The sequence below is a fragment of the Sebastes fasciatus genome, chromosome 7 (assembly GCF_043250625.1).
Source record: "Sebastes fasciatus isolate fSebFas1 chromosome 7, fSebFas1.pri, whole genome shotgun sequence".
In the NCBI taxonomy this organism is placed as follows: Eukaryota; Metazoa; Chordata; class Actinopteri; order Perciformes; family Sebastidae; genus Sebastes; species Sebastes fasciatus.
In genome coordinates, this window is record NC_133801.1 from 18,945,519 (window position 1) to 19,089,697 (window position 144,179).

Sequence of the window (144,179 nt, forward strand, 5' to 3'; positions counted from 1 at the left end):
TATTTTGCGTTTCTTCACATTTGCAAGTATGCAGTAAGTCATAAAAGCTGAGAAGGCATGCCCCTTGCGGGAGCACACGGAGCATAAAAGGAAAACTGTCAGGTTTTAATGATTTCTGAGGGGGAATTACGGTTGAAGACAGATAGTACTGACCTTCACTGTAGGGTTCACCGGTGATGACAGATGGCCTGCAGTCTGTGTTAGAAGCGTAGATGCTTTATAAGACAACAGAAATATCCTGACTTGTAGGCTAAGATAGGTTAAGCATCCTTTTATTTATTCTAGCCTGCATCACTGCATCAACTATGATCTTTTGACATTGCATCTAAGTCAAAGACTACCGTTACCATGACTGCTACATCCATGAGCACCACTGCAAGAGATCAGAAGTGGTCATTAGTGTTGGTGGGAGAACTTGAGTTGTGTGCTCCCTGCTTTAAAGGATAATTGGATAACAACATCTATTACCTTATTAATGATAAATAGCTCAGTATTACCATTGTTGCCGTATGAATTATTTTCTTACACTGTGTTGCTATTAGCGAAGCACTCGGTTGGTCTGCCCACACTAATTGCCAAGGAGCTGGTATGGCATTTGAAGAAGCCCTCTTTGAAGCACAGCAGCCCTTTCACTCTTATCATCATACAGGTTCCACTCACACCACTCTGAACAGCTCTTTACTGTGACCAAGGTGAAAAATGTGTTTGTTGTGGTAGCTATCCAACAGCTTGAGCACCTCTCCAGGATATCAGAAAGTATTAAAGTATTGCATTCATTTGGATGTTGAATAAAAAGCCTGTTGAAAGTATGATTATTCTCCCCGTTGTGACAACTCTTGACTGGCAATTATTGCTCTGAATGTGGCATTAACCTCATGATTTTCACACATTTTCTTTTACTTTTCTCCTGTAAAGTGATGATGGATATAACAGACTTTAAAAGGGATGACAGAGATGCAACAACTAACAGGCAGAGGGAGATTGGGACATACCCTTGCTGCACAGATTTGTTTTTTAAAGGATGTCAGTCAATCATTAGTAATAACTTTTATGTGCTTCAGTGAATGTTTTTTTCTAGCAATAATGAGATGAGATATGAATAAATATGAGCAATAATAAAGTGAGAGAAAAAAACACAATTAAATCGAAGGTATTACAAAGATTACATACTTACCGCCTTAATTAAAAACAGATCCTTGATGGATTTATATCTGCAGCATTGAACATTTCCTGCTTGATGTGAGACGTATTTTCCTAATTATCCTCAAAGGTGTTTGTCAAGATAAATGGTAATTGGGATTTACCTGTTCATCTGCATTCACACTGAGACTTTTGCATCTTTAGATGATGTAAAACAGTGCCAATCATGATGCCGGGATGCAGTCCTTCTTCCACAGTGGCAGCGGCAGCGAATCAATTGCATGGTGAAGGCGAGTTAAAAGTGTCAAACAAGAACACAGCAAAGCTTCAAAACGTGGAAGTCGTTTAATCTCAAAGTGCGCCTGAAGGGTTAGAAATAGTAAAACAAGGAAATATAGCAATGATTGGATCGATTGGATATGCTTCACGTCTTGTTTCTTCTCAGATTCTGCAAACTTTGGCTTGATATGCATGACAGTATGATGTTGAAAGTAAAAGACTGCAGTGAAGTTGAGCTTTTTAACTCACTTCCCTCCTCTCTCTCCTCCAACTGACTCCACCTGGCTTTTGCCTGCTTTAGTGGTCTGTGAAAACGGGTCAATGTCATTTGTAATCATTTATCCCCCTAGGCCGTATCAATCTAAATCTTAAAGCAATCTATCAAATCAGAAGCCTGAGATTGGTATAGGAGCAGTGGGAGGTGTTGTTAATTGTGCTTGGGTGAAAGTGGGAGATTGGAGAGCTCTCTTGGTGCAGATAGTCATAATCACATCCTTGGTGAGATGAGTCCTATCTCTCTCGCTCTCTCTCTCTCTCTGTCCACTTTAGCCCTGTTAAATGTGTTCCACTTTCGCTCCCCTAGGTCTTTTCCTCTCTTCACTCCCCTCTACAATCAGAGACAGGGGAAGCGTTTGAGTGCTGCACCTGACCCACGTAAATAGAAAGACATCATTTTATCTTCATTTTTGTTATTAGGTTCATTCATTTAATTAGTTAGTTATTTAGTTCGGTTGTTGTTTTTTTGCAAATATTGCCAGCAAGCCTGTAGCAAGCTTTGAGCACACTGAGATCATGTCCTTGGTATTCTTAATGGGGATCCATGCATTTTGGCAAGAAACATCCAATAATCAAGCTTAAAATTCTGTCACATGCGCCACTAATGCACCCGATTTGACTGTTATCAAGCCATTAAATAGGTGTTATCGTCACTATAAGAACCATAGATGTGGGTCATTAGGGGCCTAATATGCCTACTATGTTGTAAAAGTGTAAGCGAAACTTAAAAGACACATGTTGTAACACAACAAACACAAACAAAAAGGCTTCTTTAAGTTTAGGCAATGAAACTAGCACTTCTTTAGGACCACTAGGTTAAGTTTAGGGAAAAACATCGTGGTTTGGCTTAAAATAAAAAGTTTCAAAAGTTAAAGTGAAATTTTAATGCTTGTGAACACAAAAACAGCTACACGTTGGTTACAAACGGGATGCAAAACCTTGTCTCTTGAGTGAAACTCCCTATGTTTTGTGTCCCGTCTATCCATCCTATATATGGAGTTTTAGGCTATACTGCAGCACCTGACTTCTGCTTCTGCTCCTGTCATAATTAGCCTACTACGGTCACTAGAGGTCACTGTCGTGTTCTTTTATTCCTACTTTTGGTAATCTCCCTTTTGGGTATAGTAGGCCCCTATTGACCCACATCTATAGGGCTTATCGCGACCGATATATCACCTATTTAATAGCCTGACAGTAATGGCTAGCGGGAGCTTAAGGTAATGCTGTTGAGAAAACCAATTTTACAGTCTACATCCTTTCAGTGTGTTAGAAAATTACAGAAAATATAGGTACTTTGGCAGCTACTCATGACCTTAGTTTGTCTTAAATGGCCCTAGCTCCCAGCTCCTCTATAGGATACCATAATACAGTAATAAGCTACAGCATACTCCGTTCCACTTGAGTGTGAGTCAAGGAGGAGTTCACTGATCCTCCTTATCTCACCAAAAAGTAAATGGAGGTAACAAAGTAGGACGTGTAACACAAAAGTTTAAAGCTTTGCTATCCTGAATAGGCTGCATTATGATATCAGAAAAGTCACCCAGTATTTTGAACATCCTTTTAACTGTTGCTTGTCCTCCCAGCATCTTAGGCACACTGTGGGTCTCATAGTTCATAGATTATGTTCTAATCTAACAAATCTATAACACTTAGAATCAAACAAATATTTTTTAATAATGTCTAATATCTTCCTATCACATTTCTGTTGTGTTGTTCTTTCACATAACTAAGACTATAGTGTAAAAAAATAGAATACGTCAAATTCTTCCAGGGGACATACATGAGAGGGGCCCCATTATATTCTCTATCTTGTAAGGGGCCCTTGGTTGAAAGAAGATTGACAACCTATGCTCTAAGGGTCTTCAGCATGAGGTCTGAGAGCCGTTGCTCCATGTCAGCTATCGACCCGAGAGACCACATCAACATCCTTGTGGCTGAGGCTTCACAGATAGCTACAGCCTGACAGTCATTAAGAGTGAGTGATTCACCATGACATAACTGTCACCTAGTTACGTGTGTACGTGACAACCTGGTACAAAAGAAAAGAGAGATTAATATCTACACTGTGTCTAATTAAAGGTTTTAGCATCTTTCCAATAGTCTAAAACACCGTAATCTAAGCTTGTATTGATTGTATTGATTCATATCCTATTCTAGATCCTGTCTTTACGACTGGGTGAAGGAGTGTGAATGGTTATAACAGATCCTATTTCCCACCTTGCTGCAAAGAATATCAAGGGGATTTCATTCAGTGGTGCTTTTGAAGGAGATTTGGCCCAATTTTAATGGAAATTGCAAAAATGGCTATAGCGTACGACCTTTTCGGGATTATAAATGAAGGTAAAATAAGAGGTTTCAATGTTATCAACGCAGCTAAAGCCACCTGCAAAACAACCAAAAACAACAACAAACAGAAACAGACCTTCCTACATTTTCACAACTTTCCCCCCAACGAGGGACTACCAACTATGTAACCTGAAGAACTGTAATGCAAACAGAAGCTAACGTTAGAAAACAGCAGTATTGTCCGGTATTTCTCCTGAAACAACGTCAACGGTAAGTAAATACTGATTTCATAAATTGTATATTCCACTTGTGGACAGTATACAGTAACTGTACTAGTACAGTCATTGGCTGTACGGTTCAGGGAAAAATAGGGGATGATGGGTAAAACCTACAACAGTGTATGTATTCTGCAGTGAGATTAGATTTGCAGTATATTCAGCCCGGCCGCACCAAATGTCGTATGAATGACACGGGAATCGCAATTGAAAGTCATTTTGCATGCAATAAGTATGCCTTTCTTGCTTTTTACGTGTCATTTGTACGCCATAGTCTGTATTGAATGCATTGTAAACACATCCATGCTCCACTCAGTGTAACGTAGCATAAAAACGTGAGAAAGTATATAGTGGGAGGGGAGGTGGATGGGTCCAACAAACACAGGTGTTTGTGTCCCAAAGTGTTGTTCAATTATTTTGACATTTGTAACATGTTTTCTGTACTTTTGTTACGTTGTTTCCGTACATATTTTACTTAGTTTATGTTCTTATTTCAAGCCCAACCATGATGCTTTTCCTAAACCTAAGTGGTTTGGTTGCCTAAACCTAAGTGTGGCCCTTACAGTAGTTTTTTTGCATGGCGTAAAAATGACGTACAAATTACATGCAAAAAGGCAAAAATGTGTTCTCATGACATGTGGAATATCCTTGTACGGTTGTGCTATTTTAACACCTTCCCATGAGATCAAGTTGGTATATATGTATGTATTTAGTGCATACATGTTCAGCTAGTAACTGCAACGTATTTCTTATCAAAATCTCAAGTTTAGCTGAAATCATGCTGTGTCATCATATATCTTTTAAATGCTGTCCCATCTCGTGCAGCGCAATAACGTTGTGCGCCTGCGTGCATGCTGTTTGACATGCCTGCATGCCATTCCGTACTCAATAATGCATGCAGTAAGTAACTGTGAAGAGTGACAGGAAGTGAGCAGCAGTGGCAGCATTAACTGATGCTTTGAGGTGTGTTGTTGCAAGGGGGTATGTGAGGGAAGGAGAGGCTTGTGATGAAAACAATTCTCATTCATCTGCAAAGGTTGGATGTAATCTTCACTGAAGCCTGAAGGACAAGAGGTGGCGGCAGGAGGAAATGAAAGATACATATCTGAGTGGTGTTTGATTCACTGTCGGTTCGGCCCTCCTGGCAGCTTGTCCAAAGAGAGAAGTGTTTGGATGTTATGATATTGTGATCTCATCTCTTCTGCACTCACTCTACTGTAGTAATATATCTTTTTGTCATTAATCTGCAGCATAAAAACTTTTAAAGAGTTTGGTCAAAGTTGCTCAAGTGCCCTGCATGACTTTCCTCTTCCTCTTTGTTTATTTGTGGTAAAGTCGGTGCAGAAATAAAATAAATTCAGAGACAGAAAACACAACTTGACCCCCGCAACTCCCCACACACACCATCAAATGTTATTAAAATCCTGGTGACACACACAATACTAATTTCATAGTAGATTTGTTTCATTTCTATAAATCACTGCTATGATTATTAATAACTATCATTTCACAGTCATTGAACCTCAGTACACTAGGCTGTGGTGTATAATTGCCCCTTAAAGAACAACATATCAATATACATTGAAAAAATCTTGACATTTTAACATTAAATTAAGTTCATTTTCTTCACCTTATATATAGCAAATGCATTAGTGTTACAGAGACTATTATTTCAGTTGCAACGCCCAAAGGCTTAAGACCAACTAACAAACAAATAAGCTATAGAGAGAATACATGTTTTATAGTAAACTGTGCTCTTTTTTTATTTCTGTTTAACCTTTTTATAATCTATTCATGATATTTGATTAGATTGGCCTTTGAGACAGAACCCAAACAACTCATGCAGTATGTGAAAATGCTCAAGGGCGGTGCTGCTCTAAAAGCAGCCATCACATCTTTTGCTTTCTCTGACAAGAACAAAAACAAAACGGCCAAGCAATTGCGATCCTACTTTTGCTTATTTATCTCAAATTACACTTTTAAAAACACTCAAAAGAATGCTCAGCATTATAGCTGCTAATGGCAACACGTTCTCACTCCCAACTTGTCAAATACTGCAGGAAGGAAGTGAGATTACTCACTCATTAGCTACATACGTCATCAGCTCCAAAAACAGCAATGTGTTTAATTCTGAATGGTGTTGATTAAGACTTTTTTAATACAAGTTTAACCATCTTCTGGATGTAGTCTGATGAAGTTTATGATATGAGTATATATGGTGACTTCACATCTAAGCATATATTTATGAGACATGGACTTACACAGCCTGTTCTCATTCCCAGGGCGTCAAATACCGACACTTTGACCTTCAGCGTCTGATACCGACGCACAAGGTACCCTTTAGTGTCTGTATGAGACACACAGGGCATTCAAGTAACGACAAAGCAAACCCATCCGCGTCAATATTAGACACTCAGAGAAAGTGCTCCGGGAGTGTGGTGATGTAATATAAAGACCTTGTGGATGGGTCCAACAAACACAGGACTCTCACCCAGCTGATTGCTATTCACAACATTAAGTTTCATTTTCACTTTACAAACCACCCAAACCACAATCTTTTTTCCTTAACCTAACTAAGTGGTTTGGTTGCCTAAACCATACGCTAGTGTTAACCATGTGTTTGCGGCAACCGTAGTGGAGCATCATAGTAAAAAAAGCGACACCAAGGAGTCCAGACCAAGCGTCAGTATGTGACGAGTTGGAATGAGAACGGTTTGACATACACTATAGACCATTTCACAGTTTTAAACACTTTCAAATGTGTCCCAGTTTATTTACTGTTGCAAGACTGCATCCCCAGAAGATGTTAAAACTTGTTTTAAAAATGTCATAATCAATAAAATGCTGAATAAATAATTTTTTCCAGGGCTGATGATGGAAGTAGCAAACGATCTGGCTTCCTTCTAATCTCTGTTGAGAGTTGCACATGCGCAGTACCGATCGGGGAGGATGTACGAATCGGTGACAGGCCCTACGCTTCAAACTATGACGCTCTACATACCCCTCTAGTGTCAGTATTGCACGTGTCAGTCAAAATAAACTTCCATGTTCACAGGAAACATCTACACCTTGGTTAGGTGTAGGAAAAGAACGTGTTTTAGATTAAAAAAGGGTACCTTTGTTAAGTATGTTACATATGCAGCATAAGTTAAGTATGTTACGTAACTTAACTTACACATGTAGGTTACAATAACTCAACCTTGACTTTTGAACGAGACATGAACAGCGGTCTCCTGGGTGAAAGTCCTGTGTCTTTTGACCTATCCATCCATCACTGACCTCTTCCCTACATGGACTTTGTCACTCTTTAATTACTACATCACCTGACTTCCTCCTTTACTCCTGCCATAACTACGACCATGTAAAGCGCCATAGTTTGAAGCGTAGGGCCGCTGACTAAGCTGCCTTTTTTGACGCCTTGGGAGTGAGAACGGGCTGCTAATGGAGTGCAAGTCCAACAACTATTTTAGCCTATATTGTATGAGAGTAGAAAATTGCTTTTCACTTTAATTAATCCAGGGATTTAACATTCTTTGAACCACAAATAATTTCAAGGAAGAAAAAAAGGAAACAAAAGCCAAATCCATGTATTTAGGAAGAACTGAATGAGGGCGTGTGATGCATGAAATTAACACATATAGACATGATTTCTCTTACAAAGCGTCTTAGTAAAAATGGGACATACAGTCCTCCCAAGTGTGAGATGCTGCTAAACTATGCGAAGTGTACTGTATAAGGTATTCAAATAGTGTAAAGTGTTGGGGGTTTTTTGCTCTGTGCTCGGGAGATAGGAGTGAGATCCACCATTAATCATTTTACGAGAACATGACAACACCAAGGAAAGGGAGCTGAGTGGATAATAAGAACTCACTGAAGAAAACAAGGCCATTCAATAGCGATAGGTCAATAGCTTTGAGAATATGTTCTGCAGTGTAGGAATAGAATATGATTTTAAAATCATCCAGGCAATAATTAAGACTAATCTTTCTAAAGCCAATGTGTGCTCTTTCTTTACAAAGCGTTTGTGTGATAAGGAAGTAAACGCTTCCTCTCAGTAACTTGGCTGAAAGAGAGCACTTGTCACCTGCAGCATGCAACAACCTTGGGGATTTAAAGAGACCGACCAGAGGTGTTTTTCCACTGAGTGAGAGGTCGCTAAGAGATGACAGGGGAAAAAAAATGTTTTCCATATCATCCCTCAGTAGAGATGATACACACTCAATCATTACCGTGGCATGGACCAGAGACGCCTGCCTATATGCCTGCTCGGCCCCGCTGCGGCGGCACACCTGAATCAAAAGACACAGCTGCATCAGTCATGATTGCAGCTGCTTAACACCACAGGGCACAGCTCAATGGCGAGATTAACCCTGCCAGTTAAGAGCAGCTCCGGAGAAAGCTTGTAATGGCTCCCCTCTGAGAAGCTAAATATACCGATAAGTAGCCAGATTACGTCCTATCATCAAGATGAGAGCTGTGGGTGTCAGACAGACCTTTTTAACAGTGAATGACATTTTAAAAATCTTTATGCAAACTGTATCTGTAAACAGACTGAAGAGTGTATAGAGTAACATCTATCGAGGATCAAACAGCTCATCCATGGCACGCTCATATACAAATTATCTAATTGTGTACATTGCTGAAAATGCTATTATGTATGCAAATTGCTCGAGATGAGTTTTACAAGAAAGCCTTTAGAGAGTCTTTGAATGCAGCTACACGTCTTTAATTTGTGTGGGTGGAAATACGCCAATGTGAGCTGTTTACTGTAGTCATTTTGAACCCGTTCAGTTAAAGCAGTTAGGAAGAGAAGTTTCTGTTTTTCTGTTTTAAAACAATTCCACAAGTTAGTATTACATAAGCAAGAGAACAGGGTGTACAAAACAACTTCAAGGTGTTTCATTAAGCTATTGGATTATGAATGATATATACGTTACATAAGCAGAGTTATTAAAGAAAAACAAACAACACTGGAGCCCTCTTCTTCCTTGCTTCCGTGTTTGTTGTACTAGCAACTTACATGACATTATCTTCTTCCTGCTTGTCTCCCTATTAGAAAATAAAATTAGTTTAGGTGCCCGCAAACCCAATTACTGGCTGATAGAAGGTATCCGATGTGTCACCGTATGTGTAAAAAGGTTGGGGCAGCACCATTGATTTAGGTCAGGCCTGATTAGATGTTGTTGGAAAAGTGAGTTTAATTTTTCAGGAACTGTCAGTAGAACAATGGTGTAGTTAAACACAAAGGCTTGTTGTTTCATTTTAACACTAGAAGGACAAAAATGATGTTAGACAGGTTAGACAATGGCAAAGCTCTGTGGATTCCACAGATGTGTGTCATTCCCATCAGTTAAATTGTCAGCAGATGGTTTACTGTAGATAACAATCACAAAATGTGGTTTGCTTCCAATGTTTGAGACACTGAAGGCCTCATAAATTTCAAATGGGAGTTGCTGCAGTAAAAAGTACACTTTCAACTATAAATCATCCTACCCAATCTGAAATACATACACAGCCTTCTCCAGGGAGCCTCTTTTCATAATGTGATAGCTGCTTTTCAAACTCTAGTGGATGAATTACAGTGAGAGCAGGGTCAGCAGGTACTTTAATTTTCAGGCTCCTGACATAAGCCACAGGACATCAGTGTTTCCCACACATAGATATTATTTGGACAGGTCGCCCAGGCATATTAACGCCCGCCCAAGTAAATTTGGCAACTTATTTTATAATTTTTTTATCTGTCCGAGTGCCACCCGCAGTCACTTAGGTATCGGACAATCTCGCTATTTCCCTCCCGTACCATTGGGCTACCTCCAGGTCTGTAAAGTAAAGCCAATGCTGAAGTGCCTTAAACCTGCATTCTTTCTAATAGCCAGCAGGGGGCGACTCCTCTGGTTGTGAAAAGAAGTCTGATTGTATAGAAATCTATGAGAAAATGAGTCTACTTCTCACTTTATTTATTACCTCAGTAAACATTGTAAACATGAGTTTATGGTCTCAATCGCTAGTTTCAAGTCTTCTTCAATACAGCATGATGGTCATTTAGTAAATTATGGTCCCATTTAGAGTCAAATAGACCATAGGATGTGGCTAACTGGTGATTGACAGGTCGTTACCATGGCGTTGTCCAATCTGGGAGTTTTCGTCTTAAAACTTTAGCCCTTTCACAGTGTGTTTTCAGTTCATGAAAGTTCATTATAACATTTTGGTCGACTAAAAATGTCTTATTCAGCGTTCGGTTGTGCTAAGCTCCACCCTCTTGTGTCACTTCTGGTTGCAAAAAGACAAGATGGCGACAAAAAACCAAGATGGTGACGGCCCAAATGCCAAACTCGAGGTTTCAAAAGGGCAGTCCACAAACCAATGAGTGACGTCACAGTGACTACGTCCACATACAGTCTATGTCCTGTACCTGTTCATTATGCTATCGCAAGAATAGTCTACTGACAATCACAAATGCTCTACAGAGAAACATAGAGAGAGAGAGAGAAACGTTCTCTGCTATTATACGCTAGAAGACGCGGGCGCGGTCCGGATTTTGATTATCTAAGGCAGCCTAGTGAGTGCTGCCTCCTGATATCTTTCGAAAATGATTCAAAAATAAAGTGAACAGGAGTATCACAGGGAAGGAGCGCAGCCAAAGACTGAAACTACAGAGAGAATAAGCTATGCTATCATGCTGTGAACACACCAACTACCTGGGCCTGCAGCTCATCTCTACTTTAATTTAAAGGCCATATTAATTATATTGTGAAGAAAATGAACCACGGTAGCGGTGTTCTTTACTGACCCAGAAACTGCTTTTCATTTACTGTTAGAAAGAAGCTTGCGTTGCGACTCATCTTACCAATATTGGATTATGCTGATGTTGTATATCAGGCTACATCCAAAACTAAAGTTCTTCCTCTCAATGCAGTTTATAATAGAATATGCAGATTTGTTCTTGGTTGTCCTTTCATAACTAATCATTATCATTGCACAATGTATGAAACTCTTAATTTGCCCTCTACCATCATAAGAGGACAGCGACACTGGCTGCAGTATATTTTTAAATGTATGCATTTCAATTACCCTTACCTTTCTCTTCTAATTATCAATTGAGACACTCCACACAGCTTTTTTTCTGTTTCTGCAGCCTATAAGTCAATTGTTAAGAAAATCTTCTTCTGATTCCTGTAAATATTCAATCCATATCATCTTTCCACTTGTTAAAAAATGCCGTCTTCCTATTATAGGATCAGTTGTACATGTCCATAATAGCACCTCTATAATTGTGTTTTAAAACTGTATTACTTAAAGACCAATGTGTGAACAGTTTGTAACCCGACCTAAAAAATGAGACCTTCCGTGACTTTGTTTCCTCTATCAGCCTGTAAACTGGTTTTAATGTGAGGAATGCGGGACGTTTTTTTTCTGCTTTCAACATCTGCCTGGCCTTCGACTCATGGAGAGACCTTCGTTTGGTAAGCTAACATTACTGCCAAGCATATAGTGATATTGTGGTTTTAGCGGGCTAATGTTGCTAACGTTAATCAACATGATGCCTGTCAGTCACATTCAGTCTCGTGTGTGTCGCATCACTGTTTTGACTGATGCTCGCTTGCGTCTACGTAGTGCGAGCAACAGGACGCTGACTGACGTCGACTTAACGGCCACGGGTGTTGCTGTTAACAAGCAATTTCTGATTCCTAGGCAAAGCAAGGCAAGGCAGCTTTATTTGTATAGCACATTTCAACAACAGGGCAATTCAAAGTGCTTTACAGAAACATTCAAGAACATTGCGACAAAATGCAAAAGAACATTAAGGAATAATTAAAACAGTTATAAAAACATTAAAACATTAACAAGCAATTTCTGATTCCTACATTCAGTCCCTTTAATTTTATCACTGTCAGAATACTTTTGCGCTAAACTTTTAATGAATGACCCATTGTCATGCTCTGTTTGGAGTATCTGATTTTGTATGTCTCATTATTTGATTTTTTTTGTTTGTTTTTTGTCACATTTGTATTTTCTAATTGTTGTTTTTGTTTTTTGTCAAATATTTTGTCTAAATTGTGCTTATAATTTGATTATTGTCATTGAGGACCTCCTTGAAAATGAGATGACACGTCTCCAGGGGTTATTCCTTACAAGGACTTTCCATTCTAATGTAAATAAACACTTCCTCTGGCTACTTTTTATAACCTTTTTAGCACATGGCTTTTGTTGTGAAGTTGGCACACACAGCTTAGTGTAAATTAGTTGGGTTATAGTTGAGGTTAGAAGTTGATGTAAGTCTGTATTTGTACAGTTTTAAGTGTTTTTTGTCAGTGGGTTGTGCACTGGTCAGCTGAACAGTCACAGGCAAGTGTAATTTTAGCAAGCCTTAAACCTCCAACACACACGGTGTGCCTTTTCCAGTTTGTCTAATCCCTCTAGGATTAGAAGAGGACGGATGGATAGTTCAATGTTATCATACAAACATTACAAAAATGACTAACACTGGGAGACAACCCAAACAAGCTAGCAGACAGCACCTAAGGGTCAAACGCCACGAAGAAAAATAGAGGTTTTGGAATAAAATAACCATTTAAAAACAACACAACAGACTCTCAGTTAGCAACCAAAAAAAAGGAAATCTAAGATCAGTCCAACTTAACTCTGCTAAGTTCATGTACAGTAATTTGATTCTGCTCGCCTCCATCAGAGTCTCTTGTGGCTCCAGTGAAAGCCCTGTGAAGGCGCAGGTCAATACAGCTCCTGAATCCATGCATTTAATTTCAATTTAATAAGGTGTCACCGTGGTAAATGAGTGTGGCATAAGCTGGGCAGTGCTTCCCTCAGCCTGGGAACGGCTGATAATCAGAGTTACCTTGCCTTTTCATAAAAGCATACATGTATTTATAGTTCAATAGACACATCTAAGTATTGCGAGTAATAGTGATCCACTAGTTCTGCTGTAATTTTTAGACACATAACACCTTCATAAAGTCTGCCAGGTTTAATCATAGGAATGCCTCTATAAGTCATTATCACCGCAGCTCTTTTATATTTTCATCCATATGTGGCAGCAGCATTAATGGCATTCACAACAAACAAGCCAGCAAGGTGATTCAGGGAGCAGAATCAATATGTGTTTTGTCATTATAGAGTACTTCACCTGATTCTGACCCCATGTGTTGGCTTGGCTCCCTCACATTTTCCATTATAATGCCCCTCTAGGATTTTATATGTGTCATTTCTATTTATATAAATACGTGATTTGGCATGGCAAGACCTTATGTGGTGGTACGTCTGTTTTAACTAAAAGTTAATTTGCTTGTAAACCAAAAACTGGAATCTTCTTTTTTTTTATTAAAATACATTCAGAACATCCAAATAGTAAGGGGTTTTGTGGAATAAATGTATGAAAAAATAAAATGTTTTGTAAGTATTCTCGACAGATACAGATAAGTAGTAGTATTTGTGCATTTTACTTATAATTGTGTTTATAATTTAATAATGAAAATATAATTACCGATCTATTCTAAAAATGATAAAAACAAAAATTCCATTATAACCTTTCAGTATATTGTAATTCAAGTGTTCTGAGAGATAGCTAGACTTCTGCACTTCATCATGGCTCTGTTTTCAGGCTTTAGAAAATCTAGCCCGTGACGGGAGACTTTGACCAATCACAGGTCATTTCATTGAGAGAGCGTTCCTATTGGCTGTGCTCCGGTCATGTGACCAGAACTTGGCGTTCCTTCAACATATTTTACAATGGCGGCCGCGTCACAAACTTTCTCATTATACAGCCTAACCGTGCACTACAAGATTATCTGAAAACATTTGACGGGAGAAATAGGCATTAACGTAACATAATATTGATTCATATTTGATCAGCGCTGCCTAGTTTGACCGTTTGGTCGTAAAACTTGCAGATGCCGTTAGGCGCACCGGAGGACACAGAGGCACATGATTTTCTTCTGTTTTATGTATTACTGTCACGATATAGCGATCGTTTTATAAAAATAACTTTTTTATATCAAATTTTCTCCAATCTCACCTACTTCAGCTTTAAATGCCTAAAGCTGTTCAACCAGAACTGGATTTTCTTTATTTCCCTTGGTGGAAGTTATCTCTGGGCTTGCTTCAGCACAAATGTGAAGACATTTCTGCCAAACCGTCAACTATATCTAGTCTTTGGGCACATTGGACTACTGTTTTTGCAATAGACAAAAACAGTAGTTCCATGTGCCCAAAAACTAGATATAGTATGATAAGAAAATGGCTTTATCTCAGAAACTAAAAAGGACTCAAGTATTTGGTATCTATGAACTTATGACAATTTGAATATCAAAGATATACACACATATGTTATGTGAAAAATATTTAATGTGGAAAACAATGTTGGTGTTTTTCCTCATTTTTCAAAAATCCTGACATTGACTATCTAACTTTAACTGACTGCCTTTGACTAACTAACTTTATACTGTTAGATACTTCCCCAAATGTCAATACCAAATTTCAAGACTTTTGACCAATCAGAACAAATGTTGTTGCATTTTTCTTTATTATACTAAATATAGTCTTTGGGCACAAATGGGCACTTAAAAGAGGATAATATTCTAGCTGTGGCATTGATGTTTTCATTTTAACCCTTCCATTCATATTGTTTTCACCACTTCTCCAGTAGTTGCATTATTTCCCATTTTTCACACCTCTGGGCCACATTCAGAGCTGTGGATCCAGAAGAGTCCATCAGAGTCCTGTCTGCTCCGTTCAGCAGCAGAGTCTTTACAATAGACATACAGCCATGCTTGGCCGCCAGGTGTAAAGGCGTCACCTTCCCTGAATTTACTGCATTGACATCTGCATGATGTGATATCAAGTGCTGGACACTTAGGAAACTGGCGCTGGTACAAGCTACATGTAGTGGCGTCCATCCTTCACTGTCCTCTGACACATTTGGGTCGGCTTTGGCCACCAGGAGCTTTGCCACCACTTGCGGCTCGCCCTGGTGGCAGGCGAGGTGGAGCGGGGTCCATCCATTCTCACCTTCAGCGTTCACACACCCACCCTGGCTCTCCAGCTGGACCACCGTGGCTTCATGTCCCCTTAGGACAGCCAGGTGCATGGGAGTCCAGCCTTGGAGGGTCCTGGAGTCTGGGCTGGCCCTGTTCAACAACAGCTGCCTGCATATGCCGATATGGCCCCTCAAAGCGGCCAGGTGAAGTGGAGTGTATCCTCCTCTGTCTGCGCTGTCGATGTTCGCCTCACTTTTCACCAACTGTCTGACTAATCTGTTATGTCCTACCTCAGCCGATAAGTGAAGAGCAGTGGAGAGCGAGCGGTCGGTAACGTTGGGATCTGCTCCCTGAGAGAGGAGGAGCTTGGCAATATTCAGATGCCCGTAGGCGGAGGCGAGGTGGAGCGGCGTCCTCCCCTGTGCCTCACACTCTCCGACTGCTTCCTCCGACAGCCGTGAAAGCAGCAGGCGCACCACCGTTTCATGGCCATTCTGGCAGGCCAGGTGGAGGGGCATCCATCCGAACTTTTCCCGGGCATCCGCCACAGCTCCTTTGTCCAACAGGAGACGGACGGCCCTGCCATCGCCGTTCTGAGCAGCAAAATGGAGCGCTGTCCACTGGTCCTCATCTCCCTGGGTGGTAGCTGCGCCATGTTCCAGCAACAAAGAGATGATGTCATGAAGCCTGTAGAAAAGAAGTTTCATCAATATCACTGACTCTTGACAACAGCGTGAGGTTGCCAGGCAACCAACAGAGACTCCAATCTTTATTCTAAGCTAACGGTCTTCTGGGTCAAACCTACAAACATGAGAGCAGCATCAATCTTCTAATCTAACTCTCGGCAAAAAAAGCAAGTATTATTATTATAAGCGAGTATTTCTCAAAATGTCGACCTCTTCTTTTAACTTTGAATAGAGGAGTAGAAGGTAACCTCAGAACTGCAGACACTAGCACAAAATACTTTTGCTTTTGTCACTTAAAAAAACATTCTTTTAAAATATATTTTTATACAGACCTTTGCAAAACAGCAATAATAAGAGGAGTGTAACCTCTGGCAGTCGTACAGTTGACTTCAGCACCCAGGCGCAGGACATGCTCGACACTCTCTGCATCCCCGCTGGCTACCGCGAAGTGGAGGAGTCTCTTTTGTCCTGAAAACTTTGTGTATACATGCTCTCTTTTCACAGACTGTCTGAAACTATTAAAGTCCTTTCTGCACAGCAGAGAGAGAATGCTCTCCTTGCCATGATGGTCATCTGTGAAATGAATGCAAAGGGCAGTATATCAGTAAAAGAGCTGCAGAAATGGTGATAATAAGGATATTATAAGGGATAATAAAGGGAAGTTTTATTTTCTTTAATTTTGCTGTATTATAGTTGAGTCTCCTTATTTTATTGTGTACAGCAATGTGCTTGTGTACCTGATAGCAGAGGGAAAAGCTTTCTGGAAGCTCAGTCAATACTTTGTGCATTAGTATTTGAACACATGTACCTATAGATTCATGTATTAATGGAGAGTGGCAATGAAAGGATCAATACAAAGTACTGTGAATTATCTATTCAATAATCTAGTCAACATTTCCGAGGAAGGAAAAGGATCGAAGAGGCTGCGTGAATGTTTCTTTTATTCTTTCCTCCACTAATAGTTGACTGCTTTTCAGTCCTAAAGGTAATATTAAAAATGTGACAGCACTGTAAATAGCACTTCTTAAATGTCAGCCCTCCAGGCTTTGTACTGCATTGGACATGATTTTCCATCCGACCCTACCTATGTGTTTACCTGAGGGAAAGTCAGGCTTCTCAGGCAAAGCAATCTAAAATGGAAAATAAAGAACGGAAATAGTACAAAAGTTATTTGCTGTGACATCAACCATCGCAGGTGGTTAATAAGCTCATATATCAATCAATATGTGAGTATGAGCGTTCAAGGGTATGAATGACTCAACAGTAATACAGCTACATTATAAAGAACTGGACAGAATAAGAGTATTTGCATACTTTCCTGTTTCAAACAGCTAAAAATGCCATTCATAGTGAGCGACACATTCTCATCCCAACTCGTCACATACTGAGGCTTTGTCAGACCCCTTGGCGTCACTTTACAGTCGCAGTAAACATGTGCTTAACGTTGTGAATTCAAACAAAAACGCTTAAGTTTAGGCAACAAAACCACTTAGTTAGGTTTGGGAAAAAACATCATGGTTAGGATTGAAAATTTCTGTTTGTAAAGTAAAAATAAAACTGAACGTTATGAAAACGGGACACGAATGAACAGTTGATTGTAAAGTGAAAGTGAAACTTCGAGGCCCAGTGTGTAGGATCTGGCGTTATCTAAGGCTGAGGTGAGGAGATTGCAACCAACTGAAGCCTTTCCTTTGTGCCAATCATGTTGGAGAGCTATGATAGCCAACACGAAAACGTGAATGGCCCTCTCAGAGCAGAGCCAGTGCGTAGTGTGTCTGTACATGGGAAGTGAGTGGGGAAGCAAGAGAGAGAGAGCGGCGGCGACGGTAACGTTATCGACTCTGCTCCAAGCAGGCAAAGTTAACAGAGTTTGGTTTGTCTGTTCTGGGCTACTGTTCAAACATGGTGGAGCAACATGGCGGACTCCGTGGAGATGGGACCTGCTCCGTATGTAGATATAAACGGCTCATTCTAAGCTAACAAAAACACAACAATTCTTAGTTTCAGGTGATTATACACTAAAGAAAACACAAATTGTGACACTCTAACGAGATGGTTAAGGTTAGGCATTGACTTTGAATAGTTTAGGTTAGGATAGGTCGTCAGGCAGCGAGTGTCACGAGAGTTTTTGCAAGTTTTCACAATTTGCGGGTTACCATCTAGACAAGACCCTTAAAGTGTCTATACTCGATATTTCTATAATAATAATGTATCAAATGACAATGTGAAAACAATGTGCCAATGTGAAAGGCATGCTTGTAGTGACAAACCTACAGATGATTATCACCCGTATCTGCAGCTTCCCTTGGCTTTACAGAGCTTTATATTGAGTTTCACTGTTCTGCTGTTCGGCCTGCAACTTTACATCTTCACCGTTTTACATTCTCATAGCGTCATTTTCGGCAGCAGCAGGCAGCTGTTTTCAGTTTTAAAAAAGCTCTAAAAATCCTCTATACACTACCTGCTCAGCACAACACGGCCGACAGACACAGTTAGCAACTAACTGGTGAACATAGTGGAGCATTTAGCATCTAAAGAGCCAGATATTTCCCTTAGGAGCTGGTAGAGACCAAAAACAAAGCTGAAGGACATTCACCAGGTGGCCAGAAACACGACTCCAAATGAATGCTAATGCTTCTCCCTAACTGCTGGATGTGTAAATAAGCAACTATTTGCTGACAAGTTTGCCATATCAAGGTAAAAGGCGATTATATGTCAATGTTGCATTCACAACTTGTTTCTGCTGCCCCCATGTGGCCAACAAATCAGTTATTGCAGGTTTAAAGCTATGCTGTGCCTGATTACTCCATCTTTTTATTGTGTAAACTGCATTACATTTTCCCACATTCCTCCTACCATTAACCTGAGCTGCTCGTTATGCCAAAAGTGTAGATACTTCAGTTCCCTTCAAGCAGAATATCATGCAGAACTAACTTTATGTATCGGGGAAACCAGCCAAGGGTAATCTGATTTTGGTCCCTCGTCACCGTTTTTCTGACACTGGATCGGTCCTGGGATCTTCAGGACTTCGCTCAGAGCCTCCACTTTCCTTACAGTGTCTGCAAACAAAACAGCAGTCAAGGGAGGGATTGTTATTAATTTGCTTAATCAAACAAACGTATTCCGAGACTCGCAACTCCAGAACCCAGTGGGACCCTATCATAATTGCATTATACAGAGGATGGACGTCATGCATGAATTACAGGTTTCATACATACGGTAACAGCAGTGAGTGTGTGTGAACATCACAAATTGGAATAGCTGCCGTTTATGAATAAACATGACACTCATTTGTATTCATTAACAGAACTTATCAAGCCATAAGTGCTTGTCTAAACAAAGGTGACTCGCCTGCAGGAGAATGTGTTCTCTATGAGCAGTTTGATAACATATTGTTGACTTGATAATACAAGGCCAAAGGGGACAACATGGATGCTTTGTTTGGTACAATTTTTCTTTTAGAGAATGTGGATCAAAAGAGGGACATGTGCCAAATGCCTTTGATGGCGGCAGATTGAAACACTGATGTTTCAACACGATGTCAAAATGTCAGTTTTTAATCATTTGGCACTTGTCCATCCTTCATTGTGTGAGAGTCTGTATGTTGCACATTAATACTGCGTTTGATTGCCTTTTTGTTTAATGTTGAAAATCTCATTAAGGGAAAACAAATTGGCATAATTTTACAGTCAAATATTACTTTTAAAGAGACATTAAAATGACAAAAGCAATTACACATAAGATCACACCAATTTGATAAATTATACATCATCTTTCTATGTATGCAGCCAAGATATTGTGCATGCTATGATCCTTTCCAAGATGTACAAATGTACAAATAAGCCTTAACGATTCTGGGATGTCATTATCCCAGGATACTGCATAACTATAAGTCCTCAGGTTTAGAGAATTTTAAATTGTATTCAAATGTGTGTCTTTTGTACACGTTTGCAAGATATTGAGTAACCAGGACCGTTCTCTTTTGCATTACTTGTTAAATCTGATCGTCTGTAAGAGCTTTGTATTCTTTTTCATCGCAATGCATTTGGGAAATCAGCTTTTTCTGTTAAAGCACCAGCTCAGTAGCTTTGAGAACTCGGTGAATGACATTAAGAGCAGCAGGTCCATTGAGAGCCTTAAATCCAAATTAGAAAGTTGGCTGAAAACAATTCAACTGTTTGTTTAGTTTCATTTGCTTTTTGACTTCTGCACCTGAGAACTGTGGTCTCTTCCTGTGATCCTGGTCCCAGCACTGCCTCATGATGTCGATCATCTGATTGCAGTCACGGGGCTTCTGTTCGGATATCATGTCCACACAGGGTCTCTTACCATGTGAAGCCTGTAAGAGCACTGTGGTCATACTGCACCCTGGTCACAGAAAACAGATGTCAGATACAAGGTTCAATATAGGTCAACACAATCATATGACAGTATTGGACATTATTTCTACACATCATATTTGTCATGTCAATCCTATAGGCCTCTGGCTCAGGCCCCTGCTCAAATGACATGCCCAAAATGAATAGTTAATATCTCTGCAACTACAAGGTCTACTTGAATAATCTTGATATCATACAGTAATAAAGGTAACACTTGCAACACAGCATAAATTCAATCTTGAATTGAATTTCCGCCTAACAAAACTGTATACTTTTATCCCCGAATATGAATAAAAAATAAAATGAAGAGTGAATATCCCTTTGGAATGATGCAGTTGCAGCTCAAAACCTCTAGCAATCCGTTCGGGTTCAAGAAGAGGAAGCTGGTTGTGTTTTTTGATCTTTGTTTTATAATTGATTAAACAAATATAACGTGTTAATTAGTGAGCTTTACCAATGCTGGTAACTCTATTTTGTTAGCTTTGGACAGAGCCAGGCTAGCCTTTCCCATCCAGAGGGACTGCCCATTGTTCTGAGGGCCCATTGCTCCGAAAATACACACTCTCCTTGCAACAAACAGAAGCACATGGCTAATTATTATGCCGAATGATGTCATCGGACCTTCTTGGCTTGTTGTCTTGAATGCATTCCTTGGTTGGGTTGGTTAGGTCTAGGCATTAGGTGTGAAATCAGGTTTTGGGTAAGACTATCAGGGTAAGCCAACCAGAGCAGGGTGGGTCATGCCTTTGCTATGGTAGGTAAAAAAATATTGGGACCAGGAAGGTCCGATAACGTCATTTTGCATAATAATCAGCCATGTGCTTCTGTTTGGGATAACGGGCTGTCGAGGCATTTTTGGGACAATTGGTGTTTCAGAATAATGGGCCGTCGGAAAAATAGCATGGCACTTTTTCCAGTCTGTATGCTAAGCTACGCTAACCATCTCCTGGCTGTAGCTTGATATTTGATGGACAGACATCAGAGTGGTAACAATCTCATATACTGTAACTCTCCACAAGAAAGCCCATAAGCCATTTCCAAAAATGTCAAACTGTTTCTTTAAAAAGTTTACTTACGTTTATGTTTAAGTAAATAAAACAAAATATTAGGGCTGAGTGGCGGCTTAGGTTAAGAATATTAAAACTTGACAAGAGCTGGGGTTAAGTTCACATAAGAAGGTTCGCAAACAGTTAATGTAAGACCAAGGTTTTGCTCTTTGTTAAATAAAGGGTTTTTGCTTATGGGGGAAAAAAACTAACCATGACTTCATGTAGCATGAATTAATTTAGTTGGACAGTAGCTCCTGCCTATATGTAACCGCTGCATCTAAAAATCTTCAGCAGGTTATTTGGGGAGAGCAAAGGCTTGTTTCATTTCATCATGTTCACTTTGAAACAATGGAAAAATATTAAGAGGTTTAATAGTTCAATGAATTAATATAATTTTTTATGACAACTTTTTCAAAAGCAACTGAGAAATTTAGTCCTAGAGACGCTTAGATGAAAATGCCTTCCCCCTTATGCTGTTTGAATGATTGTGTTGAGTGTTACATGACTCCTAGCTGAACACCTAGAAATCTATTTGATATAAAGATGTGATGCATTGCAAATTAATTCATCCCTACCTGCATACGGTTTCTGCTGAGTCAGAATCTCCCACATCACTATTCCAAAGCTGTAGAGCAGAAAGCAGAAAGAGGCACCTCAGTCCTAACTTTCTCACTTTTCATATCCTGCATTCATTGAACTCTGTGGCAGTCCCTCTTTCATATAGAAATAGCAAATGTGAAAAAGCATTGTTTTTTTTAAATAAAATAAAACCAATGAATATAAAAGGGTAAGGAAAGAGGGAGTCAAACATGAGTAAAATATATAAAATATGTCCCAGTGACTTGGGATGGAGTATGTACAGTATACAGTATAGACTAAGGTTACACTGTATGAATTGTGCAATGAATCAGTGGGAAAAGCAGCGATTCGGATGGTGCAATTTTAAAATTGCCCTTGGCAAGTCACCTGTAAACATCAAAGGTAGTTCCTGGAGGATCGGGGCACTGAGTGAACGTCTCTGGAGGAATGTAGCTTATGTTTCCTCTTACTGTCAGTTGCTCCATGAACAACTTCTTGCTCATGCCCTCCTCCCAGTGGACTAAACCAAAATCTGAAATCTTAGTAGAAAAACAATAAATCCAGAGTAGTACAGAATTAGCACACACTGATCTGCAGAGCTCAGAAATGCCAAGAGATCACATGTAATCATACACTGTCTCATAATTTTGTTGTCACTGACCTTGACATGGAGACGACCATCTAGTAGGATGTTGGATGTCTTGAGGTTAAGATGGAGTAGTGGAGGTCTCATGCTGTGAAGGAAATTCATTCCCATCGAGGCCTCGTGAATCATCTGGAACTTCTTTGGCCACATCAAAGTATGACTGGCCAGGAGATTGTTAAGTGATCCATTACTCATGTACTCAATCACCACACCCGTCGCCTCGCTGCACAGTCCGTAGATGGACACGATGTACTTGAAGTTCACTTTGGCTGTGTTGGATGCCTCATCTATTATTCTCCTGTGATGGCAGAAATAATGGTCAGTGAAGGTTGCTTTGGGCATTAAATAGGTATTTGAACTTTGACCACAGTAAACATTATTTCCTGTGTCAAACTGTGTAGAGGTGCAATGACTAATGAAACAACAAAATATTTATAAAGTATAATAACAATTCATAACTGTGCCACTATGCTAAGAAATTGATGTCAATTCAGACAGTTGTTTGCACCTGACAGCATAATGATGCACAGTTTGTGCTTGTTTTCATCATTTAAATCCCACCTGTAAAAGTTGTTTGCACACAAGGCTGTGTCAAAGCTCTTCAAGGCACACTTTTCCCGCCGGAGTTTGAGCTTGACCTGGTACAACTGACCAAATCTGCATTCTGCCACCTTAATCCAGTCAGCCTCAAAGTCGTCCTTCTTGAAGTTCCTGAGCTGCCCAGGGGATCCGTCAAGGCGATCCATGAGCACACAGATCCTCTCTGACACACTCACTGTCTAATCCTACACATAAACTGGATTTATCCTTCAGATCAACATCGATCAGTGGCACCGCAGGAGCTCGTGTCTCATGCGGGAAGAGAGAAAGTCGTAGAACATGGATACACATTAAAATCAGTGGCAGCTGGCTGTGTGAAAGGCATGTGGAGTCGCATAAACACTAGACTACACTGCTGAACTGTGGGAGGAGCTGAGCCGCAGAACTTGTTTGCACTACAATGTCGCAAAGCCGGTTTTTAGCTGGCTAGACTCCTGAATGAGCTTTCAGCTTTTCAGAGAATGTATGACTTCATATCTTTCCCCTTCAATTACAAGATTAACATCTATATCTTAAAGTAAAACTAAGCTAGAAAGAAGTAGATTCAGCATATGGTAGTTGATATGATATATACAGTATATGCCCACTGTAATTTGGGTCTGTATATACAGTAAATGAACTGCCTAATGAACCCTAACTTCTATCAAACTGCACTTTAACAAGGCACTTAACCCCCAGCAGCTCCAGTGGAACGGCTGAGTGGTCTGCAGTTTGAGTTTGAGAATGTGGCAATTCTCCAGAGCGCCAGGATCTGATGGAGTGTGTGTGTGTGTATGTGTATGTGTGTAAAACCCATGCACACCCACACAGTTAAATATTAAGGTCTACATAATTGGATGTATTGATACAAAAGTATAGTTTGACCGTTTGATCGGAGTTCGGAGTTAGCTGTCTCCGTTGAATGAACAGCCAATAGGAACGCTCTCTCTGTGAAATGACCTGTGATTGGCCAAAGTATCCTGTCACGGGCTAGATTTTCTAAAGCCTGAAAACAGAGTCATGAGGAGGTGCAGGAGTCTACTTATCTCTCAGAACACTTGAATTACAATATGCTGAAAGGTTATTATGGAATTTTTTGCCCAATAATGCCAAAAACATTCTGCCTACTGAAGCTTTAAAAGAAAAGTTTGACATTTTTGGAAATTTGCTTTCTTGCTACAAGTTTCGTAGATGAGAAGATCGACACCATTTTTTTGTCAGTTGTATATGAAGCTACAGCCAGCAGATGTTAGCTTAAGCTAGCATCAAATCTGTAAACATGAAACAGCAAGCCTGGCTCTGCCCAAAGACAACACAATCTGCCATCCAGCACCTCTAAAGCTCAATACGTGATGTTGTGGTATCACACAGGGGGGTTATGTGCCAATCTGTTTCTTAGTCAGGGAGTGGTCATTTCCTGGGGTCGTTGTCACCACGAGACAATCAGCAAAGACTCCAGGAAGTCAATGATCCTGGCCAAGAAATAGTCCAGCCCGTGAGAGTGGTATCGATCTTCTAATTTAAGTCATCTAAAGTGTATTTCCCAGGATGTCAATCCATTCATTTAAAGTGAATTGTGAAACAGTTTTGTGTAGGTATACCAGCAGTAGCATCATTTCAGCAGATCATGCGCTCTCTGGGTGGTTTGGGAACTGATTTGAATGCTGGTTTCTCTGTGATTGGTGATTGATTCAAAGGTTAGTAGTCTTGATAGAGTTTTCCAAACTGATGTGCAAACACATAAGGATTACTTTGCTGTTATCAGGAAGAGTCAATTAAAGGACAAAAAGCTCTTGTCATTTTGTGTCAACAGTACAAAAAAAGTTCAGTTAAAGCGATCAAAGAAAATGCAAACCAAGTAAAAATAATCATATTCATAAGAACCTTTTGTACTTCTTTATCATTTACAGCCATAAACTGGTTGGTAAATTGACTTAAACTGTGTTGAAAATTGACTTTAACACTCAAACATTCATAAATAAAGTATCTACTGTGAGACTAGCCATAACTGAGCTTCAACTCTCTCATATTAATCACTTACAGTCAGTCTGGCTGGTTCGTCCTTGCTCTGTTTAAAGCCCACAGATAATACAAAATGAGATTCAAAGCTTTTGAACTGATGTGTGTGTGTGTGTGCGTGTGCGTTTATGTGTGTGTGAAGGCCTATTGTTTTCAACAGAAGACAAGAAGGGAATTATTTCTTTTGTCTCTGTGTTTGAAAAAAAATCTTTTCAGTTAAAAAGAGATATTGCGTCGTTCTCTGAATTGTAAATTTAGCCTCGCTGCAAGATGACTTTCCTGATAGCGTAGGTACTGTGATGTGTGAACTGCGCCCATTTCCGTTCCCTGTGTGTCAAGACATTTATTGCTTTCTACCTTGACTTCAGACCTGAGAATCGCAGATTTCATCTTTCTGCATCATTAAAGCGGGGTGTTATTTGAGAGAAAAGATTTAAACTGCCTGGCTTATGTGGGAGGATTACGGTAATAGGAAGCTCATTCATGAAGATGAGGAAACAAAGATGTCCTCTACCACCACCACCCTTGTTATTCCCACCTGCTGTTCTGTTTTATGGGCTCTTCAGTTATATTTTACCACCACTCAACACCCTTTATGGCTGAATTTATCTGGGGACATGAGGTGTTTTGCTGCGATGTGAAAGAAAGAGATGATAAGTACATTTATAGACACAAACACACACGCACACACACACATATGTATATACATTGTTCCTGTGAGCCACTAGTAGCTTTGACAGTCATATAAATATTTGGGTCACCTCCCTTGGGTTTCTTCATTCCTAGCAGATAGCACATTTAGATTCAGTATGGCTCCTGCTGAGAGCATGATGCAAATCTCCACCATAGACTCACAGTTGTGTGCAACTCTCACTAGGCAGCTGTCCATCTTTCTCTAGCTTCTATAAACTGTAAAAGTAAATGTGATTCATTAGGATTTCTTATGTCTCATAAGAGAGCAGCTACAGGTCAGGATTCTGCAGTCGTATCTTCTCTTCTTCTATATATGCTCCGAGGTGGCTCTTTGTTAGGGCTACTATTATAAAAAGACGGTTAGAAGTTTTTATTAATAATTCCACTTCAATGGGATTTGCCGCCTTGCTCCTTTTAAATGCTGGCTCGCCCTGCAGGGCTGTGGTAGGGAGAGGATGCACATCTGTGGGATGATTTGCATTTAGACATGTCTTATGGCCCAAATGCAAATGCTGTCAACACATTATTGTGAGACATTATATGATTACAGATTCATTATTTTGCAGCGGTAGATCGTTACGGTGGGCTGTCACAAGTTTTTCAGCTGATATTTGAGCAGAATTGCAAAAAAATGACAAAGCATCATAATTAACGTCCGTTTTTGAACGCTTTTCTCCACTTTACACAGCAGCATTAAAGCCCGTACTGTCTTACACATACACTGATTCGGCACTGCTTTTGTTGTTTTTATTGGGTAATACTCGTTAGATTTCTTTAAGCATCAGCTTCTTGCAACACAATGTTCTCCAAAACACGCTTACCCCTTCAACCCTCTATGTATGCGGGCTCGATAATAGATGAATTTGACATTCACTGACAGCCATAGTTTCATGCTTCGCTAACTCACACTATTATTTAGGACAGACTCGTGGATTGATGTTCCAATGAAAACCAGGCGCTCGTGATCAGATTTCTGATAGGCTACCTGAGGGGAGAAGTCTGTCTTCATTGATGGAAGCCGCATCTTGCAGCTCAGCCAATCGCATTAGCAGGCTCCACCACGCTGCGTGAGATGACTGGCTGGAGCCAAAGGCTTTTCCACTGCCCCTCGTGTGCTCTAATAACTAACAAGCTCATACTCCAGTGTCTCCAGTCCATATTCTGGGAGCATAGAAGGTGCTGAACATAACCAAACAAAATGAAAGAGTGGGGGGGGTGAGATGAGGTGATCTGTACTGTGGTAAACGCTGCTGTTTCAGACTAGAACATTAATTGGTTCCTGCGTGTCTCTCAAGAGCTTTGAATGTTTTTTAATCAAATCCTCGACTTAGACAGATATTTTACCACTTGTATTTCTGCAGAATTATAAACATGCAGGTACGTGAGCGAGAGCAGCAACACGGTGAATCATGATCTAGTCAGCAGAGGCACTCACTACTTGTGAGAGGAAGAAATTGTATATTCCTCTTTTATGTAAAGGTTCAAATCTATTTATCATCTCATTTTGAAACCTGTGAAATGTAAGCTTCACTTAATATACAGCAGTATTTTTTTTGATTTCCCTGAATATAAATATTTTTTGGATAAATTTGCCTGCTGTTTTGACATTGATTTAAAGTAGATTCATTCATTTTTATGGCGATGATGTAAAATATCTCTGAATCATTATTCTAACACCAATTGCTGGCACAGTCCTATACCAGTTCAGAACATCGTTTCCTCAAGCCTTTTGTCAGATCTGTGACCAAGCAAATAAAAAGCATCTTTTGGCCTTTATTGTATTAATAATAATAATAATAATACTTTATTGTATTGTCTGTAGGTACTCTTTTATTATAGCTGTTTTGTGAATTTCTATGACTAGTTTACTGCTAACCAAGCTAGCCATTACACTAACTGTCTAACGTTAATGTGTTGCATAACATTCTGAGTAACTGTTGTAATTTATTGTTGGGCTAACTGTTGATTTTATGATTTACTCTTGTGGCTTAGTTTACTAGATTAGATTTTATTGCATGTTACAATTAAGTCTCAAATGTTTGCATTCAAGTCCCAAGTCCTAAACTTTTAGTTTGGAGTCATAAACAAGTCTTAATGCGCTCTTCACCTAATAGAATACCATTTTAACAACAGAGTAATAATATATTACATTTACAAAAATCCTGAATCCATCCATCCATTATCTGTAACCGCATATCCGATTCAAGGTCGCAGGGGGGGCTGGAGCCGATCCCAGCTGACATTGGGCGAAGGCGGGGTACACCCTGGACAGGTCGCCAGACTATCAAAAATCATGAATGCTTTTTAGAATTTGTATTTATTGGTTAAAACAAGTTTGTTAAATTGACCAAACTTAATCATAAAAAAGTAGTGCTGATATTGCACTTTCATAGCATATAGCATTATTAACCAGTACCACAACAGAATGAATTTTGTATGTTCCTGTCCTATCTTGTTGTATTTAACTGTGTGAGTGTGCGTGTGTGTGTGTGTGTGTGCGTGTGTGTGTGTGTGTATGTGTGTGTGTGTGTGTGTATGTGTGTGTGTGTGTGTGTGTGTGTGTGTGTGTGTGTGTGCGCAAGCCCCATTTCCACTCCCAGCCATAAATAGACGTAAAGACACCCCACCTGTTTGCATATCAATACTTCTGCATGCTCCGCTACTCGTTAATGAAAATAACCACAAAGAATAAGTGCCATTTTTCCACCTGTGTCGCATCAGCGAGGTTCTCCAACAGTGCCAGAACAGCTGTCATTAAACTGTTGTGGCTATTCATAGTGCCATACCATTTTTTCCAAGTGGCGTTCGGTAACATAACATTAGTTCTTCATGGTTCTCTCCTGCAACTTGATTGGATGCTGTCGGATTGGTTCAAACGAAGTGGATCTGGGGAATTAAGTGTCGACCCCCTCAATTCTGCCGGGGCGCAGGTGTGGAGGGAGGGGGTTTCCTAAGCCATTCAACCATTCAACAACCAGTTCTGATGAATTATACTGAAACCTTTAGTCTATAGTTTTGTGAATTCACTTTTATAACACCTTGAGTCTAACTGTTGTTTATGGAATCTCATCTTTTTTCTAATTTGTAATCACGGTCACTGAACTTTCAAGACTGTTTTCACAATTTCACAATTGCTACCATTGAAAACCTCAAAGGCCAACTAGTGTGTTTAGCTCAACTGCATAGCTGTGCACCTACTGTACACACATAGTGAGGGAAGAAGAATCACAGTGTTATAGTAAGTAACACTGTGACTTAAACATGGATGAAGGCATAATATGATGTGAGAAATAATAGAAATAGACAGCTTTTTTATTACATAGTATTTAATTGTAATGATTAAGGATCCAAGTCAAAGATTCAGAACATGTATTGAAGTCAAAGTCAATAATGATCATTATTTCCTCCTAGAGGCAAAACAAAATTAGTGAAAAAAACAGTTTATACATAATTATTAGGGCTGTCAAAGTTGACACGATAATAATGTGTTTTAACGTGGCATTAAAACATTTTAACGTTTTAATGCCACTTTAATGTGTTAATTTCTTAAACGCATTAATGCAATCGATCTTTCGGAGGTTGTAGCGGGCTACTGGTATCACATGATATTATAAAACCAAAAGATCAATTGGTATCTAACGCTCCAACCTAACTTTTTGGCGAGGAAAAACTGGTATGGCCATTTTCAAAGGGGTCCCTTGACCTCTGACCTCAAGATATGTGAATGAAAATGGGTTCTATGGGTACCCACGAGTCTCCCCTTTACAGACATGCCCACTTTATGATAATCACATGCAGTTTGGGGCAAGTCATAGTCAAGTCAGCACACTGAGACACTGACAGCTGTTGTTGCCTGTTGGGCTTGAGTTTGACATGTTATGATTTGAGCATATTTTTATGCTAAATGCAGTACCTGTGAGGGTTTCTGGACAATATTTGTCATTGTTTTGTGTTGTTAATTGATTTCCAATAATAAATATATACATACATTTACATAAAGTAAGCATATTTGTCCACTCCCATGTTGATAAGAGTATTAAATACTTGACAAATCTCCCTTTAAGGTACATTTTGAACAGATAAAAATGTACTATTAATTTGCGATTAATCACAATTTTTACATAGACGATAAATTGCAATTATTATTTGAATTGATTGATAGCCCTATAATACATATATTCTAAATGGTAGATAATGATTCATGATTAAACATTTTTACATTATTTGCCATATCATATTATATATTGATGCAATATGTCATTTTGATTGGACATTTGAAAAGAAAACCAACATTGCAGAGGGTCCTTGTACATTTTCTTGTTATAATAAATGAGCTTGAATTTTCTCTAACCCAATGAAAGACATTTTCCCTAAACAGTCGATCACAGCGGCTCAATATAACTGTCAAGCCACGAATGCATACATTATATTAAACCAGTATTAACGAGCTATCAATCTCAAACTGGGATACAACGAGTATTGATTTGTTGCCACCGAGGGAAAATAAAGGAATCAGAGCAGCTTTTCTATTTGGGGACGGTGTTTATTTTCAGTGAATGATAATAGACTGCTCATGGTTAAGTGTGAAATTTGACTGCAACAGCTGTGTCACCTATGAGAGGAGGTGTGAATTGGATTGCTCCTCATCGTCTAGTCTGGCCTGTGCCGGCTGATACGACTGGCCGCCTGTGCTCTACGGTTAATATGATTGACTGCTCCACTGTCTGTTGACTAATGTAATTGTCTGCAGCTATTTTGGTGAGGACGTGATCAGTGTAATTGGCAGTGGTTCCTCCTCGGTCACGGTAGGATCAAGTCACCTCCTGGGTGCAGACAGCCACAGCAGGCTCGTGGTTGAGCTGCCGAGTGGAGCGGCCAGATTGCCCGGCGACGATAGGCCAGCCACACCAGCAGCAGCATCACTGAGACAAGAGAAGAGCCAACCGCCAGGCTGACGATGACCAGAACCAGGTCCAGCTCTGACGGGTCTGGAAATCAGACAGAAAAATCATCTGACATAAGTCGACAGCCATGAGTTGTCTATGCACTATCCTCAAGGAGAAAAACATAACCCTTTTCCATCCACTGTCACCCTGCCTTCAATGAATTACAAATGGCTTTTATAGTGTGCATCATGGATGTATAAAGAGAATTGGATACAGCGCTGGAGGCGGGCTCCCGTACATTCCTATGAGAGTTGCTCAGCGGCGCATGAAGCCAAAATGGCTTGACTGCCGAGTGATAAAGTACCCGGATCATCCATCGATCTTCCACATTCATTGGGCCCATAGAGTAGGTTCAGTAGCATTTCCTTTAACTCCGCCCCCCAGCCCGCGGTCCAGTCTCGGTCTGGAGCTCATTCACATGAACGGAGGAAGTGAAATAACTCTGGATTTGGCTATTAGTGCATTTTACAACTTTTTCGGACCAAATGATTTAAATAAGGGCTATTCAAATGTTCATACTGGGAAGTTGATTTACAAAAAAAATTATCCATTGATTTACAGACGTCTTTTTCCCAATGTAAGTCTATGGGAAAAAGTATTTTTGGGCCCAATGGCATCACGTGACGGACAACGAAATTGTAGTACCACCGTTTGGCCACTACGAAAATTTGCTTCACAGCCTGGCGCTCTTCCTGGGTGATTGGGTGTGGAGTAGGTTCTTTCTGTTTCACAAGGACTTGCAACATTGGACAATGCTCCCTTTCCAAATTTGTTTTTCAGATTATTTTACTTAGAAGCACACAATTCGTTTTCAGGTCATTAAATAAGTATTATTGGTCGTTATAAGCCCAATAGATGTGGGTCAATAGGGACCTACCACACCACACTATGTTGTAAAAGTGAAAATGAAACTTAAAAGCAACACATTCTAAAACATTGTAAAACTGAATGAAATTTTACGTTTTGTGAACACAAACAAAAAGGCTTCTTTAGGTTTAGACAACAAAACCACTTAGTGAAGTTTAGGGAAAAACATTGTGTTTTGGCTTAAAATAACTACGTTTCAAAAGTTAAAGGCACTGTTTGTAACTTCTTACACGTATAAATCATTGCGGGTCAGTGTCCAATGCGCGCTTGCATGTGGCTACACTGTTCAGAATCAGACTCCAACACAAACTACACGGAAGCACCAAAACCGTAAAGTTATATCTAGTGAAGCCCGTCTTGCAAAACAGTGTTGGCACCGGCCGGAGGATGCGGGGGAGACAGTAGCTTTGGTCTCCAGGGCCGGAATCTCTGCTGTACTCTGCTCCTCTGCTCCTCTGCTCCTCTGCCTGCCTGCCTGCTTGCCTTCACTCACACACCGCGCTCGTTCTCACTTGCTCTTTCGCTCCACTCTTACGTGCGTGCGCGCACACTCCACACTGCAGAAGAGTTAGTTTAGCTCTGAGAATATCTAGTGGACGTTTGTGCAGAAATAAATGCTGCAGCTCCTCCAGACCAACAGAGGTTTCCCATGTCTTGTGAAGTGACGGGGCTCCGCAGCGAGAAACGTCGTCTCCGACCAAAACTCCGGTGTCTCCCCTGTTCCATCCGGCCATTCCATCCGGAGGCTGAGGCAGGAAAAGCCAACACTAGGATCAGCATTGATTCATGGAGAGACCTTCGTCTGGTCAGCTAACATTACTGCCAAGCAGCTGAAATATAGAGTGATATTGTTGTTTTAGCTGACGTGTGTCGCCTCACTGTTTTGAGTGATACTCGTTCATGTCTATGTAGAGCGAGCACAAGTGCGAGCGCGAGCAACAGGACACTGAGTTTCGTTGACTTAACGGCCACAGGTGTCGTTGTTAACAAGCAAGTTCTGATTCTTACATAGAGTCCCTTTAAAGTGAAACTTAATGCTTGTGAACACATTCTTAGTTTCACACAGGATGCAATCCCCAGCCTCCTGGGTGAAAACTATGTTTTGTGTCCCATCCATCGCCCCTGACCTCCACCCCATACAGAGTTTCATGCTACACACTGTACTACAGCGCCTGACTTCCGCATCTGCTCCTGTCATAATTACTACGGTCACTAGAGGTCCCTGTCATGTTCTTTTATACCTTCTTTCAGTGATTTATCATGTGAATAGATGATAAAACCTACTATTGGGTGTAGTAGGCCCCTATTGACCCACATCTATGGTGCTTTTAGCGACAGCTAACGCCTACATAATAGCCTGATAAGAGCCTAATTAGCTGAAAAGGGAAAAATCTACAGTGTTGTGAGTCCCTGTGAAACAGAACGTATCCACAACCTTTGTTTGACTCATCACCTGGACAGAAAAGATATGCGTATGTTTTGCACACGAGTAGCTTTCCATTAGAGCCATATATATATATATATGTGTGCAAAACATACCCACATCTTTTCTGTCCAGGTGATGAGTCAAACAAAGGTTGTGGATATATATATATATATTTGCACACAAAGAGACACTTGTATGTCTCATCTCCTCACATGCTATAGATAAATGGCACGGTCATTGCTCATTTCCTGTTTTGTAGGTTGCCGTTATCTCAGATTGATCTTTTTTTGTTTTAAGGCACAGCTAATAATTACCTATCTCCTCTGGGACGGTAGAATTCTTCATTTCTTTCAACATGGGACCAAAGGATATGCGATTCCTGAGATTGGTACCAACAGCCGCTGGACCCTCTAAGGGAAATGCACTCCTCTTCTGAAGGCACTGCTATGAAAAGACAGGGGGAATATGTAGCCTGTGAGTACGAAAAATGATAGTGTAACGGGTAATTAACTGTTTTTGGAAGAAGGATAGTGTTCCTGTTTATCATTAAAAATAATGATCCACAGAAATAGAATTGAAATAATACAGGTGCACCCCTCTGATGAATATATCTAAAAACCTGTTTTCCTTTGTGGTATTTTTTTATTTGGATAAAAGGGCAGGTGCAGAAACATTTATTTCAATAGAGATCTAGAAAAAGGATTTGATCTTGAAAGCAACATTCTTCCTTGTAATATAAGCAGCCCACTCTGAGTTCAAACAAGGTACTTGAGGTATAATGTATGGCTCTTGCGTTAAAAGAAAAAATGTTACAGGAAAAATAAGCAGCCTGACATCAAGTGCCAAGAAAGAAACACCATTTTGAGGAACAAAAAAAAGATCAATAGATGCACACAAAGAAAGTTGCAGATTATGTGGAAGAATGTGAAAGTTCAAGCTATCTCTGGGTACATGTTTTGTTAGAGCAATGCATCATACAGTAAACCACTGCAAACTCTTATTATGAGTTTAAATTGACCACAGCAGAAAAAATGTGAACTTAGCAATACAAGAAAACACGAGGAGACACTATCAGAGAGCTGTAGAAGTGCTCTACAAAAGCAGACATTAAAATGAATCTCCAGAGTTTATCCTCTGTTTCACCTCTGCCCTCTAACGCGTACTTGTCAGATGATTCAGTTTTTCCCATTAAATCAGAGACCTCGTTCCCACAAGAGACAGCAGTTGGTATCAGCGTCCTTTGCTGCTCTTCAAGTGTGTTGCTGCAGCTTTTCGAAGACCTTATCTGACCCTCAGAGTACATAATGACATGATAGATGTTTTGTCTTTGGCTGTCAGCCTCACTCTCAGTCAGTGTATCGCACTCTTGTCACAGTTAGAAAGCGGTTCCTCTACCTATGGCAGGGTATTCTAATCACACCTCCCTTCTCACTTCTAATTCAGGGAAATGATTCATCCTCTTGCTTGCAAATAATCCCTCCTCTCCTCCAAGTTTTTCTATCATGTATTCATTTACCTCCTCCCCGTTCCCTCACTCACCTTGGTCTCCCTTCTTGCTCGTCTCCCCGGCCCATTTACATCAGCCTGTTCGCTCCTCGTCTGCACTCCGTGTTTTCACAGTGTCACACCCCGTGTCACTAAATTTAAATCACTCTCAGCCCGCTCATTCTCTCGTCCTCTCGCATTCATTACACCCACTGCAGTCCTTACCCTTTCACAGCCGGAGCGGTTCCTCGGGCAGACACTGAGATCACAGTGTAGGTACACCACGGAGTAATTAATCATTCGGAAGAGACTGATGGTGAAGCTGGCACTGGTTGACAGGGCACTGGGCAGCAGCGTGATCCCCATTGGCTCTGCTGCTAACCTGAGGCACCAACACAAACACACAGTATCAACTCAGCTGAGTCATATTTTTTGCCTTGAGAGAAATATCTAAGCAAAATTGTAAAACTGCGAATATCCTGCAGGAAAAGACTCCGTACATCTGCCACAGGCTATTATTGATCAATAACCCTGAAAGCAAAAGCAGAAGGCAGCTTGCCATCAATATTTTATATTGAATCAAGTTGAAAGCTTAAGAGAAAAGACCATTTTAGGTAAAGGTCAGCTTTCACTTAATGCTGCTGTCAGATTAGTGCCATTACTCATGGTGCATAATGTGAATAAGTTATGTATCTATATTTAGCATCATCAGCTAGAATTTATTCGCCAGTATGCTGATGACTAGTTTACGTTCATGATTTCAGGGTGACATTAAATGTTTTACAGTTGAAGAGACACGTATTGAAAAGATAAATCCTGGGTGTTCACACTTTTTAACAAGTGTGTTCAGGTTCTATTCACAGTTTGACATATTTTAGATGCATTTATACTGCTGCCTCTCTAAGTGTGCAGCAGCACTCTGAATTTCTATCTATCTGAGTGATGCTGGCTCACAGAGATAACACCGTCAACCTACAGCAGTCCTCTGTTTACTGAGCAGAGAATATTCAGCTCTTAAAAATGAACTCCCTGCATTGATGTGAATTATAATAACACTGTTTCTCCAGTAAACACATTTGTAAGGAATGGCAGTCTGGCCAGGTTGAGTTAAGACTGTTACAGAGGTTGAAAAAGACGCATTAGTCATGGCTGCATTTCTGTAATATGTTTATAAAAAAAACAAAAGTCACCATTTATTTTGAAAACCTCAGTGCAATTTCTGCCATATAAGGCAACATATGGAATAAAAAAGCCGACAATGAAAGACTGAGTGCTTACTTTTCTTTTCATGAAATGCAGTCCAGATGGCTGCACATAAATCAGTAAATGTACTGTAAATTTCCCACTGTGTACATCCTGTATTTGCTGCCTCTGCTCGTCTATATTTAGTTTTTTATACTACAGATTTTTTGAGCTGCAAGTCCTTGTGTAATTTTGCCTGAATTAAGCCTTTTTACCTTGAAATGAAAACACAGCAAACCCTACCCATCTTAACACAACACATCAAAATATATTCCAAACCACTTTATTTCAGACTTTGCCGTGGTTGTTGATCGTGAAGAAGGCCCGAGGGCTGAAACGTCATCTGAATAAAAGATAAATGGAGCTGGAGTGTGCGACACTTTTCTGCTACTTGATAGCCTTTCCCGTTTACCTGGAGAAAAGGCAGCAGGTAGAGTTGGTGAGGTCAGGCTGGACGGTCGGGGATAGGCAACAAGAGGTGACACCGAGGTTTATCCGACTGTTGTTTGTCTTCAGGTTGATAACCACTTGGAGGTTCGCCAGGGCGGGAACGGCATCGCCAGGCTCTACACCTCTCCCCAGGTTCACCCTCATCTCTGCTGTGTAGTTCCCACTGCCACACAGGTCATCTGAAACTTCTGTTACACTGCACATACACTCATATTACTGCAATTTGCTAAATGAAATAGTATATTAACTAAAGAACCATACCAGCATTTGACTAGTTTTAGGCCATAAAGTACATCACTAATCTCATATTAGAAACTGAAACTTGCTTAAGATACCTAATCTATCACAGTGAATGATTCCACTGCTTGTATCTTTTGTCAAAGTTGAGCAGGTACTGTTTTGAAAACTCTCCTCCAACAAGGTGCATTTAAGGATGCTGACTATTCAGATTAGCTGCCAAACAGCATCCTAATCAATGTAAACAAGACTCCACGGTCTCCAGCCACGCTGGCGGCGCTGTGCTGTACATATGCACAGTGGTGCTCTGAGTGTTTAGCAGGTAGCCTAAAATGTTTACCATGTTCCCCACCTTTGTTTGCGTGTTAGCATGCTGACATTTGCTAATTAGCACTCTACACAAAGTCATTAGTCTTGCAGGTATTTAGTCATAAACCAAAATGCTGGATGAATGAAAAGTGTGGACCTAATGATGATGCTTGCCAAGGTTATTGACTGACCGATTCACCAACATTTACGTTCAAAAAGTGGCTAAAACGTGACCAAATTCCCATATTTCTCCATGCCATCCATGTTTGATTATTGTTTGTCTTCTAGGTTTGATCCTCCAACACCAAAGCTCAGTGGTTCTCAAACATTTTTTTAATAATGTATCCTCTTTGAAATATTTTTTTCAGCCAATATAGTTTCAGTTTAGTTTAAGTTTTTAGGATATAGGATATAGTTTTTAACTGCTTATTTTCGTTTTAGATTCAGTTTTAGTTTTCTATGATAACCCTGTACAGCAGTTAATAATTGCATTGAATATAGAAATGAATGTAAAATGGGATTTATCGATCTTAAATATACATTTAAAAAAAAGTTTTTTTCATAATTTTATGCATGAATGATATTTTTAAATTAACATTTTTTATGAATCTCACATCCCCACTGTAGTAATCCAAAGTACCCCTAGGGGACCCCATTTGAGAACCACTGCCATAGCTCATGACGGCAATGCTTTTAAGCAGCAGACTCCCAAATATTGGATTTAGTAGTGGCCTAAATGCATCATCAGGAAGCCTTTTCAGAACAGTACCTGCTCATAACTGCATTACCATGTGACAATATTAATTTAGGGAACATATAAAGCAGTTCTCTGTGATGGATTTCCTACTTAATACCATAACTCCTGCAAAATCACCAATATAGGTCTTTAATTTGTTAACGCATGATTAATAGATGATGTTAGAATAATAGGGTGACACAATGAGATTACCCAGAGAGGTACAGATGAGGTGAGGTCCTTCTCCTGACGTGTTTCAGCCCAGGCAGCTCTGACTCAGACTCCGGCAGTAACAGCCTGCGCCCAGACGCTTGTACTGCTGCTTCTGCTTTAGCCAGAGCACGCGCTGACCTGGTGGCATTTTGTGCCTCAAATATCTCGACTTTGGCTGCTCCTCTATTTAATTGTGTTTTTATCTTTTTCACGGCGAGCAGTGTCCGCTCAGTAGTCTTTACAGTAGTCTGCAGAGTAGTTGCTTCGGGGTCAGATGAAGTGACCTCTGTTGCAGCAGCCTCCTGAGCTTTAGAGGTCTTTCTGTGAGAGTGCTGCCTTTGTGTTGTTTTCTCTACAAACTGAGCCTGCTCAAGTTCCCCACGTCTCTCTAAATGATCAGTTTCAACAAGTACTCTCCATGCTGTCGTTGAACTTTCATCTGTCGAACTCTTGACATTTTTTGTCGTAGTCTCATCAACGGAGGCCTGGCCGTGATCTGATTTAGCGGGTGAAAGCGCTGCGTGGTCGAGGTTGGAGGCCTGCGGTGTGGCCATTCCAGGTGCAGGACTTTCCCTGCTACGTTTGCCATTTTCTGGTTTTGTGTCAGGCGTGTGCACTGCATCAAAGTGATCTCCTCCTGTGTTTCCGGCCTGTGTTTCATACATTTTCTCTCGAGCCGTATGATCAATCTCACCTGCTCCAATTTTTGTTTCATTTGTCTCGCCTGATTCAGCGCAGCCAATTGTCCTGCAGCTGGCTTTATTAATAATCTCTGTAGGCGTGATCCCTGTAGGTGGCACAGAATCAGTCACAGCCCCAAGTATCACTTGACTTATTGAGGTCTTTTCCGGTAATGCTTGTTGGTCTGCTCTGTCCAGTGTGTGCACCGTATGGGTCATCTCATGTAGAGGATATTTGACTTCAAAAGCACTCTTTGTTGTCAGTATTTTGATGTGTTTAAATGATGAACATGTAACTCTTTTAGTAGATGTTGCACCATGTGCCCCTGCAGCTCTGTGGGCAGCTTTTAACAAACCGTCTTGGACACTCTGCCCCGGGTCATCGCTGGGACGTGTTATTGCGATCATACCAGGTGGGGCATGCTGATTTTGTTTGATCACCTGAACAGAAATTTCACGCTCAGGCTGCTCGACACTCTGTGTTTCTGTTGTGTTTTTTCTTTTCACAGCAGGGGCGAGTTTGCCAGTAGTGGCAGTTATTGCAGAAGGCTCTCTCAGTGACAAAGGCTCAATATGACTACTGGACTGTACCATACGCTCCGCTTGTGCAGCCTGAGATGACTTTTCAATAACAACTTGCACACTCGTAGTCAGCGCTGATTCATGAGCTTCTGTGGAGACAATAAGACCGCTTGCGCCAGCAGTTGGTGCTAGAGGCGTAAAATCATTGGTCTTAGTGGTTATCTGAAATTCAGAAGTAGCATTCATTATTCGATCAGCAATCTGCTGTGTGGATATATTGGGGGCTTTAAGGTCAACAGGAGCGTCTCGTGGTGTGGACGGATCATGTTGCTTTTCAGCTGTTTTTGCTGCATGACTCCCCGTACCAGAAATAGCATTGTTAGTCACATCATTAGCCTGTATTTGGGGTATTTCAGGCATACGCTCTGACTCAACAAATGCAGTGGTGCCAGTTGGATCATTTGTGTCATGAAGCACAGGTACAGCTAAATCATTTGCAACAGGCACAAAATCATCATTTATTGCCTGCTCAATCTTTAGGGTGGTCTGAATAGCAGACACAATGGGCTGAGCGCTTGTTTCATTATAACCTCCTAAGTGGGAGAGATGATTGTACTCGAGGGTAGTTGTCACTGTGCTGTTTTCAGCATCACTGCCATCTACGTTGAACAGGTCAGTGTGGTTGTCCTCATTAGTGTTTTCTACTGCCAGTTTCTCAGTCAGTAAAAGGGACAAAGAGTAGAATTCCTCAGCACTACTAGCATGGTGTTTACTCCTGACAACGGTTTGTTCCATAAAAGCTGAACTGTTCTTTTCATCTTTGCTCTCTGCCAGTTGCTTTGTGGCTGCGTATGAATGTTTTACTCCCGTCTTTTGCTCACTGTCATCCTCCTCAGTTTGATTTGTCTCATCAGCGGTCCCTAACAAGGACTCAGAACGGCCACTTCCACTATTTGCATACCCAACGTCAGCCCTCGATATTTCTTTTTCTGAGGCTGATCTTGTTAGCACTGTTGGGCTATAGGTGCCAGGTAAACTGTCATCTCCAAACAGCATGAGATTTGGCAGCGGTGACACGCTGCTGAGAGGAAATTGATCGCTCTTTGCTTTAGGGCTCATCGATGTCATTAGGGTCCGCACAGATCTCTGCTCGTTATCGTCAACGGGAGCATGCAAAGCATCTGAATGGGCTGTCTGCTCTGACAGTCTAAATGAGCATGGCTGGCCTGAAGTCATGTCAGAGGAGGAGGAGGCGGACCGGCTTGTCTGAGGGGCAGATTGCCTTCGGGGAGGATGGCCTATGGAGGTGTGGGCCACAGATGACAAGGCCGCGGCTGTGGGAGGCCTGGTAGCTGAGTCATTATACATCTGCTGGATCGGAGCAGATGTATTTACTTCTTCAATTATGTTAGAGGTTAAAGGGTCCTTGACACTGGAATCCAATATCGGTGCTGGTATAATGTGTTCTGCTTGCTCTCTCTCATTCGTCGTCTGTAAAAGTGAATTTTCCTTCGAAACCAAAGCACTAAATTTATGCCTGTGATCTGAGACGCTGTAAATAATTGACATACTGAGAGTATTTACTCTAAAGTGGGGCTGAACTCTCCGGAGCTCCTCTGTGATTGCCAATCGAGGGGGGGTGAGTGACGGCGTGTTACTGATACTTTTTAGTACAGGGTGAGCTGATTTAGTTGCACTGCTGTGCGGGGAAATTGTTGGCTTCAACGCATCGCTAGATTTTGAAGTGCTAACTCCAAACGCCTGAGAGAGCTTGGGGACCATTTTTGGTGCGGCAGTCACAGAAAACTTAACAACTTTGTTCTGAGTACTTTCTTTAGTAAGTGAAGACGTAGCCCCGTGCTTTGTGAGCGCAGCCCCTTGGGTGGACGGACGAGGTTTAATCTGTGTGCTTGGCTCTTTGGGAAAAGATGTAATTCTTGATAGTTTCGGGCTCGGGGATCTCAGAGTTGAGTGCAGTGGTCTGTGATTTCTTCTCACTTCATTATTTTTCATTTTCATAATTTGTATAATTTTGTCCCCTGGATGAATGCCCTTGTGCTCAGGGGCTCCAAACTGTTTAATCAAACTGAGGCAGGACGACAAGTTTGTAATACTGTGCCCTTTGTTAAGTTCTGTAGAATTAGTTGTAGGTCCGAGGGGAATATTTGTCATGTCCTCTCTCCCAATTTCCCTTTTACGTGTAATGTCCTCCTTGTTCGCCGCTTCCCCTGCTCCTTTCTTTTTCAAAGACACCCTCTGCTTTTCAGCATCTTCTTCGTGTCTCACTTCTCCTTGTCTTGGATCTTGTCTCAAAGTTACATCCTCCTCTCTTACGGTCCCACCACCTTCCTCTCTACTTGTCTCGGCCTCCCGCTCTTTCATTTTACCCTCCTCCCGCTTTGTATTTTGATGTATCTCTACTCTAGTACTAATTCTTTTTTCTTGTTTCCCGCTTTCTGTCTTATCTGATCTGAATAATTCTTCTCTTTTATTCCCCAACTTTTCATCGTCCCTGCTCTCCTGCAACTTTAGTATCTTTTTTGTCTCTTTAATTTCTTCGCCCTGCTTGCCCTCTGTCTTGATTTTCTCTTTGTCCGCATCTTCCTCAACGACCTGCTCATTTTTATCTCCCGCCTTCAGATTGGGGGGTATTAGTGAATTTCTGATTAAATCCCCGTTATATTTTACAAATAATTGCCGCGTTGGTGCCACATAGTTACCATTGCTGTCATTGAACATCCTCTTCGGAGTGAGTTTTGATTGACTCCCTAAAATTCTGCTCTTTGTCAGTCTCTTAGAGAATGACTTGCTTGATAGTGTTGCTAGAGTCGACGTGGACGCGTCATCGTCAAAGTCCCGTCTTGATTCGGAAAACTTCACAGGCGCAACAACTTTTCTTGTTGTCAAGGTTGGAGTTTGTGGTTCTTTCACAACTGGTTCATCCGCTAGCCCCGAGGGATCAACAACATAGTGTTTAACAATGCTGTTTACAGTGGTAAATGTCTGAGATTCCTGCTTATCTGGCAGGTGTCTCTCTGTGATGCCAGATTTCTTTAGTAACAAAGTCAATATGGCTTCTTTGGTCTTACAGCTCGGTTTTGCTGTTTGGCTCCTCAATGCAGAGATCAAAGAATCATCACTTCCTGTCAGAGAGTGAGACTCAGGATGTTTGACTGCAGAAGTGGTGGGCCTACGAACTCTGAAGGATGCTATTGCGCTATAGGCTTCAATCAACCCCATTCTCGCGGTTGGATGTGATGCAGTGATGCTGTGATCACCACCTTCTGGATGAACACTCTCCTGACCGCTGGTGGGAGATTCAGAGAGGTCAGCCGAATTATTTATTGAACCACTGTTGAAGTCCAAAGGTTGGCTTTGGACAAATTCATTTTTGAAGTTTGTAGAGGGACTGTGGGAAGCATTTTTGCTATGCTTACTGAAATACATCAGTTTCAACTGTGTGTCCACGATGCTCACCTTTTTTCCAAGCGCCTCTTGTTTCCTCACAGTAGAGAGGGACTTTGATGAGCGGTGAAGCGCTGTGGTTGTTAAAAGTGGTTTCTCTGTGACTAAAGTTTCATTCTTGGTGTCTTTTTGTGTTGTTGATGACATCTCAGCAAGAGACCGTGTGTCAAGCGTTCCTGCATCTGAGAGAAAAGATTCATTGTTGGAGTTATTCAAAATACTTTGACTGTGATTCCCAGTTTTATTGAGGGATAAAGGAGGAAATGTCAGGTTGTAAACCAGCTGTTCCTCCACTCCAACACTAGAATGCTTGCAAATGTTATGCTGACAGATGTCTTCGTTCAGCGGTTCTTCTTGTTCTCCTGCTGACTGTTGATATAAACTAGGTATTGAGGTTGTAAACTGCCTGACATCTAAAGCCAGCCCCTCTATACTAAGAGAGTCTGAGGCGCCATCAGGTGACAGTGCAGGCACAGATTTCTCAGTGGACGCCGCCGCTCTTCGATCTTTCTGGCAGGTCAAACACAAGTTTGTCAGGGTGTTTCCACTCACTGAATCTGCTGCCGTATCGCTTATTCGGAAGATGGATTGCACCGTGCCAAGCGGATACTCATTTCTTCCCAGGTTTGAAATCCCCTTATCATCCTCGCCTTGAGATCGTTTGTCATCATTGTCATTACGCAGCACGGCCGGGTTATCAATTACACGAGGATGAGATGCAGATAGGATTGGAACTCCCGGCCCTCTGTCAGCAGATGTGAGAGTAATAGAGTCAGTGTTTCTCTGATTCCCGTTATCAAGCAGAGTGTGAAGCCAAAGAGAGACTCTCAGTGCCTCTGCAGACGGATAGACCTCTGGCTCAGATGTGCCATTCCTCACTGAGTCCACTGCAGCTTGTGTGGAAGAGAAAACGATCTTGTCATGATTAGAAATCGACGTGGTTTCTGATTCAGTGTGAATACTCACAGCTGATGAATTAACTCTCGTTGATTTGAGGGAGTTTTCACCATTGCTGGAAATAAAACCGCTCGTTTGGGTAATTACAGCCGATGCTTTTGTGATCACCTCTGGAAACTTGGCAGCCGCTGCCACTGCAGCGTGCTGATGGGTGCTCACTGTAGGTATTGCTTCTGTGCCATGACCAATTGTGTTTTCCTTTTTCAAAAGCAGATCTCTTGTGACAGCTTTTGTTTGTTCTGTGTGGTAACCTTGGAAATCTTCTTTTTCTGCCCGGGCTACAAAAAAAAAAACACACGTCACTCAAATTTCTTCCCTGGAAGCTGTCCTTCCTAAAAAGCATCACGTAGCATAAAAATTAATTGAGATTTATTAGTGTCGTAGATCCATGCTGTACTGTCACATGTCATTAATTTCAAGAGCTCAATTAAATGAATGTTAAAATTTAGCATTTACTGCAATTAGTGCCAGTAATTTAAAAGGGTTGCTCATGCTATTTGCTACAGTACTTCCAAATAAACAGTATGTCAGAAGATCCATTGATATTCAACACATATAAAAGTCAGTTTACTCCACAGACTACCGGCTCATTTTGAAGAGATGCGTTTCTAACACTGTTGTGATGATTGGAGGGAGCAGTCTTGCCGTCACTTAATCTGTGCTCCCTCAGTGATTGTGGACACTTGGAAAGAGTGTTGGCTGATGAATTAGGATGCTTACTAATTAGGCAGTATTTTTAGATGTCTGCATCTGCAGCATTACAGCAAAGTGCAAAAAGTCTGCTGGTAGGGGGGAAAAGTTGATGAAAAATAGAGTTAGCAGTACTGATTATCTGTACAACTTTTAGCATCATGCATCCCCGTTAAACATTTAAGAAAATGTTCATGCAATATATAATAATATAGCAGGGCAAATGAATCCTGTAATGTCTTTGACAGATAGTTGAATGCATGCAAAACGGATGGTTTACATTCAAACCTCCACAGGGTACCTTTAATAATTTGAACCCTGTTGTGGCAGATGCGAGGTCGAAGGGGGGGGGAAAGTTAATGATGCTTCCACCCCTCAGTGTGTGACTGATGGTTAAGATATAAAATGTGCGAGTTGAGGTGTTTTTATTGTTTATTGTAGCACTAATATTCTGCAGTTTTGGTAATTAAATGACTGAGGAGGTGATTTCACATCATCAATTTAGATGATGACAACACCTGTATTATACAAGATGCTATAAAACATAGAGGAAATAATCAAAGACAGTGTGAGACGCATTCATCATATTAACACTGTTTTGTATGTGCTGAGAGTTTTTTCTTTACAGTAAGGCAAGGCAAGGCAAGGCAGCTTTATTTGTATAGCACATTTCAACAACAGGGCAATTCAAAGTGCTTTACAGAAACATTCAAGAACATTGCGACAAAATGCAAAAGAACATTAAGAAATAATTAAAAACATTAAAACATTAAAACATTAAAGATTAGAAAATAAAAACAAGCTAAAAATAAAAGCTAGGATAGAAGCTAAAATTGCATAAAACTCAAAAGAGTAAAAGTTATAGTGCAGTGTCAGAATAAAAGGCACCCGCAAACAGGAAAGTTTTAAGCTTTGTTTTGTTCAGTATATAATGATAAGGGAAAGTAGTAGTCAGATCTTCAGATTTTACTTATGAAATATTTTGCTTGATGTAGTTGTTGATTTATTTGTTCTTGCAGCATTCCACACAATTAATAAAAAATATTCTTTGCATGCCTTATATAAATGTGAGAATGACAGCTATTCAGCTGTGTTTTGAAAAAATCTTTAAAAAGTTTTGTTTGTTTGTTTGTTTGTTTTGGCTTTATATTTTTATGTGAAAGAAAATAAAAGAGAATCCAGAAAAATGTCCCTCTGGATTTTGTTTGTAGATAATACAATATTTATCCTCACAGCTGCATCTTTAACTGAGAATGTGAAAGTACTCACATTCAAAAAATGAATGTATTCATCTACTCATTCAATATTTACCAGCAGGGACACAGATGAGCTGGGATATAATAGAAGTGTCTACTGTACTGTACCTAAAGAAATAAACACAAAAAATAAGCACATACCTGTAAGCAGGAAAAATCCCAGTGTGAAACAGTAAAACCTCCTCATTTCTGTTCAGACAATCACTCAATTCCCCCGTGAATACGTGTTCTTATTACTGTTTCATCCAACTGAAGGCAGGAGGTATCAGTTGTTTGCAGACATGCCGATGGTGTCATCTCATACAGGGAGCTTTTGTCCTCTGCTGTTCATTTATACATGGATTAGATTTCTCTCTAACCATTCCCTTTACAGCCACTGCAGCTACTACGTAGTCAACAGGCACAAAAGATGTTAAGAGCAGTAAATGTTTCATCTCAATTTCATTCATTCATTTATGATATTAGTATGATATTAATAAACCATATTGAAGTTGGCACAGATTGGTACTAACCTTACTTACATAACACCTTCTCATCTGCTCTTTAATTCAGTGATTCCAGGAGACATTTGTAGGAAACTGAACCTTTGTATGAAAAAGTGATTTGCTACGGATACCCTTCTTTCATTTGCACTTGTATGCTTAAAACTAAAAGAAGAAGCTGAATGTTAATATTTAACCATCTCAGTTTAGCCTGTTAGCGTGCAAACGTTTGCCAATTAGCCCCAAAGTACAGCTAAGGCTTCTGAGAGTGTCATTAGTTTTGCAGGTATTTGGTCTAAATCAAAGTAATGGACACATTGACATTTTGACCGGAAGATGATTAAAGATGTAGAGTTAAAGGATGACTAAAGTTATATTCATTCTGGGGGGGAAGGGTATCAAAGTCATTGGGATTCACCTTCTGGGCAACCTCATGTAGCACTAGAAGAAAAAGAGAAAAAGTCCGGCGATCAAATGCTTCTCCCTGTTGGGGACTATATGTTTCATAGCAAATCATCCAATAGGCCCTCTTCACAGCAGCTATTTTGGCATGTCATAACATGTACATACAGGTAAAATTGAACAAAGTAATCACGGTCCCGTTATATTTAGTGTCACAGCCATCCCAACTCGTCACATACGGTCGCTTAGGCAACACAACCACTAGATTTAGGGGGGAAAAAAACATGGTTGGACTTAAAACTACTAAGTTTGTACAGTGAAAATGGAACTGAACGTTGTGAACACGGGACACAAAGCTCCCGATCTTCCGCATCCATTGAGCCCATAGAGCAGGCGCAATAGCGTTTCCTTTAACCCCGCCTCACAGCCCTCGAAATAACTCTTGATTCGGCTATTAGTGCATTTTACAACTTTTAGGACCTAATGCTTTAAATAAGGGCTATTCAAGTGCTCGTACTGGTAAGTTGATTTACAATCAGAAAATTACCGCAAAGTTACAGACATCTCTTTCCCAATGTATGTCTATGAGAAAAAAGTATTTTTGGGCCCAATAGCATCACATGACGGACACAGAAGTTTTAGTACCACCATTTAGCCACTATGAAAATTCTTGCTTCAAAGCCCAGCGCTCTTCCTGGGGGCTTAGGTCTCCTAGATGAAAGCCTTGTGTTTGTTGAATCCATCCACCTCTCCTTCCGCCAGCCCTTAGTGTGTCTTTTCACTCTTTAAATGGACTGTTTGTAAGAATCAGAAATTGCTTGTTAACAGCGACACCTGTGGCCGTTAAGTCAACGAAAGTCAGCGTCATGTTGCTCGGCTCGCGCTTGTGCTCGCTCTACATAGACATGAATGAGCATCAATCAGCACAGTGAGGCGACACACGTCAGCTAAATCCACAATATCACTCTATATTTCACCTGCTTGGCAGTAATGTTAGCTGACCAGACGAAGGTCTCTCCATGAATCAATGTTGATCCTAGTGTTGGCTTTTCCTTCCCCCCTTTGTGTTGGAGTCTTGTCTGAACAGCGTATAGCCACTCGTGAGCGCGCATGGGACACCGACCCGGATTGATTTATACGTGTAAGAAGTTACAAACAGTCCCTTTAAACTACGTCACCACAGTCACTCCTGGCGCACTTTCTCATAGTGTTAACTGTTGTCGCGGATGGGTTTACATTGTTGTTAATGGAAAACCCGGCGCGTCTCATACGGGCGTTAAAGGGAGCGTTGTGCGGCGGTATCACATGCCGACAGCCGTGACAAAGTGTCAGTATTTGACACCCTGAATGAGAACATGCTCGCCATTTCAGTGAGCCAGCATGCATAATACCAGGGCCCTGACCCACCTAAATGGAACAGGGCCATAAATAATATTATTAATTACACCTGTGTTTACCCTGCAAGGACATGTCAAAATGTCTGCTGTGAAAAGGGCTTGTAGTTAAAAAAAAGTGGACCAAAGTGGTGGAGTGACCAACAGAATGACATTCCCAGCTATGCCGCTAGCATGGCTAAAAACTCCACATGCCCTATTTCCTTCCCTCCATAGGTGTTATAACACCGTGGCTGTTATTGTCAAGTGTTTCCAAGGTTTTTGATTCCAGTCTTTTCCACAGAGCTATTCAATCACAGGTGTGTGTATAATGGCACATACCAACAATCACACTCTAACTCACCTAAAACCACAACCTCCCCACCTCTCCACTATCAGACCTCGTCGTGTGGCTAAGGTGAAAGCAAACATCATTCCAGTTTCTCTCCCAGTACAACTCTACATCACAGCGGATGTGCAAACATTACAGAGTTATAGCTCTGACCTTCTCATAGTGGCTGGACTCAACATTCAAGTAGCGAGAGCAGCACTGTGGTGCAGCAAGAAAAGTCCCAAATTAAATTGCTGGGCACAGCCCTCTCTGTGACTTTACAAGTAATCCTCATATTTCAAAGACATGCAAATTTGGCAGACCCCAAACTTAGTTTAATGTAAACAGTCTCTGAAATGTAAATTTGTTTATTTCGAGGAGATTAGTCCTTCCAGCAGCCCTGCTGTCAGGGGGGTCAAAGAGTACAGATGAGGGTCCCATGCAAAGGCAACAATTTACTTACTGACTTATATCACTGACAATACAAGTTATATGTATTTACATGATAAATTAATATATTGTTATCATTAAAACACATTTCAACTTGTCATCTGATACCCCGCCCCGCACAGCTGTGGTCGAAACTCGATCACACCATTTTCACAATAACAGCGGGGGTCAGATGTGCAGAACACACGCTGATGTAAAGATGTAAAGCGAACTGCAGCCTGAATAGCTGAGTCAAAGTGCCTCACCAAACAACAGGGGCTCAAAAAAAAATAAAAGCCAGGGTACAGAGAGAACAAGAAAATTAAAGGAGCAGAGAGACAATCAGCCCTTTTTCACGGCAGCCATATTGACATGAAATAGCATCCGTTCCATTTAGTGTAGCAGAGCCTTTCCAGTGGTCCAACATGCACAGTAGCAGCACCCTGACTCTGTTTGACCTAAATGGAACATAATCTTAATTATTATCATTGTTGTAATTGTAGGGTCTTTTTTCTTTTTTTCAGTAAAAGGACTCAACTGCACCTAAATGAAATCCAAAAATACACAAACCAACCACACATCTAAAGAACCACAAAAAATCAGAGATATACTAAAGGCTGGCACAAATTAAAATGACCCTTTTGAACACACACATGGTCACATAGAGGTATGGTTGACAAAATTGTCAGTAATACTAGCTGTTAAGCAAGCCGTATACGCCATAATTTGCATCTGACACGCTTCTTTGTGGTTAATAAGAGAAAAACCTTCAAGACGGGTTACAGCGTTGTAATCTATAGTCACTTCAAATCCCATCAGTATGTTAATGCTGTCTGATAAATGTCCATCCTTCAACATCCTACATATTACAGTTTGTATCACTGTATAAGTGAACTCTTATTTGTTTAGGCAGTATATTCTGTGTCATATATTCATTTATTTATTTTATTGACAAACTTGCTTTGCTTTGTAAAAAAAAATATTCAGGACAAATATTTTGTGTTGTAAAATATTAATTATATTTTAATCTAATAATAGACATTTAAAGATTGTAAAATTGACTGCACAGTCAATGCACGGGATTAATTAATCACACAAATTTACATGGGAATGAAAAACAACAACAGCCAACAACATTGCTAATGTTTATGACCTTTATGTAGATGAAGCATTAAGAGCAGAATATTATTCAAGAAAAATTAAATAAAATATTTTTTTGGGATATTCTCAAGGCATAAAAAAAAATCCATATTATTTAATAAATGACAGATATAAATTGGAATAGCAATTAAAAAATAATTAGAAAGAAGAGAAAAGAAAATATGTAACTACCAGGACTTGTGTGTTTTTTGTGTTTTTCTGTTTTCCCCAATGGCGTCTAAGACCAAAACAGACAACAGAAGAGAACAAGACTGATGACCAGCAAGGAGATTATAAAATGTGTTATTGGGTCCATGTGATGAGCTTCGTACAGGAGTGCAGGATCTCAAAGCCGTGAAGTTCTCGGAGTTTGTTCTTATGTCTGGAATTGAAGAAAGCAGTTTATTAAAAGAAAGCACAGTGACATTGTGTTCAGTGAGGTGGCATTCAATTGAAACAGCACTTCAACATGTCCTCAACACAGTCACAGCAGAGCTCTGTAGCCTGAAGTTACAGTAAAAAAAAAATTCCTAGGAACAAAGAGGCATGTTTGTTGCTGCCCTCTTCCATTATTCAGGATAGTACAACACAACAATTATACTCACAAAATCCGAGAGGTGCTGCACTATATGGTAGATGGCCTACAGCAGTAGTGTCGACATCAAAAGATGTTCACACTTGAATTTGACCCTGCAGTACAAATAAAACCCTTTCCAAATAAAAACAATAAATAGAAATATTAAACTTAAAGTAACAGAAGCTATTGTAAACTTGTAGGTAATGTACAAGTGTAGCTTTTGTGTAATCCTTGCATGTAATACGTAGTAGTATTATGCATAAGATGTTTAGTGGGGCTGGCCCAAATACCAAAGGGCCAAAGGGTATATACAGCACTCTCAGAGAGTATTCAGACTCCTTCACTTATTTCACATTTTGTTAAGTTGCAACCTTCGTTAAAAACAGCTGACGATGCATATCAGAGCAAAAAACAAGCTCTGCAGGAACTGTCTGCTCCTGGTGTCTCCAAATAAATATTCAAATATTCATTCTCGCTAAACTAAGCTGTAATGATTAGTCAGTTATACGATTAGTCGATGGACAGAAAATGAACTGACAACTACTTTCATAAGCGATTACTCATTTTATTAAAGGAGCAGTGTGTAGGATCTGGCAGTATCTAGCGGTGAGGTTGAGATTGCAACCAACTGAAGCCTCTCCCATGTACCAAGCGTGAAGTAGAGCTCGAGGGGCTGACGCAAAAAAAGCCTCTCTAGAGCCTGTTGTTGTAAGAGTAGCGTAGGTCATCAGTGTGTGTGTATGTGGGAAGTGAGTGGTGAAACAAGAGAGAGAGAGAGCGGCGGCGACGGAAGCGAGTAACGTTATCGACTCCGTCCCAAGCCGTTGTAGCCTATGTAGCTATAAACGGTTCATTCTATGGCAACAAAAACACGATTCTTGTTTTCAGGTGATTATACATTAAAGAAAACATTGTTATTAATATAATATTCCATTTCTGCCAATAGATCCCCCGAATTGTTACACACTGGTCTTTTAAGCAAAAATGGCAAACATTCCAGCTTGTTTTTTTGTGTAGTTTAATGTCTCATCTTTGGGTTTTTGACTGTTGGTTTGACAAAAGGAGCACTTTGAAGATGACAGCTTGGGCTCTGGCAAAATTACTCTGGGCATTTTCACTATTTTGTGACATTTTATTGTCAAAAAGATGACATGAGAAAATAGTTGTGGCAGATTAATGGATAATGGAAAAAAAACATCAGTTGTAGCCCTAAAATATATCCATATGGCCAGAGCCAAACCTGACTTGAAACCTGAGACCAATCTCATCTGTCCATCATGATTAAGCAGTAAACCAACTGTAAATATAAAGAGAAAAGTGGTAATGTTATCACTGTGCATTAGCGTAGCTAGTCACACATTAGTTAGTCATCACATGCACAGAATGACGGCAGTAGGTAGGTGGATGTTTGCAGGAGAAAACGAGACAAATATATATGTATAAACATTTGAATATTTCAGGTTTGCCTGTGCCAGAAGTACAAATACATTTGCCTAATGTGTGACCAACTTCTTTATCCAGAGCCATAACATCACATTATCTCATTTCAGTGAGCTATTTCCTCTCTTGTCTATCAACGCTCCTTCAGGCTAGTTTCTAGAGTGTAATCAGCAGCATGTGGTTTACAGAGTGAGGTGAGAGGGCACCTGGGCTCAGATCGACACAGCTTCCACAGAGCAATTGCTGCGTTTTGCCGCACGGCCATCCTCTTAGCGTCCCCTGCAGCATGGCGCAGCAGCAGCAGCACAATATCAGTGCCCAGCAGGGTGCTGGCAATTCCCTCCAACTCAAGGCAGTGGGCCAAGCACAGGGCTGCATTTCCTGACACCATCTCATCACAGCTGGAAGCAAGCAAATGACGTAGAACCGACAGTTCTGTGTGGAACGATAAATGAATAGCGAATAAAAACGAAATGGCATTCTTGAATTTGTTAACAAACACACATGTAATGACATGAACATCAATAGATATACTGCACACTGCACTCACACACATGCAGTACGCATACGAATGTAGACACATAAACACACACTTCATTTGCATATTAGGTCAACCATAAAATATTATTCATAAAATAATGAAAGAGCTTGTAAAAGAAATGCTAAAATGTCAATCATTTCTCACTTTTATCAGACTTCACCAGGTCCTCCCGTGCCACGTGACTGGCAGCAGTGCACACTGTCAGAGTCTTAATGGCATACTTATTGGCAGTCTGCCCTGTTCCCTGGGTAGGCACACACAGAAATAACAATAACATTAAACAAGTTTAACGTATATTTCTAAACTCTAATTTGATGTCGAAACTTAGAGGTCAGAAAAACTGACATGTAGTGGAATTAGTAGAAGAATACATACACAGTTACTTCACATATTGATCCCATTCAAAACATTAATATGAGTAAAGTACTTTCTACAAATAAATGTAGCTGTTTATTCATCAGCATGTTTTCATCATGTCTTTAGATCATGATGATAGGGAATGTTTAGAGGGACAGTGTGTAGGATTTGGCGGTATATAGTTGTGTGGTTGCAGATTGCAACCAACTGACTACCCCTCCACTCACTGCTCCCTTTCCAGATTGCAGCAACGTGAGCTGCCAAGTGCAAAACTCTGGTAACGCCATTCGCCTCGCTCAGAGGACATCCTTACCGTAATAACTACTTTAGGAGCAACGGAAGTCAGAAGCCAGCTGGCAGTACCACGGTTTTGCACTTTGCGGTTCACGTTAATGCAGTTTCACAAGCGAGTCGGAGAACTACGGCGGTGTTTTAACGTTTCTGTTAAGAGTTATTGATCCAGGAAGTTTGAATCTGTCAATATCTTTCCAACTTTAGTACATCATCTAGGGGGGCTCTGTACATCAGCAATGCGTGGACTGTCAGGAATGATTGGAAGAAGTGCACTATGAAGTAACTCGAGATACCTAACTCGAGAGAACGAGTTACTAACTTGAGGGCACAAATTAATACAAATTTTCTCCTAGAGGTCTAGGGGGGGCTCTGTAGAAATAGAATATCATTCCACCGGTAAAGGACAAATAACTGTTGATGTATTCATACTGTAGATACTTGGCTGTGTGTACAACTCCGCACCTTCAGCAGCCAGCGCATGGTCCGGACCGCATCCCCCTTAATAACATGCTGAATGGCCTCTGGGGACTGAGGGAGGACGGTGCTCAGCACGCCCGTGGCTCTCTGGAGGACAAAGAAGAATGTTGGCATTAGAAACGGAGATAACAGAAGATAGAGAAAAGTAGAAGAAAAAAGTCGGATGGGAAATAAACAGGATATCAGAGAATCAAGAGAAAACTGCTGTGGGAGAAAGAAAGCTAGCAGGAAGAAACCCCAAACAGTTCCTACTGGAGACAAAGAGAATGGTAGAGTGTAGTTGGAAAAAGGTGCAGAACAGGAAAACTGCTTTTTGAAGACGTGATATCAGTAGGTGTTATGGGGAGTTTTTCAGCAATAAAGTACAAAAAGTCCATTGTAAAAATGGTGAGAGAGTTGCCTGAAAACACGTCTGACTGAACATAAAATCATAGTGAACCTTTCAAGGACAGGGTAATAAAAAGAAAAGTCGAGAAGTCCAAGCAAAGAAAATAAGAATTAGAGGTCACACGTGGGTGCTTGCTTTATCTTGCAGGAGGGATCTGTTGAATCACACGTTATTATTACATAAGGTAATTTGAGGGCACGAATTAGTCAATAAAGGCAACAAAAATAAGTATATTTAGTGTGCAAATTAGTAATTTGATAGATTTTTTGTCGAGAGTAGAAATGACTCATTTGAGAGATGCGTTTTTGATAAAAGATAATCTTCCCTTTTAACCGCGGCTGCTTGCAGTTAAGTATCACTGCTCTCATCTGTTCCGTTGCTCTCCCCGTTCATAGCAACAGCAGGCAGCCACTTTCACAGAATACACTCAGATTAAACCACTCCGACTGCCTCCCCTGTACCAAATAGAAGATAAGACCAAGATATTTTTATCAGGAGTTGGTGGAGACCAAATCAGAGCTACGAGGCTACCAAATACTCCAAATACAACTCAAATGAGATGATAATGCTGCTTCATGTCTGTTATATTTGTTAAAACTAATTTGTTTGCTAACATGCTAGCCATAACAACCTTTTAAGGCAGTAATGCGGTATGTTAGGATGTGTCTGTCAGCTTGTTTTGGAGTTATAGAGAGGCGAAGTCCCGCCCCTTCCGGTGGACCCCCATTGGACCTTATTTAGGAAAAAAATATGTACAGTAGTCAACGACGAGAGACAAATCATTTTTTGATCCCATTTGAATTGCGCCATGAATCACACATATGATGTCAAGAAAGTCTCAGTTTGTTGTAAAACTGTTGAAGCATCAGACTGTGAAATACGTCATTAGAAAGACAACACACCCAAAGAATGCATAGTGACGTTTTTCTCGCTGAAGCAACGATGCCTGTGTGTTTTGTACTGGGTTGTACTCACACAAGCAACGGGTCTTGTTTGTTCTTCCGCTTCCCGACTGATAAAAAGACCAGTAGTCGCTGGATAAAACACATCATTTGTGTGTGGTCATAGCGAAGTCAGCTAGCTAGCTAGAGTTGGTGATGTATATTGAGCGGTTTCACACACAACTAAATGATACTACGACAAACCCACAACAAACTGTGACTTTCTTGACTTGCAAAATTATCTTTTAAATTGACATTGTGTGATTCATGGCGCAATTCAAATGTGATCAAAAAACTATATTTGTTTCTCGTCGTTGACATATTTTTTTTTCTGAAATAAGGTCCCATGGGGTCTACCGGAAGGGGCGGGACTTCACCTCTATTCTGCCTCCTAGTGGCCAAAAATTGATGAATGCAGCTTTAAAAATCTTTGAATATTTACTTTTCTCTCATGGTTGGAGCAAAATGACGACAATGGAAGTAAATGGAGTGGACAAACAGGGTAGTTTCTATCTCTCGCTGGCTCACACATGCATGCTTCTTAACACCACCGAACCAGAAAGCTAAACCTAAATGTATATAAGCTCAAACAAAACAGCCCAGCATCAACAATTAACAAGATAAGAAAAGACAAGAGTTGAGAAAAACATTGAGGATTTTTTTTGTCAATGAAGAAAAAGTTTGAGCCACGCAGTGAGCGAGCACTAAAACAGAATAAAGAGACAGATGGGTGGAAGTGTGGGACTCTGAGGGCATTGCATAGGCAGTGTGAAACTGCTGTAACAGCCATTAGCACAGACAACAGCACCTGGAGCTGGAGTTTTAATCAACTGTAATGACACATATATAGGATCCGCTGAACATGGTGGATTGCTGTTACCACCTTTTGGGGCACATTGCCAGCGAGCTCACAGGCCCCAGAAAAGGTCCATTACTCAAGACGGATGTCTTTTATTTTCGTCTAGTTACCTGAAAGGATGCTTTCATGCTTTATTGGATGTATGGAAGTTTGGAAAACAAACAAGAAAAAGTTTTCTTCAACAACTGTAAAAAATCTCTAAGTACTAATATTTTTCAAACCTTTCTTGGACCGACACAGTAATAAAGCCAAACAATGGGAGTTATGAGACAGTAAAGCAACTACATATATGAAGTGTTGGGGATTTTCAACCCTCCTGAGTACTGTAGTGTTAGGCTAAAGTAAAGTTCACTCACAGTTACGACTCCTCTATCACTATCCCTCAGCAGGCCCAGGCAGCAATCGCACAGTGAAACAGCATGCTCCTACAAAAGGAAGACGGAAACGTGGCTAAACCAATTTTCACATTCGTTTCACCTCTGACTAGGTGGCATCACACAAATGGTGGTGGTTAACACAAATGCCCCCTCTTCTTTCCTTGTCCACTTTTTACAACACAGTAAAAGTGAATGGAGCGAATCTTCCGTCAAAGCTTAAAATTCTTTCAAGGTGCTCCTCGCATTGAATGACAATTCAGCTCAACCTTATCTAAGATACCGTATCATCATATCATCACTATTAAGATAACAGGAGATAAGACAGAAATTCATTTTTTCACTCATAACATACCCATGCATAACTGAAACACCACCCCAGGCAAAGTAAATATCACACATCACATTGTCTTACCTGAATGATTGGAGAGGTGATAGCTGAAAGGTTGATGATCAAACCAAGCAGAGGGTAAATTACCTCTTTGTACTCACATGCACTGCACTGCCTCTGCAATGACAGAATATACACTGAATAAAATGCATACAGTGAGTTTAAAAAACAAACATTTTCATAATATTAAAGACAGACTATATCTATAATGTCTAATTGTGTCATTCACACTATAATGTGGTCTTTTATTCCTTGTATCTAAGTGCTGCGGCATCTGCATTCATCTCAATGAACAAGTGAATTGTACATTTCTCTGCAAAGACACCCGTGTGTAAATACTAACAATGGCGACCACAAAAGCCCTCCAGCACTGTGCATCATGAGCAAAACTGTGGCGGATGACGTCATCTCGAGCCAGACGGCCAATAGCTGATATCAGTGATGCAAGGTCATGCCGATTGGACTCGCTGATATTTCTCTGGAAAAAAAGGAAGAAAACATTTGCCCAGACACACACACACATATAAACACCGGTATAGATATTCAGTGCATACTGTACATCAATATGAAACTTAGTATCTACATATCTTACCAGTAAGGCTATAAATGGCACAATGACAGAGTCTGTCAACACGTCCCTTAACTGAATGCAAAATCTGTAAGAAAAAATGAAACTATTTCTACCGGACATGTAAGATAGACATACTATGTATATGTATAAATATGCAAAATGATTCCACTATTAAACAGAAGTAGCATATATACAACATCATAGTCTTTGTTGTGTAACAGTGGAGGAGTAAAGTCAAGTTTAATCCTCAATTTAAGTTCTTCACAGCTCAGTATGATACAAGTAGCCTATGTAAAACAACAACTCCATCAACAGAGCAAGTAAAAATTAACACATACGAATAAATAAGTGCCTAAAAAATCCCTGTAGATATACTTTCCAAAATACACTTGCTTTCTGAGTCATAAAGGCTAATTGGCAATTGCAATTTAAAATAGCATTGATCGTCATGTCTCTGAAGATTCTCACTCATCCAAATGGAAAGCAGTAAAAAGCAGATAAATTCGCTGTGATGTCTACACAGCACAGTCCAGCTACTTTTTACTAAAAAATAATCAATTATATAAGCTCTACGTCATGTATGCATAAAAGCATATGTGCAAGTACATTCAGTAAATGTTTAACCAGGAGAGATTTGAAAGATCTGGAATCAATATGGAGTTTGGAGCCGTTGTGCATTAACTTTTACTCAAAAAATATCCTTGAAAGTTTAACATTGATTCAGCTGAGCTTCTACACTGAAGAGAAAACCTCTGTAGGATATAACACATTTTTGTTGAGTAACTCTTTGAGCTATAGACAGGGAGAATTGATCTCCCCATTTCACTGCTTGACACCTCGACTTATTTCCTGCTGTGTTGGAGAGCTCGGGTTGTCCTTTCATGTCTTGTTTTCATGAGGCACCAGGGAGGACAAACAGGTTGAGAACGGCCTTTTGCCTTCAAGTGACATTAACACTTATATAGCACATGTTGAATTATTAAAGAAGCCGCACTTTCCATTTCCCCTTCTGACATGATGTGACGATGGATTTTAAAGTGCTTTTAATATATATGGATATGATGTATGGGAGGATAATAGACTGCCTGGTGGGTCACATCCTGGAGTCTGCAGAGTATCTGAAAATGTGCATTTCCTCGTGCAGAGATAAAAATGTATTATTTTCAAGTGTGTGAGGAGAATAACTCTGGTGTTTGCGTTTCAGTAATACTTGTTTTCTGCTGCGAAGCTCTCCAGAATGTTGACCGCTGTGTTCTCCTGCTGCTGCTTTGGCTTTGAGATGCACGCCATGAGACTCCTCACTAACCTTTGGATCCACATTAAGAGTACAGCAAGATAAAGAGAGAGAGGGATAGAAAATAAAATATATCAGCAAGATAATAACGCCACAGAGAAGCAACAATATTTGTTCATTCTTCCTAATTTTCTGAAAATCCAATCAACTGCGGCTCAGATATTATCACACACACACATGATAACAAATCACTTAGGCCAATCTGTAATTTTTAAAACTGTGTCCTAGAGCAATAACATTTCTTGAAATCTCATTAAATGGACGTGGAGATTGGACCGACAATCACAAACATATGGCCCAGGGCTGACCTAAGGTCCCTCCACAGATTTCATTAAGAAGAACAAATGCAAAACTCATTTCAGTACTTACTAGAGATGGAAGGAGGTAAAGGAAAAAGTTCATAAGAACACACTGTAAGCCTATAATCTCTGTCTACATATATTTTTACTCCAGCTTTGCGATTGCTCTCATCAGTTGCATCTAATGTCAACATAAAGAAATGTCTTACATGTGCACATTCAGGTTGTCAATAGCCAAACGTCTGCCATGTGGCATCTGTGAGTACAAACGTAGTATTGCCAGGCATTCCTTCTGCACTCCATCATGCTCGGATGTTACCAAATGAACAATGGACTCTCTGGCGACGGGGCATAACATCAACATGTTCTGGTTTTCATCTGAAAGCAAAAGGAAAACATGTTATGTACAAAGAATGAGCTCATTGGACACGCTACACTGCTATGTTCCCAACCTAGTCTGTAAACACAATTACATGAGCATTAAGTTTCTACACTTATGTTGATAATGCTTTGGTGGTCATATGGTATTAACACACACACACACACACACGTGATTAGCTGTGTAAACACTGTTGGCTCAAACAGTTGATGAGCTGAAGCCCACACAGCTTGTGTGATTCAAAGGCAAATAAAGGTTTGACAAAAGAGAAGGCTTAAGTATCACACTGACAAGCTGTGCAGTAATGACACGATGCAATAATAGAGGATTATATTAGTAGGACAAAGACAGAAAATGAAGTGTAACTCAATTAACATACCGTTTCCACAACAAATAACCCTCCAGAATTTCAGAACAGACACACACAACGTTTGGCTGTCTGGATCCTTCGTTTTCTGCAACAGGCAACTGTAGAAGAAAAGATAAAACTCAGTGATATGAGCTCCTCTTCTAATTGGCATAATACAAATCAAATTGAAATATTACTGCCAAATAATGACAATGTTATTTACGCGCAAGTATAGCAATAACAATTTATCTCAACGCAACACAAAGGATGGGAACAAAGTCAATATGCCATTTCATTTCATATGGATATTAAGCAATCTTGGTGCAGCAGCAAGGCCCTGTTTTTATGTACCAAAGGCCACTCGATTATCAAAAATTAATGAATGGAGACAATATATTTCAGTACAGCTACAGTATATAAAGAAAATAAAGTGCAATACGCATGAAAAAAAATGTTTCATGAGCATACAGTATGTACTGGTACCGGTACTACAATGCATTTTGTCCGTGTGGCATACCCACTTGGCCATCACTCACAAGCTACCTGAGAAGTCATCTGTTATCCCACTAAGGGGTTTGCAATTGACATATCACTGTTGTCTCTGCTCTGAAGAAGCTTTTATGTGCTGCTACTTGCTGGCTGAAGGTTATAGCCTGATTTATTTCCTAATATCTGTTAGAGGACCTATTATGCTTATTTTCAGGTGCATACTTGTATTTTGGGTTTCTACTAGAACATGTTTACATGCTTTAATGTTCAAAAATGCTTTATTTTTCTCATCCCGGTTGTGCAACAGTACCTCTTTTCACCCTGTCTGAAACGCTCTGTTTGAGCTACTGATTGGTCAGCTGGCCCACTCTGTTGTGATTGGTCAACCGAACCGAACTCTTCAGACTCTGCTCCAACTCCACTCTAATTAGTTTTGTTCGAGGGCATGCCAAACTAGCCTCTGGGCAGTTATTATGCAAATGTGTTACTTGATGACATCATCACGTTACGGAAGAAAAGGCAGGACTTCAAGCGAGGCGTTCAAGCAGTTCAGGAGCAGTGTTTCTGTGGGGGAGAGTAACTCCCTTTGATGTGGACTTTGGGCATTGTAACTTTGCAGACCTTTTAAAGGTACACAAAACTACAGTATATAACACACTAAAGGAAAGGGAAAAAGCACAAAATCATAATATGTCCTCTTTAATAATTTAATTATAAATTAGACATCTCAAGAACACTTTGTTTTTAATAAAAAAGTTTCTTTTTTGCCCTGATCACAATCACACCTGGAAACTGTCCAGTACAGCCAAAGTTTGCAGCTCCACTGGAGCAGTTGGGGTTAAGGGCCTTGTTCAACAATGGTAATGATGAATAATCGTAATTTCCCCACCCAGATTTAACCTGCCGTTATTGAACTGCCAACCTTCTCTCTTCTCTAAGCCTTTTTAGGCCATCACTGCCCACAATACCAGGGAGCACCTTGAATTTTCTACAGTATAGCAGGCAACAATGAACTGGCCTCCTTTGTGTCTCACATACGTTTCAATTGGTTGCATCTGGCTCACAGCAGTATCCTTATTGGCTATTTTCATCAAGTTCAGACTGCAATTTTGTTGCACTCTCTACTCCCCGGACAGTGTGTTCATACTTGAATAATGACAGTGCTAACAATGGACAGCATGGAAAGTGTTAGTTAGACGAGACAAGTTAATAATAATCTTACTGAACTGACATGAGTGAGTCATAATTTGTATCTTGTACAAAACACCCCCTCTTCCAGGGACAAAACGCAGGGCCTTTGCTCAATTCAGCGCTCATCTCAATCTTCAGCGTGATCATCTTTTCCTCATTGGGCTATCGCACAAACAACCACAGACAGAGAGAGCGAGAGAGAGAGAGAGAGCGAGGGTGGGGGGGGGGCGGAGAATGATCCCTCTAGTTTAGGCCATCATTGTCTCTGTACGTTCTGTGTCTGCGTCCATCTGTCAAAGCTCCACTGAGGGCTGACAGCTACCTCTCCCCCTGGTCTTCTTACCTCCTCACTGTGTCATTGCTGCTGATGATACTGAAGCCATTGTTCAGTCTGAAAAGGGTCTGGCCTGTACCTGTTAGAAGAGAAGAGTAGATAGTGTAAGAAGACAGAAAACTACATATCATCACCAGGTAGCCTCAGGGTTTTAGAGAAACACAACACCTCTCTCGTTTAGTTTAGCTTCCCTTGTTCCCTGGTTTATAGTCAAGGGCACGAGAGAAAGGAATAAATAAAATATGTTGTGGAAGGTACAGTGGTCTATTTCCACTTATAATGAGTTGGCGTATACAGAAAGTAGAGCAGGGCAGTGAGGGGGCACTTTTAGGGGAGAAAGCCTGTAATGTCAGCCCTGCTGAGATCCTTTCAGTTGTGAGTTATGTAAGTCCTGCCCTTTCCCGTTGAATGGCACTGTGAGACAGGCATTATATCATTTGACAGTACACTTTTATTCATCTAAATGAAGAAAAAAGAGCGATTGGATAAGGAATGTTTGCCATTCTGTAGTGGACAGCCAGTGCTAAAGAATATTACAAATAGTGATACAAGTCAAAACAAAAATAGAGAGTTGGCGGAACAATGATGTATACGGCTTTACGGTTTACTGAGTGACACGCTTCACTCGATCAGTTCCATCAGTCTTGGCTGTGTGGTCAAAGTACCTGAAGTTATACAAGGCCTGTATGAGAGCAGCTGAGGGGTGGAACATGTCAGAACTATTTCTTTACAGCTTCTTTCTTACCTGAAATATAACAAAATAAATACTCCTGAGAGGACCGTTGACCTTGATGTGCTACATGGTTGTTTTACAAAAGCTGCAATTTCTGCCTTTTGGCAATGGCTAAAAAGAGTTATATTAGCTGTGTGGAGTTTCAAAGTCATTTCTTGGGTCAAAAACATTTACAAAAATATCAGCATCTGACAGAGGAGGGGTGAACAACCTGGTGGAGAGCAGTTGCTGCACGTCTACAATGGCCCCTTTTCATACAGCAGAGGACTTGGTAAACAAATATTGTGCAATATATTGTGTCCAACAAGTTTTCCATTATCACAGGATCGCAATTCTATGAGGGCATGTTCCTGCCTAGGGTGTTTGGTTTCATTAATCTGAAACCTTGAGCAACAAACACTGTGCTAGTGTGGACCAATGCTCTCTTTCGACTCAGTTTTACGAGCTGTTTTTTCTCGATCAGGGACGTTGCTAGAAATTCTGGGTCCCCTGACAACAACTCACTCTTGGTGCCCTGAAATATACAAGCATCGATAATCCCTGGCATGTTCTAGGGCCGCTGTCCATCTAGAGGACCTCAGGCTAGGCTGTCATAAATCTATAAAGCCAACGGACAGGTACCACCATTCTCTGCTCTAAATCTGACAGGGTTGAGTGCAGGTAGCACCACTGAGGTTAAGAAAATGGACACCCGTTATCACAGGTGTTTTATTAAATTGCACCAAAGACAGCCTCAGAAGGCTTAATGGTGTTTGCTGTCATCCCATAACAACCCACTATATACCTGCTCTCAACCCCAAATGTATCTAACATTGCCTACATGACCCTGTACACTAAAAGCTACTTAATGTTAGTCATTTCACATTTAAAGTTCATTGTTCATTACAACATCACTTAACTGTGGGAACAGCTGACGCTGCTGGCTCGGATCAGCCTACTCAGCAGTTCAGCAACTAAATTACATCATCATTTATGCACCGAGGGAATGTCTAATTGTGCTAATTGAGATGATCTGAAACAGATCACAAATCAAATCATGGCAGCGCTGGAGGTTTCACTCCCCTCCAGGCATTGCCAAATAGTAGACAACTGTTTTTATTGATCTCATAATGGAACAAAAATACAAATAAAATTGTTCTGCGCAGCTATTTTTATGCAGCAGTTTAAGTGTCATTTCATAGTGTTACATAGTGTTATGTATATACCTATCACCACACCAGGCAGCCTTGAGGTTTTGCTCTTTCAATGTGGCTTTATACTCTATATTGGAAATGTGCTCACTGTGACAAGCAAATGGAGCATGAAAAGAAATCAGTGATGGACAGCGTTACTCTGGCCTGCTTTAACATAAATGTGTGTGCTTGGGAAGTAGTGAGCGTACATAGATTTCCTCTGTTTTTAGATTCCTCGTTCCAAGTTTTCTTCAAAAATTCAAGGTAACACGAGATGAGAAACTGGTTATCACAAGTACTCTTTCCCTCCCCTAAAGTCTTTGTAACCTTCATAGCCTGAAGATCTTTTTCTGATCATTTTAGACATAGAACTGGGAAATATCGCAGGTGGACCAGTGAAGCAAGTTATTGAAGTCAGAATAGGCAACAAACAGATAAGGAGAAAGATAATTGTGAAAAACTTCACCCAAAAGAACACTCACAGTCAGTAACAGCTTGTGACAGAATCTCCAATCCTCCACAGTAGTACAAGGGAATTTGGCCGGGCCTTGACAGCTTCTCCAGCAGCTGGAGCACTCTTGTGGCAATCCCTTCTCCCTTGTCAAGCTCTTGCATTGCATTTATTTCCTGTCTCTCTCTCTCCTCCTCCAAATCTACCTGGGTCAGGTGTTCTGAATGGAGAAACCAAAGGAGATAAGAGAAGGAAGAACAGAAAACAGAAAGTTATTCCATTGCAGTAACTGAAGTTTCACTGTCATAGTATTGCAACAGCCATCCTGAGATGACCACCCCACTCGCCTATTGCCATAAACATGCACCACCTGAGTACCTTAGGCAAGTCGGTCTGTTGCCTAAGCAGTAGAAATGTAATGCTGCACCACATATGACAATAGCAAAGAGACTGCACATGTGCTTGATAGCCACAAAGTAAAGGAATGTTACTATAGGTGCTGAGCAAACATTTAGCGCAATACCTACAGAGCAACATTTCAGAGTTTACAGCCGGATGAATCAGTTTCAAAGGTATTTGTTAACAAAACACTATAGTACGAAAGGCAAATACTGGGAAGAAAACAATATATGTCTTTTATTGGCTGGGCAACAGCAGAGTAACATTAAGCTTTAGGTTGTCATGAAAGCCTTGCAATTAAATGGGCTGCAGTCAGTGAGACTACATCACTGACAACCAACTCAACCACACTGTCTCCTATATACGTCTGACGGGCTCCGGTCTGACTTTAATTAGGGGCATATGGCAACACCATTCTCAACAACGTATAAATGATTTCATGGAATAATAATGAAACTGACTCATATCAAAAAAACATAGATGGTTGGACATGATACATAGCCAATGACGGCAGTTATCAGAAAAGGACTTGAATACATTAAAGTTTTTCCTAACCTAACCCACTGGAAAAAATATATAGATTTTCTTTACCTTTCACCATCTTCTCCATCGCAGGTTCAATTTCCACAATCTTTTCAAAGCAGTTTCTGGACTGAAAAAGAGAAGAATTTAGTTCATCGCTGGTTATACGATGTGCTTCACTTACCCATAGAAATCAAGATAAATCTGGGCACACCAAAAGAATACATTATCTCAACACAAGAGTGCGGTATACAGCAAACTATGATGGACTTTACAATACTTATATTAAACAAAGATTTTTAACAGATATCAATATTAAATATAAGTCTGTGAATAGATTGAAATACCTATTAAAAAAATATTTAAAAGAAGATTGCTATGAGACCAGGACTGCTAGTATGCTTGTTCTCTATTCCAGGCATACAACTTTCATTATGCTAAGTTAGATGAGATGCTATCTGTATACAAAACAAGAGTGATAAGATGTAATTACAGTTAATCATCCTCACCTCATTATATTTCTTTAAGGCCCGATATGCTTTCCCCATGTGTAGGTAAGCCTTTATGCACCTCTCATTACACTGACAGAGAGAAAATGATCATGGGAGTGTATTTGTTAATGCACTTCATCATCGACACATCAACATAATGGTGATATAATGTTTCTGCATTGAGAACAGTAGCACAGTATGAGACACCCTACACTGTTACAGTGATATGAGTATAGAAAATCAATCTTTATAGAGCATACTTGTCATCTTAACTGGAAAACTAGTGTAAGAATTTTTCATTGTAAACTTGCATTTGGGTTGAGTGACCTAAGATAACTCCAAACAAACTATTAAAACTTGGAGGCACCCATAAACACTATTCATTTTTGTCCACTTTTTCCAAACACAATGTTCTCTCCAAAGAACATTTCTGCTCTGCGGATGACCTGTATCCTGCCTCTAATACTGCTTCTGTTTGAGTGCAGTACAGGACAGAGCCTATAGCCCACTGTTAACCCATCCAACCCATTTTCCTGCCAAACATACTGTATCTCCTCTGAGCTCCAAGCTTCACTAAGAACGATGCCTCAGATGACGAATGAGGCAGCGACTGACTGACCCCAGTTCACAGCTATAGGCCTTACCTTCAGGGCCCATTCACAATCACTGATGGCCTCGTTGTACTTCCCCAGCTTGATGTAGGCCTAAGTAGATTCAAACATTGGACAGGTGGCATCAAAAACAGACAAAAAATAAACCAGGCCTTACAGAGTAAAGAATGTTTTTAGTAGTGTAGCATTGTTTGTTTCAATTTCTTCTTCTTTTGTCACATTTGCCTTAAATCTCGGATCAACTCATGGGATTAAATTACAAAACACAATTTGTGTTGTTGTTGTAAAACACTTGAAAGATGAAAAACATAGTTGAAGATATTCACTTGTGCTCGGTTGGTGTACAAGGGCTGCATGTCCCGTAGTTCAGCCAAGCCATCACTGTAATACTTCACAGCAGTTTCATAGTCTTCTTGAGCATAAGCTTCATTCCCCTTGTCTTTGAGTGCTGAAGTGACACAAACGGGACATTTGAAAGGACTTACAGTACCACTAGCCCAACAGAGCAGTTAAGTATAGCAAACTTTTCGCATCCAACAGCATCTTTAAGGAAAAGAGAGATTCACAAACCAGTTGCCTTTCTTGCTTTTGCAATCCTCCTCACTCTCCTGTCTTCAGCATCTCTCTCTGTAATCTTCATGAAATTCTCTGGTAAAAAAAGAAATAAAGGAAAACTCTTAATCATGAGTGCTAGAACAGAGAAGGAGGGAACTCTACAGATATTTGTCATAGGCAATACTTCAGTCATTGGTGACTATAGAAATCCCACAGGGTACAGACTGTGTGTGATTGTTAATGCTAAAAATTTTCTCCCAAAGACAGATATTACGCTCCAAGTCTAGTGTAATAAATATCAGTTGGAGGCAATCTAAAATCTGTTTTGCTGTCTCCCCAGCCTAAAAGACAGAATTACTTTTTCTTCCTCATTTTGTGAGTTGAATATATGATGTGTTAACTTCAATATTAATGGTTTCACACACAGAGGTGTGAAAGGTTTATTCATTTGCAGCTTCAGGAAGAATTTAAAGAGGTGTTGATATGATGAAAAGACGTTATGTATGGAATACCACATTTAAGGAGCTGGGATGAAAAGGATGAGTATACAAGAGACATATTATGAAAAAAAAGTAATATCAGCTTTTAAGATCACCATAGTGACTTCTCAGCATATAAATGTGCTGCACGCTAACCTGGAGCTGGCTCCTATTTGCGTGGCTTCTCCCACATTGTCCAATGTATGTAAGTATTTCTATAGAGTAGGGCCTTGGTGGCCTAAACAGTAAAAACTACAAGTCTCTTATCTACTAAGCATTGTAAGAGGCCTCTTAACAAACCAACAAAAACATATCATTCATTTCCTCTAATCCGTAGCAGTGCCCACCTCGCCATGACATACTGACAGTTTGATAAGGATGTGAAGCGTTCACTTCACAGACCTTTATCAAACCTCCGCCAACTAAATTGACAAAAATATTACAAAACGCGGGGGCGTCTGAATTGGTCTGAGAAGGCAAGTGGCAGATAGCGCTTAACATGATCCACCTTGAAACTAAAATTTCAGAGATCCACTGTAATACTAAGTACACACTTTGTACCGCATCTCTCTTCCTACTATTGTGAGTCACCAACCTGCCAAACAGACGCGATTGATTGAAAAATCTCGCTGCGCCTCAGGAAAATGTCACGTCTGCTCTCATTTTCAATGCATTACAAGAACCTACTTAACTGTATAATGAACAACAACCAGAACAATCTTTGAAGAAGAAAAAAAACATACATAGAGAGTATATTTATTGCTGTATTTTTGTTTGGCTCGGACAAACTTTTCTTGCCATGCACAATGGGGACATTTAAGTCTGCTTAAACAGGGTTTCAATTCAGTGCAAGTGACAACCAAATAACCCACTCACCTGGACTTTCATTCTGCAGACCCTGTAAAACAGGAAAAGAGAAATTAAATACAATGTTAACAAAAACTACCTACCAGTACCTTGTCACTACTTACTGTATTGTACATCCTTCTTACATAACAAGAAAGGGTCAAGGTAGACAACACAACAAAAAGCCGTGTATATGCGTTCTGTGTGTGTGTGTTGTGTTGGAGGGACAGAGACAGCAACAGAGAGCAAGACAGACAGACAGACAAAGGCACAGACAGAGTGTGAAAGAGTGAGACAGACGGAGAGCGAGAGTGCAACTGTACTTGGGTGACTTTGTGTGCATGTCTTTACCAAGGGAGGTTGAGGTGGTGGCTTTGTATTGATTGTCGTCTTGTTGACTTTTGTGCTGCATGGTTCATCCAAGGCAGCAATGTAGTAATCAGCCGTCTCCATTGCTTTTTGCTGGACTTCGACGTCTGAGGACTTTAGATCCTTCACTAGCTCACCTGAAAAGAATGAATGACATGTTTCACTTTTTACAGGCTTAACTCACATTATAATAATCACATACAGTATGTTGTAAAATACACATTTTATATACTTTGTTTATCAATATTGTTTATTAATCATATCATTCTCATAATATTACAACTTTTTTTCTCTTAATCTTCTGACTTTATTCTCATAATATTACAACTTTTTTTCTATTTAACTTCTGACTTTATTCTCATAATATTGCATCGTTTTTCTCATTAACTTCTGACTTTATTCTCATAATATAACGACTTTTTTCTCTTAAACTTCTGACTTTATTCTCATAATATTACAACTTTTTCTATTTAACTTCTGACTTTATTCTCATAATATTATAACTTTTTTTCTTAAACTTCTGACTTTATTCTCATAATATTGCAACTTTTTTCTATTTAACTTCTGACTTTATTCTCATATTACAACTTTTTTCTATTTAACTTCTGACTTTATTCTCATAATATTACGACTTTTTTCTATTTAACTTCTGACTTTATTCTCATAATATTACAACTTTTTTCTATTTAACTTCTGACTTTATTCTCATAATATTACTTTTTTTCTTAAACTTCTGACTTTATTCTCATAATATTGCAACTTTTTCTATTTAACTTCTGACTTTATTCTCATAATATTACGACTTTTTTCTATTTAACTTCTGACTTTATTCTCATAATATTACAACTTTTTTCTATTTAACTTCTGACTTTATTCTCATAATATTACTTTTTTTCTTAAACTTCTGACTTTATTCTCATAATATTGCAACTTTTTCTATTTAACTTCTGACTTTATTCTCATAATATTACAACTTTTTCTATTTAACTTCTGACTTTATTCTCATAATATTACGACTTTTTTTCTTAAACTTCTGACTTTATTCTCATAATATTGCAACTTTTTTCTATTTAACTTCTGACTTTATTCTCATAATATTACTACTTTTTTCTCATTAACTTCTGACTTTATTCTCATAATATTACAACTTTTTTCTATTTAACTTCTGACTTTATTCTCATATTACAACTTTTTTCTATTTAACTTCTGACTTTATTCTCATAATATTACGACTTTTTTCTATTTAACTTCTGACTTTATTCTCATAATATTACGACTTTTTTTCTTAAACTTCTGACTTTATTCTCATAATATTACAACTTTTTTCTCATTAACTTCTGACTTTATTCTCATAATATTACGACTTTTTTTCTTGTAAACCTATGACTTTGTTCTCGAAATCTCATATTAATTTGTTTTCCTCAATGTGGCCCTAATACTTCTATATAGACCTAAAACAATAATAAATATAAAAATGAAAGTGTAAACAAACAGTTATTCATTTCCATACTAGCTAGCATTAGCTAACGTTCATAAAGGTTCGCCGCTATATTACTCACTTATTTTGTCAACATTCTTCAAAAATCTCTCGAAGTCTTCAACTTTGTCCATCATACGTTTGTTTGCCCCTTTTTAAGCCTGGTTTTATTATTTAATAAGATAAGTAACTCTGTTTTTATCTTAGCTAACAATGAATTTACTTCACCCAGTCAGTAGTCACAGCGTCGAGTTACCATGGTGATATGATGCCTTCACTGCCGCTCGTAAACTCAAAATGCACATTGTCGTCAGTGTCGTTATGCGACAGCACATCGTAAAAGATAATGAAAAATAGTTGTTTTTTTCACTACCCCGGATTGTATATAATCAGAACGAAGACTTACACACGGAACTAAACTAACTGTCATTGTTATTCAACAAAAATGAATCATTTACCAATTGTTTATCACTTTTGAGGTACACACACAATTGTTTATGTGCTCTCCATGACAGCACTTGAAGGCAGCACTTCACCCTGATTATGGGTGGTCATATTTTTCCTTCAATCCAAAAACAACAGAAGTGTCAAAATATATTTTTTTATGAATCAATATAAATATTTTTTTTTGGCTGCCATTATTCTTTGATATGTTGTTCATTAGACTGTAAAGTGCTTCAGGGGGAACCTTTCCCTGCATATATATTATTTGATTCAATACTGTGCTGTGAGTCCAGTACAGAGTGGTTAAAGATAGTATTTCTCCTTAACACTTCAATGAACCTGCTTTTTAAAGTGACAATCTTGATATGAGGGCATCCTACACCTTGAACCTTCCTTTTTCTAAGCAATAGATCAACACTGCCTCCTTGTGGTTAAAGACACATGAAGAGACACAGTTATGCAAATACTTTTTTTCCTAAAATCTAAAATCAGCTGATTCTCATTAGGATATTGTAAATGAACATTTAATGTTGCCATAACTTTAAGAAGGATGAAGAGATGACCTGTCTACATAGAAATATAAAGCTACACAGTGGGTGAATTAAGAATTGAATATTAGTACACAATTTGAAAATGCCAAAGTCACTTACAATAACTACAGGTTCTTGTACGTTGCTGCTTAGCAACCCAAGTGAAATGTTATGCATCTTTTTTTCTCTGCGGTGACCTGCAAGTCAGCAGAGCAGAGCAAGTCTTTGAAGGCAAAGCCGGCACGTACAAGAAAACAAACCAAAAACCATACGCAGGAAGGAAGTGACTGAGAAGATAGTGGCAAGTAGCCTACCAGTTGTTTATGGAAGCACCTCATCTAATACAGCTGCAACAAGACTAAGAAGGAAGGCATTGGTATGTAAAAGTGGCAATGAAGTTTCAATTCCATCCTTCACCCAATGGAAAATGTCAGAAATTGCTGATTGCCAACAAAACAACAAATCCCATGTGTTGTTTTGTTGTTGAGATATGGCCTGAAACTGACTTGTACATTCAGGTGCAGTGCAGCTGTAGCAGATGTATTTTTTTTCTCTCTAGTTGTGAAGGTGTTTGGTCCAAATGCCAAAGTACATGCTATAGTAATCTCAGGAAGTATAACATCAAGTAAGTCAATAAAAACAGTAATTCAATTTCTTCTTTTAAATCATAAACCACATGATTCAAAACTAAAAGAGTTGTCTTTCTTATTAATGCAGTCATAGGCTCAATTAAAGTTGTGTTCAGCTGTTAGATGAGGAAAGACATTATACCCAGGAACTTCTGGTATGAAAAATGCGAGCTGTCACAAACACACAGCAGGGAAATAGCAGCGGCCAACATCATTTGGCACAACTGGACTTTATGAAGTGTCCTACAAAGCAATGGGAGCAATGACCTCATCCCTCATGGACCACCGAGCTCACAGCTAGATCCCAGTCAATAACAACCACAGACAGTGAGGCTCTTTATCCTCATTCACACAAAGCAAATGAGGGTAAAAACATTCCAGGGACACAAAACACTGACTGAGCACTCTCTCTCTCTCTTGCCATTCACTTGGATCTTGTTGTTGCAATATCAAGCTGTCTATGAGACCCGATCCCGACAGACTTTACTGTTTTTCAGAGGCTGTAGCAGGCTCAGTTAGGCTAAATTGGCAAGGGAAAACTGGCATGTCCATTTTCAAAGGGGTCCCTTTACCTTTGACCTCAAGATATCTGAAGGAAAATTAGTTCAATGGGTAGCCGCAAGTCATGCCCACTTTATGATAATCCCACGCAGTTTTTTTGCATGCAGTACAAATTGGGTATCACTGTAAAACTGAGACTCTTGTGGATTTGAGTATTCATGTGTGATGATGTTAGTCCTCTTAGTAGCAATTTCGTTGTAGTGAGACCAATTTTTTAAATTTGACCTGACTGTATAAAATTACCTGTGGTGACCTCTAGGATAATCACAGCCTCATGAAACTTTACAGCCACAAACTAGAGACCTAGAGCATTCAGAGGATGGATGGCTTTCCTAGGTAGATTGACAATAAGGGGGTTTCTGAACACGCCACGCAATCGCCAAAACATTAAATTCTTGCAGAAAAAGTTTTTGATACCAAATCACAGCATAACTTTTTTTATGGTGTTCCTCAATGTCTTGGTGTCTAAATGTAGTTTTTTGGAGGGATTTTAGACCATTTTTTTTTAATCAATTCTCGAGTGGTAAAGAAAATTGTTAAAGTTAGCACCAAATCCAAATGGTATCAACCCAAAAATTGCTGCAACAAGTTATGAGACATAATAAAGTATGGGAATGACCATCATATACTTCCATCATAATGTTATAAGCACCTATACACTCTCGGAATTAATTTTGACTAATTGATTAATTATTTCTGATTTTTGACTAGAACAACTTGGCACACAGTGCTGAGCAGCAAATTAATGTCCAGGTTCCCAGCTTTCAGATGATGTACACCACTTCTATGTGACATCTACTGTTGACCTGCTATCTCCCCTTAAACCCCCCCTGTACCCCCCTAAAAAAATGTGGGTCTCAAAGGGTTAAGAAAGGTCACAGCCAGACACTTAGACAGAAAGTAGGTAACAATGATGAGGAGTATGAAGACCACTCAAAATCAACTTGTAGATGAGAAATAAAGCTTGTGTAGAATCCATTGTCCAGCTGCTGTTCATGCATTGTGTGTCAGATTAATTAGCAGAGCTTGGAAACTTCATTGTGTGTGTCAGCTTTTGAGAAAAGATAACAGCTGTAGACGCAGTATGTTTAGATTGAAGCTGGACAGAATGTGTGGAGTTATTTCTGTGACGGCTTACAGACAAAGGCTTTTCTATGGCCAGACTCCAACTGCTGGATGCCACAGTGTCGTATTTCAGGGGACAACAGATACAGGCAGCACAGCGCTGTCACTGATTAAACACTTTCCTCTTTATCTCCCTTTGCACAATATATCGGCCCATGGCTCCAGTCTTTCTTCTGAGGTTATCTCGAAAGATGAACCCCACTTCAAAACTGCACCGCGAGCTAAAATGAGTTTCTAGTTTGGCTATGCTAACTGTTTTAAAACTTATTATTATGTACTTTTATACCAGTACAGTGACAGTATAAATGCTGGACGCAGTGTCCTTTCAACAATCTTTATTATGTGGTTTTATACAGTACTCAGAAAGTCCATCCAACAGGAATTGTTGAAGAAGTTGATCCTTGTGTTTCCTCTTATTCATTCATAAATATTTAATCAGTCATCTTCTCCTTCCTCTTATCCTTTTGTTCCTGTTTGTAAGCGATCAATGATGCCAAATTTAGGAAGATATTTATAGCACTTTCCCTAACAAAGTTACAAAGTGCTCTACAAGGAAAATACAACAAGAAAGTAAAAAACACATGCAAGTAAAAACAAGAAATGAAGGGTGAAAACAATAGACGAAACCATAAAATGAATGTATTACTGCATAAAGACATGGAAATTACTGTAATGCATGTGATAGTATACTATAATTAAACAATGTATGTGCTGTCCTTAAGGAGCTCTCTCCAAATCAAATGCATTACAGCGAGACCTTGAACCAGATGAATGACCGTCACTGTCTCACAGTCTGTGTACGCCCAACTCCAGCTCCCTGAAAGTAAATAAATGAGTCCCACTGTCATATGTGGTTCAGACATTTCCGTGCACATCTGATTTACTGGCACTGCAACTGAGTGACGTGATGAATCGAGGTCATTCCACTATCACAGAACTTGGTGGTGCACAGTCAGTCAGCTGTATGCTGCTGTAGTGTACTCCATGTACCTATTGTTATGCACTCGAACATTAATTTTGAAAGACAGCTGATTTATCAAAATATTCTTGATTGCTGTTGAGAATCATGTGAATCTATTTTGTTGGAAGTGATGAAATCCGCTCTTCAATTGAGAACAGAATGCACTTAATCAGCACTGATTATGGTAAATTGTGCTGTTGTGTAATTAGCAATGAAGATGATTAGATTTTAGTAAATTCCCCCCAAAAAAAAAAAAAAAAGCAGATAACAAAAAACCCTGATGCTTATCAAGAGATTGGGATCAAAAGTGAGATCTCAAAGCGGCAAAACTGAAAAATTACAATTTATTTGTCAGACAGCAGTTGCACAGGAATGAAGGATTTTAATGGAAATGACTTTATTGGACTTACAGTGAAACATCTAATGATAATCACTGCAGTTGTTATTTCTCTTTAGATCTGACAGACGTTTCCGTACCAGGAACAATGTGGCATCATTATTGATGATGACAAACCCTAATGAATGAATGATTATAATTTAAACTGCACTGCCACAACTAACCATAATGCATGTTGATGATGAGAAAAGAATTGCAGAGCATGAAAAAGATCTGCAGAAGATGTGTAAAGTTGTGGCCGAATGGTGCTGGAAGTGGAGACTATAGATGCCAGAAGTGTAGTTACTTTCAGTGTAATGTTTATGATGCTCGGCACAAATTGTTCCTCACTTATAAGATGGTCTGTTGATGTTTGGTAGAAATTACAAACATATTGTCTGATGAAAAACAACTACAGTGTACTTTTGTAAAGCAGAATTTAACTGAAAGTCAAAGATCTTTGTGCGTACAGTTACATTCAGGTACAGTACCATTAGATAGATGTCCATTTCATGTTTTATTGTTCATTATAGGATGATTTCAGGGCTACACTTTTTTTAAAGAGATCCTATTATGCTCATTTTCAGGTGTATACTTGTATTTTGAGTTTCTACAAGAACATGTTTACGTGCTTTAAAGTTCAAACAAGACTGTCAAAACCGAGTATATGGCTGGACCGTGTACGGTCAGTCTGTGAATTTTTTGCTAAATTGTTATACAAATAGTCAGTGGTCATGTCTATAATGGTAAATCAAGTACTACATGTCCACCAAGTCTGTCAAGGACACTAGGGGGCGCGCTGCTCCACTCAACCAAAGAACGTATTTTGCCTCGACTCTGACTTAACTGTCCGTTCAAGTGGTGACGTACCGTATAGGCTACGCCACTGCTGAATCTCGGTTAATTTTAGAGCTAGATCGCCTAGTTTGACAGCTTGGTCCAAGTTTCGTGAGCCGGACGTGTGGACGGGCTCATTTGTATAAAGGACTCTTCCCCGCCTTTTCATTTTGAAAGAGCAACGGCCAATGAAGAAAGTCTAACACTCGGCCGACCAATCGTGTAGCTTCACCTCTCAGTCAGTCACTTAGTGACAGACTTTTGCATTTGCAGGGCTTGCCCTCTGTGGTCCAGCCAAAAACACTTTACGTTTCTCATACCGGCTGTGCTGCAGCACCTCTTTTCCCCCTCTGTCTGAAACGCTCAGTTTGAGCTCCTTTCGAGCTGCACTGTTGTGATTGGTCAACCAAACCAAACTCTTTAGACTCAGCTGCATCTTCTCTCTAACTAGTTTTGTTTGAGGGCGTGCCAAACTAACCGTTGTACAAAATGTGTTACTTGGTGACATCACCATGTTATTGGAGAAAAGGCAGGACTTCAAGCAAGGCATTCAAGCAGTACAGGAGCAGTATATCTCTGGGGGAGGGTAACTCCCTTTGGTGTGGACTTTTGGCTTTGTAACTTTGCAGACCTTTTCACATGCACAAAAAACTTTATAAAACACTAAAGGAAAGGGGAAAAAGCACAAAAACATAATAGGTCCTCAATGTCCTTAATTTCTCATGAAACAGAAAAATGAGCAGCGTTTTAAGAAGGAAATCTTTTTGTGGTATAGTTTCTGTCGGGCTTTGTGCAGAAGACGAAATTCTTTGTTTGCAATGTAACGTTACATGTAAGAATGTTCTTTTCTGACAAGCGATTCACAACTGCAACAGTTTTTGGTGTCTTACATCACTTGTACTCTATGATACAAGAAACATTACATAACTAACTAAAGTGAATAAAACTGTTGTGCATCACAATTATGCAAGCATGAATGAACTGAGCAACAAGATGTAAAACTAAAAACAAAGTTGTAAAAGTGTAACATGAGAAGTTTCCTGCACCCAGTTTAAGGTTTCCTGCCCCACTTTAAATTATACCCATATGTTACTCCAGCCAGTAAAAACCCGAGGTTCATGAGACGCCCAAAAACCTCCCATTTCCGTTCAGTCACAGACGTCTTTTTTCTCTCCTCTGGCTGCTCGCACATAGCTGTTAGTCTATACAACCCCTCAAACCACACCCATTGATGATAAAAGGGTGTGGATCACAGCCACCAGCAGCCATTGGATCCAGACATTGGCCAACAAAGCATAACTCCTATCCACTTAAAGTGAGACCAAGAGAGAGCCACTATGGAAGGAGGCCAGAGCCGTGCTGTGGCTCCATCCTACCTGGGATGGTCCATCTTTAACACTTTGTGCTGTTGCCTTCCTCTAGGGATTGCTGCCATCGTCTGCTCCTGTCGGGTAGGTCAACATCAAACTTTTTTTAATCTTCATCTGTTGCTTTCTGCCCTAAAATGCCCTAAAATCAAAAACTACACAAATTACTTGAAATTTTCTATAATCTTACATAAACTTTAATGTTAGAGGCATCAAGAGGCTGTTTTGTCGTGACTAAATGGTGACTGATATGTGCTCATTATGTAACCACTCCGATTAATTTTGCATGTATATGGATATACTTTATGTTCCTGCTCCGCTGCACAAGATTAAACTGATTTCCTTTTCAGTGCTTTTTCTCTTGATGACAGATTTGTTTCAACTCTATTTGATGATTTAATTTCCTCGCTCAAACACATTTTTTTCCCAACAAATTAATTTTGATGCTTTTGCTTTTTAAAGGCCCAAAATGCAAACGCTGTCGGAGAATCAGCTCTAGCTGCGGATGCATCAAGGACAGCCAAGATCCTAAATGTCATTGGACTCGTCTGCGGAATAATTTTGATCATCATAGTCATCGCTCTCAAAGCCACTAACATGTAGTGAAGACAACATTGATGATGATGATGATGATGATGGGGCCTGGTTTTTTTTGCCAGCAAATGTGTTGGAATCTCAGCAAAGCTTTTGTTATGATGAACTTTCCCCTCCCCCCTACACAGGATAACTAAATAGAAACAGATGTCTGCATGTGTGCGCACACACAGGTTGTACCCATGTTTGTCTTTGCATGTCTTTTAATGTCGCGCCCATAAAAACATATAATGCACTGCTTATGGTGATGAAAGCCAAAACAACATGTATGAAGGAGAAAACTGTTTTGTTTACAAAAAATAAAAATTGCAACATGAATATTTTTGTGATCAGTTATTACAAGAATTGAAGCGGAAATAATGTTCTCTAATAATGAAAAAAGAAAAGTAACTTTTCATTGAATAGACACAAAGGTGTTGTAGACACATTACCTAAAATGGTCTATAAAGGCTGTTAATTGCTGTTATTTTTGTCTCACAATAACAATTACTTTATCCAATTACGTGACACATGATGCAAAAGAAAAGAACAAAGTGTACAAGCTTTGCTTCTCAACTCATATTTTGTCAAACTAATATAATTTGGTAAGATTAACATATTTTGCTTGACAAAACGATGCACATTTGATTCGATAAACATTATGATCAAACATTTTTCAGGTTGGAAATAATGTTTTGAAGTTGTTTTAGGGTTCGATTTTATTTCTTGAATGGATTTGTATTTTAAAACGTACATATTTACATATCACACTAGTATGGAAGCATAAAGGTCTCTACATATGTTTTGACTTTGCCTTTCTCTGTGGGACAATAATAATATTATAATATATATATAAAATAATATTTTTGCATTATGATTGTAACACTTTAGAAGTAAACTGTGCCTTGTGGGAGGATTGTGCGTCCTTCTCATGTGAAAAACAAAGTTCTTATCACGCAGAGAGTACAATAATATGCTTATCTCCATGGATGAAAGGAAATTCCTGTCATCAGATAAAAGACTTGTTGTTTCCGTCTTGCAGGAGATAATTGATTCTGTAAAACATCTGCCCATCCTTACATCTTGTTTTTCTCTCCGTCTAAAAACTCAAGAGAGAAACTGCGCTTCATCTCTAAGGTGTGTCCCTCCTCTGCAATAAAGAACTGAGTCATAGCATTTATATATTTTGGGGGGTTTTCTTCTCTTTCAAATAGAAGATTTTTCATCACGCTTCAGAGCTCTTCTCTCTCAAAAGTCCTTCAAGATGGGAGAGCAGAGACGTTTCTCTGTGCTTCTTCTGAAGATCCTCGACTTCCTGCTCGCATAACCACAAACAGATGCACAACAAGAGACAGTTGGGTTACTCTCCGATTACAGATAGTCTCCTGTCACTCTGTTTCACACAATACAGACAGACAAATAAATTAAAGAACAAGAAGAATGATCATAATTAGAGGAAATATTCTGTTCTTACATCTTCAGACAGCAACCCTCTGCTTGGTTTGTGAAACCTGTGAAGCAGGAAGGAAGCGTGGGAGTCTGACAGAGTCCCCTTTAAGACTCCTGAAGAAGGGGCCTCTTGGTCCTGAAACAACACACACAAATTGGCTTCCTGTCCAGAGGAGGGCACGCACAGTCTGGCCTGAAACAGCTCCCCCAGACATTCCTGCAGTATCTGTGAACAATTACACAAAACAACAATATTTAAACTAATGTCACGCACATAGAAGACATCAAACTGACAGCAAACCCCTAAATAATCGCTGGAATTTCAAAGGTCAGCTTTAATTGTTGCTAAATTTGAAATAAAAATGTACTCTCACAACTCCATTATCCCTTCATGCACACTTTGAGTGTTTGTATACCTTGAAGAAAAGCCTCTGGAAGGCAGGACTGGAGTCAGAGCTCATGTCTTTAATCTGGACATGGGACAGACAGTGGAGCAGCAGCAGGGAGAAGCCTCCAACTGACTGGAGCCTCTGGCGACGGACAAAGAGCGTCTCCTCCGCCTCCTGTCAACAGGGCAGTCATTCACAGCAACACATTACAGCTGCACAAAGACACACATGCATCATTCACTGATGAAAAGCGAGCACTGTGCCGCATTGATTTCCACGTACAAGACAATGTGTCTTGCTATTTGGAAGGACATTAAAGGATTAGTTTCCCATTAAAGTTTTATGATTAAGTGAAAAATACAAACGAGGAAATGCAACAAATGGATGCTAAGAGGGCAAGAAGAGGTAGAGCCTTCACCAATACAAACGTCATTAACTTCTACTGGAATTCTTGTTTGCACTTAACAAGGATAATAATAAGGATAATAATAAGGATAACGTCTCCCATTAAATGCATTAAATTCTAGATGGCAGCCGGAGTTGTATGTTGTGCAAATTAAACCGATATACTTCAAATATTGCAAACTCTTAATTTAAAGCCTATCTGCAGCTGGTTTCCTAGGAGGTGTGAATCTCTCTAAAGGAATCTGAAAGAGCGCAACCTGCACCAGAAACAAACTTTATAACCCCTAGCCCTGCAGGAAACCTGAAGGGTGTGGACTTGTTGGGTATTTACTGAGGGGTCTTTTAGTCTGACCTCTCTCCTCTGTGAGCAGAGCTGGATGAACAGAGTCTTTTGTGTCCAGAGATCAGCGGGGAAGAACAGGATGTTCTCTAAAGCCTTTCACTTTTGGGACTCAACAATGAATTGCCCCTTGAGGGCTCCAAAAAAAAGAAAAAAAAAAGATTTAGCAGCAGCAGATAGACACAGCGAGCTGCTGTTGTGGTGTTGTCTGAGCTCTTTCGGTTTTGATATTTAGGAAATGAGAACGTTTGGTCAGAGTTCAGATGGAGGTTCTGGTTCATTCAACTGTTCCTTACTTTCTGTACCATTCCCTCATTTTCTCCTTTAACAGTTTTTCCTGTAGTGTTTTTGATTTTGTTAAGTTTTTTGAAAAGTCTTTATCCTCTTTATTTATTGTCACATAAAGTCTCATTTACAATCATCGTCTATTCATGGGTGGGAGAAATATTCAGATCATTTACTTAAGTAAAAGTAGCGAAACAACACATTACAAATACTATGTAGAACTATACTATGTAGAGCGGTGTTGAATAAATTATGTTCATATTCACCATCTATAATGTTGGGAACCAGTTATGCTGCCTGTTCCGGGTATGTACTAACATTCTCCAGTGAGGTTAAGAACTAGTCACAAATACACACCACAAATACTTATTCTGGATCTATACTATATACCTATATTTATAGAGTGGTGCAGGGATGACGTATTTTTGTAGGCCAACCAGGATGTTAGCATCACCCTGGGTTCCCTCAACAAAAAGCCAATGGAATTGTTCCATTGGGTTTTGGATTATTGCAGAAAATAAGCTCTGTGGCAAACAAACATTTATGATACTTACACGTTTTGTTCAGCAAGAAAATCTTCACAAATGAACACCACTTTTATGATATTTGAAGCGTAAATGCAATCGCCAGAGCAAAGCTAACGTTAGGCCATAGACGAACTACACTACGGTCGCATGAGCGCAAGTATACACAACGAGGCTGTAAAGGCGGACGAGTTGGCATGATGACATTTAGTAGTCTCATTTAGCCACTTGTTAGCAACAGCCTTTTTTAAGAAATGCAAAAGCTTCAAAATTCATGAGTGGGGTATTTACTGACGTATTTTATATCATAGAACAAAACGTTAAAATCTCTTAAGCTTGTGTTAACCACAGACCTTATTTCAGGCATCTAACTAAAAACCCATTAAAAAAAAAAACACAGACTTCCAGATGAAGGAACTAGAAGTGCATAAATGCTAACTCATTTCCGGGTTTTAGGACTCATTCCTGACCCACTCTGGTATCAACAGAATACACTTTGACAGGCCACAACCCAAGCAGACGAGCAGCTGCATACCATACTTTTTTTCTGGTGGATAATACTGTTTCAGCAGAGAGAAGGAAATTCACGATCCCAAAAGCCTTACAGAGTTGAACAGCAGAATACCAATAACATGCTTTATAGTGGAGGGAGAGTTTCCCATGAACAATAGGGACAGCAGAGAACATAATGTACTCTAAATGGACTATAGCAAGAGTGCCAAATCTGAAGTCATGCTGGTCTCAGATGAGCCAGCACTATTTCACAACATTTACAGAGTTGTTTCAAACTTATATAGATTCTTTATGAGAGCACTATTGCATGCTTACAGTACAAATGTTCTTCTTAATGATTGAGAAACAGATTTTCAGAAAACCTGCAGCTTCAGCGTGTGAAATGCTTTGATGCTTGAGCTTCCAGATAACTAAAAACTAATCTCTACAGCTTGTTTCCGTTTTAGATGGTCTTATTTCCAGACCTCAGTACCAGACCACAGTAGACTCTTGTTTTCACAAGTGCTTTGCAGTGAACAGTTATATCACCCTTCACACAACCAGATGGAAGTGCAGCCAGGCAATAATGTCATCTTAAAAAAATTCTATGGTATTGGAAGTATTTTTTGCAACCATCTCTATGGTATTTTGTGGGTTTCATTTAATATTCATTGCCTGCTTTATTGGTTTAGGTGCATCACTTGTGACTTTATTAGTCAGTTAGCCACACATAATATTGAGCAATTGCACTCAATTGTGCTGAAACACATAAAGAAAATATCAAATTACACTTTCACAGGAAAAAAAAGCTCGAAGTTTACCTGATAGAAGAAGGAATTTCTGAAAGCGTTGTTGAAGTAGTTGTTGTTTGGGAGACTCGCTGCTATCTGAAGTGAAATGGCTGGAGTCTGTTGGAAGAGAGAACAACAATCCAAGCCTTTTTTATTAGACTACAATATTCTTATTGAAGCCACAATAAAAATGAAAAAATATCTATATACAATATGTGTGTGACAGGGAACGACATCTAGAGAACACAACAAAAACAATAAAAGTGAAAATAGTATTTATTTCCAGATGAGATTTAAGGGATGATATTAGCCTGAATTGTTAAGGAAGGTCAGTATGAAGCTCCAGAGCTTTCGAGTCACCTTTGCTCAGAGATATTTAGAAGCTTTCCTGCTTTGAGCACCTGCCTGAGTACTTCAGGCTGCACGGAGGCTCATAATAAATTAAAATTTTGAAAATAGCTTGAGGCCAGGCCACTCAAAGCCTCAATTAAACAGTAAGAGCAATTTAAAAAATTAATAAGGTTTAAAATAACAGCACCAACCAGTTTTCGATTATGTAACGTATGCATCAGGAAGAGTCCGTGCTGGTAGACCAGGAATTCTCTGGGGTTGAGGACCGACGGGTCCAAAGGGATCAGCTCTCCCTCACACTCCCACTGAGCATCCAGGACGTCTACAAAACTCTTGCCTCTGTCTGGAAAAAACACACAACATGACGGTTGCCAGGAACTACAGGCCGTTAGCTACTGTATACTGTCATAGCTGTTAACTCATTGAAATTCGTTGTTTTTTATGAAACATATGCCACCGGAGTGATTCGTTTAGAGGGTTAGCGTTACTGTTACCTTTTTCTACCCACTCAAGTTTGCAGCTATGACTTTATTTATTCAACACGTAGCCGGTAAAACATTACTCAGACATAACAACAAAACATAAAAGTAGGTTCTGGGTTTTTGGAGTGTGAACCACAAATCTGTCAAATTTGTTGTTTTGCAAGAAACAACAACGTAGGAGGTGTCTGGGTTTGATTTCAAGTTTTTTTCTGGCTGTTCAACAAAAAGTCCCAAAAAGTAGCACATCTTTTTGACAAATACTTGAAAGTAATATATTTATGTGTTACACATGCAACTAATTAATCCTAATAGTGTTATTGTAAGAATCTCATCATGCTTGTGTTTAGCAGCTTTAACGTTTATTATGTTTTTTAGTTTAGGGTGTCATCATGCTAACATTCGCTTATAGAGAGGTGAAGTCCCTCCCGTTCCGGTGGACCCCATGGGACCTTATTTAGGAATAAATATGAATGGTAGTCAACGGGGAGACATCATTTTTTGATCCTGTTTGAATTGTGCCATGAATCACACATTTTTATCAGCTGGAAAGTGAAAGAACGAGCGAGAACTGTTGCTCATGTGAGTTCATCCCAGTACGAAACAAACAGGCATCGTAGCTTCTGCGACTTTTGGGTGTGTAATCTTTCTAATGATATATTTTCACAGTTTTACAACAATCTGCGACTTTTGTTGATTTGCAAAAAAAAAAAAAATCTTTTAAATTGACAAACATCATATGTGTAGTTCATGGCGCAATTCAAACGGGATCAAAAAATCATTTGTCTCTCGCCGTTGACTACCGTTCATATTTTTTCCAGAATCAGATCCCATGGTGGTCCACCGAAAGGGGCGGGACTTCGGCTCTCTACTGGCACTAGACTAAACAACACAAAGTTCAGCTGAGGCTGGCTTCGTTTTTCAGGTCATAACCCAAAATATTGGACAAATTTACAATTTGATGATGAACCTGAAAGTTTCATGAAAATCCATCCAAAAGTTGGCCAGACATTGAACTTAAAAGCAAAAATGTAAAACTCATGGCGGCATTAGAGTAAAAGTCAGGGGATCACCAAAGTCAGTTCATCCTCTGGGGACCGTGAATGCCTGTGTCTAAATGTCAATCCATCTAAAATTAGTTGAGACTTTTCAGTCTGGACCAAAGTGGTGGACTGACTGACTTTGCCATCCCTAGAGTCACGCTGCTAGTGTGTCCAATAAAAAACGCAGTACACCACGATCTATTTTTACTGCATCATTTACCAGCACCTCAGTAAAACAGATCTGACTAAATTAAACCCTGAGTCCCAGAAGCCAAACAAACTAACATATGCCTGAACATTTGAGGTTGAGAAAATTACTACCATCTGGGCTTCATCAAGGCTCAGGAGAGCGGTTAAAAAAACATGTAGCCAGTGCTGAAATCTATAGAACTTCCCCACCTACCAGCGAGCCCTCCTCTAAGAAGCCCTGCCCCACAGGTCCAGCCCTTCAGCTGCAGCTCCGTCCCCTTCAACAGCTGAAACAGAGGAGAGAGCTCCAGCAGCTTGGTCCATTCCTCTTCTGGGGAATAAAAGCAACATGGATGGATAACGTTAATGTGGCACGCCACGTGTCACACGTTCTAACTATGGGTTATTTTACAGCATGATGTCACCTGGAATTGCGGGGATGGAGATGCTATGTGTAGGCTGAGCAGACTCTTTCATCGGCTGGCTCTCTGTTTGGAAATCAAGATTGAAATGACTCATTATCATTGAGGGAATTGTTTGGAAGGTTTGCATAGCTTAGCACAATGACTGGCTCTGTCCGACAACAAAATCCACCGACCAACACCCCTATAGCTCACTAATCAACTCGGTTTACCTTCATTTAATCCATACTAAAAGTGAGGAGTAAAAAAGACAAGATGAAGAGTTTTATGGGCGTTATGTGCAGGTTTATTTCTCGGGCAGAGGCAGTGACTTTCTGGAGTCTCTCTCACGGTTACAACAAGACTCCAAGAAGTCACTACACATGGCCAAGTCATTGTTGTAAGACCACAACTTTTTTTACACAAGATTAAACAAACAAGATATAACGTGTCAATGTATTCTCAACAACACCAACAAAACCACTTAGGTAGTTTTAGGAAAAGATCGTGGTTATGCCACGTCTGGTGCGGCGTAACCACTTGCGGTGTGGGAAGTGGTTACGCCGGACCGGACGTGGCATAACTTAGGTACGCACGTTTTGTGACAAAAACTACTTAGTAAGGTTCAGGAAAAGATTGTGGCTTGGGTTAAAATAACACCTGAAGTGGCGTAACTTACGTATGGAAGTTACGTGACAAATAAATCAATGTTAACCTCTGGTTTCACACAGGATATGAACATCACTCTCCTGTAGCTATATTTTAATCCAAACATTGACTTATTTGTCACTTAACTTCCGTACTCAAGTAATGCCACTTCTGGAGTTTTTCTAACCCAGACCATGATCTTTTGCTAAACCTAACTGCGTAGTTTTGTTGAATAAACCTAACTAAGTTGTTTCCTGTGAAGACAGAAGTTTATTTTGAAAAGACTATGCATGTAATAAGCGGAAATTGACATGTGTTGCTGGACATTCCTGGGAAAAAGCGCCAAAAATGAGGAATAACTCTTTGTAAGATATCATACGAACCGTTGTATTGAGATACATTGTGTTAACTAGTGAGCTTTAGAGGTGCCGTTTTGGATTTTGGATTTTTTTGGACGAGCCAGGCTAGCTGTTCTCCCCTGTTTCCAGTCTTTATGCTAAGCTAAGCGTCTACTGGCTATAGCTTCATATTTAATGTACAGACATGAGAGTGGCATCAATACTCGCATCTACAGTAACTCTCTGCAAAAATAACGTTTCATTTTGCAGTTCATCTTGACAAGCACTCCTTTACAGAAGATATATTGTATCTCAATATGAACTTTCTGGTTAAATAAAAATTAAATAAAATTTTAAAATAGGATACCCGTATTTTTCAAAATATCTAACTATTCCTTTAGAGGTGTGCTTTGCTGTTTACAGCTAGAATTGTGAGTGCTCAATTTCTGTCTATTTGTGGGTGTGTAGGTGTGGACGTGTGAATATCTGTGTGTCCTTTCCCAGAAGTCTGTTAACTGAATAATCTAGCAGAGAACTTGCAATAGGTACATACAGTATAGCAGTGAAGCACAGCACAGGAATACAACACGGGGTGAAAGGGGTCGCACATATAGTACTGCTGTATGATTTGTGCTTCGTCTTACCCTGGGAGTGAATGCCGGAAGATGAGGTGTGTCTCTGTGAGTTGTGTGTCGGTGCTGAGCTGACCTGCAGACCGGTGTCCTGGGACTGAGCTAAATGGACAGGCTCCCTCAAAGACTGAGTGGAGATTCCTGCAGAAACACAAAACTGTCAGAGATCTTGCAAAATCAAAGTATCTCCTCAAGTAGCTGCGAGGCTTTTGGTTTTGTGAAGTTAGTTCTCTACAGACCAAAGACACATTATTTTGAGTCAATGCACTTTTACTTTTTGAGGGCTAGTTTTGATAGAAACATAAACTATTGTCTTCTCATTGTAAAACTTTTTTGTACCTGCCATATTCTGTACATATACAAGCTATGTCTTATTTCCAACACTTGTCAGAATCATAATAATCTCCTGATTCTTCACTGTTCTCCTTGTACTCTATCTCTAATCTCCAGAGACTTAACAGAAACTCAACAACACGCTGGAGCTATTGATTTCTTAATGCAGCACATATCGACGACAAGGGGAATTTTTACCAACACAGTGGCTGTTTCCCTTCTCACTGCTCCATCCTGCTAAATTTTGACAAGCAACATACTTCACAATATTTCTACGCATTCTCCATACACACGCACTTTCTACACACACATGCACACATGTTATCTCAAGGCTTGAGAGAAGCACATACCTTTCACTACTGGCACAGAGGCTGTCCAGACTCTAGAGGGTATCTCCAACCCATATGCCTGCTTTGTTGACAAACCTGAAACACGTCAGAAATCATACACCTAAAGTACAACAATGCCAGTATTCTATATTTTTCTTATCGTCAACAAACCTCACGAAAACACCAAAACCGAGTTTAGTCAGAGCCTGATGTAATGTGGTTGATTATTCTGCGCCAAAGCATTGTTTTTCAAAAACTATTAAAAACACATAAATGAGCCCCACTGGGTGGCATATTCCTTCATTACAATGAACACGGGTGCTGTAGTTTGTTAAGAGTCAATCCCACATACACCACCCTGCTGCTATAAATACTCACTAAAGCGCCAAATGTGTATTTAATAAATAAAACAGAAAATAATCCCCAACAAATGCACCATTTGATCCTGTTTAATGCGATGTTTGTTAAAATCTAAAGTGCTCAGCTTTTTTGGAAGCCTGTTTTGGTCTTTTGAAGTAACCATTGCGCTTGGCTTTGGTTTTTGCTGACAAAAAGAAAGAAATATAGAATAACACCAGTCTTATCTTTCGACAGCAGTAACAGAACGTGTGTAGATAATGGCTTCCGATCTATGAATTTGCAGCCCCACATAGAGCGAAAGTACCAGGCAATGTGGGCTGCAGTACAGCAATTTCAAAGATTGCATATCAAAACAGAAACAGCAGAAAATTAGTATAGCTACCAAACAATGCCATTATTCGATGGGGGGGCTTGTGCTTTCTCCGGAACTACGTGTACTGCATATCTAAATGTTTGCCTCCTATCATGTATCAGTACCCTTATCATGTAGTAAATATAGCACCCCTATCTAGTGCTCATTCAGTACCAGACATGTGATGATTGCAGGTGTTGGGGGAGAAGCTGGCAGGCTGTTTGTCTTCCAGGAGCTGGTTCAATCTCTCCAGCAGTGGCAAGGCCATCTGTTGAAGCAGACCCCTGACCTCCGCAGTCAGCCTACATCCATTGCACTGGACCAGACCATACTCCTTATACCAAAAGTTCCCACACAGTACGGCCTAAACAAACAGGAAAAGGGCGGCAGCTCAGAATAATGCCGGGGGAAATGGAGATAACCTAAACAAAGATTTGTCAACTTTTTGATAACTTGATTATGTAATTAGCACAATTTGCATCTCAGGTTCAAATAAATAGAGTTAAACCTGCAGTAGGCAGAATGTTTTTGGCATCATTGGTTCAATTCCATAATAACCTTTCAGCATATTGTAAGTCAAGTGTTCTGAGAGAAAACTAGACTTTTGCACCTCCTCATGGCTCTGTTTTCAGGCTTTAAAAAATCATAGGCCAATCATAGGTCATTTGAGAGAGAGCGTTCCTATTGAGCGTTCCTATTGGCTGTGCTTCAGCTGGTGGGCGGTGCTTGATATTTCCTCAACTGATCTCAACATGGCTGCTGGGTCACAAACTTTCTCATTTTACAGCTAAGCAGTACACTACAAGATGTTTCTGAAAACATTTGAGGCGAGAAATAGTCATTACAGAATATTGATTCATGTTTGATCAGCGCTGCCTAGTTTGACCGTTTGATCGGAATTCATGAGACTGTTGACTGACAGCTGCTCAGAGACGGCAGACTCCAGCTCGGCTCTGATTGGTTGTTTTCCTCCGGTCTGTGAAATCTTGCAGATGCCATTAGGAGCACTGGAGGACACAGAGGAACATGATTTTTTTTCAGATTACCTGTCACATGTACTACTGTCAGGATATAGTGACCGTTTTATAAAAATAACTTTTTTAAATCATATTTGCTCCATTTCTACCCACTGCAGCTTTAATGATGGAAAAAAGACAAACAAAAAAAGAGAGCGATACACTTCCCTGCATCATATATTTAGGTTTTTATTTATGTGGTGTCTCTGTGTGTGTTTTGACCTGAGCGGTGTCGGCGCGGAGCTGAGAAAGGTGTCTGACAAAGTGCAGCGCATTAAGAGCAGCCACCAACTCTGTCTGTCTGGAACAACACTGCTCCCACAACTCTCTCTGTCTCAGCTCTCTGTCCTGGAGGAACAATAAACACAGGCTTGAGTGAGTAGAAGAAACATGAAGTCGTATTTACATTTAGATGGCAATGTTACATCTCATAGCACAGGGGCTGGCATCAAAGTTCAATGACTAGACTTTGGAAGCCCCTATGTAGCATCATGAGTCATATGCATTTAGCATTGGTGGTGTGAACATCTGACCTAACTGTGTTAGTCACCAGTTAAGCTACAGGGCAAAAACATAGACAGCCATTACTCTGACCAGAGCATGGAAGCTTGTAGCCCAGTCTCCTCCCTGTGTTGTCCATTTTTCTTGGTCTTGTTGCAGCTGCTCCATACACACATCCACCTTATCAAGGCCCGACACGAGCTCTGAGTGCCAAACACACTGCCGATCCCACTCCTGCTCGTCACCTACAAACCCAGACAGAGATGCACAAAGACATGCTGCCAACCCAAATAAAATGCTGAACACTGAAATTATGTTAATTGCTCTACAACTGAAGGGTGTGGATATGAGACGCTGGCATGAGGCATCTCTCTTTTGGCAAGCGATGAATTATAACAGCAGAGTGGGTCATGAGTGTAATTTCCTTCATGCTCTTCATTCTGCCAGCTTGCCAGCCAATTTACCCAGTGTGAGGATGTGTAAGACATGCGGGGGCAAGATCAGAGCCAAGTGGGAGCACTGAGCTGCTCTCCTCTGCGCCTCCGTCTGCGCTGAATCCTGCAGCTCTACGGCTGCTTCCTTCAGCTGCCTCCCCGACCACTGGACCTGCAACAAAGTGCACACTTATGCTTTGAATATGAAAAGTGGAGGCACATAAATTTGCATACTGGCACACAAAAAGACACACTCAACTTAGAGAACAAAGGTATAAGCACACATGCACACACTCATACACAGAGATACGGTGACTTTGCAGTTTGCCCTAACCACAAACTTGCTTATACATGCAGTTTGCACAGCAGGGGATGAAAACCCTCTCTAGAATTACTTTCCAATGCTGTTTGCTTCAGCATTCATACATCCCCTTACTCATTCCCACATGTTCAAAGGGCTCAACCCCTTTGAATTTCCCCTCCTATGCTCAGAGGCCAGGCTAAGATATTTACAACCAAAACACCAAACACCCCAGCTCCGGCTGCTGACCTCGTAAGAGTTCGCTTCTGCAACTCTAAAGAGACACTGGAATAGACCTGAGTCCAGATCAGAGAGAATATCTTCCTCCCGCTGTCTCTGCTGCTGCCAAGAAGTGTTTCGCACACACACCTCTCTCTGCAGCGCCTCCACCTGGCACACAATAGCAGCAACAAAAGAAAGCAGAAGTTCGCTAAATTCCATGTAACTGAATTGGATGGGCTGCAAACTTAAATGCAAGAGGTTTAAACATAACATAACATAACATAACATAACATAACATAACATAACATAACATAACATAACATAACATAACATAACATAACTTAACATAACTTAGGATAACATAGCATAACATGACATAAAGATTTTAATCATTTTTATCAAGTTCACAAAAGTTCCTCCTGCTATGAAATAAACCTCAGGTAGAGAGCTGCATCACTTTTATTCTCTGTAGTCAAATGAAAGGTTTCTAATCATTTATGGTAAAACCTCTCTCAATTACTTTCCCACCTGCACACTATCAGTTTGATCCGCCACCGTTAGCCAGTAGGAAGCTGTGATAGGTACAACAATTTTTCTGGACACATCCAGCCTGACTCCAACCACCGGGGCCAACACCCCTGTCACCGGGTCAACAGTCTGAGATCCATACCGAATGGCCACCAGGCCTGTGAAGTGCAACAGCATATAGACACAGAAAAGGGTGCAACATGCTTTATTCTGTATTGTTTAATAGAATTTAAAAGCAGATTAGATGAATTGTCAGGTGACTGTGCAATTGTTTGTTTTTCACAGAACCTTTTCCTTCGGGGTCCTCCATGGTCCCTGCCAGCGGTGTTATAATCCCAGAGACAAGGTCAGTCTGACACCCCAGCACAGGTACACTAAGACCAGATCCCATGGGGTCAGGGTACTCCATCCCCAGCAGAGCTGGCACACACAGATCTGAACCCAAGAGAGGCATCTCTCCTGGTTTGAACAACATAGAAGTCAGAGGGTTAGAGTGGAGGAAACAAAATATGATATGGTGCTCAAATATTTATTTCCCAAAGTATTCCTGCAAGTTCTTATGGCCAACACATTTTTAACAAGGTAGAGAGGTGCAGAAGTAGGTCGATAAGACTTTTCTGAGTAGTTTAGAAAAGACTGGCAGTTTTGACATTCACTTTACTTTAGTGCTACTTTACTGTATTTGGTTAAGATCAAACAACCTCTAAACCAAAGTAAATGCAAAAATAAATACAGACAGAGTGAGGTACATGAGACAGGATTGTGGCTGCAAGGCACGTGTCGCAAAGCAGCAAATTAAACATTATAAGAAGCAAAACTAAGAAGCAGATAATCAAGCAGAGCACACATGACCACACATGACCACAGCAGCTGTATTATTCAGATTGGCAACGGCCTCGAGCAGAGCGACAATAATGCAGTACTGACGTAATTTGATTATTGATGTGTCAGGGGCTCAAACAACTAAAAAAAGATATAACCACGGTGCCTACGGTGCAATCAACTTTCACATTTACATAATGTAAATCCTGTGAGACTTATATTAAACTTGCCACTTTTTATGAGGTAAAGCATCTCTCAAACAGCATTGTGGGTAAAGTGCTGTACTGTATGATATGGCGGTGTGATGACTGCGAATTTGTGGCCTAAGTTAAAGGTTTTACTGTCTCTTTGAGCTTTGAGTATAATCTGTGTTTCCGGTATTCTACAATATGGATATGGGTTACATAACTGTAGCATATGTGTCATTGTAATGTGGTTATGTTGGACACGCAGGCCACATGCTTGGTTTCTGTGGAGAGCGGTTGCTTGCGACAAATAAAGGTCATGTGAAAAGTCTTTGAGGTATGAAAAATGTCATCATCCTTAGGCTTTTGAAACCTTTCCAAACCCAAACAAAATACATAAGTAATTATATGCCTAAAACTCTTGTGCTCTTGGTAGTAGAAGGCTCTTAAAGAAAACATTGTGACATCCAGAAGGAGCCGCAAAAAGTATATGTCTAAAGGTATTATATCTAAAATATGAAATGGTCTTACTTTCAAAAGCAGCAACAGCCTTCAGTATATGAATTTCTATTCACATATCACAATAAGAGGTGTAAAGAAGAAACAGATAAGCAAATACAAAGTAGTATGTTTTTCTACTCAGCAATGAGCAGATTAATGGCAGCGATGACAAGCAGAGATTAAAAAGAAAAGGGATCAAACACTTGCAAAAGTTTTAAGAGATCAGGAAGACAGATAGCTCAAAGAGAGCACCTCATTTACAGCCCCAAAGGGAGGACCATTAGAGTGCCGAAAAAGGAGATATTTTAAAAAGTGAGTTTGTGTTGTATAGCCCACAGGAGACTACTCAAATCCATGCACCCTCTCGCTCGCACTTCCTCACCCAGAGTCTTTCCATCCTGCTGGAGACCTGCAGCCCAGTCCAGCAGGAGACCCAACCTGGTCTGCAGCTGCAGCTGGCAGTGCAGGCTCCTTCCCCAGGCCTGCTGGAGCTCCTTGGTTGCGGCGAGGAGATGATCTTGCCGACCGCTCCCTCTCTCGCTACCCTGGTGGTGCTGCAGAGTTTGGTTTGATCCCCACTCCTCAGTGAGTGGCTTCAGGAGCTCCAACACTTTGAACATCACTGCCAGAACCTAATCGGGAAATGTTTCACTCTAGTCTTTTTTTTTGGTCAAATATCTAATGAATGAGTCTGTTATCTGCATCATAACATGTATACCTCTTTCATAGTATTCATTTATTAATACTATGTGTATCATTCCTCCAGAAAGATCTCCTAAATAGACCTTTTTTTTTTTTTTCAACTACTGTTTTCAAGATCAAGCATAAACTTTGAATCTCAACTTTTAACATAGAAGAAAAAATGGAAATTTTAATATCTACAATTTCTTCTCTCATCTAATCGAGCACCTTGCTGTCTAGCAGAGCCTGGTATCCTCCTGCATTAGGCAGCAGCTGCCCGGCCCGTACACTGGCCCCTCCTAGTCTCACCAGCCGCCCACTCAGAGGTTCGATGAAGGACTCGGCCAGGAGGACTCCACCTACTGGCTGCACGGCTCCTACACAGAACAAAGTGAACTCACTGAGGGTATATGGCCACCTCAACACAGGCTGTGCTGAAGACTCACCAGCATGCACTGTACCTGTTACAGGATCCAGACTGACCCCGACAGTGAGCACGACGTTGCCCGTCCTGGAATCCAGCATGGGATAGCCCATCTGTATGGGCTGCAGCAGGCGGGTGAGGGGACAGACATGCACCCCTCCCAGTGGGTAGACCAGTCCTGTCTCGGGGTGGATGGTTACAGCCAGAATGGGCACCGGGACCCCCGTGTCTGGGTCTGCCATGGGAGCTCCCAGCTGCAGCCTCTGGCCTGGTCTGAGGCCTCTGAGCCGGGTGTTGGGCAGAGGCTGGTCTGAGTGGCAGGAGGTTGGGTAAGGGATGAAAGGAAGGAGGGGACTGTCCCACTTATTGTTGTCTGCTGAGAATAGCACAGGTTAGTTGGTTAAAAAGATGGTAGAAATAGAAAGACCCTTGAAAACTTATTTTTAATGATATGCAGCTTCTTTCGTTATACCTACTTAACCACTATCTACTTCAGTTATTGATTTCCTCCTCTTTTACTAATAACCTTCAGTAAACCACAGAGAATGGGCATGAAAGTATTATATTAATTTCGTTTTGAAGTGATATTCCCACCAAGGACATATCTGAAAAACACAAATTATATGAATAATGTTTGTTCTAGACCTCTGGCCAGTCCGTCAACTACTCATTTTTCCCAATTTTGTGAGCATAGCACAAGTGAGCATTGTCAAGAAGAACAGAACAAAAACGTCATACCTTGTGAAAAACAAATGGAAGAAAAGAAGAGACATCTGTTTCCTCAGCTGAGGCCATTATTCAGGAGAAAGTGCTGCTGGTGTTGAACTTTATGTAAAATAATGAGTCTAGAAAGAAGATAATGGGCTGACAACAAAGCCGCAACTAATGTCTGTTATTTGAAGGTATAAGTGGTTGAAAGTGGAGTGGAGTGCTTTTGCTGCCATAAAAGTCCATTTGAGCTGCATTAGAAGCACCTAAATGTGATGTAATGTCATGTGTATTTGACTATTAGCCGCAGAGTAAAATGTGCATCACCAGTATTTTGCTTCCATCATTGAATGCGTTTTCCTCTGCAGTCTTAATTTAGTTTCAGCCACCCCTCATGTTACCTGTGCACGAGTCAGTTGTGAACACCAGTGTGGAGCTCGCAGGATCGTAGGACACGTTGCCGGCTATGGGCATAACTCTGCCGGTCTGTGGGTGGAGGAAGAACTCTGGTGGCACTGCCACGGTGTGCCCGCTGCTCAGCAGCATGTGGCTGTGAGCGTTTGGCCTTACGAGGCCTGTGACCAAATCACAATGAAGGGCCCGACAGACACGCAGGGACCCATCAGGACCTGGAGTGAGAGAGAGGAGAACGATCATTAAAATGTAAATGATTATGATGATTAAGTACGGTCACATGCTGGGTGGACAGCTTATCATGCAGATTTTTTCTTAAATGGATCGCTGTAGCGTAAAAACTTGAATCAATCATGCGTCCTTATCATTTAGGTACACCTCTAACTCCCTTACCAAAATTAAGTTTATTCAAGTGTACTATTAGTATACTTCTTTTGAACTTAAAATAAGAGAGTATACTTTCAGTTGACTTTTTATGTACTTATCAGAGATATACTTAACAAAAATATACTTAAGTCTACTTAGCTTATACTGACAAGTATACAAAAGTTTAAGTATATCTTTTGATCAAGATATACTTAAGAAAAGTATAATTAAGTACTCTTGCCTTATAGGCCTACAGAAAAGAATACTTGGCTTGTAGTTGTGCTTACTTTGATAAAGTAGCCTATTAAAGTGTGTGAGTTTGTAAAATGATCAAGTTTTTGTAATCTCATCACAAATCATCAAGTCAAAATAGCAAAAGGAGCAAGTATCTTTATGTAATACATACATCATTGGCTAAGTACTATAATTTAAAGTATCCAAAGTATACTTTCATGAACTAAAAAAAGTAGAGATGCTCACAAGTCATTTTTTGCAAGTCCAAGTCAAGCTTCAAGTCTCTTTGTTTATATTCCATTTTATGAGCTAATTGTTGTAGGAGAAAATGTTTTTACTGTTTTTTCTAGAATGAGAGAAAACTTGAAAATACAAAACTAACTGTATGGACCTGCATGGGTGTGAAGTAATGGAAAGTGTAGGTCTATCTGTTTTCAGAATAAAAAGGTGTGATTTTTTTAATTTGATTTTGTTGTTGCAGTTCACATTTTTAGCAACAGATAGAGCTGTTTCTTTAAGATTCAAGGACAGAGTTGTTGCTGCTGTTGGACTCACCAAAGATGTGGTCCTTGGTCAGCACAGCTCCAGTGTCAGGGCAGAGCAGCTTGGCCCCTGTACCCTCGCCCAGAAACGCCCAGGCCCCCTGACGCTGGCACTCTGCTGACACCAGCTCCCCCATCTCCTCCACCACGGACGTCAGCCTCTGGATCAGACTGAAGATGGGAAACGACAGATTGAGGATGTGAGGGGATTTACTCTGTTCTGATTGTTGTTTGTGACACGTTGCGAAGGATAAATGGAAGCTTTACGTTTGCTGGAGGTTGTTGTTGTTGTTATAAACTTTGGACAGTAGTCTGGTGCACTCTCTGAGCTGAGTGGTGAACACACTGTGGACCCTATGCTGGGCCTGCTGCTCTCTCCTCAGGACCTGGAGACACCAGAAAAACAGTCACACCTAATGAACCATATAACACAGTTAAAAATAATCATCTAGAGATGAAAAGTTGATTAACTGTTAATAAACAGAAAATTCATCAGCAACTATTTTGATAATCGGCTAATCATTTTAATCACTTTTCAAGCAAAAATACAAAACATTTTCTTTTCTAATAACATTTTTATGTCTTAGATTCTCATTTTTTTTTTTTTTTTTTTAACTTATATGATTTTCTTTTCTACATATTTAATTAGCATTGTTGGTGGGAGCTTGAGACCCAAGATTTTCATTGACAACAACTGCTTGAAACTTCCAGCTTCTAAATTATGAGGTTTTGCTGCTTTTCTTTGTCGTGTGTGAAAGAAAAACTAAATATCTTTGGGTTTTGGTCTGTTGCTTTAATAAAACTTGCAATTTGATGGCATCGCCCAGGGCATTTTCCACCATTTCAGACAGTCTGTAGACCAATTACTCAATTAATACCAAAAAAGAATTGTAAGTTGCAGCCCAAAAAAGATTGTTGTCTCTTAAAATCTGCGAAGAACACATAAATACACCCTCTCTTTCTCTTTATATGTCTCTGTCCTTGTAATTAGAATAAGTGGTTTTCAGAAGGAAATCAGGATTTTCCTAATTTTTATAATGAGATAATGGGAGATGAGGATGTCATGTAATGTAAACCTGCAGCTGACTGTCGAGCAGAGTCCTCAGCTGTGAGGCAAGAGTCTTCCGCCGCATCACCTCCCTCTCCACCTCCCTCCTCATCCTCTCGTAACCCTCCCCCATCCTCTCCTCAGTAATCAAGCGTGGGTGGAGTAGCTGCAGTTTCCCGAGCACTCCCTGATATAGCTCCTTTACCTGGATACACACAGACACACATATATGAGAACAAAATGACTGTAATGTCTTCATAAAATTGCAGTAATCAGATCACACATCCGTCCTCCCCCCCGGATGCAGCTGGCACGCAACTAACACTGGCAGGACATGCACGTCTGTGGGATGACACAGGGGTGTGAGGCGTGCCATCTCCCCTTACATCTTTATCACCTCAGCTGTCCTGAGGGCTGTAACAACAACCTCTGTCTCCCACACAGTGGCCAGCAATTTGGTGGTACAAACAAGAAGGTCACAGGAGACAGATGGGTGCAACAAAAAACACCCAATCTGTTTCAATACAGTTTAACTTTATGTGTGACGTGAGTGATTGGATTGAACCAGTGCTTGTCAGAAATGAGGGTGTGTGAAGTGGACTAACGGTCATGCTAAAATATTAGATGGGTTATATGAGAAGAGCACAGAAGCTGGTTAGCTTTATTTTAGCACAGACTGGAAACAGGGGACAACAGCTAACTTGACTCTGTCCGAAGGTGACAAAATCCGCCTACAAGCAACTCTAAAGATCACTAATTGCGTAAGAAAGGCACTACACTCGGCTAAGCAATATAGTCTGGCATGTAACCCAGTGGGAAACTCCCGCGTCAGAAAAGTGAAGCCAATGCAGATTTGCCTTAAACTTGCATTCTTTCTAACAGCCAGCAGGGGGCGACTCCTCTTGTTGCAAAAAGAAGTCTGATTATATAGAAGTCTATGAGAAAATGAGCCTACTTCTCACTTGATTTATTACCTCAGTAAACATTGTAAACATGAGTTTACGGTCTCAATCACTAGTTGCAAGTCTTCTTCAATACAGCATGATGCTCATTTAGTATTTATTATGCTGCTGGTGTAGCTTCATAGTGAGTGGTCTTGATCTTCTCTCCTAAATCTCAGCAGGAAAGCGAAGTGTATTTCCCAAAATTTTAAATTATTCCTTTAAAATATCAAAATCTTTGACATAAAGCAGATATTATCTAATAATTATTAAGAACAGAAAATCAGTTTATCAGGTTTTTGAATTACAGTGATGTGTATAGGATGTTTTTCCACTAAATAAAAGCTATATTATGAAAATTGTTGCCTGGGGCCTCTATACTGCATTATGTATTCAAAGACTATTCATAAAACAATAATGTGGGGATGTGTAATATAGGATATTAATGCCTACTTTTGTATATGAAACAGTCCAAAGGGGAATACTTTCTGGTGTCACAGGAAAAGGGAAGAACCCTCAGAATAAAGAATGAAATGCATCAGAGTGTATGTGACGGAAAAGAGGGAGTATATGTCAATCCTTTCACACACTGTATGCTTATTTTGCATTTAAACTAAGAGCTCCAGACCTCAGTGGTGAGCTGTCCCAGCCGCGTGGTGACAGACAGACTCTGTTTGAGCAGGAGGCTGTAGAAGGTGTTGCTGCTGAAGGCCTCCAGATCCACCTGGTGCTCATAATCCCAGAACTCCTCCGAGGTGTCGGCACAGACTGTCGAGAAAGTGAAACACAAAGAGATATACAGAGATCAGTAGAATAAAAAAAACATATCTCTGGAAGAACGGAGCATAATGTGCTGCCTGAGAAAGATCAGTTAACCATGAAACGCATCGCCCACCTATCTGCATGTTTTGGTACATTCTCTGAGGAAAGCACTCTAATGTCATTTTTTGGTGCGCACTTTTCTTAATGTATGCACATTAGAAGCTTTAATAAATCGTTTCACTCTTTACAGTACAAGCGAACAGCTTCCACTTGTATAGGGCATGTTGGAAGGCCCTTTTTTTTGGTCATAGCATTATATAAAGAACTGGCATAAGAGAGGAAATGTTATGTTCTTGTTCAAATAATAACCTCTGACTTCTTTGACCTCTGCTGTGTAGCAGGGTTAAATATTACTATAGTGGCAATTTTGTCATACGCGGGGATTTCCTGTAAGTCCTTTGACATTTGGACTGTTGTCCTTTTTACTGTTTGTCACTGAACGTGATCCCAGGAATGTGACAAGAGCCTTTTCAGCTGTAATTGGTTGGGTGGGAGCATCACCCAGTGGTCCCTGTCAGTGTTACATAAGAAGCCACAAGGGTCTTCAAAGACCAACACAGTGTGTTCATGTGTATATCTAAGTGTGTGTGTGTGTGTGTGTGTGTGTGTGTGTGTGTGTGTGTGTGTGTGTGTGTGTGTGTGTGTGTGTGTGTGTGTGTGTGTGTGTGTGTGTGGATGTGTGTGTGTGTGTTATGCGTGCACACTGTTTGTCCATTCATTGGCGTGTTGCAGATCATGTTAGAGTATGTAGCATATTGGCCTTTAGGCTCTCAAATGAATGAGCTGAAAGGTCATGTGTGTGTGTCTGTGTGTGTGTGTTCATGTGTGTGTTTTCACAGCTACAATATTGCACCTGGCTGAACGGAGTCTTGTGTCATTCGAGCTTGATGGTTTCGGTGAATCTTCCTCAGCGAGATCACCCTTGAACCTTTTGACGAGTAGTCGTCCATGTGGTAGGCCAACTGCAACAGGCGATACCGCGCTCTGACTGGCTCCTTCTCAGGCCATCCATATTCACGGAACAGGATCTAAATATGGGATAGATGGATGAATGTGAATAAGTGATACTTTGAACATGTGATAGTGTGTGTGTGTGTGTGTGTTTGTGTATGTACACTAACAGGCTCTTCTCATACACCGTTCATATCTATACCTACGAAAAGTAATGCACTGTAATTCTTATATCTATTTGTATGTACTCCACATAATTGTGAATCACGAAGTATAAAGAGCGACAAACACTGCGTAGGGAGGAGGTCCGATGTACGTATCCCGTGTGAAACCAGAAGTCAATGTCGATTTATTTGTCACGTAACTTACGTACTCAAGTTACGCCCCTTCCGGTGTTATTTTAACCCAAACTGCAATCTTTTTCTAAACCTAACTAATAGTTTTGTTGCCTAAACCTAACCAAGTTAGAAGATGGAAGTTTCTTTAGTTTAAATTGACACATGCATCACATGTTGCTGGACATTCGTAGGAAAACACACGAAAAATGAGGAATAACTTTTCGTAAGATATCATATGAACCGTTGTATGACGATACGTTGAGACTAACCAGCAGTGTAACACATAAACAGAGGATGACCACAGCTCCAAACAGCAGTCCTCCGGTCACCAGCCAGTCTGGCCTCAGTAACAGGTTGCGTCTCCTACTGATTCCCACCCTGGTCACGTGACGAGGGATGGTGGGGAAGAAGGGGCCGGGCTCATAACACTGGCCGCCTGCAGGCATCACCCGCACATACTGAGTAAGAAGAGTTAGAGAGCAGAAAGTGAGGGAATATTTGACAGTATTTTAACTATTCGGGTCATGTTATCAAAATGCATATTTCTATTAGGGGATGGACTTCAGCAAGAGTACAGACCCTTGTTTATGTCTTGCAATCTATGGATCAAGAACAGACCATGGTGTGCAAACTTGAAGATGCCCTGGGAAATGTTTGATCACTAGTGGTGCTGTTGAGCAATATTTTGATTATCTTCTATTTGTATCAAGTTCTAGTTCCAGCCATCCCTGTCTCCTACAAAACTCCATACAACTAAATTACAACTAAACTGCATTCTCAATTATGTGTCAAGGGAAACTTATTTTTTCATGGATTACCGTCTCAGTTTAAACCGTTTTATACAGTTTTAAACATGTGATTACGTTGTAAATTGAAACAAAACAAAAAAACACAACAACACTACAACACAGTGCGCTTGGTGGATCCTGTTGGGTCTCTAAACTATGGTGTACGGTCATAGACCTGCTCTATATATAAAGCGTCTTGAGATAACTTCTGTTGTGATTTGACGCTACACAAAAATAAATTGATTTGATTTGATTTGATACTTGGTTAGGTTTAGTAAAAACAGCCTAGTTTGGTTAAAATGACTACGTAAGTGAACGTTGACTTTTAGTTTCACACGGGACAGGAACAGCGGCCTCCTGGGGCAACGTCCTGTGTTTGTTTGACCCATCCATTTCCCCACCTGTCCGCCAGTAGTGGACTTTTTCACTTTTTATACACGTTATTATTCCATATAACTTTCATTAACAGTCCCTTGATATACTATTATTGATTATACTATACTACTATACTCATTTTACTACGTCACTTGCTACTGCCATCCGTGGATCAATACAAACGTATTTATGATACAACAAAAACAACTGTAATCTGCGACAAAATATGTTCCAAACATAATTGAGAGTGCAGTTTAGTTGTATATAATTTTTAGGAGAGGGCTGCTACCAGCAAATGCATGCAGACGCCCTTGCACACCATGGGTAAAGTGGTGACACACATTTCTGTCATTTGCACTTTTATCTTTCACAGAAAAAGTTCTTGTGTCGTTGTTAGGCATCAGCAAAGCAAAGCAGTTAGAAATACACAATGCAATTTGGTGAGGAATATTGGGCGTAAAAAAACTACTTTGTTCATAGGGAAAACTTCACAGTGTACCTTTAATGCTTATATAATTTTAAAATTTAGTCACCAAGTGTTTGTGCTCATGGCTGCTCAGTGTAAAAACGTATACTCCAGGCTGGCTAAAGACCAGTGCAAAGAAGCTGGGAGGAGTCCAAGACAGAGTCAGCTCTTCTTTTAGCTGCCTGAATGCGCCCCAGTCGAAATCGCTGTTTGTGTTGTACAAGTTGTTACTGAAAGACATGAAGTAAGGATTAAGATAAAGCAAGTCAAAACACAGATTCATAGCATTAAAAATGGATATGAGAAACTTCACTTACAGATCATACTGAGGATAGTGACGTGTGTCGACAGTGAACAGTATAACGTCGTCCAACTGGAGACACGTTGTGGGATTCAGAACTCCAGTTACACTTGTTTCTCTAACTTCTTCCTTCCCATCACTCTCGTTGGAATTAATTTCTCTTCCTCCACGACTGATATTTTCAACTCCGGTGACCTCCCACAGAACAACAGGATCTCTTTCTAAAAAAAAACGACAGCACAGGACCTTCATCTTGGATCATTTATTAGTATTTGTGTTTTAATGATCCAAGCATATTGTTTTGTCAGCTAATTAGGCTGTTATCATGCCATTAAATAGGCGTTATCAGTGGTTATGAGCTCCATAGATGTGGGTCAGGTATAAAAGAAGACAACAGCGACCTCTAGCGACCGTAATAATTATGACCGGAGCAGAAGAGGAAGTCAGGCGCTGTAGTACAGACAGTGTGAGACTCCAAATGGGCTGGAGGTTGGTGGCGGGGGCAATGGATAGGACACACCAAGGAGATTGGGGTTTGCATCTTGTGTTTTCCCTAAACTTAAGTAAGTGTTTTTGTTGCCTAAACCTAAATAAGCTTTTGCTTGTGTTTGTTTGTGTTTCCCTCAGTTTTATGTGTTAGAACGTGTTGCTTTTAAGTTTCACTTTCACTTTTACAACATAGTAGGCCCCTGCTGACCCATATCTATGGTGCTTATAGCGACCGATAACGCTTATTTAATGGCCTGATAACAGTTGAATCGGGTGGCTTTTGTTGTGACAAACCAGCTGAGCTCTGAGTGTCCCGCTGTGTGGTGATGGGAAACAGTTGCTGAAGCTCCTTTGGGAGGCCGCTGAGGAGGCCGAGGAAGCCTGCCTCTGCAATCAGACCACAAGGGAAAAAAAGATGTGGGAGACAAATGGAGAGAGAGAGACGAAGAGAGCGAGACAGCAAGCCACTTTGTGTGTCTCTACCTGTTGTCTGAACAATGTAGACAGCATGTGAGGAGTTGAGATGGCTGTTGCACAGAGGAGTCCCCTGGGAGTCCCACTGTTTAAAAAGCGTCTCCAGCACGCCGCCTGAGACGCCCGTCACCTGCACACACACACACATACACACACACAATAACAGCCAATAATAGGTCACTGCAACACAAGAGACGCTTGTCCTACGCTTTCACTGCTAGTGCGATACAGACAGCATTGTGTGAAGGTTTTGTATGCATTGTCTGACCAGGTAATGTAACTCAAACTATTCATTATGTTTATTCAATGGAAATACTGAGACGGAAGAACGCTTCTCGGCGCTGCTGGACACTGGTTCCCCTATGTTCGAACAAACCACAGTAAAAGTGCCCTCTTGGATGCCCCTATGGTAGATGAAACATGATAAAGTGCCCTCTAGGGTGCCCTTCCAGTGGAGAAAACATGATGAAGTGCCCTCTAGGGTGCCCTTTCAGTAGAGAAAACATGATGAAGTGCCCTCTAGGGTGCCCTTCCAGTGGAGAAAACATGATGACAGCCCGAGTCCGCCACAGCTTCTCAGATACAGTGGGTTTTAATTTTATTGACCCAAAATACTAGAAAGCATGCTTTCTAACTACATATCTTTTTTCCTTTTATGCGTGAATATGTCGCTGTGTGTTTTGTTTAATACAAATCTCCAGCTGCCTTTGCTCACCTGACTGTCATAGCTCCACACCAGCTCCATTTCTCCACTGGATTGGCAGTGGAGCTTCAGCTCAGTAGCTGGCCCTCTCCTACAAAGGCTTCCACAAGCAGCTCTTCCAGGAGGCTCTCTGCAAACACACAGACCCAGCTCTCCATCGAAACCCCGGTAGTCCTCCGCAGATTGACACACCTGCAGGAAAGTAACCAGTGCAAAGCTGAGATCAGGCTTTAATAGTCAACTTTAATGCTTTTTCAAACCAAGCAAATGTTACTTATTTTTTCTCTGCTTGGACCAGCTTTTGTCTGAGTGTTTTTTTATGTAAAAATTGTATAAAAAGCGACAGAATTATCAACGTATGCTCGGTTTAAGTGTGTAACTAGGTCTAAGGTCATTTGTACCAAAGACTGCTATGGAGGGCAGTGACAAAAATAAACACTGGGAAAACAGCGAAGGCCTCGCTTACCGGCAATCACGGGAAGCAGTTTATGGTTAAATATTAATTGGGACTAATACAAGCCTCTATAATCTATTGTCAGGTTCGTGGAGGAAAGGGCAAAGACATCTAGGTTGTACTCATTAGCCTTGACTATGAGTGTAGAGTATGTTTTGTCAGTGTGTTCTGTTTCCTGTGTGGTTTTGTGAAAGAAATGCCAATATTACCTTTGCTCTACTTTATCTATTTGTGATATAATTGCACAAAGTCTAACCTGCTGCCTGCAGTGAAGTGACCACTGATATCTGTCCAGACAGTCTCCGTACTGTGTTCGTGTTTTTCCGTCTCTGCAGACATCGTACAGTTTGTGTGCACACGCATCTCCGTTGTTGGTGGGTTTGTAGCCGATGGTGCAGTGGCAGCGCCCGTCACTGGTCTGCAGGAAAGGGTTCAAACATTGTGTTGTATTATGTATAATACTGCATGCAGTTCACAGTTTGTCTAGTTTCTTACCTAATTGGCTAATCTGGTCATTCATTCATTCATTCATTCATTCTTTCAGTCAATCACTGACAAAGCATATCAACTATATCTATCTGTCTTCCTTCCTTCCTTCTTTCCTTCATTGATTCCCTCATGTTTTTCCTTCCTTTCTCCCTTCCTTCCTTCCCTCCTTCCGTCCTTTCTTCCTTCCTTGCTCTTGTCATTGATTCCCTCATGTGTTTTGTTTCTTTTTCACTTCCTTCTTTCCTTCATTGACTCCTTCATCTGCTTTCCTTCCGTCCTTCATTCACTGATTCCCTCATGTTTATGTTTTTCCCTCCTTCGTTCCTTGCTTCCTTCCTTTCTTTCTTTCCCTCCCTTTTTCCTTCATTGATCCCCTCATGTTTTTCCCTGCTTCCTTCCTTCCCTCCTTCCTTCATTGATTCCTTCAACTTTTTCCAATTCTTCTTTCCTTCCTTCATTGACTCCTTCATATGCTTTCCTTCATTCTTTCATTCATGTTTTTCCCTCCTTCCTTCCTTCCTTCCTTCCTCATGTCATGTGTTTCCTTCCCTCTTCACTTCCTTCCTCCTTCCTTGCTGTAATTCCCTCATCTGTTTTTCCTTCCTTTCTTCCTTCCCTCATTCCTTCATTGATTCCTTCTTCTTGTTGCTATCCTTCCTTTCTTCCTTCCTTCATTGACTGCTTCACCTGCTTTACATCCTTCATTCATTCATTGATTCCCTCATGTTTCCCTTCCTCCTTCCTTCCTTTCTCTCCTTCTTTCTTTCCTTCATTGATTCCCTCAAGTTTTCCTTCCTTCCTTCCTTCCTTCCTTCCTTCCTTCCTTCCTTCCATCGCTCTATTCATTAATCCGTCGTTAGTTCTCGCTAACGCCCATGCATCAGTGAGAGAAATAAATCTCATTCTCCTTATTCTGAGCTGATGAGTGGGCTCAACACCCGTGCAAGCTGCAACAGACTATACTGTAGGAAACAAGACCCTACTGCGAGGGAACTTGATCTAGAGCTCTTTCAGCTTGAAGCTACAGATTGTTCAGTCTAGAGTTTCCTCTCAGTGATGAAATTACTCTCATACATACAGTAGTGTGCACGATGTATCCCAGGACTCAAGAGTGACACAAAGAAAAACATATTGAGAAATTAGACTTCTTCTTCGGATTTATATGTTGATATGAAAACAGTCACATAAACACACAAGGGGGAACACACATGCTGCAGGACTGGGTTGATCCTACTATCATGTGAAAACACGTTGTCACCTGGAAACTCTGTCCCTCTCCCGGGCAGACGCAGGTGTCCTGACCAGACAGAGGCTGCTGAGCCACAGAGCCACAGGGCAGGGAGGCAGACAGGCCTGGTCTAGGACAGTAATGGTGAGGAGGACACTTCAGACAGCTGTCTATGGACACAGCACCAGCAGTTGACCCATAGGTGCCCTTGGGACAGGGGACTGGCGTGAAGCTCCCCAAAGGGCAGTAAAAGCCTATTAGAAATAAATAAATACAAAGAAGTACACAGGTTAATGGTAAAGTCACTGTTGTTTGTCACCAAAACCACTGAGAGAAAGCATCAGAAGAAGTTTATGCAACTATTTGTGAAACTCCCAAAAAAATGATGCATCAAATACCCGCTAAGTTTAGGTCCTGTTTTCTAAAAATCATTGTGTGCAGTCAGGACAGCGTACCTGGCTGGCAGGGTGTCCTCTCCTGGAACTGTTGACTCAAGTTGTTTCCATGAACCAGAGGAAGGAGGACAGCACTCAGCCACCACACACACCTGAAACTATTGCATCTGCACGTCCTTAGCATGGTTAATGTGTCCACCTGCTGAAGTAAAGGACTGGTGCACAAGTAGTCCAGCTCTTATCCAGACTCAGGGAGACATTTTTAAGTCTTCATCCAGGATCTGTAAAAAGCCTCTTGGTTGCCAGCCTTGTTTTGGTCATAGCCAAGAAAGTAAAGATGCTGTAGCAACTTTCACTCCCGTGATCCTGTCTGCTGTCCTGCACACATGACCTGATCTGTGTGTTGGTAGACAGAGCTGCGAGGTATGCTAGTTAGTCTGCATAACTTTCAATGGCCTGCTGAATGATTTATGAGGCCTGTGAGGTAAGGTGACAGTGAGAGTGGAAAGGAGCGAGGGGAAACAGAGAGTACGGCTGCCTGGTGCTGCCGGGTCACATTACTGCATTTGTTCTTCTCAGTTCTACCATGAAACTGATTAAAGATTTTGCATCCAATGTACATCAACGCAGCTTTGCTTTAGAGGAGTCTACTTAGCACTGTGTGCGTCGCGGCAGCTGCTGAATTCACATTGAAATTCACATATCAAGCTCAGATGTCTGCTCAGATAACATACCTGATTTTTTGCAAGCCAGCTGCAACTTTAAACTTCTCTTCACATATGGAATATTATTACTGTGGTGCATTTGTTTGTACACTTGATAATAAGATTATGGGTGGCTGTGGCTCCATGGGTTGCGCTGGTTTACCTTTGACAACAAGGTTGGAAGTTCGATCCCCATCTCCTACTGTCTGCATGTCGTAGTGTCCTTGAGCGAGATACTGAAGCCCAAGTTGCTCTCTAGCCCACTGCTCCTCAAATGCTTAGAATCGTTTAAATGTAGGGGAAACATTTTATGTATGTACCTGTATGCATATGATGATTCTAATAAAATTTAAGTTTTAAAGGTTTGTCTGTGTGGCCCACAACTGACGGGTCATTTCATCAATAAATGTCTGTTTTATCTCAAAGCATTATAGCTCACAAAAATGCTTTATGTGCATTTATTTATGAAAGTGACCTGCATCTGCAAAAATCATGTTACTTCATTTGGTTAAAAAAAAAAAAGAAAATTATGGAAACCTTTGACCTGCATACGGTTCCTCTGCACACCTGTGTGTGCAAAAATCAAGGTAATATTTTTAACCTTTGCTCCATATTCAAATCAAGCAGGAGGCCCAGCCCTAGCTGCAGACAGTAGTCAATAGTGCTGTTTTTCATGTACCGTAACCAAAGTCTTACTCTCATTATTGTTATTGTATTGAAATAAATGTTGGACTTTGGATGAGTGGAATAACTTACATATTTCATCACAGTAGCCATGGACTATGATCCTACAATGACGTCTCCTAACTTACCTATCTGAACAGGACTCAACTTTCACCCACATATCCATGTCACTGGCACCAAAACCCTCCACATCACATTCACAAATTAAAGTTAATACGATTAGAGACAGGAAATCATTGGAAATATGAAACCATTCTATGCATTTTGCAAACTCTGACTTGTAAATTGACTTCTTTCTTGTTTTGTTGGTAAAAAATAACACAGAAAAACACAGAGTTTAGCACAATCAGCAGTGTTTACTTGTGCTGTTTGGAGCCACTCTGTCTCGACTTACCATAAACATTGATTTGTAAACTGTTGTTTGTCATGCATCCAAAACAAAGCCTTCGTAATCAAGGCTCCATGAGCTGATACAAAATGGGACACGCTGAATTCTTACACAATTTAAAACATACAAAAAATTTTAAAAAGTACTTCAAATCTTGCATAATGTTTAAAAAGCCACAACATGCACTGTGGATCAAACAAGCGACCCCGTTGTAAATATTAATATGATTCTGGTTTTTGGCAAAGTGGCTCTTTGACATAAAGCCAGAAATCCGGCCACACTTTTTATCTGATTGTGCGCACACAAACTTGAACCTGTTGAACCTTTTTGGGGTCGCTCCAATGAACTTCTACCTCATTTTCACTCTTTTCTTCGGATTACTTAAGAGCTTTGTTGAGTTGGCCGTGATCTTTCTGTAGCTATCATTATTATGACAGTATTCTTATCTTAATGCAGTATTTTTATTGTTATTCTATCACACTTCTTATCATGGTACTTCTCCTTTTGACACACTTTCTTAAAGTGATGCATCCTTATTGACGAGACACAATGTCCTTAAATCAATGCTGCAAGAATGCTGTTAAGTTTTATGAAGGTTGGACGCTATTGGTATGGCCTCACTCTGTGTGTGTGTGTGTGTGTGTGTATGTTGTGTTCTGTCATCAGTATGAACCTCCACGTGTTGACTGTTGACACAGCAGAGTTTGGGCAGCCGCTCTGATAACAAGGACCTTTATAAGTCGGATGAGAGGAGAAGTCACTCTGCAGACCCCTGATGTTCAGGTAAAGGCCAGCCACCTTCTCACATATTGATCTTCTTCTTGTCTTAGAACAAGAAGGGGATGTATGTAAAAGGAATTATAGATAATTTATTCATTTGGACATTTTCAGTATTCAGTCATTTCTTTGTTCTAATATGAAATTCTTACATATTTCTTTTCATCTGTCCCTCCACAGAAAGATAAACATGCATCTAAAAGTTGTGATCTTCGCTTTGTCATTTTTGACAACTTCAGGTATACATTGATCCTCAAATGCTGTTTAATACCCTTTATTTTGCAAAGTATTTTTTTTTTTCATGTATGTATTTTTTGTCTGTAGCATATCCACTCCGCCGTAACACCAGGGAGGCAACCTGGACTAATTCAAAGTCCAACCAGGCTCATGAAAAGACAGAACTCACGAAGGATGTGGAGTAAGTTGACTAAACCTGAAATAAATGTGCATCTCATGGTGAAATATTGAAAGTGTTTTTATTATCTAATTTTTTTGTCTCTCTTTGCTCAGTAATATCTACAAGAGCCACATAGACAGCAGTGACCTTTACGACCCAGAAGATCACAGCAAAAACCCCGTGGCAGAAGAGATGCAACGAAAACTCAACATGGAGTCGGAGCGCCTGCGTGCCCGTCTACGCCAAGAGCTGGCCGAACTGCGAGAGAGGCTGTCCCCGTCTCCGGCCCACCTCGGCTCCACCCTGGCCAGCATGAGGGAGCGCTTGGCTCCTCTCACCCAGCAGCTCCAGAGCTCTCTCAGCAGCAACACCCAAGACCTGTGCGGCCAGCTGAGCCTCTACCTGCAGGGCCTGGAGACAGCGGAGGTCCAGGCGGAGGCCGGTCCGGCTCTGTACCAGGAAGCCTTCCACTGGATAAGTCAAACCCTGGAGCACAGCAGCTCCAAGGTGGCTGACTTCGTCAGCGACTTCCACGCTAAAACCATCGGGGAGATGGAACATCTGAAAGAGATCAGCGCTGGTGAGCAAGAGGCAGCCAAGTCAGAGCACTGGCAGGAAATCAGCTCCAGGTTGGGACAGGAGGTGAGCTCACTGAGGATGGAGGTGCAGAACAGGGTGGCGGCGCTCAAAGCAGAGCTCGCTGCTCTGCTAGAAAGTGCACAGCCCAGTAAGGCTGAAGTGACAGCCAGTATGGAGCGGTTCTGTCAAAATGCAGCACTGCAGAGCCAAGTGTTTCAGGCCCGCATGGAGAGGCTGTTTGAGGGGCTGGAGGAGGAGCTGGAGGTCCAGGTAGACTCCAGCCTGTCTCCTTCTTCTTCTTCTTCGTCCTCGTCGTCCATGCAGCCAGTTGGCTATTTGCAGGAGGACTTCTCAGTTAAGCTCTCCGCTCTGATCCAAGACATTCTGCACTCAGTGTAGTGACAGAGACAACTGTACATTTTTTTTTTTTTTAAAACTACCCGTTTACCTATTAAAGTGTTTCATTTGACCTGTATTCTCATCCATGAATTTGGTTTGTTGTTTGCCATTGTACCAGCAAAGTAAGTAGCCTGTAAATATTGAGTGTTTGGTTTTGAATTATGTATTTGTTTCATTCTGAACTGTGAATGAGTGTGTAAATGTCAGTATAATGTTTGCTGTGCCATGATATCAACCACAGTGCAGCGTTGACCTGATTTCAAACTTTATTTTGAATATGCACAAAATAGATCTGAATTATACAGCAGCTTATAATGTGGTCAAAAAGATATCTTTGTATATATGTAAATAACTGTTTTAAGCAATGAGATTATATGCATGATACCCCAAAACTGGGAAGCCTGTCAGTGTAAAAACGTGCAGGCATTTATCAAAGCAAATGTATAATAACATATTAAAATGAATCTGTTCTTTATTGGCTTACATAGTTAATGTTTCTTTTTTTAGACAGTTCAGGTTTGACTGTTCCTTCACAACCATCACATGCAGCAGGTATATACAGAAGAGGTTATATAAGATAGCAGTGTTCATTTCCATGTTCACCTGACAAGAACAGTTGATTCTTACTGACAAATCGCAACATCTTACAATAAACACACAGTAACAATATGGTATGAGGCGACGAGTTGATCCGGTTGTTCTGTCAGTTAAAGGAGTGAGGTAATCCTCCCGCCCAATAAAACTTCTTCAGGGCGAACCAGCCGCCCAGAACCAGCAAGGCAGCAGCAGCCGAGCCAAACAACACCCCCACCACCAGGCCCGTCACGTCCACGTTATCCCTCTCTGATGCCACGTCATTACCTGATGCACGCAGGGGGGGGGTTAATTGAGATTGATTTATGGGTTTGTTGTAACATCTTCTAAGTTATTAAAATGTATTTCTGATGACGAATGTGATCAAAGTATACTCACTATAGGCAGCTGCATATGGCTTGTCTTTAGTAGGGGAAGATAAGAAGGAGAGTCAGTTGAAAAGGTCAACTTTTTATCACGGTTCACTATGGTGGTGTTTTTTCTGGGTCTTACCTTCTCCGGCGGCAGTGTAAAGAGGTCCGACTGTAACAGTGGCTGATTCCCTGCTTTCTTCTCCAAAAGCGGCCACAGATCTTTTTCTTCTTTTATTAGTACAGGCCTGAAAAACAACAAACATCCAGTTGGGTTTAGTATAATATTTGTTATTTGATGTAAAATGATGGCTTCTATATATACATTTTCAGTTTATGAAATACTTTGTGATTTGTTTCTTTTATTTTATGATAAAATCAAAAAATGAACCAACCATGAACCACAAAAACCCTGGTTCAAATCCCCCTCTAAAACATTTATTGCAGCCATTTCCCATCTCTCTCCTTATATCTCCTGTCACATCCCTACACTGTCAGCTATCTAATAAGGTCATAAAATGCTCCCAAAATACTTATTTTTAGCAATGTTATCAGTAGCAACTGTCTCAGGTTTCTTAAAGGTAGGGTTGGTAATGCTGTTCAAATACATTTTTTCTTTATATTAGTTGCCGTCTATCGGACTGACAGCGCATAACCCTCTGGGGGCAAGGGGCTATATTTCTGGGGTTCCGGTGTAGCCAGCGGATATCCGGGCCAAGACTTGCTTTTCCGTGCACTGCTCATTGTTTAAGGTCCAATTAGCAACTTGAGATGCGAGACTGGAGTTGGAGTTGAGAGACGACGTGTATAAACGGAATGTTTCACAAGTAACCAGTTTACAAGCTAATTTTAAACCAATAAAAAGCTAAATCATCATCAGACGATAGCCGATGTGTTCCCAGATTGCATTCCGCCTCTTCTGCTCTACACACGGACCTTTTATCTGCATTCAACCAAAGCCCGCTCGAACGTGATTGGTCAATACTATTCAGATTACAAACGAAAACCAGAACACTTCCGATACCAAAATCTTGTCTCTTATAGATTCTACATGTGAATGCAGAATCTGTTTATAGAGATTATATACATAGTGATATAGGCTATGAATCATTCAAAAGTAATTTGTTCTTGACTTCTCAACTTACAGACAGCAGCTCTTGACATTTGCTGGGCTCACAGAGTCTCATTATGCAGTGCAGATAGATGCTGGACTTTGCCTGGTCGCGGTGCTGAACAAAGCGGAAGGCCTCGAAGTTAAACCGGGCAACCATGGATAGGCCATTGCTTGTCACAGTTGTCCTTTGGTTCACATTGCAGCTAGTGGAAAGCAGAATTATTTTTATATAGTTTATATAAAAACTCCATGTTTACTATGTGTATATTTGTTTGTCCATACCCGGTGAAGAAGTTGTGCTGCTCACTATGCGTCATGTTGTAAGGAGTGGGAGTGGCAAAGCAGTGATCCAACAGTAAGTGGAAACTGAAAAGAGGACAGTGGGCCAATGAGTTACTGTTTGCTACAAGAAAACACTGCAAATTCACTATAAACATCCACTAATCCAAATGGGCTTTTGTACTTACTTTCCTGTAAGGTTAACAGCCTTGACCTCCACGTGGATCCTGGTTCGGAGCACAATTCCTTTTGGAGGTACCACTAATGGGTTGCTATAGTCAGAGTCCTGGGAGAAATAAGACACCAGAGTGAAATAAGTCAAGAGCAATATAGCTCCATAGTATAATATGTATAAAGGGAACTGAATGCCAACTTACATTATAAACACTCATTTTCAATGTGTCAATGAAGGACCCATTATTATCGCTGGTCGCCACGGAAACTGAGGAGCTAAAAAGTCATGGAAAAGACAATTACTATAAAAAGCAATAGGGTAAATTTACAACTATATAATCATTACAGAAATATCCCTTTTGCACAACATAGGGTCTATTTTAAGATAGAGAGTAACTCACGCCACAATCTGTGTGTTGTTGATGAGGTACTCCAGCGGGTAGCGGCAGGAGAAGTGATAGTAGAGGTCTGTGGAGTAGCTGATCACCCCCTGGTCAGATTTGGGCGTGTTAATGAACCCGGTGATGATAACTGACTGGATGGTCAAGAAGCTGCTGAATGGACCTGTGGGGTCCGGGGTCTCATCCACAATCTAAACAAGAACAATCATTACATGACCTTCTGCTTTACTGCCACACAACAGGAAAATCACTGGAACCATTTGTCCAGTAATGTACCCGATTCGACTGTTATCAGGCCATTGAATAGAAGTTAAGGGAAAAATACTGTGTTTTAGCTTAAAATAACTACGAACACAAAGACAACTACATGTTTGTTGGTTACACACGGGATGCAAACTCCAGCCTCCTGGCTGAAAACCCTACGTTTAGTGTCCCATCCGTCATCCCTGACCTCTGCCCTTTATGGAGTTTCACACTGTCTATACTACAGCGCCTGACCTCTGCTTCAGCTCCTGTCATAATTACTACAGAGGTCACTGTCATGTTCTTTTTATACCTTCTTTTGGTGATCTATCATGTGAATAGATGATAAAACCTACTATTGAGTGTAGTAGGCCCCTATTGGCCCACATCTATGGTGCTTATAGCGAACGATAACGCCTGTTTAATGGCCTGACACCAGTCTAATCGGCTGAGTAATTCAACATTATTCATCATCCTCTACTAGATACAGTCTGACCTGCAGAGACTGGCGGCAGGGGTTACTCTGGCTATGGTTGACAGGAAGCAGGTAACGGATGACTGGAGGGTCCACACTGGTGTCGATGGAGCCCTGGCACTCCGTGGTGTTGTGGTTCCCGTTCATAGCCAGGTCTGTGGTGTTGAAGCCGGCCCACTGAGCCGTGCACAGGTTGATCTCCAGGGTGATTGTACTGGTGCCACAGTCAACCATCATGTCCGCATTGTCTATGAAATAAGGAGAAGGAGAAACGAAGGAAGAGGTTTTAATATTGTGAGTTTTGTTATTGGAATCAGAGGGAAAATTAATATGATGATCCAGTTGCTGCTGCAGAGACAGAGATGAGAAAAAGTCCCTCACATTAAGCAGGGAAAAAAGGTAAAGTGTGCACTGATTTGTGCAAAATGCTCATATAAAACAAAAGCATCTGGCTCAGTGAGAGTCAACTTACCTGGGATCCTCTCATACTCAGACGAGCAGTTGTAGAGACACAGAGTCGGCTGTAGGAGCACAGCCAGCAGAGGGAGACAAAGATAGAGAGTCATGCTGTCTGGAGGAAGCTGATTGATAAATCCTGTTTTAAAATGGAGAAAAAAAAACAATATCAACAATAATAAAAAACAACAAAATGACACTAGATTAACATTATCAATTGAGTTAGAGCAGTACAATTGTATGTGACTATAATTTTCAATATCAAATTGTGCAGGAAATGTAGTTTAGCCGAGCTGAAACTGTTGATGTTTTCCCCAAAGTGTTGCAATTTAAAATCAATGAATTTCAAATGAGACAGTCTTACCTTAGCTGGTACCTGAGCAGGTGTCTGAGTAGTCGTGCAGTGTGGCTTTTATAGTATTTGACAGCCTCAAGACACCTAAAACCATACAGGTGTGACTCTCAAACCCTCCCTTTAACTAATTATAGACCCCTACATGCACACACACACACACACACACACACACACACACACACACACTTTCTCCACGTTTCTATACCGTGACTTCTCGTGTAGACGGCAGCAGCAGCTCCTGGCAGGGTTCCCTGTCAGATCTAAATCCAGCAGATTAATCTGTCAGTGGGATTTGACACAGATCTCTCGGGTAACTACAACTGCTGTTTCAGGTTTCCCTCCATCAAAAATGATTATTGAAGGTGAAAGTTACAGTTGTTGGCCAGCTGTACTGAGGCAAATGAGGTTTAAACTCGGATGCAATGTACATATTTATTGGTAAATAAACCTCTTGTACTGCAGGGAAAGAACTGCATTTTGAAACTATCAACATAATAATTGGCCATGATCGGATTTAATCCACATTTCATATACATGTCACCAAATTCAGGGAACTTTACAGAATGATGTTGCTAAAAACATTCAGAATAAATTCCTTTTATAGGCTAATTCTGATTTCTTCCTTTATCAATAACTGAGATGCTGTACTGCATTACACATAAGTTATTTATTCAGAATCAACAACTCTCAAAAGAACAGAAGTACATTTCCCAAAAACATTGTTTACCGAGATCACGGTCCGGAATAAAGGATTCATCTTTTTGAGAATGGACACCTTGAAAGGTGATCATGTTTGTTGCCACAAGCAATGAAGTCCTCCGCCAACCAGGATTGACCTTTATTCATTTCCCTTGCATGTCAAACCCTCTCCTCTATTGTCTCCATAGACTTGCATTGCAGGTAGTCTCCATAGCTATCAGCCAAAACCGCTGCTGCTCAACTGAGACGCCCCATTGTTCCTCAGAAACATAGAATGAAAAGGAGAATCAGTGTTGTTGCTAAAGTGCCCATGGTCAGAGAAGACATTTGTCACACTATCCACAGATGCGTCACTCTTTTACAATCTCTTAAATCCTCCAAGAACACCTGTTTAGAAACAACTCATCGGCCATTCTTCTTCACTCTAATCCCACTCTCCATTTCATTCCCCTGTAATCCCTCTGACTGCAGAGTCAGAGAGGTTAAAAATGGATGGAGATGTCTGCAATGGGTCTGGATAAACCATATCTAACCCATAAATTAAATAATCATGCAAACTGCTAATAGCACATTATAGTTTACAGCTTACTGTATGTCATCGCTCCCCAATGAATACTATGTATCTCCAATTTTAGGGATTTTTATTGATAAACGGGAGAATTATTTGTTCCTTTATGGGCTGAGAAAATGTCCCTACTTCAGATAAGCTAAATAAATCTCTTTTTTTAAACAACAAATTTGTAATATATATGAACCATACAGTGACTATTATCTGTAGGGAGGCTAAAGTTAGATGCACCAGACTGCGATAATGATTCACATCTAGTTCTTTTCACCAAAAGCTATAATGGTTACTGATATATTTCACATTAGAAAACAATGAAAATAAGGCCCAGGGCAGGACACAAACTTAGTTCTGGAAGAAAGAGGATACACTGGGAAGATGGAGGAGACACGGTACTGTTCTCTGGCATGTACAATGAAGATGATCATTAGAGTAGCTAATGACCCCTTAGTATGTGAATATAGCATCATAGTCACATTGACAACTGAGTAAATGTGTTTAAAAACGGTTCCAACACTCCAAAACTACAAAGGAGTTGTTGTCTATTCTGCCTACAAGAAAAGGGTGTACATTGTTTACTTGTGTAGAGATAATTTGCTTAGATACATTTCCACTTATGACATAATGCAGTCATATTCTTAATAATCTGTTCATTCAGTGGTGGAAGAAGCATCCAGATGTTTAAGTAAAAGCACCAAAACAGCACTGTATAAATACTTCACTACAGGTAAAAGTAAAAGTTATGCATTCAAAATTGTACTTAGCCCATAAGTAAAAGTATTGAACTATTAAAAGAACTAAATAACTAAAATTATTAAAAACTTGTAATGTAGAACAACGTGACTAATACATTATTATAAACGACAAAATTAGATTGTTAATACTGATGCATGAATGTATAAAAAACATTTACTGTTGTAGCTATTGCAGCTATATAAAGTTAGGTATTTCAGTCCAGTGGTTCCCAACCTAGGGGTCGGGTCCCTCTAAAGAGTCACAAGACAAATCGGAGGGGTCATGAGATGATTAATTGGAGAGGAAGGAAGAAAAAATAAGTTCTGCTACTCAAATTCAATCAATTATTTTCTGGAAATACTGTATCATTTGAACAGTAATATAAATGAAACCACCTGAGAAGTTTAGTGGGGAAATATCACTTTGGTGGAACAAATATTGTATTATTATATTCATAAGTTGAGTGTGTTTTTTAATGTGAAATCTTAAAAGTAATCAGTAGTAACTCCAGCTGTCAGTTAAACATAGAGCAGTAAAAGAACAATAATTCCCTCTAAAATATCATGGAGTAGAAATAAGTATAGCATAGAAGTAGCAAGTAAAGTAACATTAACTGTATGTAAGTAAATACTTGAGTAAATGTTCTTTTATTACTTGTCACCACAGGTGTCATTGGACAATAACAGATTCATTTCTAAAGTGAATGGGAGTTGCTGCTCTGATTTTATTTCAACAGTAGTTTGGTGTCATCTGCTGGACAAAATTAGACAGTGTGCATCTGATGGACTCGTGATTCACCAGTGGTGAGGAGAGCAACAAGCCAAGAGACACAACTTCCTCCTCAGTGAACAGACAGCACAGTGACAGCCATTGTTTAGTTGGTTCTCGGAAAAACGCCATTCATCCATTCCAGTAAACACAAGAAATAAAAATAATCAGGAATTAACAAAGACACCAAGATAAAGTCATCTACAGTAAAAACAAAGTTGTGTTCTGCACCACCAAGGCAACTGGGCAAAGTGGGCAACCAAACCAGTTGGGCCGAAAGTGGCAATATACCATCTTACAATATAGTATCAACTTATGTGATAATGGCTTTAAGGTGGATCCTGATATTGAGGTTTTGGAGGAGGGTCTCTGTGGCAAAATCTCGTTTTTAGAAGCTTTATTTTTCCAGTTTTGTGCTAACATTTTGAACTTTTCTAAATTAAATTACCATGCAGCTTATCTAGGTCCAGCTAGTAGTCTGGCATAGAAAAACTGCACACATTGCACAGAGGGTGGGAGAAACAAGCGTTAATGGTGGCCCCCTAGCAGGTTAATCTGACGGTATTCCCGAAGGTGAAATGTTTATCTAAACGTCCCACATAAGTATAATAAGTTTGTTCAAACATTTTTTTTTTTTTTGAAGATTGGCCATTCTGGTCGTTGCTGTCTAGTGTATAAAAGAAAAAAGAAAGAAAGAAAGAAAGTGTCTTGTATACTCAAATATAAAAATCAATCAATATACAATTTTTTAAAATGCTCATGCTGCATGCAAAATGTAACAACACCTATAGGCTACATACAGTCCAACATTAAAGTCCTGTGGTACATTCCTGTTTGGCACAAATAATCTTTGAGGCTAAACTGTGGCACACAGTTCTTCATCACGTGACTAACATTTGCATGCATTGACCAATAATTAAACTTTTTGGGGCATTTCTGCTTTATTTAATAGTGAGACAGACAGGAAAGACGGAGGAGAGAGAGGGGATGACATGCAACAAAGGGCCGTGGGCCGTACTCCAACCCAGGCCGCTGCAGTAACTACTCAGCCTTTATGGTACTCCCCTTACCCGTCGAGCTACCAGGGCACCCCATCAAACAAACTTCAGAGAATTCGAAAGACCAAAACAAGGAAAAATCATTCCAGGTCACGCATGACAAGCATCCGGAGGCAGAGAGAAACCGATGGAGAGATGGCCTGAAGCCAGGTAGTAAACAACAGACAGCCTGTGATTGTCTGTCCTCTCTCAGCTCTCCACGGAGAGGAGCTGCTGATGGTTATTACTCTGCTTCCAAGGTCATCTGTTGATGGGTGTTGTTAAAAATCACACAAGAGGAGGATAAACTGCAGGCTGTGGTGAGGTTAAAGCCGACTTCTGTGTTGCCAGTCTAGTGTGTCTCCAACATCCGTCAAATATTCACTCCATCATCATGTAAAGATACAATGACATGGGCTGCAGATAAAGGCCTGTAATAAACAAAGAGGACAGCATAGCAGATCGTCCCTGTTTTTTGCCCTCTGTTTTTGTTGTTGTTGTTGTTTTTTACTATTTCCCTGCCATATATATTTTCCCAGTGTTGTGTTCAAGTGTGTTTAAGTTGTGGCGTGTATCTTTTGTAAAGATAAAGTAGTCATTTTTTAGTTTTAATGGTAGAGTCTAAATACTGTACTGATACAAGCGCTTCATTTCGGTGGGGAAAAGTGAGATTTAGTGAAACAGGTGTATAGTTTGGGAAGAGGACCACACTCCCTATGTGGATATGAAGGGCTCATTCTAAGCTAACGAAAACACAACGATTCTTAGTTTCAGGTGATTATACACTAATGAAAACATAATTATGAATATTATATTCCATTTCTGCTATTAAATGCCCCTAAAACTGCAACAGAGCTAATAAGTAGATGGGTGACAAATGAAAAGGCCACATAGCGTATGATTCACATCATTTTCATACTTATGAAACCATTCAGTGACCCTTTGTGCACCATGTGAAAGGGTTGTCATCCTGGAAGAGACAACTCCCATGACACACGACACATAGTAGGATAAAGGAGATCACTATCCATAACTTTGCTTCTGTCCCTTTATAACACAGTGGTGGGCAAATAGTGGCACGTGGGCCAAATCTGGCCCTGTGCCTTCATAGTTTGCATCAAAACCATTACGTACTCCATTTAAATCCCAGTAAATATGGCCTAACATCTAATATTGAAGAGAATCATACCCCATTTGCTGCTATTTGAACAGCACAGTGCTGAAATTAAATCCAATAAACTCACTGCATGAATAACACAGATTAAAACTACAAACAACTACATTTACATGAAACAACAAGTACACGGAGTGCTGATGACAACAACAACTTTCATTCAACCAGAACTGGAGCAAGCCAACATTGAACCTGTCAGTCTCTCAGCCTTTTGGGGGATTAAACCGTGTAAAATTATTTATTTTTGTTGCGTAATCCCTACGACTGCTCCAGACTCTCACAATTGCTCATTTTCTGGAAATGAAACTGCAATGCCTGGAAACCAAAACCATAGCAATGAACAGGAAGTTTGGCTCTCCAAAAAAAATCCTTTCCTCTTCCTCCTCTGCATGCTTTCCTGTTCCAATCTCTCTCTCCCTATCTCACTTTTTGTCCTTACTCTGTCTCTCATGGTGTTTTCACAGTGAGTCACTTTCCTTTTAAACACTTACACTTGCTTTCATGGGAGATGTTTTTCTATAATCACCGGCCACATCAGAAATGTGGTCGACAAACTGAATCACATCATAATATGAGATCAGTGTGTTTATATCAGACAAAGAAAAGGAAAGACTGAGTTGTACTTTTAACACGCACCATTTACAATTTGAAGTCAACCTTGTTTCTCTTTCTGCTTTCTCGCTTCATTTTCTCCTCTGAGCTGTATGTTTCCCCAGACAGCACTCAATCTGTGTGTGTGTGTGTGTGTGTGTGTGTGGTGGAAAAAGACTGAGAGATGCTCATTCTTTATGTTAATACAGGGAGCATGATGCATAGTTTGCACAAAGACCTCTATTCATCCCCATGATAATGACATTACTATATGTGGAATGGGATTTTTGCTAATTTATAAAAGACACAGGCTTAACAAAATGCACAAATTCTCAACCTTAGTGCTTTGAGTTTACATCTAGAGGGGAAGGAATTCACTGAAAAGCAACAATAGCCTACTTTTTTTCTTTTTTCCAAAGCAAAAAAATCTTGGACTATCTCCCTCCTGATGTTTTTTCCCCCCTCAGCCATACGCCATATGCACGCCTCCACTAGTCTGACTGGACAGACCTCTCTGCTGCCTCTCTGTCATTATAGTCTGTTTATCATCAGGGTTGGAGAATCTGAAGTTGAACTACTACTTTAATTTAGGACTAATCGTGCAACACACTCGGGGTGAAATATGTAGAAATGGATTTTATGAAGCTGTTTGGCACCGTGATCGCCGTGTTGTTCCACCCTGGATCCACGTCTAAAATAAATGGTAAGAAAGTGACTTCGGAGGAGCGAAAACTCCCTTTTTAAACTCCACTGCGACAATGCAATAGGCTTATTGCTGTGTATTTTATTTTAAAAGTAATACTTCGACTTGTTTGTTTGTTTGTACCGACAAAAAAGTTTAAAAAAAATAAGTTTGCATGCAACTGAACGAGGCTGTGCATTTGTTTTTGTGGATTAATGTAACGAGGTTGATCCCACAACCAGTGTAAATAAGCCTGAAGCGTATATAACCTACATACAGCATGAAGGCTGCACTGTAATGATAAACAGACTGCAGTCACACAGCAGCACGTGATGTGGTGGAAAATGAACATCAACTGGGTGTATGCGATTCAGATCACCGATCTGAAGTCAGCAGGTCGCATAGTTTTCCATAACTCTACACTGTAAACGATTGCTGTTAATTTACAGCATGATTTCAACAGTATTAACCTGTTATTGCTAAAAACAGTGCTTTTAAATTACGCTCATAGGCCGTTTTTCAACTGAACTATAATGCATTCTTAAAAAACATCACTTTACTGCTGATCAACTGTCTAAAGTATCATCAGTAACGGTTTCATGCAGTATTTCTTTAATTCTGGGACCTGATCTGCACATGTGAGGCTTGTACATTGTACATGATTGTAAAATCAGTGAATTAGCTCTGTTCTTCCCTCACATGTTGTTATGGTTTACATTCTGTGCTTGTAGCAGCTATAGACAGACATTAAAGGGAAAGTGTCAACAAGTCTATTATAGCCTTTTTCCTAACAAGTGCCTTTAATTGTATTTAGTGTGACTATTCCTATGTCTGTAACCTGCTAAGTCTATTCATCTAGGCAAAAAATTATGTTTATTAAAATGTATGTAAAAAATACAACCTAAATAGTGCATTATCAGTAAGATAATGTAAAAGAAAGGTGAAAAACAGCTATATAATGTATCGTTAAACAGTAAATTAACTGTAAAATACTGTGAAAATAATAAAAAAAAACAGTTCAAACTGTATTTTTCATTAACAGTACAAGGCTGTAAATTTCAGCGACAGTATAATAATGTTAATTTTACAGTAACATAAAGACAACCCTGCTGCCAGTTCTTAACAGTGTAGGCAGGCTGTGATGATAACAACAGCATTTATATCAGTGTCGCTGGTGGAAATGTTTCTAGGTAGGGCTGTGTCACATCCAATCAATTTCAGCAAACATCCCAGTATGATTTAATGAAAAAAAGTGAAGGTATCAAAAACACATTACTACTTTGCAGTTAAAAAATCAACAATTATTTTATTCCAACAGGAGCAGTAAAGAATGCTTAGAAAAACACAACAGTATAACATGTACTCAGTGGTGAAAAGTAACTAAGTACATTTAATCAAGTACTGTACTTAAGTACAATTTTGAGGTACTTTACTTGAGTATTTCCATGTTCTGATACTTTCTACTTCTACTCCACGACATCTCAGAGGGAAATATTGTACTTTTTACTCCACTACATTGATTTAATAACTTTAGTTACTTTACAGATTCAGATTATTATTACAAATTATAAATCAACTAATACATTCTGATGTATTATTATAGATTAAACTACCCAGCAGTTTATAAAGTCATTAAAATGAGATCCACCTTAACCAGCTGCAACATTAAAGTGATGAACACATTAATGCATCAATAAGTATAATTCAATAATATACATTATTCTGAATAATGTGTACTTTTATGTTTGGTACTTTAAGTATATTCATATGCTAATATTTTTGCACTTTTACTTAAGAAGGATTTTGAATGAAGGACCCTTACTTGTATTTCTACATGCTAGTATTGCTACTTTTACTGAAGTACAAGATCTGAGTACTTCCACCACTGCATAGGTTTAGTTAGTACACATATACATTGTATATGTGTACTAACTAGACCTACCCCATTATGCAACAGATGCACATCCATCTATAGCACTATGTTTCTATTATGTATAAATTTAAAAATAAATGTGATAGAAGCATTTCAAGGAGATAAGATGTCTGCGATTTTTGTCAGTATTGTATCGCTTGTACATGTTTTCAACTCCTACAACCTGTAATGTGTGTCACATGTATAGACATGACGTTGTATTAAAGCTGCAGTGGGTAGAATTGGAGCAAATATGATTTTAAAAAGTCTATTTTTATAAAACGGTCTCTATATCCTGACAGTAGTGCATGAGACAGCGAATCTGAAAAAAATCATGGGCCTCTGTGTCCTCCGGTGCTCCTAATGGCATCTGCAAGATTTCACAGACAAGGAAAACAACCAATCGGAGCCGAGCTGGAGCCTGCCGTCTCTGAGCAGCTGTCAATCACTCACGAACTCCGATCAAATGGGCAAACTAGGCAGCGCTGATCAAATATGAATTGATATTCTGTTACTGTAATGCTTATTTCTCACCTCAAATGTTTGCAGAAACATCTTGTAGTGTACTGTTTAGCTGTAAAATGAGAAAGTTTGTAACTTGGCAGCCATGTTGAGAACAGTTGAGGAAATAACAAGCACCACCCACCAGCCGGAGCAAATGGGTCACAAGCAGTAAAAAGGTTGGGAACTACTGATTTGATCTATTGTCTCTCTGTTTATTAGTTGGCGTATTGATAATAATAATAATAATAATAATAATAATAATAATAATCATAATAATAATCATAATAAATTACCTTTAAGTGATGTGCCATCAGCGCCTTTAGACAATCAAGATTCATTGTGTAAAACCATAATTAACATACTTCAATCAATAATAAAGCTCCTCATTATGCCACCGCAGCAAGTCACTGCATCTCAGACGTGCTCAGACTCACATATTTCAAATCGGTCACAGTGCACCACAGCATCCAAACTATTTTGAAATGCACAAGTGGCACAAATCTAGAAAAAACAAACATCTTTTTTTAAGTCCTTAAAAATATAGGTTTTACTCTGTAATTTCATATGGTTTACCCTACCCACGTTGCAGGAAAATGTGGGAAGACTTTTGCAAAAACAAATTCTGGTTCCTAATTTGTCCGTGATTCTGTAGGTTGTTTATAATCTTCTTGCCACAGAAAACAAAAAAATGTATCATCTTGTTTTCTCCCTGATGCTGACCGCATCGTCCAGGCCAAAGGATCTGTCGGCGCGGGACAGAGCGCCCATGCTACAAGGTGTCCTACATCCAGGACAGCAGGCGGAGGCTGACCTTTGAGGATGCCAGGCAGGCCTGTAGGTCGGATGGAGGTGACTTGCTCAGCATTGAGACAGAGAGCGAGCAGCGACTGATGGAGAGGTTCATACAGCAGCTGCAGGCTGGAGATGGAGACTTCTGGATCGGGCTTCGCCGCAGCCCTCAGCGCCACAGGGCAGGGACAACAAACCCAGGTTGCCCTTCGCAGTACTTTTGGCTGGATGGAAGCAAGGCCAAGTACAGGTCTTTCTCCTTTTTTATCATTTCACTCTATGTATGAATGTTTCGGCTGCGTCAGTGAAAAAAGTATGCAGGATCTCAAGGGATCAAATGATGCTTGTGTGGGAGTGATGGATATACAATCCTTTGCAAGAATTTGGGAATAAGAAATATGAAGTAAAACTGCATGCTATAATGTAAATTGTCCAATATAAATGCGATAAACTCGTGCATCTTATTTGCTGTAGGAATTGGCACTGGGACGAGCCATCGTGTGGCGTTGAAATGTGTGCGGTTCTGTATCACCAGCCCAACGCACCGCCCGACGAGGAAGGTCATTTCCTGTTCCAGTGGAACGATGACAACTGCAACTCCAAGAACAACTTTGTCTGCAAATACCCAGAAGGTGAGCCAGTAGATCACAGACACTGTGCTGGTCTACCTTGCTGCGCACTACTGGGAATTATTGACATTTGACACTCTTTGGTTTTATTTGGTTCTTGAATCCACAAAATCAGAATTTTATCTTCCAAAAAAACATTACTGAAACGGGGCCACCGCTGTCAACCACTAGCTCTTAACAACTAATGTGCAATATTAATGTTGGTTTCCTGGATTACTGCTCATGCTCTCTGGAAACCCCAAAATATATACAGTATTTGCCTGTGTTAAAGGTATACCCAATATCTTAAAGGTGCTCATTCATATCCAGACTATTAATATAGCAGCAAACAGCCATTTGCTATATAAAGATATAGAGGAGTAATGTCTACCTGAGCTGAGAATGAAGTCACACTCCCTCTTTGTGTGTTGTAATCTGCGCATCTCCGTGCTTTGTTGAAATAATTGGCCATCCGCACATGCTTTTAGTGCATGTTCGTGCATGTGAGCGTGCCCCACTGGCTAGCTCACAGCCGCCGCTCTACGCTGCTCTCATATGGCGGTTACAACTGATAACACCGTACCAACCGAGGGCGCCGTTTACTAAAGCGTAGCATCCACCCTCTGGTTCCCCCCCTAGGTTAACACTTAGCTTTATAAGCAGTGTTACCTTTGTTTTCACTGTTAGCACTCTTAGCACCGGTAGCTACAAGCCACTGGCTCAGATGTCGCCATGTTGAGAGCCGTGCGGAGGCAATAGATATGCCCCTAATCTCGCATTTAGCACCTTTAAATTATTAATCAGTTCTAAGTCCTTCAAGGGACTTTCAAACTGTGAACCATCCCTTCGATAAATCTGTGTGCACACTTTGTGGTTATATTTATGTAACAACCTAAAGCTTTTTTTTTTTTTATACTTAAAACAGTTTACTCCTCTGGAGATTTTTCTGGGCTCATTTTACTTTGTTAATTAATTTTGACTTCCATTTTCTAACGATTCTTCCTGCTGTTTATCTTTTCTTTTCTTTCTATTTCGGATGGGATACAGTTCTTGAATGCGTGCCTTTATGTACTTCATCTTTTTTAATGAGCTGAGTGAAGTAGCATTGATTACATCATCAACTTACTTTTCTCTGTCTTTTGCAGAAAAAGTACCAGAGGAACGGAACACAGCACATGCAGGTACAACATGTACTTAACTACCCCACACGTGCTGTACATACTGTCCTTGTATGCATGATGTTTCTGTGGGGTATAAAGATAACAATTGACTGCGCATGTGTTTATACTTAGATCAAGAAAGGTCATCACTACTTTAAATGTCATCTTCCCTTTTATGTAAATAAAGACCTCTAGTGGTCAAAATGTATAAGGTTTGGGTTGTTTATGTTATATAATCTGCAGGTCACATGTAGTACAGTACAGTACAGTACAGTACAGTACAGTACAGTACATGTATGATGTATTCAGCTTTGTAGCAAATATCTTTCTGTTTTTATTAAGGATAGGTGTTATTCAGGAAAAAAAATTCAAAACACATTCAAACCTTATACAACACATGTATTCACTTACATTCTGAAAAACTTCCAACATGCATCTTAAGCTATAAATGTGCATATAGATGCATGTGATCACATCATCTACCGATAAGGACATTTAAACAGGGAAATTCAAACAGTTAGGGAAAATACATGGTATTTGTTATACATGATGCATTTAATATTTGAATTCATACTCTCACATGTTTTGCTTATTGTTTCTTTTCAGTTGTAGAAATCTGCGACGGTTTGATAAACAACGTCATGTGTCATATTTGTTCTTGTAATATTCAACTGATGATGTTAACTTGTTTTCTGATTGCTCCAGTTCCATCTGTGAGGCCAAACGTGTTAACAACTACAGAAAGTGATGAGAGGATAAAAATGAGACTACCTGAGTCATCAGGTAAGAAAATAAAAATAAAACATATACTTTATTCTTGATACTTAGAATAAAAAGCACTTTATGTTTTCAGGGAAACTACTAAAAAATACTGCTTTGAGTAGTAACAGAATGGTGACGTGCCCAAACTATTCAAGGATTAAGGTCTATGTTGTAAAGTCATCTTAAAAGAAGTTATGCCAAGTCATATTCTTTCCTTTGCAGTATCTCTCTCAGACGACACCCTGTACGTTTCCTACATCCTTTATGCAACTATTCCTGCTCTCCTGCTGCTGCTGTTTGCAGCTGCTGGGTTCTTCTGTTACAAACACCATGCTAAGAGGTAAAAGCAGAAAAGTATAAGCTGTTGTACTAAAATGACAATACCATGTACTTATCTGTTGTTTTTCAAATATATATAACATTGCGTTTCTGTATGCAGAGTAATAAAATGACTTATTAAGAAGCATTTTAATGCACATCAATGCAGCTCTTCTCCAAGTATTTACTCAGTTTTGGCCAGTGTGTACACAATATACCTGATATATACTTCTTGTATCTTTGTTTGTGGTTCGACACATAGGGAAAATATGTTTTCTCACTTTATGTTGTCTCACTGATGAGCAGCTTGTCGTGATGATCCCACTGCGCTCTTTAATGTCATTTCTTCCATATTCAGGAGGAAGACAGAAACAGAAAGCTGCCCCGGCAGATCAAAACCGTGGATGTCAACAACAGCTTCACCTTATGCCATACAAGGACCTTACGCCTTTAGTGACATCACTAAACTGACTCATCCCACTCTGGACGGCAGCATGCCGGGAAGCGTCATGACAAAGCATCCCTGTGCTCCTTCCCAGGGCTCCCAGTGTGACGAATATGAGAATGTGACATGTACGGCCAGGGAGAGCGGCTTTGTGACCAATGACATCTACGAGACCTGCAAAGCTCAGAGCCGGCAGACTGGTTGGGTGGAAAATGAGATCTATGGATAATACTGTTGATACATATCTGGTTTCTGCGAGTGTCCTTCAACCTCATAGCTGTCGAATATGACCCGGCTAGACAGAGGAACATAATGTTCTCCATCCCTTTCTTCTTGCACACCCTACTGGTTGCTTGTGTGGTGCAGGATTACTACACCACCCTTTGACCTATGTTCCAATAATTTATCTCTCGTGTGTATCTCCAGTGTTGCATCCTTAGCACGTCAGATAAATGCTGGAACAACGCCCATTTTCAAAATTCATACATGTTATTTCTATGGTCTTAGACAGTCCAAATAATATTAGTAAACATGAACAGCTCTCTCCCAAATCCAAAAACTAGAGTGCTAAAACTCAATTTTGTGATGTCATAGGGAATAAAGTGTGGAGCCGCTCCATAGACAATGAATGGGAGACTGATTTCGTGGACCCACAGAAGGTTTGTTTTATTTTTTATACCCAAATGAGCTTTATTCTATTGTAGTGTTATCAGTTGTGAAACAGAAAATGTCCCCATATACTCAGAACATTCCTCTGGGTGCTCTCAGTGTCATCTATAACATCTCTCCCCATTCATTGTCTATGGAGCAGCTCCACACTTTATACCCTATGACATCACAAAATTGAGTTTTAGCACTCAAGTTTTTGGATTTGGGAGAGAGTTGTTCATGTTTACAAATATTTTTTGGACTGTCTTAGACCATAGGAATAACATGTATGAATTTTGAAAATGGGCATATAGTTCCCATTTAAAGCAGGGTTTCCCAAAGTTTTGTCACCTGTGATTTAGGCCCCGAACTTCCCAGAACCCCACCGATAATCTGTGCACGGCACACCTTTGGATTCAAGAGTACTAGATGAGTCATCTAAAAATACTGATACTGTATATTTCAAATCTTTATAATTGTTATTATTAAACAAGACTGCAGCCATGCTATGTTGATGACATGTTGCTCTTTAACAGGTATAATGTTTACCACCATCATAGTTTTTGTGTGTTCGCATGCTAATGTTTGCTAATTAGCACTAAACACAAAGTACAGCTGATGCCGAAGGGAATGTCATGTAATTTTGCAGATATTTGGTTATAAACCAAAGTATTAAATAGATGAAAACTTAGGGTATCCAATCCAATAGTTGTTGAGACACTTCTCGCAAAGCCACAAATGTCAACCTTATGGTGGTGTTGCTATAATATATTATTATACTTATAATATATTAATCTGGACAAATACTCTGACAAATTATGTAACTTCAAAGCAGCACGAAGGCTTTGGTTTCAAAGAGACATCAATGAACTCAAATAAGCATTACTGAGTCAGGTCAGGTTAGCGGTGCAGCAGTGCTGCTATATTCGGCGCGGTGGATTTCACATTTAACCCCTGGGAATAAGTGCAAGTTTTGAGGACTCACGCAAGGTTACTCATCATGTAAACAATCCCGAATTAAACTGCTCAGCCGTTTTCCAATCACGTCACCAGATATTATGAGACACGAGGACAAAAAGATCCTGTTGTCTCTCTACAGCGGCGGAGTTGACCCTTTCTCTAGAGCCGGAGAGTGCCGTCAGCCCAGTGTAAGGCTTCCTGTTTGTACTCTGATGTCAGGGAACAGGACAGTACATGCGGAAACACTGATGACAGAACTCTGCTGACCCCAGTAAACCTCAAAGCTGTGGTGGCCTTTTCCCCCGACTCCACCTGACTGTGAGGGAAACTCAACCCTACCACTGATCTGACAATACAGAGACTTATAGGAGTTTTGTCATGGATTCATTCATCAAGCATATGCCTACCTTGTAAATCTGTAAAATAATCATGGATATACATTACTGATCACAAATGCCTGTGTTATTTCTGAGTGGGCTGCTGGGCCTTGGAAAGATGTAGCAATCCCAGTAAGGAGAGGCTGAGTGTGTTCTTGGAGAATGTTAGACAGGAAATGCCAAAAGCACATCTGGAACTCTTACATTCAGGAAGTGTATGCGTGACAGCGGAGGCCTTCGGAGCGCTGCTCTGCCTGCCCGCTTACTAATCCACTGCTGTGTGTTATAGACTGTCACTGCATGAGCTGACGAGAACAACTGCCGGGTGTGAATGTGAGCTGCAAACATGACGTGATCTGTGGGTGTCAAATAAAGTTTGGTTACAAGATGTTGTGGTTGCGTTCTTTATTTAATAATAATATGAGTAATGTGTTTGTATTCGTATAAGTGTGTAGGGGAGTGTCTGTGTGACATTAGATGTGTGAGAATGCAAAATGCCTGTTACTTAAGTATAAATACTGATTTACTGAGAACAGCGTTTCACTTCTGTGTTGTGTTGGTCAGATAATAAAGACGCCGTGACACCAGGAGCTCTTTATAGTTGTAGTAGTAGTAGTTTTAAATGCCAGTTCATTGAAATCAATATACTGGCAGGTTGGGATAGACATTATAACATTTAGAAAACAAAAAAATAAACAAAACAATATGAGAAATAATGGGATGGATTAGGATAATAAATCAGCCAAAAGAAATGACAACCACCTCTCCCACAGGATAATTGTACAAAAGGGGAGAGGGGATTTATAGTAGGGAGTTTGGAGGTTCTCCCAGTCAAAATAAAGTGTAACCAGATCAATTTTGTGTAATTATAACAACCAGAGAACAAGATATAGAGGTATATAATGACCCTTGCTTCATTTTCCTATGTTTGCCAACAGATGGCGCTGTTATGTAGCTGACCAAAGTGTCTTTGTGCCTGATAAAATGTTTAGTTTCACATGAGGTCCTGCCATGTTACATTATATAATGTTATATATATTATAATGTATGGGATTTTTTAATGGCAGTTTTTCTGGATTATATCACAAAAAAGTAAAAACGATATTTTATAAAATATTTCTCTTTTAAATGTTAAATGGGGGTGTAGTTGTATGTATGCACGTTGAATGCATTTAACCCCTTTTTCACCTGCCATGTTACATAATATAATGTTATATATTATAATGTATGGGATTTGTCTGATGTTGAATGAATTTAACCCTTTCACAAAAAAGTAAAAAAAAAAAAATGCTGTGATATTTTTTATATAATATTTTTTCTTTTAAATGTTAAATCCTTGCATATTATTTTTTTCCATTCATTCTTGCAGAGCACATTATTACTATGGGGGTGCAGTGCATCAGGCTTATGTTGAATGCATTTAACCCCTTTTCACCTATATAAAGTATAAAGTATATAAACATAAAAAAAAAAAGCTTATTAAAACACCTATAGGAGGCAAAAAAACTTCAAAGTTACCTATATATGCGTGCAATCAGGCAGAGGGCAAAGCAGAGCAAAGCAAAAACAAGATCTTCAGAATAGCAATTTTACCGGTTGACGTAAGAGGTTGGGTCTGGTTGTCCTGGCAACCAATTGGCACTGAAGTGTGGTGGAGCAGAGCCTCGTTGGCCCCGCCCCCTGTACAAATACCCCTATGGCTTTGACGTCAATACACGTCAACCGGAGAGAACATGATGCCTCTCTCTCTCTCTCCCTCTCCCTCTCTCTCTCTCTCTCTCTGTCTGCAAGTCAACTCGTGTGTGTGCTATGCTGAGCTCTGGTAGCTGATAGACGTATAGCTGAAATATTATAGCTCTATTGTACTGGTGTGTGACAGCAAATGGCCTGTTTTGTATCGCCGCTGTGACGTTGGAGAGAGAGAGAGTGTCGCCACGGTAACTAGTTTTAATGGACATGCCTGGAGCTGTGGCGGTGGCGGCAGGAGGAGAAGAAGCGGCGGCTTCGGCGGGTGGTTTGTTTTCCTCTCGTCTTTATCTGTAAAGCTGCTGGAGCAAAAAAAAAACAAAAAACGCTTTTGCTCGTCTACCTCCTCTACTTGGTCCCCAGTGAGAACAGCATGGTCATGGCTGACACTAGTGTCCAGAAACCGCTGCTCCGAGGTCCCGTCCGAGTGGGCTTCTACGACATCGAGCGCACTTTAGGAAAGGGCAATTTCGCCGTCGTGAAGCTGGCTCGACACCGCATAACCAAGACCGAGGTGAGTGTATAAACTAGTTAGCCTACAAGCTAACTTATGCTACTGTTCCGCTGAGGAGTTACATAACTTTTTATGAACTAGTTGACACCCCCAGATGCCGAAATGCTGTCCACATGGTGCACTAAATAGAAACTTGGGATCAGGTAACTGTGGTTACTTGGCTTGCTCCAGTGCAGTGCAGAGCAACAGCTGGTGAATACCTGCAGGTACAGGACTCACTGCATGTTTTTCACCCCCTCTTCCTCCCATCAGCTACTGCCAGTAAGAGGTCTGACCACCAGTGCTGCTGGGAAACTGTAAACATGCTTTCTTTCCTGTGCCAGATCAGCATCATACACCTGCACACTCCTTTTTGGTAATGACCCCAGACAGTGACACAGTGTTCCCACTCTCTAGTAGTCTGGCTGGCTGTAAACATCAGCAGTATCTGGGGCATGCATGTATGTATGTATGCCATGCAGCATGGGGGTCGGTGGTCCCACATTATGTAATCCAAATAATGATTTTGTGGGTTTTCTTGTGCCAGCAGTGCCCGAGAGCTCTCTGTGTGTGAGGAGCAGGATTTGCCAGCCAGAAGAGCTCTGTAATTGGAAAGCAAAGTGTGTTCTGCATGCATGCATGCAAGCAGACTGCAATCCACTGACTGGCTCTGGGGTCTCCACTTAGTTTGATATGTTAAAAAACACTGCACACTCTGGGGGCGATGCAGCGTGAGCGCTGAAGGAACAGGGCTTGGATTTGTCTAATAGTTTTATTATGTCATCTCTCTACAGAGAGGCCTTTCTTGATCGGTACCACTGAGTGCCATGGCTTTTCTATTGTAATGACAGACACACAGGGAGTTAAAGAGTGTCCAGTCTGTGTGTGAAGAAGACAGAGGGAGTGATTTGAAAAATAGTCACAGTTGCACACTTTGATCTTTGACCTCACAGAGCCTCCAACTGTTTGTATGTGAGCAATCGTGCTGTACAGAAAAACAAAGATTTGCATCATCCAGATGAAGCCAATTGTAGGTTTAATGAATAACAAAGGCTAGGGATTCACACCGATACTGGATCGGATATCGGGCCACTGACTCAAATAGCTGGATTGGGTATCGGTGATAATAGGGCTGATCTATTCAATTCAATTCTATGTTTATATACTATATACATTATATACTGGAATTTGAATTATTGTTCAAGTTTTGACCAATTTGTTGCTGCATTAAAAAGGTTAACAGTTGAATTGTAATTCCTGTTGATTTTGAAGATTTTTTTTACCAAGTTGTTGGTGTACGATTTATTATTTTAATGATAAATAACAATTCAGTAAATTTATATCGGTGTATTTATTTGTTACATTTTGTTTTACAAAGTTAGGAAAGCAATGTTTAAGTCAAGCCTGATGTTGCCTTACACATAAAATAATGATCCCAGTCACTTCCACACAGTGACGCATACAGCTCATTAATTAAACACTGGTATCAGATCAGTTCTCGGTATCGGCCGATACCCAAAGCCCAGGTATCATTATCGCTATCGGGACTGAAAAAGTCGGATCGGTGCATCCCTAAATAAGGCAGGGCTGTCATCGCGTTAATCTGGTTATTAGAGCCTGTGAAGTGGTGGCGCAGAGTTAGTCTAGCCAGGTAATCTGCAACCGTGTGACACTGATGTGAATGCAGGTTTTAATTTCAGGCAAACACTACACCAGGTGATTTCACTAAGTGGCTGCACCTCTCACCTCAGCCGGTGTGGTATTTGGGTTGGATGAAAAACATGCATGTTGTTGCTGGTTTTCAGGCCACTGGTTTTCCTAGAGGTCACCCAGCCAGCCAGCTCTGGTCGCTACAGAGAGAGCCACTGCAGCTGCTTGGCTCTGCCAGGCCCATGACCAGAGCGAGGCTGTTTGTTGAAGTGGCCAAGGTCAGCTGGAGAGGCAGCCCATCAACTTTAATGTGATGCCATCTGCCTTGTGAATTTGTCAGGGCAAATGAGATGTTATCTGGGAGTGTGTGTGTAAAGAAAAGCAGAGTTTAATGACGCATGAAACAGCAGATTTGATGCGCATATTCCTAGACAGGTGTACCTGTGTGCATAACCTACTTTTTCTACTCATGGCTCCTGCGTGTTATACTGACCCATTCATCCCATTATGTACATACTGCAGCTTGTGGGTTCACATAGTGCTGGCTCATTCCCATGTGGGTCCTGCCTGTCAGCTCAGTGGGTCGTACATTTATCCGTCTCTGATCGCAGCATTGTCCTGCCTTTTCTGCTCTCATTACTTAATGTATGAGCTAAATCTCCCCTAACTCATTGTCCTCAAATGACCTTGTGCCAACAGAGTACACCAGACGTCATTATGTGTGTGTGTGTGTGTGTGTGTTAGTGTTGTTGACAATGTAATCAGTTGGTTGGCTCAGATCTTTTCATGCTAAGTACCCTGTAATCCAGTAGGCCAGCGATTTTATATTTCATGCCCTAGAGGTCTCGACTTGTAGCTCGAGTGCCATTAAAAGATTTAGATTTCTTCATAAGATTTGATGCCAGATTGCATACCTGCCTGTACTGTGGGTAGGGAGGTGATAATGGAGAGTGTTAAACACATCGAAACACCCATTACCGCATCAGTAAGTGCTAACTACAGATATGCTAAATAGGATTAAACTGTGTGTCAGTGGGATGGAGGAGTCTGACTTCACTTTAAGATTACAACCAAACATAAGGCTTTGACACTGCAGGAATACCAAACAATACAGGGTAATCTAACAGAAACCGTTGGACTTGGCTCACAACACGATGTGACGTCAGTTGCCAGGCAAATACACGCAATCACAAATTCCTGCCAAAATACTTTGAAACATGAACAGGGTAGTTCTGCTGTTTATCTGATTATCGTCAAGATGGAGCATGAAATGATTGTCACTGGTTTCCAGAGGACAAACCTGGGTCACAGACAGTAATATAAAGTGCTTTGTAATGTTTTGGCTTCCGATAAACCTTCAAACTCATGGATCTATTAATGAAACCCGCCTTCCTGGATCCTGTTTTATTATCTCACATAAGGTCTGCAGATAACAATTATTTTCAATATTGATTTCCCAATTTCCCAAAAGCCCAAGTGGACATACTCAAATAAGTTGATTTCGCCGACCAAAGCCAAAGATTTTATAGAAGAAAACCGTCAAATATTTACATGTACAAATTTGGAACCAGATGCTTTTGGGGGGCATTTTTGCTTTAAAAAATGTATCAAAATAGTTGCAGATTAATTTTTCTGTTAATCAACTAATCCATTAAACGACTGATCATTTCAGCTCAAGTCTCACTGTCACCTGAAACAACACAGCCCCTTACAGTTTAAAGCTGCAACAGTTAATCGATTTATCGATTAGTTATCAACTATTAAATTAATCGGCAACTATTTTGATAATCGATTAACTGGTTTGAGTAATAGTAAGTTTTTTTTAAGATAAAAAGTAAAAATTCTCAGATTTCAGCTTCTTAGATGTGAATATTTTCTGGTTTCTTTACTCCTCTGTGACAGTAAACTGAATATCTTTGAGTTGTGGACAAAACAAGACATTTGAGGATGTCATCTTGGGCTTTGGGAAACAGATCGACATTTTTCACCATTTTTTGTCATTTTATAGATCAAACAACGAATCGATTAATCAAGAAAATAATCGACAGATTAATCAGCAATGAAAATAAATAATTGTTAGTTGCAGCCCTAGTCTGAATGGTCCAAAAGCCAAAGATGTTCAGTTTATCATAGAAGACAAAGAAAACCAGCAAATATTTACAGTAAAAAAGCTGGAACCAGATACTTGTTTTGGCATTTTTGCTTTTAAAAAAATCTATCAAAGTAGTTGGTGATACATTTTCTGTTGATCAACTAATCGATTAAATGACTGATCATTTCAGCTCAAGTCTCTCTCAGCACCTGAAACAACACAGCCCCTTACAGTTCTTTTAACGCAGTCCTGTTTTCGGTCTCTCAGTAAGAGTTTTCTAACTTCATCTAACAGTGGTGCAATTGCTGAGAGGGGAACCGGGGTCTCCTGTTGTTTACTCCTCCAGCTTGGCTCCCAGACGCTTGGAAACACTTCAGATCACACTGATGAAATGTTGTTTATGAGACAGTCTGAAGGAGAGATGTTAATATTACCTTGTTACCCACCGGACATCATTAATCAAAGCCAAAGAGTGTTGAAGTTGTGAGTGTGCGATTTACACATGTACGTGTTAATGTGTATGTGTGTGTGTATCCAACGAGGCCCGTGTTTGCCTCTGCTGTACCTTCATGTGATATTTCATCTCGGCCCCAATTTTTAAGAGTGTTTATGAAGGTCTTCAGCACGAGCTGTATTTAAGTATTTATCTTGCGTCTCAGACGCAGTTCTCTGAAAAGAACACACTGTCTCCTTTTTGCTTCTTGGAGAATATTAAATTGCTGTCTCTACTAGTGTATATGTGAGTGTGTTTCTTGTTAACCATCAACTCTTGTGAGCCCTAACAATGATTCTATTGTATACTGTTGAGAAACTGACGGTTGTATTGTTCTGCAGGTGGCCATCAAGATCATCGACAAGACCCAACTGGATGCTGTCAATCTGGAGAAGATCTACAGAGAAGTTCAGATCATGAAGATGCTGGACCATCCCCACATCATCAAGCTGTACCAGGTGAGCCTCTATCTTCAGTTATCTACAGTCGTTCAATGTCTTTTGACTACCTAAGATGCAAGATGTGGACAAAATTAATATTTTTAGTGGTGCTGATTTCCTCTCTTTTACTGATTTAGACAACAGTACATCAGGATTTTATCGGGGTTGTTGTGTATTTTTTAATCCATCTGTAATCTGTCTATCTTTGTAAATTGTTATTCCCCATGTTGTAACATTGTGTGAAGATATTTCTTGATTTCTTCTTGTTTTTTGCCTCTTGTCAATCAAGAGATTTTCAGGAGATTTATTTATGTCTCGGGTGCTTCGATCTAACTTTTTCTTTGACACTTCCCATCACAACTGCTTGCAGTCTGTCACTGTAATTGTAGCAGTGATGTTGGAAGAATGTCACCACACTGTATATATTTACTCTAAACTAATTTGTTTAACACACACACACACACACAACCTTGACACTTATAAAAAGTTTTTTTTTAATTTAATAAAAGCTGTAATGTCTCTTCCATAAGTCTGAATAAGGGCTGGGCAATATGGCCAAATCTTCTATTATAATATAAGTCATTTCTAGGGCTGTGAATAGATTAAATATTTGATCTCAACTCATCGCATGATTGTTCATAGTTAATCGTTGATTAATTGCAAATTAATTGCACATTTTGTATCTGTTCAAAATGTGCCTTGAAGGGAGATTTGTTAAGTATTTAATACTTTTATCAACAAGGGAGTAGGCAAATATGCTTGCTTTATGCAAATGTATATATGTATTTTTTTATTAAAAATCAATTAACCAGAAACCTTCACAGGTACCTGGTTTGTAATTTGTGGTTTCTAACAATGTTGTGGACAGAAAGAAAGCAGCCGTTCATTGGAAATATACAGCAGTAAAGACATTGTCATTTTGTCATTGAAACTATCCTGAGCTAATCTTGGGTTTGACGTGGTTGCTCGGTCAGTCAGCCATGTTTATTAATTTGAAAATAATTGCCCAGAATTCATTGAAAAGTAGTCTGATTTAAGACAGGTTTAACTAGACAGGGTTGTGCAACAGATTAATCTGAAGTCTGAGTTACATGTAAGCCAGTCTATCTTTGTGAAACCAGCCCCTGGTCAAAGAAGGCCCCTCGGCAGGGGCGATAATGTAATATGTAATAAACATTGCAGCGGGGGCCAATGTAACATCTGTTGAGGGGGCCTTGAATCAGCCGAGCCTCTCTGGCTAATCTGTGAACAAATCAGTTTCGTGGAGCAGAATTCTCCGCTGCTCCTTGTTGATCTTCTCTCTTGGTTCTTTAGCAGTCGGGGTGTTGAAGCGCAGGACCAATCCAGGTCATTTTCTAATGCATTAGCAAACAACTGCTGCCTAGCAGAACCTGCCACCCCTGGATAGTTTAAGATATGAGAGCATAGGTAATGACTGACTAACATTTGGCACTGTATGCATCTGTGTGTGCTCTGCACCATGTGAAGGTGCTTCTGGTATGAAACTAAATGATGTCATAGTGGTTGAAGATTATATAAAATAAATGTTTTATTATTGTACTGGGACATCAGGCTCTATTTTAGGCTGAGTTTTAAAATCAGATTTTGGTCTTTTTCACATCCACAGTTTTTATTGACTTACAAAAATCTAATTTAAACCAGAATGGATTCATTGCTTGTTGAAAACAATTATTAATTCTTGTCAGTGCCCCTGACCTTATGGGACCTCCAAAAAGTATTTATTTGAATGTGGGGACACAGTGTTGTGTTTATTTGCACAATGATTTAGCTAAAAAGAAGCGGTCTGCAGTTTCCTAGAAGTTTCTTTTAAGGATGTTGTATTATCTGATGTGTATTGAACTTAAGGGCTCTATTTTTGTAGCTCGACAACAACTACTACAAGCAATGTTACAGCAAGAACAGGGTCCTTTGGTATTTCTCTGCTTATTACAAGCTGATGGGAGTTCCATGCAGATGAATTAGTGCAAAGCAAGTTTTTGCCACATGTTGAGGTTGGTTATCTGAGCACTAGGTCAGTTTTATGAGTTTCACTAATTTAATAATTTGGTGATTCTAGAAGTAAAGAGCAAACTTAATAGTTGACAGAAATCACAGCATCTGCAGACTAATGCTGAATCAAGTGCGGTAACATTAATATTCAGTTCATAGTTACAAAATCACACAGTTAATGGTGAATTCTGGTCTTGTTCTCATTCACATAGGGCCTTTCTCAGGGAAGACATTTTGTCAAGTCATAGAAGGAAAACCACAAGCTGTGTTGTCATACTAACATGCTACCCATAAGAGTATGTGGTGCGTTCCAACTGCGTAGTGTGTGAATTTTGTGTATGTGAGAAATGCCCGATGTATACTAGATTAGCAAGAATTTCTGAGTGAGACGTGAGTTTACTGGACATAATCAACCATCCCAAAATGCATTGCTGCTCTTCAGACTGTCCAGTGGCAGACTGCGAAGGTTTAAATAATTAACTGTTGTATAAAATAACTTCAAATGATGGCGAGTGACATTAAGGTACAGTTAAGAGGAAAAGCATAGAAGCTCACATATCAACCCTATCTCCTTTTTCCTGGATCACGGTCGCACTTTTAAGCAGTTTTAAACACGTGGTTAATGTTGTAAATTGAAACAAAACACTAAAAAACGCAACAAAAATACTTGGTTAAATCATCATGATTAAACTAAGTGAACGCAGACTTTCAGTTTCATACAGGACATGAACACCAGTCTTCTGGGCAAAAGTCCGGTCACTGTTAGTCCATCCACCACCCCAACCTCCTCCGTACGCGGACCTCCGGAGACCATCATTACAAACGTATTTGTGATACGTCTTAACAAACTTAATCTGCAACAACATATGTCCCTCGAAACGTAATTCACAATGCAGTTTTGTTGCATGGCAATGTATTTTTTAGGGGAACAGGCTACACATATATAATGTACTGTACTGTAGAAAACATTTAATAATTCTAATTTGCCTTAAAATAATACTGGAAAATATTAAGTTGAGTAGAAGAGGTAATGTTGATTTACATCTGTGATAAAAAAAAAAAATTGAATTCAACAAATCAATTCAATTCATCAAATTTTCATCTGGTATGTGATGCAGAGAAGACATATTGCTTGAGTTTACTTCAGTGTGAACAGTCTGCTGGTAATGTCACACTTAATTGTTAATTTAGTATGCAATTTCAAACAGACCCATAGTCTCTGTCTCTTATCCGAAAATATATTGTACACAATGACTTTCTTTCCAATCTGTAAACTGAAAAGATCTATCTCTATCATGGTTAATTTTGAAAATTTATTTTTAATTGTGAGATGATTTCATGCAGCAGAAATGTGCTTTAATTTCTTAAAGCCAAGAATAAAATAATCTGGCTGTGTGGGGGTCTTTACACTGGTGCTATTGAAATAGATATGATATGTGCTAAAAGCATTTTTTAATAGAAATAAATCCCATAAATGTCACTTCCCTCATGCGACTGTGTCCTGTTTCACACCATGAGGTCCGCTGTCTGGCACAAAATAGCCTAACCGCCAATAACTCCAAGATTTTGGTGATTCAGTTGTATTACATAAGCCTTCGAGTTCCCGTTAGTTTGTTTAGGGAAAGTAAATGAGTGTTCGTCATCATTACACAACCATGTGGCACCGTTCCAGCTCTCTGCTGTGTTATTTTGGTGTGAATCATTATTTCCAACGGCCCATCCATCCAATCAGCTTGGGTCAATTAGTGATTTCCTTTCTAGTTTCATAAACTGCGGCCCAAAGGGAACTCACACAGACAACCCAACTGTGGTCCCCACTCTAGTTTGTCATGTGTTGTGTGGCCTCTTCGCTATTGACCCCAGTGTGCTGTCATTTTCTTCATCTTTTAGGCTTCTTTTGCATCTCACCATCCTCTGACAACAGTCAAAAAATTACCACTGGATATTGTTTTAATTATTATAATTAAATTACAAAACCACTCTCTGTCTATCAGTACTTCCGTTACAAAACAAGTGCTCCATTTGAACATCAATCATGTTACAGGAAATGCTTGAATAAATTGAGGATATTGGATGAATCATGACCCTAATTCGATATCCTCAACACAACAATTAATACCCACGCTGTTAAAACCATTAAAACAATTACGTTTAGATTCATAAATTATTCAATTCCAGTCTTGTATTAAAAAATTAAACAGTCTAGCAATACAGCATGTGATTCACCACGGGGACTACAGCTGCTCTTCCTCATGGCCTCATATTCAGAAGGGATCAGTCAAAAATGTTTAGACAGTTGAAGAATGTTTAGATGGTTTTCAAACCTTCTCATCGGCAGTGTCAGACGCCATGAAGAGCTAAACACAAAGTGCAGCTTGCATCTCTTGGTATCTGGAATTCAGACTGTGAATTCACTTCTATTACGATTTATTACATGACAGAGATCTGGCTTCAGTTATTTCTCCCATAGCAGTTATTCACAACCGCCATAGCAGTTATTCACAACTGCTATGGGGGAAAGGCTATATACTGTATACTGTGTATTTAATGTATTATCTCCGCTGTATTGAAGTGGTGTAGTGTTGATTATCGATGGTGCAGGAAGGCTTTTACTGTTAAGCAGCTGCAGGCATCCTGTTTACCCTACAGTACTTCACTTCATACAAACGCATGAGACATCATATTGGCTTGATATCTGGCTTTGCAAGTAGAGCTTGGTATCAATACCTTTTTTGGTACCAACGGAAATTCGTCCGTAGCACAGAGTATTGACTGAATTGACTGAACCGTCATGTATCAAAAATCTGGCGGCGAATCTGTAAAATTAAGCTTGTCTCATTTGTTGATAGGACAGTTCCTGATTAAAATGATAATTATTTCAATTTAATGTATTTTATTTTGGCAAAATTTGTGTGCAGCTGCTTGTGTTTTGACTACATTTAACATTTGTGAACTTTGGCTTCTTTTGTTGAATGGAAAAAGTGTCTTGAAGAAAATGTTTTTGATTTCCGAAGTAATATATCAAAAAAGTGTTTTTGGTATCTGTGATGTAGAACATCAACCTGCAAAAGGATTGCACAAAACTGACTCAGTTACATATTGATGTTGTCCCTGAATAAAGTAAAACTAAATAAAAAGTTCACACAATTCTGATTAAGATGATGATCGTCGCCGGAGCTTTCTCTGACGACTTTACTGCACTGGCGTGCGTATGCTTGCAGCTGAGCTCGCCGCATCTCCCCGCCCCCCAGGAGCGCTCTCTTTCAAGTCGTCCCGAACTTTTTTGGACTTAAATCCTTTCTCAGAACACCGAGTTTGCTTTTTTTTTATCTTTATTTAACTATTCTTGGACGCGTCTTAGGATTTTCCACCCTAGCTTCCACCATACTCCTAGCTGCTGCTCCATCACGGTCTACCTGCGTTTTCTTTTTAGTAGTTTATCAATTCGTGGCACTACTGTACACAGTTTGAAAAAAACTACAACCGCCATAGTTCATGTAGGTTACGGACATAACAGTGACCGTCTGTGGGCAACACCAAAATAATGTTTCCCAGCGATCAGTATTTAATGAATTCTTTTAGGCTATAACTCATTAAAACTCAAGTTTAGACAAATTTTTTGGGACAAACGGGACAAGATTCGGGATTCGGGACGACTGCCCATTATTCAGGATTGTCCCGAATCTTTCGGGTCATCTGGTCACCCTAGATGATAAAGCTGAAAATGCTGCCCAAATTAACTGCTGTGTCTCCCTGACTTTTGCCCAACGCTTTCCAGAACGGTATATAAAACATGTGAAGGAACAGCTAATAGATCCACGACAGACGACATGAGCTAGTGAGCATGCAGCTGACTGTAAGAACAACAAACAGTAGAAAGATATCCACCATAAATTGAAAATATAGCTCTCTCGTGGTGGATATTTTATCTTGTCAAACACAGGCGTAACTTATAACATTAATAATGGCTGCATTCCACTCAGGTGTGCCGGTGCCAGGGCCCTGCTATTGTTGATGCTGGTTTACTGGCACTCCTGAATGAACCAGAGCCATCGGTAATACTATTAGTTACACCTGTGCTTTTCCTGCTGTGACAAGTCAAAATGTCCGCTGTGAGAAAGGTTTATTTCCCAGATTAGATGCTGTATTGGCTCATAATGCGACTTGTTTTGATTGATGAATTAAACTCGGGTATACAGTAGGTGCTCAGTATCGTTCAATCAGTTGTATTAGAGAGGACAAAATGTGTTTATTACACAACCAGGGCCAACCAAAAAAAAAAAAAGCTGGCTTTCATTTCCTAAATCCATGAATCGGTCAGTGTAACAGATGGAAAATTGATCATAAACAATGAGCGTGGGATTTCTAGTGTGAACGTCTGGCTCGCTGTGTCTGATTCATCCTCCCCTCTCCATCTGATTCTCCCCTCCGCATTTAATTCTATTCATCTCCTGAGTGTTTCTGCTTCTAAATCGGTTCTCCTCCTCCTACACAACACAGCGCCGTGTGAGGGCTGAAAGGTTTTAAGTACCATTCAGATATACTCGGCAACACCAACCGTCCACCTCCATTCCCTTACATGGATGCCATATTTAGACCCTAGGCCATTCATGCATTTTGTTTTTGCTCTGTGGATGCCAGACGAACCACGGAGAAAACCATGTGGATAATTGTGTAATATTTGGGTCATTTGTATCTGTTGTTACAGTTTTCTTTTTCCTAATTCTTTCTTGTTGCAGGAGACTGTTAAATGATCTGATGATATTGCTATTGAAAAGTGGTCGACTGTATGTATTCACTCTCCCACTCTTCTCTCCCCCTCCCTCGGCCCCCTGTTCCTTCGTCCTCTCCCTCTCTCAGGTGATGGAGACGAAGAACATGCTTTACTTAGTCACGGAGTATGCCAAGAATGGGGAGATCTTCGGTGAGTGATCTTTTCAAGTACAAGATCAATCTGACCTCATCTGTATCTTAAAAACCATTGCCCCACCCAGTTCATACACATCTTCCCCATATCAGTTGCACAAAAATCTGCACTGTTGCGTCAGTAATGTTTTTGACAAACAAGGAAGTATCAAAGTCTTATTGAGTTTGCGTTGCTCTCACTCTTATCCCGGCCTCAATCTCAAAGGTCACATGGTTGTAGGAATGATCCTGATGTGGCCCTGGTCATGTGCTGCTAGTGATTGCAGCGCTAAATGTGCTGACACCGCTCACTTGTCGTATAAAATGACATCACTGAGGGCCTGTGAAGGCCGCAGAGAGGCAGCCTCAAAGAGAAAAAGATTGATTTATTGCCGTTTGTGGGGCAGAATCACTTTCTGCTCGCTGGTTTACTACTCAGATTATGCAAGTCTACTTTCTACATGCCGGCCAACAACGTCATTCCTCCATTTTCACTGACCGTTACATGACACTTGGAATTAATTCAGAACACTGTCTGTTGAACTTTTGCTCTACTTTTAACTTAAACTTTGAGCTGTTTCAGAGCAGATCTGCAAAAAGTAGCAATAAAAAAGGCCCGTCTTTTAAGCCACCATTTCACAAACGCATTTCCTTGGTCAGGTACAGCTGTTAGTTTAGTTTAGTTTACTTTTATTTGGACTATGCAAACAGCATTATAACCGATAACAGAAGTGAAACATGTGACAGAGTCAAGAAACTGTAGGTTTATAAAATGGACCTTTCCCCAAGTCAAGAGTTTAAATAATATGTGAGAAAAACATGAATTTACAAAATAAAATACACACAAAGACAAATAACAAGAAGGAAATCCTCACATTGCAAAGCTGGAACAAGGGAATGTTTGACAGTTTTGCTCAAGAAATGACTAACATGATTACTCAATTATTTAAATGTTTGCCAGATAATTTGCTGTTGATCAACATATCGATTAATCATCTAAAGAGGTTGGGTCAAGAGGAGAACACCACGAAACAAGCTGACAGCATGAAAACTTTATTCTTCATTTTCCAAAATGTAATGGACACATAAAACGGTATTCTGAAATTCACAATATCAACAGTGAACACTCCAAAGGCAGTCGCCAAATAGATGTCACATAAACAAAGCATCTACGATTTATTCTGGCTGCCTGAAGGTCTTTCATAATGATTTTTAAAAAGGACCAGATGTTGCAGTTTTGACGGAAGCAGATCACAGAGAAAAAATCACACCGTGCCTTGTTAATTTTGGACCTTTGGGACAGAAAAAAGAATTCCTTCGGTTTAGACAATAATTTCCAGTTAGTCATTTACCAGGTTTTTAAGAGACAAAATCGAACCTATAAGGAAGCAGGAAATATAAACATAATACATGTATCCAAGTGGACAATCTGAACTAAGGTACAATAATGACTTTTTACCATAGAAGTGGTTTTACACACTGCTTTAGAGTAGAGCACAAATAAAGACACATGCACTGGAAAGGACAGACAAGTCAGAATAGTACATGAAGATAAGAAATTATCTTAGTCTGCCATAGCACCACATGTGCTTTATCGCTACTTCACACTCACGTCATACGCACTCAATGTACAATGTGTGCACTCTGCGATCTCAATCCAGTTTATTGGACATTAGCCCAAAGAGAGCGTGTTTATTGCACTTTTTAAAAATTATGAATATTTATTAAATATCTCAGGATTTCGTTTTCAAAAGCAAGGGCGCATTTATAGCACTTTTAAAAAATTATTAATATTTATCAAATATGTCAGGATTACGTTTTTCAAAAGCTGGCTCTGAACATGCAGACATGAACTAAACCATACATGCAAATATTTCAAGAATTTATAACAAGTATAGACTTGTCTGATGTGGATAACCTGCAAGTGGATCATGATCTACATAGATTATTGGCCTCACCTATTCGTCAGTCTGAGAATGTTTGCACTCAGCCTACTTCCAGACACAGTAGCCGAGAGGATTACTCTGGCATAGTGTACAGTAAACTTAATAGTCGTGTCTGTCTGTCTGTCTGTCTGACTGTGTGTGTGTGTGTGTGTGTGCATTTGGTTTGTGTCTATGTGTGTGTCTTTGTAATTCTGAGGCCAGTGTTCCACTTGTGATGTTGACTCAGCAGCAGCAACTCCTGCTCCTGTGACCTAGAGAGAGCTGTGAAGCAGACACAAGAAAAAAATGAATGAGAAAAGAGCGTGGTTAAAAATAAGAAGGAAGTACAGAAGTGCACCGAGATGAAACGGAAAGACTCATCTGTATCTGTACATGTGTTACAGCCACTACAGCTAATTGTGGTTAGACCAAGCAGCAGCTTCTGTTTGCCTCACTGTACAGTACACTCTTAAAGGGATATAA

At 40.1% G+C, this 144,179-nt stretch overlaps 8 protein-coding genes across 9 annotated transcripts in view; 3 read left to right on the top strand and 5 right to left on the bottom strand.

The window, feature by feature from the left end:
* Window positions 1-14,660: 14,660 nt before the first annotated feature.
* Window positions 14,661-23,501, bottom strand: ankk1 (ankyrin repeat and kinase domain containing 1). Its single transcript, XM_074640600.1, has 9 exons — window positions 23,148-23,501; window positions 22,602-22,884; window positions 22,328-22,479; window positions 21,937-21,986; window positions 20,146-20,301; window positions 18,868-18,992; window positions 17,030-17,063; window positions 16,266-16,506; window positions 14,661-15,934 (listed from the first exon to the last, which is right to left on the bottom strand). Exons 1-9 carry the CDS (start codon window positions 23,330-23,332, stop codon window positions 14,899-14,901), a joined length of 2,262 nt encoding a protein of 753 aa, XP_074496701.1. The 5' UTR covers window positions 23,333-23,501; the 3' UTR covers window positions 14,661-14,898.
* A 6,288-nt stretch (window positions 23,502-29,789) lies between these two features.
* On the bottom strand, window positions 29,790-36,484 carry LOC141770754 (uncharacterized). The gene is made up of 4 exons (XM_074640601.1): window positions 36,256-36,484; window positions 34,827-34,983; window positions 33,431-33,560; window positions 29,790-30,865 (listed from the first exon to the last, which is right to left on the bottom strand). Exons 1-4 carry the CDS (start codon window positions 36,435-36,437, stop codon window positions 30,678-30,680), a joined length of 657 nt encoding a protein of 218 aa, XP_074496702.1. The 5' UTR covers window positions 36,438-36,484; the 3' UTR covers window positions 29,790-30,677.
* A 12,881-nt stretch (window positions 36,485-49,365) lies between these two features.
* Window positions 49,366-69,421, bottom strand: ttc12 (tetratricopeptide repeat domain 12). 2 transcript variants are annotated; one of them, XM_074642035.1, is made up of 21 exons: window positions 69,248-69,421; window positions 67,671-67,825; window positions 67,350-67,371; window positions 66,010-66,087; window positions 65,766-65,887; window positions 65,473-65,532; window positions 64,847-64,918; window positions 64,407-64,467; window positions 63,448-63,636; window positions 61,070-61,139; window positions 59,077-59,165; window positions 58,528-58,696; window positions 57,936-58,031; window positions 56,747-56,810; window positions 56,498-56,632; window positions 56,179-56,271; window positions 55,746-55,814; window positions 53,187-53,288; window positions 52,218-52,317; window positions 51,739-51,967; window positions 49,366-49,897 (listed from the first exon to the last, which is right to left on the bottom strand). In XM_074642035.1, exons 1-21 carry the CDS (start codon window positions 69,300-69,302, stop codon window positions 49,819-49,821), a joined length of 2,109 nt encoding a protein of 702 aa, XP_074498136.1. In that variant the 5' UTR covers window positions 69,303-69,421; the 3' UTR covers window positions 49,366-49,818. The 2 variants fall into 2 exon arrangements, with proteins under 2 accessions (XP_074498136.1, XP_074498134.1); XM_074642033.1 differs by having other exon boundaries at window positions 53,154-53,288.
* A 7,353-nt stretch (window positions 69,422-76,774) lies between these two features.
* On the bottom strand, window positions 76,775-105,023 carry LOC141770937 (uncharacterized). The gene is made up of 34 exons (XM_074640788.1): window positions 104,900-105,023; window positions 104,475-104,749; window positions 102,984-103,145; window positions 102,286-102,465; window positions 101,580-101,700; window positions 101,391-101,483; window positions 100,624-100,828; window positions 100,374-100,536; window positions 98,947-99,135; window positions 98,242-98,416; window positions 97,195-97,334; window positions 95,654-95,830; window positions 94,845-94,963; window positions 94,591-94,748; window positions 93,423-93,650; window positions 92,351-92,689; window positions 92,118-92,266; window positions 91,591-91,840; window positions 89,989-90,159; window positions 89,701-89,858; window positions 89,200-89,340; window positions 88,680-88,821; window positions 88,309-88,460; window positions 87,937-88,062; window positions 86,873-87,062; window positions 86,008-86,082; window positions 85,337-85,465; window positions 83,731-83,793; window positions 83,520-83,636; window positions 81,786-81,937; window positions 81,274-81,360; window positions 78,434-78,580; window positions 78,043-78,243; window positions 76,775-77,883 (listed from the first exon to the last, which is right to left on the bottom strand). Exons 1-34 carry the CDS (start codon window positions 105,021-105,023, stop codon window positions 77,794-77,796), a joined length of 5,388 nt encoding a protein of 1,795 aa, XP_074496889.1. The 3' UTR covers window positions 76,775-77,793.
* A 2,293-nt stretch (window positions 105,024-107,316) lies between these two features.
* LOC141771593 (uncharacterized) lies at window positions 107,317-109,247 on the top strand. The gene is made up of 4 exons (XM_074642036.1): window positions 107,317-107,398; window positions 107,573-107,631; window positions 107,717-107,810; window positions 107,903-109,247. The coding sequence occupies exons 1-4, from the start codon at window positions 107,391-107,393 to the stop codon at window positions 108,765-108,767; spliced, it is 1,026 nt and encodes a 341-aa protein (XP_074498137.1). The 5' UTR covers window positions 107,317-107,390; the 3' UTR covers window positions 108,768-109,247.
* Window positions 108,828-112,638, bottom strand: LOC141771594 (zona pellucida-like domain-containing protein 1). The gene is made up of 9 exons (XM_074642037.1): window positions 112,419-112,638; window positions 111,680-111,870; window positions 111,482-111,554; window positions 111,293-111,390; window positions 111,108-111,191; window positions 110,857-111,028; window positions 109,854-109,959; window positions 109,740-109,763; window positions 108,828-109,628 (listed from the first exon to the last, which is right to left on the bottom strand). Exons 1-9 carry the CDS (start codon window positions 112,632-112,634, stop codon window positions 109,471-109,473), a joined length of 1,122 nt encoding a protein of 373 aa, XP_074498138.1. The 5' UTR covers window positions 112,635-112,638; the 3' UTR covers window positions 108,828-109,470.
* A 6,613-nt stretch (window positions 112,639-119,251) lies between these two features.
* laynb (layilin b) lies at window positions 119,252-128,330 on the top strand. The gene is made up of 7 exons (XM_074642038.1): window positions 119,252-119,480; window positions 122,608-122,914; window positions 123,139-123,296; window positions 124,418-124,453; window positions 125,138-125,215; window positions 125,417-125,534; window positions 125,871-128,330. Exons 1-7 carry the CDS (start codon window positions 119,408-119,410, stop codon window positions 126,184-126,186), a joined length of 1,086 nt encoding a protein of 361 aa, XP_074498139.1. The 5' UTR covers window positions 119,252-119,407; the 3' UTR covers window positions 126,187-128,330.
* Window positions 128,331-129,652: 1,322 nt separating this feature from the next.
* sik2b (salt-inducible kinase 2b) overlaps window positions 129,653-144,179 on the top strand; it is a 51,683-nt gene continuing 37,156 nt past the window's right edge. The window contains exons 1-3 of the mRNA XM_074642039.1: window positions 129,653-130,202; window positions 134,758-134,874; window positions 141,727-141,790. Of these exons, the coding sequence (XP_074498140.1) occupies window positions 130,062-130,202; window positions 134,758-134,874; window positions 141,727-141,790 (322 nt within the window). The 5' untranslated portion in view covers window positions 129,653-130,061. The remainder of the gene's footprint in view (window positions 130,203-134,757; window positions 134,875-141,726; window positions 141,791-144,179) is intronic.

Excerpts from the sequence above, each read along its gene's own strand:
- LOC141770937 (XM_074640788.1), bottom strand. The coding sequence starts at position 105,023 with ATGCTAAGGACGTGCAGATGCAATAGTTTCAGGTGTGTGTGGTGGCTG. Across the intron at positions 101,484-101,579 it reads CTACATTGTTCAGACAACAG|AGGCAGGCTTCCTCGGCCTC; the intron begins GTAGAGACACAC and ends GTCTGATTGCAG. Across the intron at positions 81,361-81,785 it reads CGTTACATAATCGAAAACTG|ACTCCAGCCATTTCACTTCA; the intron begins GTTGGTGCTGTT and ends CTCTTCCAACAG.
- LOC141770754 (XM_074640601.1), bottom strand. The coding sequence starts at position 36,437 with ATGAGGGTGAACCTGGGGAGAGGTGTAGAGCCTGGCGATGCCGTTCCC. Across the intron at positions 34,984-36,255 it reads ACCTGCTGCCTTTTCTCCAG|GTTAGCAGCAGAGCCAATGG; the intron begins GTAAACGGGAAA and ends TTGGTGCCTCAG. Across the intron at positions 30,866-33,430 it reads TACCGTCCCAGAGGAGATAG|ACCCGTCAGAGCTGGACCTG; the intron begins GTAATTATTAGC and ends TCTGATTTCCAG.
- laynb (XM_074642038.1), top strand. The coding sequence starts at position 119,408 with ATGGATTTTATGAAGCTGTTTGGCACCGTGATCGCCGTGTTGTTCCAC. Across the intron at positions 125,216-125,416 it reads GAGACTACCTGAGTCATCAG|TATCTCTCTCAGACGACACC; the intron begins GTAAGAAAATAA and ends TTTCCTTTGCAG. Across the intron at positions 125,535-125,870 it reads TACAAACACCATGCTAAGAG|GAGGAAGACAGAAACAGAAA; the intron begins GTAAAAGCAGAA and ends TTCCATATTCAG.
- LOC141771593 (XM_074642036.1), top strand. Across the intron at positions 107,632-107,716 it reads GTCATTTTTGACAACTTCAG|CATATCCACTCCGCCGTAAC; the intron begins GTATACATTGAT and ends TTTTGTCTGTAG. Across the intron at positions 107,811-107,902 it reads GAACTCACGAAGGATGTGGA|TAATATCTACAAGAGCCACA; the intron begins GTAAGTTGACTA and ends CTCTTTGCTCAG.
- LOC141771594 (XM_074642037.1), bottom strand. The coding sequence starts at position 112,634 with ATGATGGTTGACTGTGGCACCAGTACAATCACCCTGGAGATCAACCTG. Across the intron at positions 111,391-111,481 it reads TGAAAATGAGTGTTTATAAT|GACTCTGACTATAGCAACCC; the intron begins GTAAGTTGGCAT and ends TATTTCTCCCAG. Across the intron at positions 111,192-111,292 it reads GCTGTTAACCTTACAGGAAA|TTTCCACTTACTGTTGGATC; the intron begins GTAAGTACAAAA and ends TCCTCTTTTCAG.
- ankk1 (XM_074640600.1), bottom strand. The coding sequence starts at position 23,332 with ATGGATCGCCTTGACGGATCCCCTGGGCAGCTCAGGAACTTCAAGAAG. Across the intron at positions 17,064-18,867 it reads TGGTTTCCCCGATACATAAA|ATTGCTTTGCCTGAGAAGCC; the intron begins GTTAGTTCTGCA and ends TTTCCATTTTAG. Across the intron at positions 16,507-17,029 it reads GAAGCCTGACTTTCCCTCAG|ATGACCATCATGGCAAGGAG; the intron begins GTAAACACATAG and ends TTCATTTCACAG.
- ttc12 (XM_074642033.1), bottom strand. The coding sequence starts at position 69,302 with ATGATGGACAAAGTTGAAGACTTCGAGAGATTTTTGAAGAATGTTGAC. Across the intron at positions 65,533-65,765 it reads TGTACACCAACCGAGCACAA|GCCTACATCAAGCTGGGGAA; the intron begins GTGAATATCTTC and ends GAATCTACTTAG. Across the intron at positions 55,815-56,178 it reads TCACCTCTCCAATCATTCAG|GAGCATGCTGTTTCACTGTG; the intron begins GTAAGACAATGT and ends TTCCTTTTGTAG.